This window comes from Lithobates pipiens, unplaced genomic scaffold (assembly GCF_037356315.1).
Source record: "Lithobates pipiens isolate NorthernLeopardFrog02 unplaced genomic scaffold, aLitPip1_a1.2 Scaffold_23, whole genome shotgun sequence".
In the NCBI taxonomy this organism is placed as follows: Eukaryota; Metazoa; Chordata; class Amphibia; order Anura; family Ranidae; genus Lithobates; species Lithobates pipiens.
In genome coordinates, this window is record NW_027507785.1 from 97,488,948 (window position 1) to 97,599,372 (window position 110,425).

At 43.2% G+C, this 110,425-nt stretch overlaps 1 protein-coding gene across 2 annotated transcripts; it reads left to right on the forward strand.

Moving 5' to 3' along the window:
- Positions 1 to 30,288: 30,288 nt before the first annotated feature.
- On the forward strand, positions 30,289 to 100,354 carry CARD19 (caspase recruitment domain family member 19). Of its 2 annotated transcripts, none has more exons than XM_077452093.1 (6): positions 30,289 to 30,429; positions 73,425 to 73,567; positions 77,015 to 77,168; positions 80,972 to 81,031; positions 83,633 to 83,704; positions 95,043 to 100,354. In XM_077452093.1, exons 1-6 carry the CDS (start codon positions 30,408 to 30,410, stop codon positions 95,156 to 95,158), a joined length of 567 nt encoding a protein of 188 aa, XP_077308219.1. In that variant the 5' UTR covers positions 30,289 to 30,407; the 3' UTR covers positions 95,159 to 100,354. The 2 variants fall into 2 exon arrangements, with proteins under 2 accessions (XP_077308219.1, XP_077308220.1); XM_077452094.1 differs by lacking the exon at positions 30,289 to 30,429 and adding an exon at positions 43,080 to 43,224.
- The last annotated feature ends 10,071 nt before the right edge of the window (positions 100,355 to 110,425 follow it).

Here is a 110,425-nt window from a genome sequence, read left to right on the forward strand (position 1 = left end):
GAGATTGTTTAAAAAAATGCAAAAAATCTATTGCATGGGCGTAGGCTTCTGGGTATAACAAAAATAAGCCATTAAAAGGGTCAGTCCATTCATAAGTGATACAGTACATCTGTTGTGGACAAGTGCTAAAAGACAATGATTTGTCTGCTTTATATATTTCTTGGGGAGTCTGAAAAACGTAGAGTTCTTAGCTTCACTCACTGTATCTTATGCCCCGTACACACTATGAGAAAATTGGGCGAACAATCGGCCAGTTTTCCTCATAGCAAGTCGAAACCAAGGATAGGAATAATGTATGAAAATTCTCATATGACAAAGGATTTATATTTTCCCAGTGATCTCTGTCATGTCATTGGTAGCCCATCCCCCTACAGTTAGAACACACTGAGGGAACACAGTTAACCCCTTGATCGCCCCTAAAATTAAACCCTTCCTTGCCAGTGACATTTATAGAGTAATCATTGGCTATTTATGGCACTGATCGCTGTATAGATGACACTGGATCCAAAAAAATGTGTCAAAAGTATCCGATGTGCCCGCCTCAATGTCACCGTTCTGCTAAAAATCGCTGCACTGTTTACTCTATGTAGCTGAGGCTACATGCAGCCCATACAGTATTGAATAGAAATTCCAGTGATGAGAATTTTCTACTGGTTATTCCAGCTATGCCACTCTTCTATCCATCTCTAGGATCTCAATCCTGTTGTTCTAACAAGAGGAAGCTACAGGTCTCAGCAGGACAGTGAAGACTGTGGGCATGGGGGGACACAAGGCCTGAAGTGTCTTTGCATCGAACCCGCCAGGAAGCTGGCACTGCACACAGCGTATCATAGGCAGTGTGAGTATGTGCAGCTGCCGGTTGGGAAATGCCTCACTGCCTATGATTGGAAATGTGCGGTGACGGCTTCCTGGGTTCAATCTGAACACACCCGAGCCCATCACTAGTTGGCAGTAAATGACAACAGAGCAAAGTCAGGAGACTGCAACATGCAGTAGTGCAGATGTCTTTTTATGTGCTCTATTAATCCATTTCTAAACACACATTCACACAACATTGCATCAGAGAACATGTGTGTATATATTGCTGTGGTGCTTTAGTGTCATGAATTTTTGATACATGGATGTGTACTGTGGGCCCACTGGAAAAGAATGAGCACCCAAAACGCGTGCACAAGTGAGCAAAGCAAGCCTTGCATAGGTGTTAATGTGCTCTTAAAAAGGAAAAGAGGGAAATAGGGAAGGGTTACCAAGGGACATAAAAGTCTAGAAGCAAGTCAAATGTGTCCTTTAGCCACATACCAGAAGGAATGAAGAAGCTCTGGCAACCTCCAGAAAATGTGGACAGAGAATTGCATTTTGTGCTTCCAATGGTCATTTCTGCTGAATACCCTGTAATACAATCAAACAAATCATGTTTACATCAATACATGAAGAAAAAGAAGCAACAACTGCATAAGGAAGCGAAAAGTAATCAGGACCGTGACGACCATAACAGTCTCAATGATCAAAAATAAAAAGTAGAAATACAGTACAAGAAAAAGGTCTACTACATTTTACGGTTCTTTTGCACTGATCTTTTTTTTGGGAGGTTTTGCAATCTTTGAGTCACATGTCAAAGTTTCACAGGTATATGATTGGAGTCAGGAGTCCAGAAAATCTGACAAAAAGGCATATGCATTGTAACAATGGAATGGGGTGAAAGTGCCTTAAGTCTATTTACAAAGTACCCTGGTGTTTTTAATCACTAATTTTTGCTATATTTTGACACTTTACAAGACTTTTCTACCATTTTCCCAATACTTTTCTACAACATATTTGGCTACCTGACTTGGTAAATTCATTGGACGTAAATGTGGCAGCACGAAGGTGTGCATTAATACCGTGCTGCCACATATATACATACAGTGCATCCAGAAAGTATTCACAGCGCTTCACATTTTATGTTACAGCCTTATTCCAAAATGGATTAAATTCATTATTTTCCTCAAAATTCTACAAACAATAGACCATAATTTGTCAAAATAGAAAGGAGATTGGGACTTTAAAATGAAGCGGCTGGAGTGTGGAGGTCAAGGTAAAAATAATTTAATTGGATTTATAATAATGTATAATACAGAGTAAATTCATATATATACATACATACATGTACAATTATTGGGCACAAAATATGTTTATGAAAACATCAAGGTGTATGTAAAGACACACTCAAGTCAAAAAGCATATGTAAACAGTAAATAGTATGTAGGGCAACAGCATAGCCTAAAAGTGCCTCAAGGCGACATATCCAGTACCTATGTTTATAATCGCATAGTGTAAACATAAATGTACTGAATTAATATTGGTAACAACGTCAGAACGTAGTAAATTTCACTGTAGCATCCAATGTAGCTCGACGCGTTTCGTGGATGTATCTCCACTCATCAGGAGCAGATGCGACAGATTCCTGTAAAATGTATAGATAAAGTAAACCACACTCTGTATAAAGGGGAATAGATACAGTACATAAGGTGCTTGCAAAAGAGATTAGCCAAGCATATCTTCCATCCCCGGCAGCGAACGCAGCAAACAGCAACTGGCCCATGGTGAGTCGGAGGCACAGATCGCCCCCTCGGGAGCTGAGGCGGCATATTTGGGCAACGGATGTAGTGAAAAATTGCCTGGGTGTGAAGATTCCATGTACTGACAGTGCTGGAATATGGGTCATCAAATAGACATATCTAAAACCAAATGTGTAAATGAGCGTTAAGTGAACAAGTAATAGGGAAATATTAATAAACTAAAAGTGGTTGTAAATGTGTGGGGTGAATATAATAGATCTTGTGAGCATGTGAGCAGGGAATCAACCTGCATAAGCCTATTTGACTATCTTTTTAAATAAAGTAGTCAACAGCATCTGGTAAGAAGACATCTTTATCTTCACAAGTGTGGTGTTTTTTTCTATGTCCATAAGTTTTTTGGTGAAGGGACGTGTCACTACGATATAGAAGATTCCAGTTTTTTTCTGATTTATGGATTCAGAAGGAGTTTTTCACTGAAAAAATCACTGTTTTGGACTTTGAATTTATATCTATATAAGTTTTTCTCTTTTTGGTGTCACTACCCAATTGGGACTTTATTTATTATTGTTCTCATTATATATTTTGGTTGTAATTTTTTGTTTATTGTATTTTTGTGATATGGTGTTTATCACTTTAGATGCTATATGATTATCAAACTCTCACATTTTGTGATTGATACTTATATTTGCTTAAGCGCCCCTACCATCAGTATATTTTTAGCACGACAAGTTGTTTTTCTTGTTTTTGTAGGGAGCAGCTATCAGTGTTTTATTTAGTATATTTGATCCACTGAGTATTGGTTAATTTTTTATTTTTAGTGGCGCGGAGTTTACTAGTCGCTGTTTTTTTCAGCTTCCTTACATCTATTCTAGTATCAAGTTTTTCTTGTTCACTTTATAAAACTCACGCAGACATGGATGTGTTTAATTTCATGAAAGAAAGGCACATTAATTTAGAGGAGGTCTTTCAACAGACTCCCAGTCTTAATTTAGATCTAGAAAAAGGCTTTAAACAATTACAAACAGACATGGAAAAGCAAATAAGGCTGTGGTGGGATGTAGCTTCATTTGATATGTATATGGAAAAGAGCTTGACTCCAAGGAGACTCAGGTGGGATATCAGTCCTAACGAGGGAACTGAGGATCTCCAAATGTTGGATGAATGGTACCAATTTTTCAATGCCTGTGAGCAAAAATTGATGCAACTCATGGTCAGGAAAAGGAAAGCCAAATCTGCGATTTTGGATGCCAAAATCGCAGACCTTAAAGAAAGAATGGTGCCATTCAGTACCACTGATGAGTATTCAGAAAGAGCTAAAACTTTACAGAGTCATTTAGCTAAATATGATAGTGAAATTAAAAACAAAAAAAATTAAAAAATATCAGAGGGACATTAAAGACTTTGAACAAAAATAAAGTATACAAATGGCAGGAAATTCTTTTGGCCACATCTGGCAACGAGACTTCAGGTGAAAGGGAACCCACTTCAGACTCATTGACCAAAGCCAAACCAGTTTCCAGCACCCCCAAAAAAACAAATATTAAACAAGGGGGAAATCCTAAAACCCACTACTATCCACCATCTAATTCTTACCCCCATTCCTCTCCCCGTCCGAAACATACTTACAATAGGTATGGCCCTTTGGACAATAGATATCCCGATTATAATTATTATGAACCATCAAGAAATCATTTTCCACCGAGACCTCCTAGAGGTGCTTTTAGAGGTAATTTTAGAGGGAGACTAGGGCCTCACCAAAACCATCACCAGGGGGGGAAGGGAGAGGATGGAAAGGGCCTTATCGTATCCCTCCTACCCCCTACCCCCCACAAGAATCTATAGAAAACGAGGAAAGAGAGGAGGCAGGAGAAAGAAAAAGAAAGAGAGACAAGTAAATGAGGGTATTTTTAACTTAGCAGGTGTCAAGCTTTCTGAGAAAGAATTAGAAGTATTAAATCAGGGTTTAAAATTTGCACATAATAAAGATGCGGACAAGTTTGAATTATTTGTCGACATCGAGAAATATGTGAGGAAACTTAATATTAAAAAATATTTTGCTAACCCCAATATAAAAACCAGTATTCCTAATACTGAGTCATTATATAGACATAGTGGGTTAAAAAACAATTCTGTGTTCAATCCCAATAAAGGAACGCATCATCACATAGAAGTTTTAAAAATATGGTACAACATGATGTGAGGAATTTAGAAATCAAAAGACAGGCTAAAAATAAAACTATATGGGAAGGTATAAAAATGATAGAGGAAAACAAACAGATAGTGATACGAGCGGCAGATAAGGGGGGAGGTCTCGTGATATTATCCCGAGACTACTACTACCATGAGATGGGACGATTGCTAAATGACACCAATACTTATAAAAAATTAAATAGTGATCCGACGTTAAAAATAAAAACATTACTTATAGATTGGGTAACAGAGGGCCTACACAAAGACATTTTAAATCAAAAGGAAGCTGATTACTTTATACCACACGCTCCTAAAATTCCAGTTATGTACATTTTACCAAAAATACACAAAAATAACGAGAGACCACCAGGCCGACCTATAATAAGCGGGATGGAGTCCTTGTTTGCAAGGTTGGGAGAATATCTAGATGGTTTTTTTAAACCACTAGTGATAAACAGTCCCTCGTATTTAAAAGACAGCAGAGATCTGCTAGTACTTTTACAGGATTTGGTGGCATCAGAAGATATCATCATGATTACGGTAGACATTGAGTCACTCTATACTAACATCCAACATAAGGATGCACTTACAGCAATAAAGTGGGCACTAACAAAAGAATCCAAACTGAAGAAGGCTCAGATAAATTATTTGATTAGAGGCCTGGATCTTGCTATGAGTAATAACTTTTTTTGGGCCAATAATGAGTACTACAACCAAATAGCAGGAGTGGCCATGGGAGCACGTTATGCTCCCAGTGTAGCCAATATTGTTCTTAATAGATGGGAATCAGAAACCATCTATAAAAACATGCACAAATCTCTTATTTTCTATAAAAGATATATAGATGATGTAATTCTTTTTTGGAAAGGTACGTTAGAGAGTTTCAAAGACTTCTTGAGCAATATGAATGCTAACCAATATTGCTTGAAGTTCACAGCTGAATTTAGTAAGGTGGAAGTGAACTACTTGGACCTTACTATTATGAAAAGCATAATAAGTTTGTTACTAAAACCTATTTTAAAGTCACAGACAGAAATGGGTACGTGCCCACACATAGTTGCCATCACCCACAGTGGATAGGAGCTGTTCCGAAAGGACAATATATGCGATTAAAACGGAACTGTGAGGAAGAGTCTGACTTCCATTCACAAGCTAAGGTTCTAACCAGTAGGTTCTTAGAAAAAGGCTATTCACAAAAAACTCTAGAGAAAGTTGTAACACAGGTGTCACAGATGGACAGACAAACTTTACTGGTATCAAAAGCCAAACCAGAACACCAAGGAGCTATAGCCTTTGTGACAGGGTTCAATAGGCAGTATAGACAAGTAGAAACCATTTTTAAAAAATATTGGCCTATCTTACAACAAGATAAAGATTTGGCCTCTATCATTCCACAGAATCCCAAATTTATCTACAGAAGGGCACCGGGTCTGAGAAATCAACTAGCCCGCATTGTCCCCGACCCCCCAAAAAAACTTGTAACCTTCCTTGATGGTTCCGGCTTCCATTATTGCACGAGATGCAAAGCCTGCAAGACCACCAGAGGACCCGGTTCATCAAGGAAGATTACTCAGTTTCAATCCCAAGTCACTAAACTGGAGTATAAAATTAAACCACTAATCACGTGTAATTCAGATCATGTAACCTATGTGCTGGAATGCCCTTGTTCCATGCAGTATGTAGGTCGAACTACTAGACAGTTAAGATGTTAGGATTTCAGATAGTGAGTCTGACTTGGTGGAAGGAGACCTCTCTTACGGCTCTGGTTCGAGTCTCTCTGGAATGGGAACAGGGAGACAGGAGCGCAGCGGGGTAGGAGAGTCCAGCCAGGTGCAGCGGCAGATGCTAGGTAGATAGAGATCTTCAGGTGCAGGAGCTCCCTGTAGCAAGAAGGCAGCTGGTGGAGAAAGGCCACGGGCCGTGAAACCAGGATGGATGGATCTCTGGATGAGGAGGTAGCAGACACAGAAGCAAGCAGGAGCCAGCAGAAGAATCAGGTAACAAGCAGAGGTTCGGCAACAGGTATCAGTCCAAGAAGGGTCAAACAAGCCGGGGTCGGAGCAGGAGAGATCAGCGGAGTCAAACGGAGCCGGGTCAGGTATCAGATAGGGTTCAGGCAGAATAACAGATCACTTCAGGTACTAGCTGCAGACGAACAGCACAGAACCTCCGCAGCTGTGCCTTTAAAAAGGGCCACTGGCGCCAATCGTGCTAACGCGCACACGTGCGTGCGTGTACCGCGCGCACATACGAACGGCGTGCACCCGCGCGCGTCTGAAGACGCTCGTGCCCACGACGACCCGCGGCACGAACGCGCGTACGGAGACCCGATCGCACAGAACGGACGGATTCCTGACATTGCCCCCCCACAAGGGGCAACCTCCGGGTGCCCCTAGCGACTCTTTTCTCCGGATGTGCAGCAAAAAAGGCCTGGATTAATCTATTAGCATGTAAATTAGCAGCAGGTTCCCATGAATTATTCTCCGGGCCATAGCCCTTCCATTTAATCAGAAACTGACCTTGTCCCCGTCGTCTTCTGAAGTCCAAGATGGCTTCCACTTCATATTCCTCGCTGCCATCAATCAGCACAGGGTCAGGTGGCCTTGTTCCTCTACCAGGGAAGGGATCAGGTACAGCAGGCTTAAGCAGAGCTACATGGAAGACTGGATGTATTCTCATGGAATCAGGTAAGGACAATTCATATGACACCTCGTTAATCTTCCTCTTAACAGGAAATGGACCCAGAAATTTGGGTGCCAACTTCCTAGAGGGGCAGGCTAATTTTAAGTTAGAAGAAGACAGCCATACCTGGTCCCCGACTTGAAGGATCAATTCTCCCCTTCTCCCTCGATTGAAGCTCCTCTTGCTGTCAGCCTGAGCCTTGGTTATGGCCTCCTGCAGGGTCCGGTTATTCCGCTGAAGAAAAGATACTGTGTCCTGTACCTCTGGAACATGGGATTCTGTAAGCATATCGGGAAGAAAAGACAGGTTAAAACCGTAATTAGCAAAGAACGGGGACTGCCCTGTGGTAGCATGGCTGGCATTGTTGTAGGCGAATTCCGCCAGAGGTAACAGGGAAACCCAATCATCCTGAACAAAGGAAGAAAAACATCTGATGTATTGCTCGAGGGTTTGGTTGGTGCGTTCCGTTTGCCCATTGGTCTGCGGGTGGTAGACGGAGGACAAGGCCAACTCTATTTTCAAAGCTTCACATAGGGCTCTCCAGAAACGGGAGGTGAACTGGACCCCTCTATCAGATATGATGTTGGTGGGTACCCCGTGAAGCCTGATTATCTCCTTGATGAAAATGTGGGCCGTCTCAGTCGCGGAGGGGGTTCCCTTTAAGGGTAGGAAGTGGGCCATCTTAGACAAACGGTCACAAACCACAAAGATGGCAGTACAGTTCTCAGAAGGGGGAAGTTCCACAATAAAATCCATAGTCATCCGCCAGGGGCGGTCGGGTGCGGGAAGTGGTTTAAGCAGCCCCCAGGCCCGGTTTCTGGGGACCTTATTCCGGCTACACACGGGGCAAGAATTCACGTATTGCTTGCAGAACTCCTTCATGCCTGGCCACCAGAAGGAGCGTTGTACAAGCTCCAAAGTCTTGCGGACACCAAAGTGCCCTGCGAGCGGATGGTCATGGAGGAGACCCAAGATCTTTATTCTGACGTCTTCAGGGACGAAGATCAGATTGTCCTTCCAAAGCAGACCCTCTCTGGATGCTAATGAAATTCCTGGGGGACAGGAGGATGTGGAGGAAGCTCTTTTTAACAGAGACACTAGGTCTGGCTGAATGAGTAGAAAGGTGTTAGCAGGGAGGATGGTATCCAGGGGCGCGGTGTCCTTGGAGCTGTCAAACATGCGGGAGAGCGCATCCGGCTTCACATTTCTTGACCCAGGGCGATAGGTTATGTGAAAGCAGAACTGAGAGAAGAAGAGGGCCCAGCGGGCCTGCCGAGGTTTTAGACGTTTAGCGGTACGGAGGTACTCGAGATTCTTGTGATCCGTGTAGATGAGTACCGCCCCCTCAAGTAAGTATCTCCACTCCTCCAAAGCAGACTTAATGGCAAGTAATTCTCGGTCCCCCACATCATAATTCCTCTCTGCCAGAGAGAGTTTTCGAGAAAAGAACCCCACGGGGTGCATCAGGTCATCTTTACCTAGACGCTGGGAAACCACCGCCCCTACTGCTATCTCAGAGGCATCTACCTCCAGAATATAGGGTCTAGACGGATCCGGGTGGCTGAGGATGGGAGCAGAGGTAAACAAGTCCTTGAGTTTCTTGAAGGCGGCCTGGGCCTCAGGACCCCAATGAAAACGCATATTTTGTTTAGTGAGCTGGGTGATGGGAGAGATAATGGCTGAGAACCCCTTAATAAATGTTCTATAAAAATTGGCGAAGCCCACAAAGCGTTGGATGCCCTTTTTGTCGGTGGGGGCTGGGGCGTTGCACAACCCGAAAGGCATCACTAGGTACTCGTAGTGCCCAAAGCGAGTTTGGAACGCAGTCTTCCACTCGTCACCTGCTCGTATACGGACCAAGTTATAGGCTCCCCTCAAATCCAATTTGGTGAAGATAGTAGCCGACCTCAGTTTTTGAAAAAGTTCCGGAATCAGGGGTAGGGGATAGCGATTTTTAATCGTGATTCTGTTCAGCTCCCGATAGTTCACACAAGGTCGAAGGGTCTGGTCTTTTTTAGTAACGAAAAATATTCCAGCACCGGCAGGAGACGTGGAGTGACGGATGAACCCCTTCTTGAGGTTCTCGGAGATATAGGCCTTCAGGGCCTCTTGCTCCTTCTCGGACAAAGGGTAGACACGTCCAAACGGAATCTCTGCCCCAGGAAGGAGCTCAATGGGACAATCGTAAGGGCGATGCGGGGGAAGGGAATCAGCCCCCCGTTTACTGAAGACGTCCAGAAACTCGTGGTAAGGCTCGGGGACTGACTGACATAAGTCCAGGTCTGGGTCCAGGTAGAGAAGCGTTCTGGGCTGTACAGAAGCCCCAGGAAGACAGTGGTCCTGGCAGTAAGGGGAGAGGAACCTCACCTCCCAGGAAGACCAGTCAATGGAGGGATTATGTGCCTGCAGCCATGGTATGCCCAGGATCACAGGGAAGAGTGGTGACGAAATGACGTCAAGAGTTAATAGTTCCGTATGTTGGCAGGAGGTGGTGGTGGGTAGTGGAAGGGTCTCCTGGGTGACTCGGCCGGATTTAATTTGGGAACCATCGGCCAGGAAGATAGAGAGTCCATGAGGTTTTTTCTGGAGAGGAATGGAATGTAAGTTGGTGAAGGCAGCGTCAATGAAGCAACCGCAGGCCCCGGAGTCAAGGATGGCGTTGACGTGGATCGTTCTTTCCTGTAGCTGAAATGAGAGCAGAAGGGCAACATGGAAAGTGTTGGAAGGCAGGGTTATGGAACTGTGAGACACAGAAGAGAGGCACTTACGTGTCTTAACAGGGCAGTTGGCCACGTAATGTCCGGGACCGCCACAATATAGGCACAAGTTCATCTGTCGGCGGCGGGCTCGCTCTTCAGGAGACAGAGTAGGCCGGAGTAATCCAAGCTGCATGGGTTCCTCAGGAGCAAGAGCAACACTGGCAGGCCCCCCTTGAGGGGGAGGAGAGAAGAAAGGTGTGGAAGATGGGGTTCTGGCGGTCATCCAGGCTGGTCTTTGGGGTTGGGAGGAGCGTTCGGCCCTACGCTCGCGAAGTCTCCGATCGCTCCGAATGGCCAGGGCAATTAAGTCCTCCAAGGCGTCAGGGGTACCAACACGGGCTAATTCATCCTTAAGGCCCTCAGACAGGCCCATGCGAAATTGATGTCTTAGGGCCGACTCGTTCCACTGGGTATCTGCGCTCCAGCGTCTAAAGTCCGAGACATAGTCCTCAGCCGTCCTACGGCCCTGCTGGAGCGCAGTTAAAGCGGATTCCGCAGTGGCAGCCCGCTGAGGATCATCGTAAAGTTGAGCCATCCCCTCGAAGAAGGTAGAGAGAGTCTGAGTAAGGGGATTGTCATTCTCCAGAAGGTGGTGGGCCCAGGACTGAGGTTCTCCTTGCAGAAGGGAGATAACAAACCCCACTTTAGTTGCCTCCAGGGAGAAGGTCCTGGGCTGGAGGGCAAAATATAACTGGCAGGCGTTGCGAAAGGCCCGGAATTTAGAGCGGTCCCCTGCAAACCTCTCCGGAATGGGAACCCTAGGTTCAGGTGGAAGCATCATGACGGCCGAATGGGTGGCTGGCTGAACAGGAGGAGGCTGAGGTGCGGTGACTGATGAACCGGGGGTAGAGAGATGCTGAACACGCTCCTCCAACCTGGTGTAGCCATCCTGAAGGGACTTCACGGCCTGGGTGAGAGCCGCAAGGTGCGAGCAGATCTCCTTCATGGCGGAGGCCCCTTCCGCAGACTCAGTCATGGCTGTTCGTACTGTTAGGATTTCAGATAGTGAGTCTGACTTGGTGGAAGGAGACCTCTCTTACGGCTCTGGTTCGAGTCTCTCTGGAATGGGAACAGGGAGACACAAGCGCAGCGGGGTAGGAGAGTCCAGCCAGGTGCAGCGGCAGATGCTAGGTAGATAGAGATCTTCAGGTGCAGGAGCTCCCTGTAGCAAGAAGGCAGCTGGTGGAGAAAGGCCACGGGCCGTGGAACCAGGATGGATGGATCTCTGGATGAGGAGGTAGCAGACACAGAAGCAAGCAGGAGCCAGCAGAAGAATCAGGTAACAAGCAGAGGTTCGGCAACAGGTATCAGTTTAAGAAGGGTCAAACAAGCCGGGGTCGGAGAAGGAGAGATCAGCGGAGTCAAACGGAGCCGGGTAAGGTATCAGATAGGGTTCAGGCAGAATAACAGATCACTTCAGGTACTAGCTGCAGACGAACAGCACAGAACCTCCGCAGCTGTGCCTTTAAAAAGGGCCACTGGCGCCAATCGTGCTAACATGCACACGTGCGTGCGTGTACCGCGCGCAGATACGAACGGCGTGCACCCGCGCGCGGCTGAAGACGCTCGTGCCCACGACGACCCGCGGCACGAACGCGCGTGCGCGTACGGAGACCCGATCGCACAGAACGGACGGATTCCTGACATAAGAATTAGAATTAATGAACATCTTACAAATATTAGGAAAGGTTTTCCCAATCATAGCGTGTCAAGACATTTCAAAGCACATCACGATAGCGATCCTTCACTCTGTAAATTTTATGGGATCGATAAGATCTCAAAACATTGGAGAGGAACCCACATGAAAAGGGAAATATCAAAGAATGAAACGAAGTGGATATATAATTTAAAAACGATGCAGCCTCTAGGAATGAACATAGAGCTCGATTTAAATTGTTTCTTGTCCAACGATTGAAAAGTTCCCCATATTTCTTGATTTAGGCATTTTTCTGCCATTCCTCTATTTTTTAATTTATTCTGCGTTTTTTTTCTGGCCTATGAGGTGGGGTTTTGTTTATTTTTTGTTGTTTTTCCTCACATCTTGAGCCAGAGATAAATGCTGGACTTTTTCTGGTAATGGCATCAATATATTAAAGGGATTATATATATATTTTCTTATATAAGAAAACTATACCTAACCCAGTGTTTCTCAAATCCAGTCCTCAGGCCCCCCCCAACAGGTCATGTTTTCAGGTTTTCCATTATTTTTCACAGGTGATTTGATCAGTTTCACTGCCTTAGCAATTACCACAGCAGTTTCATCTGAGGGAAATCCTGAAAACATGACCTGTTGGGGGGGGCCTGAGGACTGGATTTGAGAAACACTGAACTAACCAGTCAGGTGAAAAATCCCTCCTTTTTTTCGTCTAATCAGTGGTAGGAAAATTCTTATACTACAGACTGACATCTAGAGGTTATTTTGCAAATTACAAGTAACTCATTCCCTCTTGTTTTTTATAATGGATAAACCCATCGGATTATTATATGTGTATTTTTTTAATTTTTCCTTTTACTATTAAAATTCTGGTATGTACAATTCATCCCTTCGTTTTTGGGATAATTATGTTTTAATGTTCATTTGCCAGTTATGTTTTAATGAACCATGTATTGTTGTTAGCCTTAAGTGGGACTGAGGCTGCGCATTAAATTAAGGGTCTCTCGATTGGTCTATGGATTGATCGAGACACCATAAAGAACGATGACTTTGTGACTGGGTACGCTTCCTGATGACGTGTCAAACGAAACGTACGTCGAGGCGGTATCCAGTCACGTTCGTACACGCACAGTTCCGGTCGTCTTTGGTCATCGGCTGCTCCTTGGTGGAACGCACGCCCTACACCACGAGGAACTACGTATCCATTACGAAACGTTTGTTTTAAGCAAGCAGCCCCAGTGCCAGGTCGGGCACCGGCATATGTAAGCAGCCATTTGGCCTTATGTTTTTTTTTTTTATTTACTTTTATTATTAAACGGTGTTACGCTATGGATTTTTGTTTGGCTTTTTTTTGTATGACCTATCTGAGTCTATGAGGAGAACCTTCTGTCCATACGAGGTCCACCTTATTCCATGTGAGCAGGGAATCAACCTGCATAAGCCTATTTGACTATCTTTTTAAATAAAGTAGTCAACAGCATCTGGTAAGAAGACATCTTTATCTTCACAAGTGTGGTGTTTTTTTCTATGTCCATAAGTTTTTGGGTGAAGGAACGTGTCACTACGGTATAGAAGATTCCATTTTTTTTCTGATTTATGGATTCAGAAGGAGTTTTTCACTGAAAAAATCACTGTTTTGGACTTTGAATTTATATCTATATAAGTTTTTTTCTTTTTGGTGTCACTACCCAATTGGGACTTTATTTATTATTGTTCTCATTATATATTTTGGTTGTAATTTTTTGTTTATTGTATTTTTGTGATATGGTGTTTATCACTTTAGATGCTATATGATTATCAAACTCTCACATTTTGTGATTGATACTTATATTTGCTTAAGCGCCCCTACCATCAGTATATTTTTAGGGGTTAGATATGTGCTGGGGGTGCTTTAGGACAGGAGAGGGCTTGTGCTAGAAGGGGTTAAGTCAAGGTAAGAAGATGGCAGGATAGGGGGAGTAGAGGTGTGAGGACCTCTGGGGTGCTTTGAGAGAGGAGAGGGCTTGTGCTAAAAGGGCTTAAGTCAAGACAGGAAGAGATCGTCACACCTGGTGCTATGGCTCAAATTCTCAACGCAAATGCAGTGAGCCGGCTGCATGAGAGTTATTTTCCGTATGTCCTCCCTGGTACCCCTACCCAAAGAAGATGTCGTGCCAGCAGAAAATGCGGATTTAGGCATGACGCCTGCTTTTATTGTTCCTCCTGTCCTGACCAACTTGGTCTTTGCATCAGTGACTGTTTCAAACGCTACCACACACTGGATTAGCGTAGGGTACAGCACATATGGTGGCCATCACATTTTGAGAGACCCTAATCTGCAACGTTCAGTTTACAGTTTTTTTCAGTTTTTATAAAAGTGAAAAAAAAAGCACAAAAACATAAAAAAAATATATAAAATAAAAAAGTGACTCCATCGCTGTCGGAGGTGATTTCACCACCACAGTTAAAAAAAAAGAGCATACAGTATATGTAGAAGCATGGGGGCAGGGGCGGAGGAGCGATTTGCTCCTAACATTAGGGGTGGATTGCCCCCATGCTTCGGCATACAATTTTTATGCACAGATTATGTTAAAAAATGTTTTATTTTTACTATTTTTTTTTTGTATTTGCTTTGCAGGTATGGTATGTCTTACCAGGTGTACTGCCCTGCCATTTTATCACCACAAGAAATGAGATAGGCAGTCATAAACTAAAAGCTGTGTAAATTCCAGAAAATGTACCATAGTTTGTAGACGCTATAACTTTTGCTCAAAGTAAAAAATATACACTTATTGACATTTTTTTTTACCAAAGACATGTGGGTGAATGCATTTTGGCCTACATGTACGACGAAAATTGAGTTTATTGGATTTTTCTTATAACAAAAAGTAGAAAATATAATTATTTTTAAAAATGTTCGGTCTTTTCCGTTTAAACAGCAAAAAAATTAAATATCGCAATCAAATACCATCAAAAGAAAGCTCTATCCGTGGGGAAAAAAATGGATACAAATTTTGTTTGGGCACAACATTGTATGACCGCGCAATTACCAGTTAAAGCAGTGCAGTGTCAAATTGTAAAAAGTGCTCTGGTCATTGAGTAGCCTAATCTTCCAGGGCTGAAGTGGTTAAGAAGTTAATCAATCTATTTATTATTGGGAAATAACGTGACCGGTGCTATATTTTTGTGCGTGTCACAAATTCATGCTTGTGCTGGTGCTTCACTTTGTGTTCCCCTTATGTTATTGCACTCACGAGAGAGCTGTCCTCTCAAGGGGGATATCTTGCAATCATAGTTACACTGCTGCATTGGCACGACACACATCCACGCTTGTATATATTTTTTCCTTTCTGTTCTTCTTTAGAAAGTTAGCCCCTTCGTCTCATCCATATGTAGAGAAAAATTAAATCCCAAAGCACAATTTTATTTTGTACAAACAGTCAGAATTGCACTTACAATTTGTTAGCATTCAATGGGCATAGAAATTAGGAAGTCCGGGATGCTATGCGCTCCTTGGAGCCGCCAGGAAGTGACGCAGTGATGCTGGAAGCTCTGTCCTACACATTTCGTCAGCACAACAAAAAAAAAACATATATGCTGAAGCATGGGGCAGGGATGGAGGAGCAATTTGCTCTTAACATTAGGGGCGGATTGCCCCCATGCTTCTGCATATATTTTTTGGGCATAGATTGCGTTAAAAAATGTTTTATTTTTAATGTTTTATTGTATTTTCTTTGCAGGTATGGTATGTCTTACTGTTATACTGTAATGTTTCTTTGTTTTATTGTTAACCATCATTTGCTTAGCAGGTACGCCATTCAGCTGCAGCACTGATTTATTTAACTTGACAGCAACAGCGTTTGCTCCCATGATACTTAACCACTTCCCGACCAGCGCACGACGATGTACGTCGACAGAATGGCACGGGCAGGCATATTGGCGTACAGGTACGTCCAATATTCAATGCCGCCCTCCCATCGGGAGCGCGCCGCAGGCGGCGCGCTCCCGCGCTGGTCGGGACCCCCGTGAGTCCGTTCGCGGGACCTGCATACTCGATCACCACGGGAATCCCGGCGATCCTCTCACGGAGCGGCCGAATGGAGGAAATGCAGAGTAAATAGCATTTCTCCATTCTGCCTAGCAACTAGTGACGCTGATCTCTGCTCCATGTGATTGGAGCAGAGATCAGTGTTCACTAAATGAAAGCCCAACCCCCCCACAGTTAGTAACACACCCCTAGGAACACTTAACCCCTACACTGCCACCCACTGGTTAACCCCTTCACTGCCAGTGTCATTTACACAGGAAGCACTGCATTTATATAGCAGTGATTACTGTATATATGACAATGGTCCCAAAAATGTGTCAAAAATGTCCGATGGGTCCCCCACAATGTCGCAGTCACAATAAAAATCGCTGATCGCCGCCATTACTAGTAAAAAAAAAAATATTAAATAAAAAATAATAAAAAATTATTAATAAAAATGCTATAAAACTATCCCTATTTTGTAAACGCTATAACTTTTGCGCAAACCAATCAATAATCGCTTATTGCGATTTTTTTTACCAAAAATATGTAGAATACGTATCGACCTAAACTGAGGGAAAAAAATGTTTTTTTCTATTTTTGTTTATAGCGCAAAAAATAAAAACCGCAGGGGTGATCAAATACCACCAAAAGAAAGCTCTATTTGTGGGAAAAAAAGGACATCAATTTTGTTTGGGAGCCACGTCGCATGACCGCGCAATTGTCAGTTAAAGCGACGCAGTGCCGAATCGCAAAAAGTGGTCTGGTCTTTGACCAGCAAAATGGTCCGGTCTGCAAGTGGTTAAATCAGCAACTCCAGCACTGTAGGAGGTGATATCACCAACACAGTTAAAAAAAAAAATTATGCATGTATGCCCATCATTAGAAGTGGGTGGATGAAGGGCGGTATTTTAATAGTGGGCATACCCACTGATCAATTTCTTTTTTTCGTTCAGCCCACAGGCTGCATGAAAAAAAGAACATTACAATGTGTGCCCAACAAGGACCAGCGACGTACTAGTATGTTGCTGGATTTTAAATGGTTAAACCACAATGATGCCTGCAGGTTTAGGTATCATCTTGGTATCATTCTTTTCAGCCAGCAGTCAGCTTTCATGTAAAAGCAATCCAAGCGGCTAGTTAGCCTCTAGACTGCTTTTACAAACAGTGGGAGGAAACGTACCCCCACCGTCTTCCATGGTTTTCTAGGGCTCTCCTATCCCAACAGGGAACCCAAGAATGCAGCCAGTGGTTCTGCCCACTGACCATAGAGCTGATCAGAGACCAGAATGGCTCCAATCATCTCTATGGCCTAAGAAACCAGAAGCTATTAGCATTTCATGACTATCGATTGCTATCATTGGGGATATTTACATTCCCTGAGATAACAATAAAAATAAAAAAATAAAAATGAAAGGAACAGTTTAAAAATAAAATAAAAAAGCAAAATAAATAATTTTTAAAAACGCAAGTGTCGGTCTGGCATCATATGTAAACAGCAATTGCACCATGCATGTGAGGTATCACCAGGAAGGTCAGATCAAGGTCAATAATTTTAGCAGTAGACCCCCTCTGTATATCAAAAGTGGTAACCTGTAAAGGCTTTTAAAGGCTTTTAAAAATGTATGTAGTTTGTTGCCGCTGCACGTTTGTGCGCAATTTTAAAGCACGTCGTGTTTGGTATCCATTTACTCGACCTAAGATCGTCTTTTTTATTTCATCAAACATTTGGGCAATATAGTGTGTTTTAGTGCATTCAAATTAAAAAAAGTGTGTTTTTTCCCAAAAAAATGCGTTTGAAAAAATCGCTGCGCAAATACTGTGTGAAAAAAAAAATTAAACACCCACCATTTTAATGTGTAGGACCTTTGCTTTAAAAAGATATATAATATTTGGGGGTTCAAAGTAATTTTCTTGCAAATTTTTTTAATGTAAACAAAAAGTGTCAGAAAGGGCTTTGTCTTCAAGTAGTTAGAAGAGTGGGTGATGTGTGACATAAGCTTCTAAATGTTGTTTATAAAATGCCAGGACAGTTCAGAACCCCCCCCCCCCCCCAAATGACCCCATTTTGGAAATTAGACACCCCAAGCTTTTTGCTGAGAGGCATGTCGAGTCCATGGAATATTTTATATTTTTACAGAAGTTGCGGGAAAAATATATATATATTTTTTTTTTGCGCAAAGTTGTCACTAAATGATATATTGCTCACACATGCCATGGGCATATGTGACATTACAGCCCAAAATACATTCTGTTGCTTCTCCTGAGTACGGGAATACCACATTTGTGATACTTTTTGGGAGCCTAGCCGTGTACGGTACCCCGAAAACTAAGGCACTCCTTCAGGCTAAGGGTGTAAATTTTTTATTTCCCTCCTCACTGCCTATAAGTTTCGGAGGCCATGGAATTCCCGGATGGCACAACCCCCCCCCCCCCCAAATGACCCCATTGTGGAATGTAGACACCCCAAGCTGTATGGTCAGTATTTTGCAGACCTCGCTTTTTGTCACAAAGTTTTGAAAAAAGAAAAAAAAATGTTTTCTTAATTTTCAAAAACAAATGAGAGCTGCAAAATACTCACCATGCCTCTCAGCAAATATGTTGGGGTGTCTACTTTCCAAAACGGGGTCATTTGGGCAGGTTTTGTGCTGTCTTGGCATTTTATGGCCTTCAAAACTGTGATAGATAGTGAGGAGTGAAATCAAAACTTTACGCCCTTAGAAATCCTGAAGATGGTTATTGGTTTTCGGGGCTCCCGTAAGTGGCTAGGCTCCCAAAAAGTCCCACAAATGTGGTATCCTCATACTCAGGATAAGCAGCAGAATGTATTTTGGGGTGTAATTCCACATTTGCCCATGGCATGCGTGAGCAATATATCATTTAGTGACAACTTTGTGCAAAATAACAAAGTTTGTCATTTTGCCGCAACTTGTGGCAAAATATAAAATGTTCCATGGACTCAACATGCCTCTCAGCAAATAGCTTGGGGTGTCTACTTTCCAAAATGGGGTCATTTGTTTTTTTTTTGCCATCTTGGCATTTACGGCTTTCATAACTGTGATAGGTAGTGAGGGGTGAAATAAAAAATCTATTCCCCCCTGGCTAGGCTCCTATAGAGTCCCACACATGTGGTATCCCCGTACTCAGGAGAAGCAGCAAAATGTATTTTGGGGTGCAATTCCACATATAACCATGGCATTGTGTGAGCAATATATCATTTAGTGACAACTTTTTGTAAATTTATTCTTTTTTTGTCATTATTCAATGGGCTCAAGATGCCTCTCAGTAATTTCCTTGGGGTGTCTACTTTCCAAAATGGGGTCATGGGGGGGGTGTTTGTACTGCCCTACAATTTTAGCACCTCATAAATGAGATAGGCAGTCATAAACTAAAAGCTATGTAAATTCCAGAAAATGTACCCTAGTTTGTAGACGCTATAACTTTTGCCAAACCAATAAATATACGCTTATTGACATTTTTTTTTACCAAAGACATGTGGCTGAATACATTTTGGCCTAAATGTATGACTAAAATTTAGTTTATTGGATTTTTCTTATAACAAAAAGTAGAAAATATAATTTTTTTTCAAAATGTTCGGTCTTTTTTCGGTTATATCGCAAAAAATAAAAATCGCAGAGGCAATAAAATATCATCAAAAGAAAGCTCTATTTGTGTGAACAAAAGGACGCAAATTTAGGTTGGGTACAGCATTGCATGACCGTGCAATTACCAGTTAAAGCAGCGCAATGCCAAATTGTAAAAAGTCCTCTGGTCTTTAGGCAGCCAAATGGTCTGGGGTTTAAGTGGTTAAAGCTTGTAGGAGACTACAAAGTCCCTGACCCTCTGCCTGGACAGTGCTAATTGGCCTTGTGCTGATCACATGCACTCTCCCAAGAAAAAAAACCTCTCTAGCAAAACACACCAAACTGAGCATGTGCAGCCTGACTCTATATTCTATGAATGCATATAGTTGGTCCCAACATTGACTGTCAATTATCTGGGCATCCCATAATTTCCCTATCCCTATCCAAGTTAAATAATAAAATACTAAAAAAACAAATGCAATGACTGTTTCATGTCTCTGGATGCTTAAAATTGTGTGCCTGGCTGGGCAGGCTGACAGACGGACCACTACACTCAGCAGCCCCTACGGGGGTACCACTACACATATATCAGATTCAACAGGCAGCTGGCTAAAAATGTGGTTCTTACCACCCCTTGATAAAGATATGCGGCAGGTTGGTGTTTGTCACAAGGCTGGAAAGAGGCCTACATGGTGCCTAACTAATACATATCCTTGATGAGTTTCACCGCATTAAGCAGCTTTTGCTAGTTTTGTATTTTGTACCGTAGGCAATGGCCAGAGAGGGATTACTTTTGATGCAGTTGGCCAGCCTAAACGTGTATTGCAATGTATGTGAACCAAAAATCCCTGTTTTTATGTAAACTTTGATAAAAATGTGTAATGCCCTGTACTCACGATCGGAAATTCAGATGGAAAAGGTCCAATTGGATTATATTGTCGGAAAATCCGATCGTGTGTGGGCTCTATCGCGCTCTATCAGACTTTTTTTTTTTTTTATCCGATCAGACTTTTTCTGATCGTTTGTAGAGATTTCCGATGGACAAAGTGCCACGCATGCTCAAATCAAATTACGAGACCAAAGCTATTGGCTACTAGCCTCTACATAGTCCCATAGTACGCAACGAACGTCACCACATTCCGAACGATCAGATTTTCCGAAAACTTTGTTTGACCGTGTGTATGCAACACCAGTTTCGGACAAAATCCATTGCAAAAATCCAACGGATTTTGTGGTCGGAATGTCCGACCGTGTGTACAAGGCATTAAGGTGAATAAGTGTGGATTCAGATTTTTGGTATTCACACCCCACATGTGGTCAAACCCCTTTAGCACTTGATAGGTTATATTTATGTGTAAAGCTATTTGGATTTGAGCACAGACATATCTTATTTCTGTTTTATGCAGGTCTGTGACCAGACCTGAACCTATGGCTCACCAACTTGTGTCTATTTGCCCCATATTGGCACTATAATGGCTGAAGCAGTGACAGCTGGTGCTCCATCGGTCAGGGGGGAGGCAGACGGTCCTGACCACGGACCACCCCTCCCCTCGCTCCAGCCCTCCACCGCGCACCATACCCCCCCCCCCCCCAGTTGCCGGCTCTCTTACCCTGTCTGATAATAGTGCAGGCTCCAGTTTCGCAGGGTGATGAAGGCAAACAGGAGATTGCCAAGCAGGCTGAAGCAGGGGATCATGCCCAGGTATGCCAGTTTGATGAGGTCGGCGGGGAGAAGGCTCTGCACCCGGAGCTCACCCTTTTTTTGAAGTCTATTAGAGCCTCTGATGCTAATCACGTGTGCTTAAAAAAAAACAATTGGAATCCATGGGCTGAAGTATGCTATAAGCAAGTCAGTCATTTGCATTTTGCAGTGTAGAGTAGGCCAGAGAGGGATTACTTTGACGCAGTTGGTCAGCTTGAACATGTATTGCAATATATGTGAACCAAAAATCCCTGTTTTTATGCAGTTTCTTAGAAATGGGTAATGGTGTCTAGGGTAAGGCTGTTTAGCAGGGTGCAGAGAGGTGATTCAGATTTTGAGACTGGAAAGAGGGCCATATGCTGCCTAAGATGCAAATCCTTGACACATTTCACTGCATAAAGTTTATTTCTCGTTAGGAGATGTACTATTCTAACAATAGACTGTAACACAGCAAATCCCTATAACAGTGATTTCCAACTTCTACGAGACTCTGTCCCTATGAAATTGGAGGTAAAAGAGACACAGAGTTTGGATATCTGCGGACTGCAAGACTACAGAGTGTAGAGTTTAAATGGAGAAAAGTGCTCTGTCGGTTTTCTCCAGGTTTTGCTAGTTCCAGATGGGATTCTGTAGTTTGGAGAACCCTGAGAGTCATGGGTGGGACGGGATCTCCAACCCTGTGTCCGGGTCTTGAGGATAGCAAGCAGGGTGTGTGCCCAGCTGCACACAGCCCATATAACGAGGGGCTGGTGAGAGTAGAGTGGAGGATGGGGGAGTGTGAGCAGCTTGCTGCTGTGTAAAGACAGACCTGTGTATGTAGAGTGGTCATCCGTGTGAGAGATTGTAACCTGTGTAAGGGGGATTCTTTGCCCAGGGACTGGGAAAGGCTGGCCAGCTTTGAGCGCCAGGAAGACTACGGAAGCCAGTGAGTCCAGGGGGTTGGAAAGAATCGATAAGTCTGTTGGGAGCAAGCAGAGGAACTGCTGACAAAAGAGAGCCAGGTGGCTTGATATGTTTTCATTTATGTGTGCTGAATGAAGTTAAACCCCTGCGTGAGATTCCTGGATGGACTTTTGTTTTGTTTTTCCCTTTAATAAATGTGGGCTACTAGGCCCTTGACTATAAATGCCTGTCTGATGTGGACTCACTGCACAAAAAATGCATCTAACCACTTGAGCTAAACACCCCAATGTCGCTATATATATATATATATATATATATATATATATATATATATATATATTATACACACACGCGTCCCCTACTTGCAAACATCCAACTTACAAACGGAGGGAGATAACAGGAAGTAAGAGGAAATCTACCTCTAGGAAGGGAAATTCTCTTAATATAGGAAAAAGGTGTCTCGCTCCCCACTGATGCTTTATCACCAATCCTTGTTTCCCTAACAGCCCAACATTTTCAAAATCCAATTATCATTGGGATAGAAAGTGGAGGTAAAATCTTCTGTACAGACAGCTAAACAAATGTTACAGGGGTGATGATAACCCTTCCCTATGTTATCCAAAAAGCTTAAAAATAGATTTTTTGGCTGGAGCTACACTTAAAAATGTACCTGTTCCGACTCACAAACAGATTCAACTTAAGAACAAACCTACAGTCCCTATCTTGTTTGTAACCCAGGGACCATATATATATATATATATTATATATATTATTAGGGCTGTCACTGATTAAAATTTTCGTGTTTTGATTAATGGATTTTTTTTTTGGACTCATTTCGATTAATTATAACGCACATACAGATCCAACTACTTTTAGCTGATTTAGCACCGTTGCTATGGCAACGGCTAACGCCGGACATACCGGGGCATGGCTAGGACATCACACGTCATAAACTCAGGCTCAGCCTCGCTGTGCCCATAATGGCAGCCTCGCCATGCCCATAATTGCAGCCTCACTGTGCCCATAATGTAATCTCAACTTGCCCATAATCGCAGCCTCACTGTAGTCAGTGCCTGTGCCTGGGTTACACAGTCTGTGGACATCTCCCACTGTGTGCCTCTGAGCTGAGTGTGAAAACTTTGAAATGCGCTGTGAGAAAAGTCCTGTCCTCCTCCTAGATCAGCTCGTGTGATAGACAGAACACTGCGTCTATCACACGAGCTGATCCAGGAGGAGGGCAGGACTTTTCTCACAGCGCGGCCAAAGTTTTCACACTCAGCTCGGAGACACACAGCGGGAGATGCCCACAGACTGTGTATGACATATAGTGGAGCCACAGCTTGGCCCAAAGGGCAGGCAGCCTACCTATCAAAAGAATTTTGATAGATGAAAACAGTTAGCGATTAATTGAGGAATTAATTGTTAATTTCCGCAGCCCTAAAATATATATATCTCTCTATATCTATATCTAGATTTCTCGATATATCAGTCAGGTCCATAAATATTGGAACATTGACACAATTCTAATCTTTTTGGCTCTTTACACCACCACAATGGGTTTGAAATGAAACAAACACAATGTGCTTTAACTGCAGACTTCCAGCTTTAATTTGAGGGTATTTACATCAAAATCAGGTGAACAGTGTAGAATTTACAACAGTTTGTATATGTGCCTCCCACTTTTTAAGGGACCAAAAGTAATGGAACAGATTAACAATCATCCATCAAACTTTCACTTTTTAATACTTGTTTGCAAATCCTTTGCAGTCAATTACAGCCTGAAGTCTGGAATGCATGGACATCACCAGACACTGGGTTTCATCTGTGGTGATGCTCTGCCAGGCCTCTGCTGCAACTGTCTTCAGTTCCTGCTTGTTCTTGGGGCATTTTCCCTTCAGTTTTGTCTTCAGCAAGTGAAATGCATGCTCAATTGGATTCAGGTCAGGTGATTAACTTGACCATTGCATAACATTCCACTTCTTTCCCTTAAAAAACCCTGGTTGTTTTCGCAGTATGCTTCGGGTCATTGTCCATCTGCGCTGTGAAGCGCCATCCAATGAGTTCTGAAGCATTTTGCTGAATATGAGCAAATAATATTGCCTGAAACACTTCAGAATTCATCCTGCTGCTTTTGTCAGCAATTACATTATCAATAAATACAAGAGAATCAGTTCCATTGACAGCCATACATGCACACGCCATGACACTACCACCGCCATACTTCACAGATGAGATGGTATGCTTTGATCATGAGCAGCACCTTTCCTTCTCCATACTTTTCTCTTCCCATCACTCTGGTACAAGTTGATCTTGGTCTCCTCTGTCCATAGGATGTTGTTCCAGAAATGTGAAGGCTTTTTTAGATGTTGTTTGGCAAACTCTAATCTGGCCTTCCTGTTTTTGAGGCTCACCAATGGTTTACATCTTGTGGTAAACCCTCTGTATTCACTCTGGTGAAGTCTTCTCTTGATTGTTGACTTTGACACACATACACCTACCTCCTGGAGAGCATTCTTGATCTGGCCAACTGTTGTAAAGGGTGTTTTCTTCACCAGGGAAAGAATTCTTCGGTCATCCACCACAGCTGTTTTCTGTGGTCTTACGGGACTTTTGGTGTTGCTGAGCTCATCGGTGCATTCTTTCTTTTTAAGGATGTTCCAAACAGTTGATTTGGCCACACCTAATGTTTTTGCTATCTCTCTGATGGGTTTGTTTTGTTTTTTCAGCCTAATGATGGCTTGCTTCACTGATAGTGACAGCTGTTTGGATCTCATATTGAGAGTTGACAGCAACAGATTCCAAATAGCACACTTGAAATTAACTCTGGACCTTTTTATCTGCTCCTTGTAAATGGGATAATGAGAGAGCAGCCAATTGTTCCATTACTTTTGGTCCCTTAAATTGTGAGGCACATATACAAACTGTTGTAATTCCTACACTATTCACCTGATTTGGATGTAAATGCCCTCAAATTAAAGCTGAAAGTCTGCAGTTAAGCACGCCTTGTTCGTTTTATTTCAAATCCATTGTGGTGGTGTATAGAGCCAAAAAGATTAGTATTGATGTTCCAATATTTATTGATCTGACTGTACAATTGGCTAACAGGAATGTTTTTAGCTAAAGAAAGCAACCAGACAGCTTTCACCTGTCACTACTGCAGGTCAGAACTGAAGCTGTTACAAGGCCTTTGATTGGCTGTTGTAAGCATGACACTGAGACTGCAGGTGGATCTCATACCAAAACAGCAGTTGGTCTGTGGCAGTCAGAGGATCACAGTGTCATTTGTTCTGGGATTACAGTTATTTTATTGCTCAAAAAACAAAAATATGGCATCGGTTCAGGACTGTTTCGACTGGGGATCAGCGGACAGCATTCAGCTTCTGCAGTGTGCCTCTTCAACCACCACTGGAGAGGAGCAGGCTCAGGAGATCCTGTCTGCTGTTCAACATCTCCAAGGAGGGAGGACTGAGGCGAATGAGGCGCTAAAGCAATTTATTGACATTACATCAACCTTGTCTATGGCGCCCATTTACTACTACCCATGAGAGTTCCCAAAAGCCTCTGAGGAGAACAGGGCCAGAGATGGACTAGTCAAGGATGCTACAAGAAGGGATATTCACAGGCCCCTTCAAACGGAAGAACCCACCCGTATAAAATGTCCTACAGTAAACAAAATCAAATTTTGCAGCATGCAAGTAATAATAATCGGAAACCACAACTACTTACTTTTTCTAAGCACTCTCTTGATCCTTCTATACTGATCCAGCTCCCTCAGTTTCAGGTCTGACCAGCATTTCCTTATTTGCTCCTTTGTTCGTCGTACCCCAAAATTTGTGTGCAGGCTCTTCACAACTTTAGTCATAATTTTGGCCTTTCTCACATTTGGGTTGGTGTACGGTCCATTGTTGCCATCATAGTCGTTCCTCCTCAAGATGTCCACCATCTCAAGAAAGGTCATATTTGTAGCATTAAATCATCACCTCCTGGATCGGGGCGTTTCAGCCTCCGGGCTTTCCTCCTCCTCGTTACTCCAATTACACACCTGCTGTGTCTCCGCCATGTCGCTCCTACTACGTGCCGAAGAGAAGGGGCGGGTAATACACTAGAAAGAACGTCAGGGCCGGACGACGCGGGCGATGAATGCGCAGTGTATATAAAGAAGCCGTAAAGCGCCCCCTGGCCTCCAGCTCCAGGAATGTGTGCACAGGATACACAGGAGAACCGGAAACTCAGGAAGAAGGCCACACTACTGTCCTGGCCTGATCCTTCTGTCCACAGACACCCACAGATTCATATACCCTTTTCCCCTGAAAACAAGCCCTACCCCGAAAATAAGCCCTAGTTAAACTCCTTGTAAAACCATGTAATCTGTTCTGTAAAAAGATTATATAATGTGCAGTGTGTCTCTTTGTGTATAATACCTTATTAACAGCGCCTCTGGTCGCTCATGTGACCCATTGGAGATTTTCTCCTCTCCTGCCGACTGACGTCTGGGGCCCCTCCCTCTGCAGCACCGGGAGCGGGGAAGAAGAGCTCTGGCGTGTCACATGAACACCCAGCAGCGCTGTAAATAAGGTATTTTACACAATAAAATTACACAAGGAGACACACTGCACATTATATAATTTTTTTTACAGAACGGATTACTTGATTTTACAAGGTCTTTAACTGAGGTTTATTTTTGGGATTACAGAATTTCACAGTACTGACTCCTGCGCTGACAGAGGAGGAACTTTTTTGTACATAACGTAAATCAGCCTTTTTCAACACAGAGGAACCATTGAAATAGTCCTGCAGCCTTGGGAAACCCCTGCTAAAAATTAGAAATCTACAACTCATGATACATTAGTGTGATGGTCAGTGGGAAGAAAGATCCTTACACTTGTAGTCATTGGGAAGAATTACCTCCTTACAGATAGCGAAAAAGATCAATGGTGTCAGTGGGAACTTATCCGAGAGGCAGAAATGGCCCAATACTGAAGGAACCCCTACCAACCTCTGGAGGAAGCCTAGGGTTCCACAGAACCCTGGTTGAGAATCGCTGTTGTAAATAAATAAGACATCTCCTGAAAATAAGCCCTAGTATGTTTTTTTGTAGCCAAAATGAACCACTTGCCGCCCGCCTTATAGCAATATTACGTTGGCAAAGTGGTTGCGATATCCTGATCGGACGTCATATGACGTCGCCAGGATATCAAGCCAATGCACGCCCCCGGGGGCACGCACCGCGGCGATCATTGTTGCGGTGTGTCAGTCTGACAGACACGAGTAGAGGAGAGCCGATTGGCTGCTCTCCTGACGGGGAGGTCTGTGCCCCCCCCATGCCCGTCCAGGACCACCGGGATGCCGCCACTACCACCAGGGATGGCCACCACACTGGACCACCAGCACAGCTCCCAAATGTTCCTGTTTTCGATTGACTGTCCCTGATTTGGAGGAATGTCCCTCTGTCCCTCATTCCTCCTCATTTGTCCCTCATTTTTGTCTGTCTATATATCGTATGATTTGTTCTATTCTATATAGATGTATATAAAAAGCACGTTTTATCTATCAAAAAGTGTTTTCCAGCGCTAAAACTTTCATCTGATTTCTAAATTGCTGTATTTGTAAATTCCAGAAGCCAATATAAAGGAATAGTATTGGTAAAAAAAAGCGGGGTTAACCAGTATTGTTTTTTTGTACAATCCTCCTTTAAGGGGGCGTGGCAAGGGGTGTGCCCTATGCCTGCATACTTTTGCTGATAGGTGTCCCTTATTCCCATTTCAAACAGTTGGGAGCCCCCCTAGACCACCAGGGAAATGCCAATCAGTAGTGATGGACGAACTTCCGACGGGACGTTTCACGAACGCGATCCGCGAACGTGCCCAAATGTGACCCTTGCGGTTCGTGACAGACTCCATTCACTTTAATGGCAGGCGAACCTTAAAAACCTCCAGGTCATATTTTCAGCCACAAAATAATTACTAGCTGTGCACACATAGTCCCACAACATGGACACTGTCATAACAGAAGTATTAAGTGAATCTGGGATCGACAACGACAAGCATTCTTTTTTTATCTGTGAAATTTTGTCAATTCAGGAGCGCATGAAGGCCATGGAGGAGAGCCAAGGTCAGGCCAGGCTATGAAGGGGGTGCAGGAGATGATCAGTGCCACAGTCAGGGCAGCGCAGTCCTGTGCCAGTGTCCCAGTGTGCCAACCTGTGCTTGAGCCCCTGAGCCCTCCCTCTGCCCGGCCCTTACCCCCACTTTTGCAGGGCTCCACTGCGGTGGTCCGGAGGTGCCAGTCCAGTGCTGATCCTCAGCCATGGTGCTGGCACTGCCTGCTGATTGGCTTCCCATAGAGCCTGCAAAACGCCCTGGTGTGAAAGGGGTCTAATAGTATCTAGCTAGTAGCTAGTGAATTGCAGACTGTCCGTGCTCCAAACACCAAACTGTCCCTACACTGAGAAACGACAGCTGTAGAATTGGTCAGCAGCACTGCAGTACACTATAATATGCTTTCTATATTTGAAAGAAAGTATATTATACGTGTATTACAACCCTATATACTGTACACCTATAGCAGTCCTTAAAAGGAGCTTCATGGACCTAATAGTAGCTAGCTAGTAGCTAGTGAATTGCAGACTGTCCCTGCTCCAAACACCAAACTGTCCCTACACTTAGAAAAGACAGCTGCAGAATCGGTTAGCAGCACTGTAGTGCAATATAATATGCTTTCTATATTTGAAAGAAAGTATATTATACATGTATTACAACCCTATATACAGTACACCTATATCAGTCCTTAAAAGGAGCTTTGTGGACCTAATAGTAGCTAGCTAGTAGCTAGTGAATTGCAGACTGTCCCTGCTCCAAACACCAAACTGTCCCTCCCTACACTTAGAAAAGACAGCTGCAGAATCGGTCAGCAGCACTGTAGTGCACTATAATATGCTTTCTATATTTGAAAGAAAGTATAAGTGTATTACAACCCTATATACTGTACACCTATACCAGTTCTTAAAAGGACTTTTGTGGACCTAATAGTAACAGACTGACTGTCCCTGCTCCACACAGCGTCCTTTCCCTACACTGACAAAAGACAGAATGTAAAATGGCCGCCAGATCAGGTCTATTTAAAAGGTAGGGGGTATGTCCATGTGCTGAAATGTCTCAATTGGCTGTCCTGTACCCCATGATGGATGTGTCATGGGTCAAAGTTCTTCACAATGTAAATTAATATGTCCGTCGTGAACAGCGCCAGAAGTCCGCCGTTTTGGCGAATTGTGAACGAGCAAAGTTTGCCGCGAACCAACTGCCGGGCGAACCGCAAGGCCATCTCTACCAATCAGTGCCCAAGCAGCTGCAAATCCATGCCAGTGTAAAATGCCTACCAGTGCCACCAGTGATGCCTAAATCTATCAGTGCCAGCCATTAGTGCTGTCTATCAGTGCCACCCATAAGTACCCATCAGTGCAGCCTTTCAGTGCCCATCAGTGCCACCTATCAGTGCCCATCGTCAGTGCCACCTCATCGATGCTGCCTCAACGGTGCCCATCAGTGCAGCTTATCAGTGAAGGAGAAAACGTACTTATTTACAAAATTTTAGAACAAAAAGAAAGAAAAAAAAAATTTTTGGACATCGCTGAAAGCTGAAAATTGGCTTGGGCGGGAAGGTGCAAAAGGGTCCTGTATTGGAGTGGTTAATATAAGACCCGATCTTATTTTCGGGGAAACACGGTACTTGTCGATGACACCCCTCATGAATTCCCCTGACAGTGTTTTGGGGTTTTGACATCATCCAGCGATAATAAAGAATGTAAAGCGCATAAAGTTACATTTTACAAATAAAACTCTGACTCTTGGGGTATAAACATTCATTTCTGCTCCCCAGCACCACAATGTGAGGGGAGAGAATACTAAGAACTCTCTGCTGTAGACATTGGGGTTTATTTACAAAAGCTGGCGAGTGCAAAATCAGACTCCCTTCTAACCTCAGCCTGTTCAATTAACTTTGGCACGAAAATCTGGAGACTGATTGCTTTCTGTGCAGAAGTGAGCCTTATTTTGCCCTCCCCAGATTAGTAAATAAACCCCATTGCCACCGATGAAGAAGCTTTGTTGCCATGACAACATTTACACGATGCCAGTGAGAACACCGGGCCTATGGTGAGCAGCGCTCCGGTCACGTGGTGTGCAGTAGTACAGTGTGACAGGAAATCCAGCATTCCATGCATGCCAACAGCGATCCCTCCTAAGCGCCCCCTGCTGGAAGCCGCTGTTCTTACACATCTAGTGGTCCTGGCAGGATCGTTTCACTTTCTTTCCTGGTTGGGATCGAACTTTTCCTCTGTGTACAGAATGAGCTGATAGTTCCAGCAATGAGCCATGCTTCCCAGATACCGAGCGTGTGAGTATATGAGGAGGTAGAGCAATGATATGAGTGGAGGGGGAGGGAGCTCCATGCAATCTTCTGGGTGCAACAAGTGACACGTTGAAGGTTCTTCATAGAGATGGCTGAGGGCTGTCAGATGTCAGTGTCTTGTGTTCTATCAGCTTTAGCATTGTACATTATATTCCTGGACAAGATGGGAGGGCACTTCACTATGGAGAGGCAAATGTGAGGGGTCAGGACATGGAGAGTGTAGGGAGATGAGGGGTCAGGACATGGAGGGAGGTGAGGGGTCAGGACATGGAGGGAGGTGAGAGGTCAGGACATGGAGGGAGGTGAGAGGTCAGGACGGTTAGGGAGGGGAGAGGTCGGGACGTGGAGGGGGGTGCGGGGTCAGGACATTGGGGGGGGGGGGTGAGGGGTCAGGACATGGAGAGAGGTGAGGGGTTAGGACATGGGGAATGGAGGGAGGTGAGGGGTCAGGGCATGGAGAATGGAGGGAGGTGAGGGGTCAGGACATGGAGGGAGGTGAGGGGTCAGGACGTGGAGAATGGAGGAGGTGAGGGGCCAGGATATGAAGAATGGAGGAGGTGAGGGGTCAGGACATGGAGGTGAGAGGTCAGGACATGGAGAATGGAGGAGGTGAGGGGCCAGGATATGAAGAATGGAGGAGGTGAGGGGTCAGGACATGGAGAATGGAGGTGAGAGGTCAGGACATGGAGAATGGAGGGAGGTGAGGAGTCAGGACATGGAGAATGGAGGGAGGTGAGAGGTCAGGACATGGAGGGAGGTAAGGGGTCAGGACATGGAGGGAGGTGAGAGGTCAGGACATGGAGAATGGAGGGAGGTGAGAGGTCAGGACATGGAGGGAGGTGAGAGGTCAGGACAGGCAGGGAGCGGAGAGGTCAGAATGTGGAGGGGGGTGCGGGGTCAGGACATGGAGGGGGGTGAGGGCTCAGGACATGGAGAGAGGTGAGGGGTAAGGACATGGGGAATGGAGGGAGGTGAGGGGTCAGGGCATGGAGAATGTAGGGAGGTGAGGGGTCAGAACATGGAGGGAGGTGAGGGGTCAGGACGTGGAGAATGGAGGAAGGTGAGGGGTCAGGACATGTAGAATGGAGGGAGGTGAGGGGTCAGGACATGGAGGGAGGTGAGGGGTCAGGACATGGAGAATGGAGGGAGGTGAGGGGTCAGGACATGGAGGGAGGTGAGGGGTCAGGACATGGAGAGAGGTGAGGGGTCAGGGCATGGAGAATGGAGGGAGGTGAGGGGTCAAGACATGGAGGGGGGGTGAGGGGTCAGGACGTGGAGAATGGAGGGAGGTGAGGGGTCAGGGCATGGAGAATGGAGGGAGGTGAGGGGTCAGGACATGGAGGGAGGTGAGGGGTCAGGACGTGGAGAATGGAGGGAGGTGAGGGGTCAGGACATGGAGGGAGGTGAGGGGTCAGGACGTGGAGAATGGAGGGAGGTGAGGGGTCAGGACATGGAGGGAGGTGAGGGGTCAGGACATGGAGAATGAAGGGAGGTGAGGGGTCAGGACATGGAGGGAGGTGAGGGGTCAGGACGTGGAGGGAGGTGAGGGGTCAGGACATGGACAATGAAGGGAGGTGAGGGGTCAGGACATGGAGGGAGGTGAGGGGTCAGGACATGGAGGGAGGTGAGGGGTCAGGACATGGAGAATGGAGGGAGGTGGGTGGTCAGGACATGGAGGGAGGTGAGGGGTCAGAACGTGGAGGGAAGTGAGGGGTCAGGACATGGAGAATGGAGGGAGGTGGGGGGTTAGGACATGGAGGAAGGTGAGGGGTCAGGACGTGGAGGGAGGTGAGGGGTCAGGACATGGAGAATGAAGGGAGGTGAGGGGTCAGGACATGTAGGGAGGTGAGGGGTCAGGACGTGGAGGGAGGTGAGGGGTCAGGACATGGAGAATGGAGGGAGGTGAGGGGTCAGGACGTGGAGGGAGGTGAGGGGTTAGGACATGGATGGAGGTGAGGGGTCAGGACGTGGAGGGAGGTGAGGGGTCAGGACGTGGAGGGAGGTGAGGGGTCAGGACATGGAGAATGGAGGGAGGTGGGGGGTCAGGACATGGAGGGAGGTGAGGGGTCAGGACGTGGAGGGAGGTGAGGGGTCAGGACATGGAGAATGGAGGGAGGTGGGGGGTCAGGACATGGAGGGAGGTGAGGGGTCAGGACATGGAGAATGGAGGGGGGTGAGGGGTCAGGACATGGAGGGGGGGTGAGGGGGTCAGGACATGGAGGGAGGTGAGGTCCTGATCTCTCGTGTCCCTGTGGTCAGGGACAGTGATGCCTTGCTCCGGTGGCACACAATGCCATTTTCGCTTTCACAAAAAATTGCCCTGCCAGCTTTCCCAGGAATATCATGTGCAATGCTGCGATAGAAGAGGTGTGGCAGAGGTGAGCACACACAGGACACTCTGACATCGGACAATCCTCAGACATCCCTGTGCAGAACTTTCAACGTGTCACTCGTTTAACTTTTCAAACACTTCTCCACTAATGTTAGAGGACACCACAGTTATCATTGCCTGCTCTAACTTTCTTTGGTTATATATTTTCCCGAAGAGTATTTCTGAAATTTTGTATGGGATTGGTGACTAAATTATCTGCACTGGGTATCAAATGTGCTACACCACATTACTTTTGTTTTTTTGTCATCTTATTGATCACACTAATGTACTATGAGTTAAAGTTATGACGCTTTTTACTAGGGACTACCCCGTGAACCTGAAAATTATTTCAAAGGTTCCTGTGGGGTAAAAAGTTTGAGAAAAGCTGGTTGTGGGTATTGGGTAATTGCTCCTTATAACGATGGTCATTGGGTAGAATTACCTCCTTGTAGACCTCTGGAGGAACCTTATGGTTCCAAGGAACCATGGTATAAACAGACCCCTGAGGTCTCTCTTTCCCCAGGTCCTTTCTCTGCAGGCTCAGCTGCACTGGACAGTGAAGGGATGGAAATTGCTCTGGGCTGAGCGGATTGTTTATTATGCTTCAGTTAAGAATGAACACAGGAGCGATTGTTAGGGATCACTCACTGTGTTCATTCATAAAAGGAAGGGGCCGGTAAGTTTAATATTTACTGCCCCCTTCCCCCAGCTCTTAATCCTGACAAAACCCCCGCAGCAGGCGAGTGGGAGCTGGCAGCACTGCGGGGGGAGACAGGGGGTGCCAGGAAACAGAGGGGAGACGGGGTGCCAGGAAGCAGGGGGATTCAGTTCTGTACGGGGTGATTAGGCACACCTATGGTGGAAATGTACCTGGTTTTCTGGTTTAATTCATAGAAATTACTTTGGATTTCAGTTACTATTCCTAGAAATGGCCCTGGTCTTTAGTTTTTCGTAAAACCATTTCCAGTTGGTATATAATATCTTAGCTATTACGATTATTATTCACTTAAAAATGCATTGGAAACACAAGTTTAGGGGCTCTTGCACATATGCTGGCTGGGTGTGTTCAGCATAAATGCCAGTGTATTTCCTCCATGCGGGCATGGATGGCTGTACGCTGCTGTACTTCTATATACAGAAGTGCTGTTATAAACACAAGTCCAGCATATGGGCATATGCAAAATTTAGAACATTTTCATATTTTTTTTGCATACACTGTACTCGTGTTCGCAATACATGATTACAACAGTGCGCAGCTATTCAATCTGCTATTCCCCACCAATCCCGATAATATGGATCTGCAGGAAAATTCGGACGCAATGTATGGTACATGTCACACTGTATTTGTGTGGTGGATAGCTATGCCCCGTACACACGAGCGGATTTTCCGTTGGAAGAAACTTGGGTGGTTTTTCCGATGGAATTCCGCTCAAGCTTGGCTTGCATACACACGGTCACACAAAAGTTCCTCCACCCCAAACTCGCTCATCCAGGTCTTTATTGATCTTCCTTTGTGCACTGGTGGGCAGTCATGTTGGAACAGGAAGGGGCAATCCCCAAACTGTCCCCACAAAGTTGGGAGCATGAAATTGTCCAAAATGTCTTGGTTTGCTGACACCTTAATGCTGGGTTTGAGAGCTGGTTCAAAAATTGTTGTCTGAAATTTCCGATCATGTGTACACAATTCCGATGCACAAAATTCCACGCATGCTCGGAATTAAGCAGAAGAGCCGCACTGGCTATTGAACTTCATTTTTCTGAGCTCGTCGTACGTCTTGTGCGTCACCACGTTCTTTATGTTCGGAATTTCCGACAGCATAATGCCCTGTACACACGGCCGCACTTTCCAACTGAAAATGTGCAATCGGACTGTGTTGTCGGAAATTCCGATCGTGTGTGGGCTCCATCTGACTTTTTCAGTCGAAGGTTCAGACACAAAAAGTTTGAGATCTGGAGCTAAAATCTGGATCTGGAGCTAAAATTTTCCGACAACAAAATCCGATCGTTTAAATTCCGATCGTGTGTAGACAATTGCGATGCACAAAGTGCCATGCATGCTCAGAATAAATTACGAGATGAAAGCTATTGGCTACTGGCCTCTTTATAGTCCTGTCGTATGTGTTGTACGTCACCTCGTTCTGAACGATCAGATTTTCTGACAACTTTGTGCGACCGTGTGTGTGCAAGACAAAAAATCCGTTGGAAAAAATCTGACGGAATGTCCGACTGTGTGTACAGGGCATAAGAGTTCCCTTCACTGGAAATAAGGGGCCAAGCCCAACCCCTGAAAAACAACCCCACACCATAATCCCCCCTCCACCAAATGATTTGGACTAGTGCACAAAGCAAGGTCCATAAAGACATGGATGAGTGCGCTTGGGGTGGAGGAACTTGACTGGCCTGCACAGAGTCCTGATCTCAACCCGATAGAACACCTCTGGGATGAGACTATAGACTGCGAGCCAGGCTTTCTCGTCTAACATCAGTGTCTGACCTCACAAATGTGCTTCTGGAAGAATGGTCAAACATTTCCATAGACACACTCCTAAATCTTGTGGACAGCCTTCCCAGAAAAATTGAAGTTGTTATAGCTGCAAATGGTGGGTCGACTCAATATTGAACCCTACAGACTAAAGCCTTGTACACATGGTACGATTGTTGGGCAACCGAGCGTCTGATTTTTGTCTTAAGGGCGTGTGCCTGGATCTTGTCTTGCATACTAACGATACACAATTGTTGTGCCACAAACACAAATGTAGTGATGTACTACAAGGAATTTCAGCTCGTGAGCGCCACCCTTTGGGCCCCTTCTGCTAATTTCGTGTTTAGTGAGCATTGATTCCGAGTATGCGTGTTTGTACTTTCGAGTTTGTGTGATGGATTTGTGTACTGACTATACGAAAATCTGAACCAAACCGTTGTCCGCCAACAAATTTTTTATTTTTTTAATTTTTTATTTATATCAGGAAATGGGTCCACACAGACCAACAGAATACAAACTATCCACATAATTCACAGTTAGCGAGGCAATACATGAAATACAATATCAATACCCTGCTAGCATTATCTCCAAGAAGAATAAACAGCAGTATGTGGAGTTGGGGCTTCACATCATCTTGTGGTCTCACTTCCCAGTTTCTTTTTAACTAACTAGGTATCACTATCGATACCACTTCCAGTGTACAGGGGGGGATAGGGAAGCAATGGAGAAGGAAAAAACAGAGGGGAGAAGAGAAGAAAGGGGGGTAAATCAAGTATGGGGTATAAAGGGGGGAGGGAATGAAAGAAAGGGGGAAGCAAGGTATGCTACCCAATCATGGAGTGCGCATATGACCATTCTGAATTACATATGTGGGGTCCATCTCTGCGGTCCCCAGGCTCGTCCGCCAACAAATTTACTAGCCTGTCATCCAACATTTGTTGGCCTAAAGTTGGACAACAATTGTCAAAAGGAGAGTACTAACGGTAAGATTTTAGGACAAGTCTGTCAACAGACAATCCCCTGCCAACAATAGTACCATGTGTACGCGGCTCAAGACTGGGATACCATTACATTCCATGCACATGTAAAGACAGGCGTCCCAATACTTTTGTACTTTTGGTAATATAGTGTGTGTGTGTGTATATGTGTGTGTGTATATATATATATATATATATATATATATATATATATATATATATATATATATATATATATATTGTATCTACAGTACACACATTTATATGATTTAGGTCTAGGCTATGACCTGTAAAGGTTAAAAATGAAACTCAGTCTTTTGATTGCTTATGCTATGCTGGAGACATTACCATGGGGCTGTATAGTTTTATGTACTACTACTACTATAGTACTATCTCTACTTGCAATCATATACAGAAGACATTTCATAGTGGAGTCTGTCTCGTGAATGTGCACGCCTCCCTGTCTGAGAATTACAGAAGGCGTTGGCACCTGGAGCCATAAAGCTGGTAGTTTCTCAAGCTTTGTTAGGTCAGTTTGGCTAGTAGGACTTAGTTGATGGTTAGGCAGAAAAGGCAGGTGAATTGGGTGTTTCAACAGGAGGGGGTATGAAAGGGGCAGGACCTGCAACCTATGTCACAGAAGTAGTTTGAAGCTTATGGAAGGGGTTGGGGGGCACACTTTGGCTTTTTCACCTTGTGTGTCAAAGGACCTTGTCCCAGAACTGTTGCCTAAAGTGTAGCTTTGACCATCTTTAAAGCGGAGTTCCACCCATTTAAAAATCAGCAGCTACAAAAAGTGTAGCTGCTGACTTTTAATAATCAGACACTCACCTTTCCTATGATCCAGCTATGAGGGCACACGAAGCCTTGGTCCTCTCCCCCTCCTCTCCGCGGCGCCAGCATTGTAACTGTGGGAGTAACTGTGGGAATCCGGCTGTGGCTTTACAGCCAGGCACGCACTGCGCATCCCGTGATTGGCCGGGCAATCTTCTGGGACCTGTGACGTGCCCCAGAAGATTGCAGGTCGAGAGGGGGAGAGGTGATCTTCCTTCCGGCGCCAGGGAGGAAGTGGGAGCTGGGCGCCTGTAAAAACGTACCCGCTCCTCCCCCAAAAAAAGGACATGTCAAATGTGGCATGCCAGGGGGTCACCTACACTTAAAGCGGAAGTTCCATTTTTGGGTGGAACTCCGCTTTAAGTGGCATCCCAACCTAAGAACATTACATGGTGGGAGGTAACTTTAACGCTGCATCTACACCTTAACTTATCAATTTGCTGCCGTTTTTCAGGCTTTTTACAAGCTTTTTAGGCTGCATTCACACCTGAGTGTATTGTTTTCAGGTAGAAAGTCGTGCGATTTTGCAAAGGTCAAAACTTATTTTTTTATTTTAACTCTTGCATACCCCCTAGTGAGCACAACAGCAAAGTCTGGTACCATTGGACAGTGCAGACCAGAAAAAAAAAAAATTGGCACAGAGCCAATAAGAGTGGCTCTGTACCATGTGATCTCTGTAACAAATCACATCTTCACTTGTAAACAATGGCTGCAGCTTGTTGATCAATGCATGAGAGGATAAAAGCTTCAGCCAGTAGCAAAGCAATCCACTACAGGTGCCACCAGTACCAGAAACAGTGTTGGTACTGTCATCCACCCATCTGCAGTATATGTCAGCTCCATCCTCTGATCTGGCATGAATATGAAACCCTCCCTTATACTGCACATATGTCCATTAACCCCATTATCTCCACATTCTCACTATATGTGACTAGTACATTAACCCCTTCACCTCCTCCTCCCTCTGGGTAAGACCTTTTTGCACTATATCTAGTGGACCATTACCTACCTCCATATTTAACCCCCTCAATGCCAGCATGTTTCTTCATTTGCAAAAAGCTGTGGCAAAAAAAATCTGATCACTTTGGAGTGTTTGCGTCCCAAAAAGGGGTCATTTAGGGTTATTCTGTCCTGTCATTGGATTTATAACAGTTTTTTGTTTTATAACAGATTTTTCCCAATGTGTTTTCCCTTTATTTAGAGGTAAAGAAAAATAGAAAACAAAAAAAGGTGGCTGGTAAATGTGTGCAAAAGGGAGCACTATCTGTCTCAAAGAATAATATAAAATTATTTTGGCTACACTATTGTAAGGCTAAAAGGGGTTGTAAAGTTAAATTTTTTTTTTTTTTTTAAATAACAAACATGTTATACTTACCTCCACTGTGCAGCTCGTTTTGCACAGAGTGGCCCCGAACCTGCTCTTCTGGGGCCCCTCGGCGGCTGTCTCGGCTTCCTCCAGCAGGTACTTCTCACATTCATGCGAGCTCCCTCGCATGGTGAGAAGCATCTGCGGGCGCGCTCCCGTGATACAGCTGGCGGCTATAGGCGTTCGCTGTATCACACGGCCCCGCCCCGTCGCTCCGCGTCAGTGGATCTGATTGACGGCAGTGCGAGCCAATGGCTGCGCTGCTTTCCATCCATCCGCTCCAGCCAATCAGCAGCCAGGCTGAGTGGTGAAAAGGAAGTCGGGGACGAGCGCTGGACTTTCAAGGGGTGAGGTAAGTAAAACGGGGGGGGGGGGGCTGGGGGCGCAGGCACTGTCAGATGTTTTTTCACCTTAATGTATAGAATGCATTAAGGTGAAAAAACATTTACCTTTACAACCCCTTAAAGCCTCGTACACACGATCGGATTTTCTGACGGAAAATGTGTGATGACAGGCTGTTGGTGGAAAATCCAACCGTGTGTACGCTCCATCGGACAATTGTTGGCCAACTTTCCGTGGACATATGTCGGATGGCAGGTTTATAAATTTTCCACGGACAAATGTCTGTTGTCAGATTTTACGATCGTGTGTACACGAGTCCATCGGACAAAAGTCCAAAGTACAAACACGCATGCTCGGAAGCAAGGATGAGCTGGAAGCGGTCGGTCTTGTAAACTAGAGTTCATAAAGGACAATTAACATTTGTGACGTGGCAAATTATGAAGTCTCGAAATGCAGCGCACAATTCTCTTCTTTAATGGGATAATAATGAAGCTGCTTTTCTCATGATACTGATGGAGTTATTGCAAACGAATTTTCAAAGGCTTTTTTTTTTCTAATGATATCAAGAATTATATTATTATGCTTTTTTTATTTGGGCAAGTTACCACAACACCATTACCCCGTAATTTTTATGATCAAAGAAACAACTATGTTGGTGCCTCTTGTTAATTTGACATTGTATTTTTTTTAAATATAACTGCCTTTATCGGAGGAAAATATGAGGGATGGGCTGAGTACAAATGCACGCCGCACTTTTTTTAGATATTTATTTGTAAAAAATTTGGAAAACCATTTATCATTTTCCTTCCACTTCACAATTATGTGCCACTTTGTGTTGGTCTATCACATAAAATCCCAATAAAATGCATTTATGTTTTTAGTTGTAACATGGCAAAATGTGGAAAATGTCAAGGCACTGTAGTACTTGGTGGAGAAACCCTTGTTGGCAAGCACAGAGGTCAGACGTTTTGTGTGGATGGTGACCAGGTTTGCACACATCTCAGGAGGGATTTTGGTCCACTCTTCTTTACAGATCTTCTCTAAATCCTTAAAGTGGTTGCAAACCACTTTGACCTACAGGTAAGCCTAGGTTAAGGCTTACCTGTAGGTCCAAGCAATATCTCCTAAACCTATATGGTTTAGGAGATATTTGCCCGAAAACGGGCACCGCTGTCTACGGCGCATGCGCCGTAGACAGCGGCGCGCAGGCGCACTGAGCGCGGCATTCTCAGCGACGGAGCTGCCGCGCATGTCGGCTCCCGTGCGCATGCGCAGGAGTGACGTCATCGCGGCTTCGCCGAATGACAGCGGCGGAGCTGCGAGACCCCACCAACAAGATGGATGCGCCGGACTACAGGGGACAGCGGCGACTTCGCTGGCTCCTGTGTCAGGTAAGTGACACATAATGGGCTACTATGCGATGCATAGTAGTCCATTATGCTTTACCTTTGCAGGGAATGAAAGAGGAAGTAAACTCATCAGGGTTTACTTCCTCTTTAAGGTTTCTTGGCTGTCTCTTGGCAACTTGAAGTTTCAGCTCCCTCCATAAATTTTCTATGGGATTAAGGTCTGGAGATTGACTAGGCCACTCCTTGACCGAGTCGAGTTTAATGCCAAAGAGCTCAATTTTGCTCTTATCTGATCGCAGCACGTTCTCCCAATCCTTCTCTGAATCATTTAGATGTGCCTTCTTGAGGAGGGGGACTTACCGTGCTTGGAGGAAGAAAAATGGTGACGATGGCCCTCAGAACACCGTCCCTAACAGCCAAAAATCTTAAGGATTTAGAGAAGATCTGTAAAGAAGAGTGGACCAAAATCCCTCCTGAGATGAGTGCAAACCTGGTCACCAACTACAAGAAATGTCTGCCTCTGTGCTTGCCAACAAGGGTTTCTCCACCAAGTACTAAGTCATGTTATTCTTTGGGATCAAATAATTATTTTACTCACTGAACTGCAACTTAATTTATAACATTTGTATTGTGTGTTTTTTCTGGATTTTTGGTTGATATTCTGTCTCTATCAGTTAACCACTTGCCGACCACTGCACACCGATATACGTTGGCACAATGGCAGCGGTGGGCAAATGGGTGTACTTGTACATTGCCTTTAATTGGAGGGGCTAGCAGCCGCGTGGCGTACAGCGTGACCGGACCGATGTCTGCTGGTCTCCCCGGCCATCATGTCACGGAGCCGCAGAACGGGGAGATGTAAACAAGGCATTTACCCGTTCTGCCTTGTGACATGACAGGGATCTACTACTCGCTGTCATTGGGAGCAGTGATCGCTGTCGTGTGAGTTGTAGCCCCCCCCCCCCCCAGTTAGAATCACTCCCTAGGACACACTTAACCCCCTTCATTGCCCCCTAGTGTTTAACCCCTTCCCTGCCCCTAGTGTTTAACCCCTTCCCTGCCAGTGTCATTTACACAGTAATCAGTGCATTTTTATAGCACTGATCGCTGTTTAAATGACAATGGTCCCAAAATAGTGTCCGATGTGTCCGCCATAATGTCACAGTCATGATAAAAATTGCAGATCGTCACCATTCCTGATAGAAAAAATAAAAATGCCATAAAGCTATCCTCTATTTTGTAGACACTATAACTTTTGCCGCAAACCAATCAATGTGCTTATTGCGATTTTTTTTTTCCCAAAAATATGTAGAATACATATTGGCCTAAACTGAGGAGAAAATTTATTTTTTTTATATATTTTTGGGGGATATTTATTATAGTAAAAAGTTAAAAATATTTTTCAAAATCAAATCTTTTTTTGTTTATAGCACAAAAAATAAAAACCACAGAGGTGATCAAATACCACCAAAAGAAAGCTCTATTTGTGGGGAAAAAAGGACGTTGATTTTGTTTGGGTGTAACGTCGCACGACCTTGCAATTGTCAGTTAAAGTGACGCAGTGCCGAATCGCAAAAAGTGCTCTGGTCAGGAAGGGGGTAAAATCTTCCGGGGGTGAAATGGTTAAAATACACCTATGATAAAAATGATACACCCTTCATTTCTTTGAAAGTGGGAAAACGTACAAAATCTGCAGGAGATCAATAAATGATTTTCCCCACTGTATGTACAATGCAGCATCTGGTGTGCAGCAGGGAGCGGTGGAATCACAGCGGTGCCAATGTGTCGACTGCAGCGCATCACACAGTTAACTTTTTTTAACATTTATATTAATGTACTTTTTTGAAATGTTACATGGTGCCATTTCATGAAGTTCTATTGGCTGCTGTTTGGTGCAAGGTGGTGTATTGCCTCACAATGTGCTACACAGGAAAAAATAAGGCCTGCCATACTATTCTTAGTGCACACCACCCCGTTGTGGTCAGGTAGGTGACAAGTCATTTCACCTTGTCTTGCTGTGGGACTGTGCTATAATATCCGTCCAACACAGTCCCACCGCACTTGGTGTAAACATACTTTAATGGCGCGTACACATGATCAGATTTCTCGTTGAAAAAAGATATGACGGCTTTTCTGGCGGGATTCTGCTCAAGTTTGCCCTGCATACACGCGGTCACGCAAAATTTCGCTGAAATTACAACCGTCAAGAACACGGTGATGTACAACGAGCTGAGAAAATAAAGTTCAATGCTTCCGAGCATTCGTCAAATTGTTTCCGAGCATGTGCAGGAATTTTGCACGTTGGAATTGCCACAGATGATCGCATTTTCGGGGAGGAACTTTTCCCGACCGAAAAATTGAGAGCATGCTCTCAATCTATTGCTGGCAGGAATTACGCCAGCAAAAGACCGATGGAGCATACACACGGTCGCATTTTCCGACGAAAAACTCTCATCTCGTCTTGCAGCAGACCGAAATTCCGATCGTGTTTTATAAGGCCCAGTTCCCACCACAATTTCTGTTTTCTAGATGCATTTCTGCATGCACATTTTTTATGCATTCTAGTGTGTTTTACCTTATTTTTTTCTTCATCTCAATTGTGGATATGTGCGTTCCACTGCACTTTTGCTGCGTTTTGCCGCATTCCAGATGCATTCCATACAGAAAGAATGCAACATGTTTTTTCTATTTTAAACTAAATGGGTTGTTTTACAAGTTGAGGTTTCACAACATTTATATTCTCTTCTTCATGTCATTATTATAAAGAATACAATCTCTGGCACAATAGTTTCTTCAGACAACGAAGGAGTTAAAGTGTGCTGGGTTTTGGAGGCTGTGGAAGGAAGAGGCTGCAGCAGCCATTGCCAGCAATGATCCGGTTCCACCTTAAGGGGAGGAAGCTCTGGGTGTAACCTGAAGCTGGGTTTGGTTCCTTGCTTCTGTCACTGAGGCTCATCAGAGCTATGGGAGGGACAGACAGACAGACAAACAAGGAAGTCCTCCCCTATAGATTGCCTTATCACCCATAGGAGGCTGCAGCAATCCTTCCAGCATGACAGGTCAGTGAGCACAGACCCTCTGTCTATCATGTATTGCAGTGTGCGCAGGGCATGTGACTTGGTGACACTGGCTTGTCACTGCAGACAGGAGAAAGTGACTTTGGATAACTTTGTGCAGGCTGCTGAATGTCGGAGGCACAGAGTCCTGTACATGTGTCCTATTCTCTGATATTACACACCATGCTTGCTATGAAAATAGTATTAGCCCCTTCTTTATAAGTGGGGTGATTTGAGGACTCAAGCCTCTTCATTTATGACTTGGAAACATTTCCTGATCTCTTCGGAGGCAAGGTAGAAAGTAGTAAGGATGTGTAGATCTCATTAACGCTTAGTAACCAATCAGATTTCACCTTTTATAAGGTAAGTGCAGTCAGAGCAATGACAAATACATTCTGATTGGTGGTTTTGTACATTGCTTTGTGTCTGCACTTATAAACCTGTTAGGGCTCATTCATACAGGTGTGGACACCCGTCCTCTGTACTGGGGCGCTGTCTGCTGCGTGTGCGTTCAATTCAGAGAGAAGGCCGCCCATAGAAGTGAATGCAGATGAAGCACATCCTCCGAGCTGAGACAAAGTGTCTCAGCACCCATCTGATTGAGCCCTTACTTTTCATGGGAGAAGACTGAAACATTCCCAGTAAATTTTTTGGGGGTTACATGTTTTTTAAATTTCAACTTCTGTTTTTTTTAAGTCGCTCATACATAGATCGAAATTTGGCCAGTTCATCAGGGACCAGTCGAATTTCAGTCTATGTATGGGCTAGAGTTGCCACCTCATCCCTTTAAACCCGAACACATATTAATTACACAGGTTCTGTGGCTGATTAAAGTGGTTGTAAACCCTTACAAACCACTTTGACCTACAGGTAAGCCTAGATTAAGGCTTACCTGTAGGTCCAAGCAATATTTCCTAAACCTATATGGTTTAGGAGATATTTGCCCGAAAACGGGCACCGCTGTCTACGGCGCATGCGCCGTAGACAGCGGCGCGCAGGCGCACTGAACGCGGCAGTTCCAAAAATGGAGCTGCCGCATTTGTCGACTCCCGTGCGCGGGAGTGACGTCATCGCGGCTTCGCCGAATGACAGCGGCGGAGCTGCGAGACGCCACCAGCAAGATGGATGCGGCGGACTACAGGGGACAGCGCGACTTCGCTGGCTCCTGTGTCAGGTAAGTGACACATAATGGGCTACTATGCGATGCATAGTAGTCCATTATGCTTTACCTTTGCAGGGAAAAAAAGAGGAAGTAAACTCATCAGGGTTTACTTACTCTTTAAAGTTGAAATGAAACTCACTTGGTGTCTTATCTGCACTAAATTAGTCTCAGAACCTGTGTAATTCATATGTGTTCCGGTTTAACCACTTGAGGTCCGGGTCATAGCTGAATGACGGCTACAGCGCTGACCTCAATTTCCGGGAGGCCATCATAGGACGTCCTCCCCTTTGCACGCTCCGGTGCGCGCTGAGACTCAGGTGATCACCGATCCGAGTAAGGGGCCGGTCCCAGCCCCTTGCCATGTGATCAGATGGCAGCCAGTGACAGCTGATCACATGATGTAAACAAAAGCTCGGTAATCATTTTTATTTTTTTTTCTTCTCACGCTGTCCGCGATCACCGGCTTATGTTGCAGGGACATAGGTCCCAAAGAGGAAGGAGGCACATCAGCCTCCTCTGGGCCAACAGTACCCCCCGTCAGTGCCACCTGCCACTTCCACCTGCCAGTGCCCATGAGTGCCACCTATCAGTGCCACCCATCTGTGCCCATCACTGCTGCCTCATCAGCGTACATCAATGAAGGAGAAGAATTACCTGTTTGGAAAATTTTATAACAATATATATATAAAAAAAAAACGCAGAGGTGATCAAATAGCACCAAAAGAAAGCTCTTTTTGTGGGAAAAAAAATGATAAAAATTTAATTTTGAGTACACTGTTATATGACCGCGCAATTGTCATTCAAAGTGCATCAGCGCTGAAAATTGGTCTGGACAGGAGGGGGGTTTAAGTGCCCAGTAAGCAAGTGGTTAAAGGGATGAGGTGGCAACCCTAGTATGGGCTAGCTGGTTGTACACAAATCAATCCATCAATTAACTTGTGTACAACTAGCCTGTAAGGCCAGCTATACACTGAGTGAGTGAATATTTTTCCTGCAACCACAGGAAGCTTTATTGCTTTCCTTTTAACCGCTTCCCGTCCGCCCTATAGCCGAATGACGGCTATAGAGCGGACGCTCTCATCCGGGAGGCCGTCCCTGGACGTCCTCGTGTTTACTTCCGCAATGCGCGCCGCGGGCGCGCATCGGGGAAGTTTTGTGTTTGCCGTGTCCCCCGGAGACAGGCAAACAGATCGCTGTAAACGGCCAATCACAGCAGCCGTTTACAGTGCGATTGGCGTGTCCAATGTGAGATGATCTCATATGTAAACATATGAGATCATCTCTCAGCGCCGCTCTCCCTCCTCACACAGACAGCGTGTGAGAGGGGAGAGATGAACGGCTGCAGCGGCTGTAAGTGGAAAAAAAAAAAACGTAAAAAAAGTCCCATCCTCCCCCAGTGCTATCTGTCATCAGTGCCACATAGTGCCATCTGTCATCAGTGCCACAAATTAGTGCCATTTGTCATCAGTGCCACCTGTCAGTGTCACGTGTCATCAATGGCACTTATCAGTGCCATCTGTCATCAGTGTGACACGTCATCGGTGCCACGTATAAGTGCCATCTGTCATCAGTGCCACATATTAGTGCCATCTGTCATCAGTGCCATGTGTCATCAGTGCCACGTATAAGTGTCATCATTGCCGCGTATCAGTGCCATCTGTCATCAGTGTCACGTGTCATTGTCCTGGTGCTCCAGGGGCTTCAAAAGTGTAATAGGTAGTCAACAAGTTAGATGTGTAATTTATGCTCCTAGAACACCTGATGGCGCTCCCTGCATGTTGGGTCTCTCTATGTGGCCAGGCTGTGAAAAAGTCCCACACATGTGGTGTTGTAATACTCAGGAGGAGTAGCAGATTTTTTTGGGGGGTGTCATTTGTGATATACACATGCCATGTGAGAGAAATAACATATTACAATGACAATTTTGTGGAAAAAATAAAAAAAATGAAAAATCTTAATTTTGCAAAGAATTGTGGGAAAAAATTGACAACATCAAAAAGCTCACTATGCCTCTTACTAAATACCTTGGAATGTCTACTTTCCAAAAAGGGGTCATTTGGGGGGTATTTGTACTTTCCTGACTTGTTCGGGTCACAAGAAGTGAGATCGGCCACCAGTACATCAGATGTGATCAATTTTGTATGATTCGCACCACAGCTTGTAGACTCTCTGAGGCTGCGTACACACGGGCGGACTGTTCGCCCAACTTTGTTCATCAAACAGTTTGACAAACAGTCCGCTCAAAATTAGCATGAGCGGACTTGACCACACACGACGAACGAACAGTCCGCTGAAAACTTGCGCGATGACGTGAACGGCACGTACGACGGGACGAGAGATTCGGCGTCCGATACACTACAATGCAACCTTCGCCGTGTAAATTCTTTCTGAGCATGCGCGAGACTTAGTTTGCCGAACAAGCCTACACACGAGCGGACTGTTCGCTCAAACCAAGTTTCAGCGGACAGTCTTACGGAAATTCCGAAAAACTTTGTTCGTCAGACTGTCCGCTGAAACTGTCCGCTGAAGCCCACACACGAGCGGACTGTCCACTAAAACACTGTTCAGCAGACAAAGTTGGACGAACAGTCCGCCCGTGTGTACGCGGCCTAACTTTCACAAAGACCAAATAATATCCACTAATTTGGGTTATTTTTACCAAAGATATGTAGCAGTATAAATTGTGGCCAAAATGTATGAAGAAACATTAATAATTTTGCATAATTTTGTCACAGAAACAAAGAAATATGCGTTTTTTTTTTTCAAAATTTTCGGTCTTTTTTTCATTTATAGCGCAAAAAAATAAAAATCCCAGAGGTGATCAAATACCACCAAAAGAAAGCTCTATTTGTGGGAAAAAAATTCATTTGGGTACAGTGTTGCATGACTGAGTAATTGTCATTCAAAGTGTGAGAGCACCGAAAGCTGAAAATTGGTCTGGGCAGGAAGGGTGTTTAAGTGCCCAGTAAGCAAGTGGTTAAATGACAGGTATGCCTAAACGTGGTAGTCTCTGACGTGTGTAGCGTCGCCCCATTACAATTGGACCCTTTCATGTTCTATTCTACTTCACAGTAGAGAAACAAAAGGGAGAAGCAGGCTTTCCGAGTTCTTGAGGACTTTAATTGTAGCTTGTACCTGCTGAGCAAGACTGCATCTCAATGGGCAGAAATCTGGTTATGTGCTGTATTACATCCAAAGTTTATATTAAAGTCGTACTAAAGACAAAGAATTTTTACCTTTTTATACATTCACAGCATTAGGGTAAAAGAACGCCTCAGTACACTTACAACCACTCTACCCCCCCCCCCCCCCATTCCAATCCTCGGGCATCGGTGTGAAAAGTGAAAGGAGTTGTACGGCTATTTTCACACTTTTTAACTGCTAGCGGCGGAAAAGTGCTTTGCAGGCGCTTCGGCAGTGCTGGCCGTTGATTTCAATGGCAGGGGCGGTGGAGGAGCTGTGCATACAACGCCCCAAAGATGCGGCTTGCAGGATTTTTTCATCCCATCCTGCAAGCGCACTGCTCCAGTGTAAAACCACTCGGGCTCTCCCACTAGGGCTGCAGGGGAGCTGTTTTTTAGGAGCTTTACAGGCGCTATTTTTATCCCAAATGCGCCGGAAAAACGCCTCAGTGTGAAAGGGGTCTAGGCAGTAGGTTTCTTTTTATCTTAATGCATCCTATGCATTAAGATACAAAAGCCTGTGTGCAGCAGCCCCCCCCCCCCCCCCCCCCAATACTTGCCTGAGGTCCATCTAGTTCCAGACTTCCATGAATGTCTCAGCCGTCTGAGAGTCTCCTTCTTGGTTGGCTGAGACACAGCAGTGACGCCATTGGCTCCTGCTGCTGTCAGTCAATGAGGGGATGGGGCCGAGTCGGGGCTCTGTGTCTAAAGGACACAGGGGGCTGTGACTGAACTCGGGTGCCCCCATAGCAAGTTGCTTGCTGTGGGGGCACTGAACAGGAAGGAGGGGGTCAGGATCACAGAAAAGGGACCCAAGAAGAGGAGGATCCAGGCTGCTTGGTGCAAATCCGCTGCAACAGGGCAAGTAAGTATAACATGTTTGTTATTGTTATAGGGAAAAAAACGAGACTTTACAATCACTTGATTTCTCCCATACCCTTAACACTAAGGGTATGGGAGCAATTGGCTCCTGCAGTGATTTGGGAAGAGGGAACAGGGGCGTTACTTGATGGGCGCTGCTGTGTATATGAATGGATGCACACAGCCCTGGGAGCATGCACGGGAGTCTCCTTAGCAGCCAAAGTATGCATGTGGAGTGGGACACAGAGGGATGGTCATTTTGGGAGTTATTTAAAGCGGAGGTCCACCCTAAAGTGGACCTTCCGCTCATCGGAACCCTCCCCCCCTCCGGTGCCACAATCGGCACCTTTCAGGGGGGAGGGGGGTGCAGTTACCTGGATAATCCAGGTAACTGCACCCACTTCCGGGACAGCTCTCTGCGGAAAGGGGCGTAACTTACGCCCCTTTCCGCAAGTGCCCCGCTGCCTGCTGGGAAACACACAGATCCCAGAGGCAGCGGGGAGCGTCCTTATTGCGCAGCGCAATTCGCGCATGCGCAGTAGGGAACCGGGAAATGAAGCCGAAAGGCTCCATTTCCTGATTCCCATACCCAAGATGGCGGCGGCAGGGCCCGACAGACGACCTAGCGATCGGCTTCGGGTGCCGACATCGCGGGCGCGCTGGACAGGTAAGTGTCACTATTTTAAAAGTCAGCAGCTGCAGTATTTGTAGCTGCTGGCTTTTAAAAAAAAAAAAAACGCGGAGTCCCGGTGGACTCCCGCTTTAATCCAGCAAACGATGCTGACAATGCTGGTCAGGATTTCAATACAGAAGAGGCATTGTGTAGTTGTGTGTAGTCGGCTCATACAGGAGCACAATAAAGATCTAGCAGATCACTGGGTATTTTTCATCTTTTTGTAATAAAACATGGGGAGATGTACTGAACTTCTTCTTCTTTTTTTTTTTTTCCCCTGAAAGGTTCTTTTGGTTACCACCTCCAGCTGCCCACCTGAACATTAACAATACAGTCAGGACAGTGCCATACACATGCCGCTGCCGTAATGCTTTGCGACCGTGCAGTTTTAAGTCCGGGTGCAGAGTCTGACAGGCGATAACACCTGTCAAACTTGCCCATTGAGTTCAATGGGGCCACACCAAAACAGAGAGCCAAATGCTTGGGTCACAGTTGCGACACAGTCCTGCATTGTATCATTACCATCCAGTAATATTAAAAATAAAAAAAGCCATCCAGGAGGTGGCAGTAGTGTTTCCTAAACACTTGTCAGATGCTGCTACTATACTGCCCTCTGAAAAGTAATTCCAAACAGGTAACTTTTCAGAGGGTGGCACACTTACTGCAGAAGTTAAAGAATCCTTCAGGGAAGGAATGGGCAATGTACCAGCAACAGAGGCTCTGAGGTGGGGAATTGTTCTGTTCATCTCGTTTCTCTGCGTGAAGGAAGGTTTAGGGAAAACAAGACCGCACCATTAGCAGTTCAGACTAGAAAAAGCAGAGGACTTGTCTATTGTTTGATTTCAAAATACATGTTAATTATGTATATAGAAAGACACCATTATTCTTAGATAAAACCCCACAGGCTATGACACCATCTCACATGTGTGGAAATGTGAAAAGATGTCTTGTGATTGCACTTTGAAGTGCCATATGGGATAAACCTGATTGATCTTTAATTGAAAACGTAATATTCATTTCATTTGCTTTGTTGTCAGATGTACACTACTGGTAGGAAAAATCACATCTGTGTTATCTATAAAGTATGAATACAGCATCACCTGGAGGAAAAGCAATGGTGCCGCAATCTTAAACTGCATTTAGCAGTCTGATGAAGCTTTTTCAATGAGGGATATATAACACTGCACAGGGGATAAACACCCCCCCCCCCTCCGGTGTAGCTCAAAACTGCCCCCCCCCCCCCCCCCCAAACCACTTGCCGTCCACCCGTCACACTTGCACAGTGGCAGAATGGCATGGCTGGGCGAAACAACGTAATGCAACGTCACTTCACCCTGTGGCCACTAGGGGCGCGTGAGCGCCGCTGCAGGCACGTGCGCCCCTCTGCTCGCCTACGGAGCCGAAGCGAGTGCCCGGTGCTCGCGATCACCGCCAGGCTCCTGCGATCACTTGGGGCACAACTTCCAGTTCTCCGAGTGGAGAACAGACAGCTCGCCTGTTCATACAGAGTATAAACAGCAATCTGTCATCTCCCCTACACAGTTCCCTCCCCCCTCTTCAGTTAGAACACAGCACTAGGAAACACAATTAACCCCTCGATCGCCCCCTAGTGTTAACCCCTTCGCTGCCAGTGGCAATTTTACAGTAATCAATGCATTTTTATAGCACCGATCGCTGTATAAATACCAATGGTCCCAAAAATGTGTCAAAATTGTCTGATGTGTCCACCATAATGTCACAGTCCTGATAAAAATCGCAGATCGCCGCCTTTACTAGTAAAAAGAAAAATAATAATAATAAAAAAAAAGCCATAAAACTATCCCCTATTTTGTAGACGCTATGGGGTTTATTTACTAAAGGCAAATCCACTTTGCACTGCAAGTGCACTTGGAAGTGCAGTCGCTGTAGATCTGAGGGGAACATGCAAGGAAAATAAAAAACAGCATTTTTGCTTGTACATGATTGGATGATAAAATGAGCAGAGCTTCCCCTTGTTTCAGATCTTCCCCTCAGATCTACAGCGACTGCACGTCCAAGTGCACTTGTAGTGCAAAGTGGATTTGCCTTTAGAAAATAACACCCTATAACTTCTACGCAAACCAATCAATATATGCTTATTACGATTTTTTTTTTTTTCCCCAAAAATATATAGAAGAATACATATCAGCCTAAACTGAGGAAATTTATATATATATATATATATATAATTAGACATGTGCAGAGTAAAATATTTCGTTTCGGAATTTCGTTTTCGTCCGAAAACTTTTAATTTATTTAGTTACTCCCGAAATTCGTTTTTATTTATTACGTTTTTCGTTCAAAAATTGCATTCGTCCGAAAATCCACATGAATTACGATCGAATCTGTCTTTGAAGGCTTATGGTGTCTGTCGAATGTATAAAGAAGATTCGACAGAGCTAGTATATAGCATACTTTAGAACCCTATTAAAGTCTATGGAACTCCAACGTTCAAAATCTAAAGTGCTAATTGTAAAGACTAATTTGCAAGTTACTGTCCTAAAAAGTGTTTGGGGACCCGGGTCCTGCCCCAGGGGACATGTATCAATGCAAAAAAAAGTTTTAAAAACGGCCGTTTTTTCAGGGGGAGGTGATTTTAATAATGATTAAAGTGGAACAATAAAAGTGTAATATTCCTTTAAATTTCGTAGGGGGGGGGGGGGTTGTCTATAGTATGTCTGTGAAGGGGCTCATGTTTCTGGTGCTTAGAACTGTCCCTGCACAAAGTGTCATTTATGCAGGAAAAAAAGTCCTTTAAAATCACTCGCAGCTATTATGAATTGTCGGCTCCGTAATACAGAGAACACTCATTGAAAGTCATTGATAAAAAAAAATTAAAAAAAAATAAAAAAGCGTGGGGGTCCCCCAAATTCAATTACCAGGCCCTTCAGGTCTGGTATGGATATTAAGGGGAACCCTGCTTCAAATTTAAGAAAAAATTTGACGTGGGGTTCCCCCTAAATATCCATAACCAGACCCTTCAGGTCTGGTATGGATATTAAGGGGAACTCCGCGTCAAATTTAAAAAAAAATTGACGTGGGGGTCCCCTTTAAAAATCCATACCAGACCCTTTATCCGAGCACGCAACCTGGCAGGCCGCAGGAAAAGAGGGGGAGACGAGAGAGAGCGGCCCCCCCCTCCCTCCTGAACCGTACCAGGCTACATGCCCTCAACATTGGGAGGATGCTTTGGGGGTCTGTGACCCCTCAAAGCACCTTGTCCCCATGTTGATGAGGACAAGGGCCTCATCCTCACAACCCTGGCCGGTGGTTGTGAGGGTCTGCAGGCGGGGGGCTTATCAGAATCTGGAAGCCCCCTTTAACAAGGGGACCCCCAGATCCCGGCCCCCCCCTGTTTGAAATGGTAAGGGGGTATAAAAGTACCCCTACCATTTCACAAAGAAAGTGTAAAAAATAGTTAAATAAGACAAACACACTTTTGAAAAATTCCTTTATTAAAAATAAAAAAAAGATTCCAGCGGTGCTAATCCACTCTTGCTATCCAGCGACGGACGGTCATCTCTCCAGCGATGGCTCATCTCATCCAGCGCAGCGAATCCATCCTTCTTCTGTCTCCGTGGAGGAGACACTGCAGGGTTTCCGGCGGCCTGACGTTTCTTATATATGGAGGGCGGGGCCACCCGTCACCTGACCCCGCCCCCCTCTGACGCAAGGGGAAACCCAGGGTTCCCTGTGACGTATGGGTGACCCCGCACTCCTCTGATGTAACACAGGCAGGTTTCCGTTACAATTTTGTTTGGGTGCAATGTAGCACAACCGCGGAATTGTCAGTTAAAGCGACGCAGTGCCGAATCTATAAAAGTGCTCTGGTCAGGAAGGGGGTAAAATCTTCTGGGCTGAAGTGGTTAAGTAAGGATGACGCTGCTTGCCCTGCCTTCTTCCGCAGCCTCTTGGGACAGACAGACATTCCAGGAGGTTGCAGGACCATTCGTAGAAAGCTTGCGTGTTTACTGAAGGACAATGACCCCTCAAAGCACCTTGTCCCCATGTTGATGAGGACAAGGGCCTCATCCTCACAACCCTGGCCGGTGGTTGTGAGGGTCTGCAGGCGGGGGGCTTATCAGAATCTGGAAGCCCCCTTTAACAAGGGGACCCCCAGATCCCGGCCCCCCCCCTGTTTGAAATGGTAAGGGGGTATAAAAGTACCCCTACCATTTCACAAAGAAAGTGTAAAAAATAGTTAAATAAGACAAACACACTTTTGAAAAATTCCTTTATTAAAAATAAAAAAAAGATTCCAGCGGTGCTAATCCACTCTTGCTATCCAGCGACGGACGGTCATCTCTCCAGCGATGGCTCATCTCATCCAGCGCAGCGAATCCATCCTTCTTCTGTCTCCGTGGAGGAGACACTGCAGGGTTTCCGGCGGCCTGACGTTTCTTATATATGGAGGGCGGGGCCACCCGTCACCTGACCCCGCCCCCCTCTGACGCAAGGGGAAACCCAGGGTTCCCTGTGACGTATGGGTGACCCCGCACTCCTCTGATGTAACACAGGCAGGTTTCCGTTACAATTTTGTTTGGGTGCAATGTAGCACAACCGCGGAATTGTCAGTTAAAGCGACGCAGTGCCGAATCTATAAAAGTGCTCTGGTCAGGAAGGGGGTAAAATCTTCTGGGCTGAAGTGGTTAAGTAAGGATGACGCTGCTTGCCCTGCCTTCTTCCGCAGCCTCTTGGGACAGACAGACATTCCAGGAGGTTGCAGGACCGTTCGTAGAAAGCTTGCGTGTTTACTGAAGGACAATGAATGGTCTTCTGTGCTGCACAAACACGAACCACGGCAAATGCATAGGTGTGAACTTATATATAATAAGCTGCATTCGTTTGAACTTGTTGAAAGCTTTCTAGCCGCTTGTTTAGTGACAGCCAGTATTCCCATGTGATCTGCGTTCAAAACTCCACCCTGCAACTGAAGATTGATAAAGAAAGCTGCTTGGAAAATGCTGAAAGTACCCATGTCCAGCTACACCACTGGGCACAGATTATGCTCTGTATAATGTTGGTTAAACAAAAAAAATGAATCGAATATGACCCGCCGTAACCATTTAACAGGTTTTTCCTGCCACTTTTAGTTTACAACTTTAAATCAGTATTTTTTGCTAAAAAATTACTTTAACCCCCAAACATTATACATTTTTTCTTAATTTTTTTAAGGATCAAAAATTATGATTGTTGCAATTTTTTATATCGCACGGTATTTGCGTAGCGGTGCAAGAGCAATTTTTTGGGGGGAAAAAATACACTTTAATGAATTTAAAAAACAAAACATCATATTTACATTTATTTTTAGTCAAATGTGAAAGATGATGTTATGCTGAGTAAATAGATATCTAACATGTCACGCTTTAAAATTAAAAAAACGCTTGTGGAATGGCGACAAACTACGGTACTTGAAAATCTCCATAGGCAACGCTTTAAATACCTTTTACAGGTTACCTGTTTAGAGTTACGTAGGAGGTCTAGTGCTTGAATTATTGCATAATTATATAATTATATATAATGTAATAATATATTATGTAATATAAGGATTGCGGTGATATCGCACATGTGTGGTGCGCATATGATTTACAAATGCAACTTATGTATGCGTTCGCTTCTTTGCGTGAGCATGGAGGAATGGGGTGCTTTAATTACATTTTTTTAATGTTTATTTTACTCTTTATTGTGTGTGTGTGTGTGTGTGTGTGTGTTATAGATATATATCTAATTATTATTATTATTATTATTATTATTATTATTATTATTATTATTATTATTATTATTATTTTGTTTTGTTTTACACTGACCCTTTTTTTTTTTTTTTTTTTTATCACTTTTATTCCTATTACAAGGAATGTAAACATCCTTTGTAATACAAATAAGAATGACAGGTCCTCTTTATTGAGAGATCTGGGGCCAAAAAGACCCCACTGGCTGAAAATCAGCTGGTTCAGCAGGAACTGGGCGAATATCAGTCAGCAGGTGCATCTGTCTCTCTGCCTTTTTTTGTAGGGACATTCTGAAATAACAGCATCCGATGGGCACTTGCAGCCAATGGCTATAAGCGTTGATCTGTGAATTCTCTCAGAATTTAATAGAACTGCAGGGGAGATCGCCGCACCGACATCACTTGTATTGGTACGGTGATCTGTCAGGTTTATTCGTTCAACCATCAGTGTGTACTTAGCTTTACTGAAACCATTGTCCTCCTTGTATAGCGGATATCATAAATCAACTGTTGATAAGAAGGGAGGCAGAGTAATAGCGCAGTGTGTGTTCGCTTTTTCTGGTGGCTAATCATCCAGAAGTCTCTATTACAATAAAAATCTTGCAAAGAAAAAATCACGGCAAACATTGACATAACTGAACCACTTCCATACTGGGGACTTTCCCCCCTTCCTGCCCAGGACAATTTTCAGATTTCAGCGCTGTCACATTTTGAATGACAATTGCGCAGTCATGCCACACTGTACTGAAACTACATTTTTATCATTTTCTTCCCACAAATAGAGATTTCTTTTGGTGGTATTTGATCACTTCTGCGTTTTATTTTTTGCTAAACAAACTAAAACCGAAATTTTTGAAAAAAAAAACGTTTTTCTTTGTTTCTGTTTATAAAATGTTTTCTCCTTCACTGACAGGCACTGATGGACACTGAGGTGATGGCACTGATAAGGAGGCACTGATGGGGCACTAATAGATGGCACTGATAGGCAGCAGTGATGATGAGGTACCGACAACCTTTACTGAAGGGATTGGCACTTTGGGCACTGACTGGCAGCTGATGGGCAGTGATTGGCAGATGTGGTGGGCACCTCCTGGTGTTGCGATGTGTCAGAGTGACACACTACCATTTGCCGTGGGCGGTGATTAAGTTATCCTGACTGGATGTTATATAATGTCCAGCAGGATAAGCTGCGATCACGCCCACGGGGGTGCGCAGCGATCGGTGGTGTGTCATTCTGATACACGGCAACTACGATTTAGGTAAAGAGCCTCTGATGGAGGCTCTTTACCATGTAATCGGCTGTGACCAATCACAGCTGATCACAGTGTGTAACCAGGAAGTGCCGGTAAACGGCTTTCCTCGGTACGCGCTGACAGGGAGAGCCAATCGGCGGCTCTCCTATCAGAGGTGGGGTCTGCGCTGATAATCAGAGCATTGGTTCTCAGCTCAGCTCCCATCAGAGGTGCCCCCCACATATGCCCGTCAGCGGCCAATCTTTGTTCTTTGGATGCTTGTCACCAGAACAGTAATAGATGGGGCATCTTCCAATGGGGACACTAGTTCTGGCGACAGCAAGAGATTTCCTCACTTTGGAGGGATTTTCTCTTGCTTCCTATTTGGCTATGGGACAGGAATTGAAGGGAAATCTCCCCAGTGGGACACAGATGGCAAAAAAATAAATACTGACAGGGCTTATAACCCTCCCTTACTGTAAATAAAAATTAAAAACTTTTTGTCTATAATGATACTTTAGAGTTCATCTCCAAATGAGATTTGTCTCCCACCCAACTCCTTTCATCCATTCTGAACCTTTCTTCATAAAAAACAAAAACAAAAACAAACTTTTGATAGCAGTTTTTCATCCATCCAGTCAGATGTCTGTGTCCCTCACTGGCGCCTCCTCCAGGAGGTGGAAGGCACTTCAGCACTGTGGTCAGGGCCTGTTTGTTTAAACGCTGCGTATTGTAAATAATTACGTGAAATGCTGTTATTTTTTTACCATTTTTTTTTTATGCATCTCAGTGTTGCTGATCTCCTCCCGCCTGTTAAGCTTCTCTTGTCTACAGCTTGTTTCAGCATTGGCTACATATCACTGCTTAGGTGTCAGAAACCATGAAACAGACAGAGATAGAAGTACATTTAAATCACACTTGTTTATTAATAAAAATAAAAGGGTAAATAGAAAAAAGCGTAGTCAAGCATAGCCAGAGTCCAGTAGCCAGATCGGGTAGTCAGCCAGTCCAGATGTCAGGGATCCAAGGAGAGCAACTGCAAGCAGGATAGAAGCCAGGAGGGATGTCAGCAAGCCAGTCTTGAAACAAACAGCAGGAGATGGTTCCTAGTGATGTGACCAATGCAAAGGCAAATGAAAGAGTGAGCTGGAAGGCTTTAAATAGGCAGGTCAGACCAGCATCATCAGGAACAGCTGGTAATTGTGGAAAGAGAAGAGAGCTGGCAATTAGCCGACAGCTGAACGGCCAGCCCAGAGGAGGAAGGGCTAAGCCAGCCCTGACATTAGGGCTAGGAATGAGCTTGTGTTCTGATCCCAGTCTGAACCCACCTGAGATATCTGCCAGGAAACGGTCACTGTACAAAGCCAATCATATATGGCCAAGGCATTCCCTGCCCCTCATTCACATGTATACAAGGGGTTTGTATATGTGCAAGGCTCCAATTATCCAATCACATGACAAGTCACACCAGTGTGACCAGGGACTTAAAGTGACGTTTTAACACTCCATACCTAGATGCTTCTTATCACATATTAATTATGTATCAAGCTTATTTTAATTTTAAAATAAGTATATGATAAGTTCTTCAATATCAGGAGCAGGTTGAGTTCTTTGATTAGTCCTTGAAAATGATTTTTTTAATTGTTGGCACCTGCACACCAGCTTGTGCCTAGAACATTTCTCCTGTAATAATACCAGCACATGCCCACAAGGACATACACAGTAACAAGGGCATTCCACTGCAGGAGCAATCTAAGTACAATAAGTGAAAACATGTTAGAGGCCTATAATTCTATAGAAGGAATGTAATGTAAGGAATGTGGTGTCCCCTGTTCTTCTGTGTGGTTCTCTGGGCAATAGGGCACAAACATAGTGCATAGGAAATATTTTGTATGTATGCATACACCGGTCAACCAAAACTTTATGACCACTTATAGGTTAAGTGAAAAAACGTTAATTATCTTGTTATAATTACATCTGAATTTTTATAATGGCATCGGAAAATTGGGGGGTATATTCGGCAGCAAGTGAACACGTCCCTGAAGTTGATGTGGTGAAAAAAGGGCGTGACAGTCTGTATATGAGGCCACGTAGCCCCAGACCGGTCGGGGTGACCTTGTCGACCCGTGTCCACAGACAAAAGTCTCTACGGTGGGCACAGGGGCAGACTGACAACTCATGGGGCCCCTGGGCAATAGGATGTCGGTAAAGGACATTTCAGTGACAAATGTAAAAAAAAGCTGATTTTTACATACCGTCCCTGGCTTTACTGAGGCTGACAAACCTGATGGGGCCCCCTAGTGGCCTGGAGCCCTCGGGCAGTGCCCGAGTGGCTAAATGGTCAGTCCACCCCTGGGTGGGCATGTGATCATCAGAACTTGACCATAGAGCAATTGAAGAAGGTGGCCTGGTCTGATGAATCACGTTTTCATTTACATCAAGTGGATGGTCAGACGTGTGTGTGTGTGCGTCGCTCACCTGGGAAAGAGATGGCACAGGATGCAGTATGAGAAGAAGGCAAGCTGGCGGAGGCAGTGTGATGATTTGGGCAATGTTCTGTTGGGAAACCTGGATCCTGCCGTTTATGTGGAGGCTACTTGACACCACCTACTTAAACATTGTTGGTGAGCAAGTACAACTCATTCATGAAAACAATATTCCCTGATAGCAGTGGCCTCTTTTAGCAGGATAATGCACCCTGCCACACTGCAAACATAGTTGAAGAATGGTTTGAGAAGAACGACAATGGTCTTCACGAGGGAATTGGGGGGGGGGGGGGGGGGGCTTCAGTAACCAAAACTGCAATGTTTATCCTCATAACATGTTACATGGCTAACAGAGGGCAGAATTAGAAATAGACTTGAAAATATTAACCTAAAAGTGGTTGTAAACCCTTACAACCAACTTTGACCTACAGGTAAGCCTAGAATAAGGCTTACCTGTAGGTCCAAGAAATATCTCCTAAACCTATACGGTTTAGGAGATATTTACCCGAAGACAGCCACCGCGATGTGCCGGGAGTGCCGTCATCGCAGCTCCGGCGAATCACAGCACCAGAGCCGCGAGAACCGGAAGTCGCTCCGGGATCCATGGCAGCGGCGAAGAGGAAGACGGAGCACCGCTTCGGGGGCTTTGTTCTCAGGTAAGTTATTCATAATGAGCTAGTATGCTATGCATACTAGCTCATTATGCCTTTGCCTTACAGGGTGTGCTTTTAAAAAAATAAAATAAAATTGCCTTTACTTCCTCTTTAAAGAAGTATGTTGTGTGTTTTTTTTTTTTTTATGGGGAATTCATACTTACCTAGGTGGATGCAGCATCGGTCCGATACTCCAGCGGTCCCCCAGCATCTCTGCACTGAGAACCGAGCCGCCGAACACAGCCAATGGCTTGGTTCTCACTCCTCCCTGAGCGAAGAGATGCTACCTGTCAGTATCTCTCCTGCTCTGATCCTCCATGCTCATTGGAGCGCTGAGCTGTGGAGGGGCGGGGATCGGCTGTCTCAGCGGCTCGCTAAGACATGAGACTGGCATCAGTTAAGACAGCTGGCGGATCCAGACTTGGGAAGTTGGGATGACGCGCTGCCTCGACTGATTGCAGTGACGTGAGCGGAGAGTGGACTTCAGACCAATTGGCGCTAAAAACGGGTCACAGGAGTGCAAAACTAATTGCACTTCTGTTACCCAGAGGAAACCTCAGGCTGGAATTCTTCCTTAATAAGTCACCGGGACCAGATGGCTTGCACCCAAGGGGCCTTAAGGAACCCAGTCAAGTAATTGCCAGACCATTGTTCCTAATTTTACGAACAGTCTACTGACTGGAATGGTACCAGCTGATTGGAGAAAAGCCAATGTAGCACCAATATTTATAAAAGGGCCAAAATACATACCTGGGAATTACAGACCAGTTAGCCTAACATCAATAGTATGCAAGCCCTTGGAGGGGATAAGGGACTACATACAAGATTTTAGTAATGACATCGGTATAGCAGTAATCAGTGTGGATTCATGAAGAATCATTCTCGCCAAACCTCACTAAATCTATTAACCTACTATGAGCAGGTGAGTTGCCATCTAGATAAAGGAAGACCCGAAGATGTGGTGTATCTGGATTTTGCAAAAGCATTTGATACAGTTCCCCCATAAACGTTTACTGTACGTTGGTAAGGTTCGTTGGCATGAACCATAGGGTGAGTACACGGATTGAAAACTAGCTACAGGGGCGAGATCAGAGGGTGGTGATAAATAGGGAGTACTCTGAATGGTCCGGAGTGGGTAGTGGGGTCCGCCAGCAAACAGAATATTGGCATGCATTAAAAAGGGTATTAACTCCAGAGATAAAACAATAATTCTCCCACTCTACAAGACTCTGGTCCAGCCGCACCTAGAGTATGTCGTCCAGTTCTGGGCACCAGTCCTCAGAAAGGATGTGCTGGAACTGGAAAGAGTCCACAGAACAACAACAGAGGGCAACAAAACTAATAAAGGGACTGGAGGACATTTAGTTGTGAGTACTGAACTTATTCTCTCTGGAGAAGAGACGCTTGAGAGGGGATATGATTTCAATGTACAAATGCCTTACTGGTGACCCCACAATAGGGATAAAACTGTTGCATGAAAGGGAATTTAATAAGACACGTGGCCATTCACTAAAATTAGAAGAAAAGTGGTTTAACCACTTCAGCCCCAGAAGAATTTACCCCCTTCCTGACAAGAGCATTTTTGCGATTCGGCACTGCGTTGCTTTAACTGACAATTGCGCGGTCGTGCGACGTGGCTCTCAAACAAAACTGACATCCTTTTTTTTTTCCCACAAATGGAGCTTTCTTTTGGTATTTTATCACCCCTGCAGGTTTTTATTTTTTGCACTATAAACAAAAAAAGAGCTACAATTAAAAAAAAAAAAAAAAACGCAATATTTTTTACATTTTTCTATAATAAATATCCCCCAAAAATATATAAAAAAACCATATTTTTTCCTCAGTTTAGGCCGATACGTATTCTTCTACATGTTTTTGGTAAAAAAAAATGCAATACGCATTTATTGATTGGTTTGCGCAAAAGTTATAGCATTTACAAAATAGGGGATAGTTTTATGACCTTTTTTATTAATAACTTTTTTTTTTTTTTTTACTAGTAATGACGGTGATGGGCTATTTTTATCATGACTGCGACGTTATGGTGGACTCATCTGACGTTTTTGACACATTTTTGGGACTATTGTCATTTATACAGAAATCAGTGCTATACAAATGCACTGATTCCTGTGTAAATGACGCTGGCAGTGAAGGGGTTAAGTGTGTCCTGGGGAGTGTTTCTAACTGTGGGGGGCGTGGCTTCATGTAACATGTCACTGATCTCTGCTCCCAATCACAGGGAGCAGAGATCAGTGACACTGTCACTAGGCAGAACGGGGAGATGCTTGTTTTACATTAGCATTTCCCCGTTCTTCCTCCCCGTGAGACGATCGCGGGTATCCCCGCGGTGAACAAGTCCGCATGACCCGACTCATGGAGCTTTCTGCAGGTCGCCTCTTAAAGGGCAACGTACAGGTACGTTTGTTTGCCTGTACGAGCCCTTCTGCCGACATATATTGTCGTGAGGTGCTCGGCAAGCGGTTAACCTTTAAACTGCGTAGAGGGTTCTTTACTGTAAGAGTGGTAAGGTTGTTGAATTCCCTTCCCATGGGCAGTGAGCGGGGGGCATCGATAATGTCAAACCTATTAGATAAGTACCTGAATGACCACAACATACAGGAATATACAATGTAATACCGACATAAAATCACACACATAGGTTGGACTTGATGGTCTTTTTTTTTCAACCTCGCCTGCTATGTAACGGCGAGTTCAAGGTGTTGATTTGACCTCCCAATTCTCCAGCTCTCAATCCAGTGGAGCATCTGTGGGATGTGCTGAATTAAAACACGTCCAATCCATTAAAGGATCTGTTACTGATGGCTTGGAGGAGATGCCACAGTATAACTTCATAGGTCTAGGCTCAATATTTTTTTTTTTAGATTCTGTGCTCAACTGTTCGATCTATTTTTTAGATTCTAGGCTGAACCGTTTGATCCCATTTTAGATTCTAGGCTGAACTGTTTGATCCATTTTTAGATTCTAGGCTGAACCGTTTGATCCATTTTTAGATTCTAGGCTAAACTGTTTGATCCATTTTTAGATTCTAGGCTGAACTGTTTGATCCATTTTTAGATTCTAGGCTGAACTTTTTGATCCATTTTTTAGATTCTAGGCTGAACCGTTTGATCCATTTTTTAGATTCTAGGCTGAACTGTTTGATCCATTTTTAGATTCTAGGCTGAACCGTTTTGATCCATTTTTAGATTCTAGGCTGAACCGTTCGTTCAACCTATTTTTAAATTCTCGGTTCAACAGTTCATTATTTATTTTTTATAACATCCTTGGCTCAGCAGTTCAATCTATCTTTAGATGCTGGGCTGAACTGTTCAAGAAAAATAAAAATTAGATGTCATGGTTGCATCAAGGACTAATAAACTGCAAAACAGTATATCTTTTTTTTTCCTTGGGATTGGATATCTTTTACAGTCAAAGTAAAAGCTCCTCCATTATCCATAGGAGGGGCACGACATAGAAGTATTATGTGCTGTGCTTGCCTGGCTCCTGGGATTGCACAAACTCTTGATTTACGGTTATCAAAAAATGACAGTTAAAATTCTGTTATTTCTGCAAATTCATAATTTGGCATCTTCTACTATACTATAGAAGGTGTATGTGTAGACTTTGTGTGAAAATAAGCGAATATGGAAAGTGTGACTAGTCATATGACCACAATGGGCTTTTCCCTACCGTGATGTTCCAAACTTGGTCCATATATGAAAAGTACGGCCAGTGCTATTCACTATGTCACAAAAGCAGCAGGAGAGCCCGTAGGGCGAGCTTTTAAAAGCAGCGGCTCCTAAACCACCTTGGTACGAGTCTGACACAAAATGAAGAGTTAGGCTGGCCATACACTATACGATTTTCCTGTTCAACTTGCCTTTAGATTTAACAAAACCATATAACATCAAGTCACACCTAAGCCCTTTCAGTTTGTATGCAATCAGGCAGGCCCTTGTACTACATAGCTGAAGGTAAATCTAAAGGAAATTGAATAAGAAAATTGTATAGTGTATGGCCAGCCTTAGTTACAGTATGTGCTTATTGAAAATATACTTACCTTTTTAGATTGTTGAAAATGGGTTATATAAAAGGCCCTTTAGATAAGGTTATACATGCTTTAAAGGGGGAGTCCACCTAAAAAAATATATATATAATATATATATATATATATATATATATATATATATATATATATATATATATATATATATATATTTTTTTTAAAGCCAGTAGCTACAAATACTGCAGTTGCTGACTTTTAATAAATGGGCATTTACCTTTCCTGGAGTCCAGCGATGTCGGCAGCCGAAGTCGATCAATCGCTCAGCTCTCGGCTGCTGCCGGCGCCATTTTCGATGAGGGAATCGGGAAGTGAAGCGTTGCGGCTTCACTTCCCAGTTCCCTACTGCACATACGTGAGTCGCGCAGCACAATGAGAATGGTCCGCGCTGTCTCTGGGACCCGTGTGTGACATTTTTGCCCATTCTTTGCAAAATAGCTCAAGCTCTGTCAGATTGAATGGAGATTGTCTGTGAACAGCAATTTTCAAGTCTTGCCACAGATTCCCAATTGGATTCAGGTCTGGACTTTGACTGGGCCATTCTAACACATGAACATGCTTTGATCTAAACCATTCCATTGTAGCTCTGGCTGTATGTTTAGGGTCATTGTCCTGCTGGAAGGTAAACCTCCGCCCCGGTCTCAAGTCTTTTGCAGACTCTTAACAGGTTTTCTTCTAAGATTGCCCTGTATTTGGCTCCATCCATCTTCCCATCAACTCTGACCAGATTCTCTGTCCCTGCTGAACAAAAGCATCCCCACAACATGATGCGGCCACCACCGTGTTTCACGGTGGGGACAGTGTGCTCAGGGTGTAGCTTTTAAGCCAAAAAGTTACATTTTGGCCTCACCTGTCCATAGCACCTTCTTCCACATGTTTTTCTTTGTCCCCTACATGAGTTCTCACAAACTATGAACAGGACTTCTTATGGCTTTCTTTCAACAATGGCTTTTTTCTTGCCACTCGTCCATAAAGGCCAGGTTTGTGGAGTGCACCACTAATAATTGTCCTGTGGACAGATTCTCCCACTTGAGCCCTGCAGCTTCTCCTCAGTTACCATGGGCCTCTTGGCTGCTTCTCTGATTAATGCTCTCCTTGCCCGGCCTGCCAGTTTAGGTGGACGGCCATGTCTTGGTAGGTTTGTAGTTGTGCCATACTCTTTCCATTTTCAGATGATGGATTAAACAGTTTTCCGTGAGAGGTTCAGAGCTTAGGATATTTTTTCTAACCTAACCCTGCTTTAAACTTCTCCACATCTTTATCCCTGACCTGTCTGGTGTGTTCCTTGGCCTTCATGATGCTGTTTGTTCACTAAGATTCTCTAACAAACCTCTGAGGGCTTCACAGAACAGCTGTATTTATATTGAGTTTAAATTACACGCAGGTGGACTCTATTTACTAATTAGGTGACTTCTGAAGGCAAATTGGTTCCACTAGATTTTAGTTAAGGGTATCAGTGTAAAGGGGGGCTGAATACAAATGCACCCCACACTTCAGATATTTATTTGTAAAAAAAATTGAAAACCATTTATCATTTTCCTTCCACTTCACAATTATGAGCCACTTTGTGTTGGTCTATCACAAAAAATTCCAATAAAATACATTTACATTTTTTGGTTGTAACATGACAAAATGTGGAAAACATTAAGTGGTTATGAATACTTTTTTCAAGGCACTGTAAGAATGCTCTGTATATACAGCATGTCATGTTTCCAGACCAGAAGGGAGAGAAGAGAAAATTGTTGATTGAAAGGCCCCTTTCACACGGGGCAGACTCCGTAAAGCGCATCCACCTGCTCAGCGGGGGATCTCTCCACTGATCCCTACTGAGCAGGCGGATGACAGGCCCATGTCCACCGCTATGCAGAGCGGACACAGCCCCGCTGTTCTCTATGGGGCCATCGGATGGAAATGGACCGTCTTTCCGTTTTTCGATCGGTCTGTCATCTGATCCACCAGACGGATGGGGAATGGATCCCCCATCCGTCTGTTCTTGGTGGAAAGGATCAGATTGGATGGCGGTGTGTGTCAGCGGACACGTGTTCACCGACATCCGCTGTTCCATAGAGAACAATGGATGGTCCCATCAGGTCCGTCTGAAAAACTGGCAGACTGACATGATCGGATCACCTATTTTTAAACTTAATTTTGTAAAGTATTTATAAGTTTCAAATACACTCTGCAGAAAGATCAGTGCGTTCACATAGAGAACAGAGGCACATCTTTGCAGAATGCTGGCAGGCATAGGCTTTTCTACTCAGTCTGTCACTGCAGAGTCAAAAACTGACGTTGACAAAACAGAATTCTTTGCTTTTATGGCATTTTTAGTAGCAGGCTTTTATATCGGGTTTTTTATAGTCAAGGTTATTGTTTTATGGGTGGATTATTACTGTGGCAGTGTGAAAATGAAATATGATGAAAGATATAGCCCTGTAGATAACTAGTGTAGGAGCCTGACGGGGATTTACAGGTTTGTCTGTCAGATTTAGTTTCTGGTATAACGCTTTGGTTTACAGGGGTGATGATATGTATAATTTAATCTTTTTCTGCATGCATTTTATCACAGTGCTCCTCCTCGTCCAGTGCACCCAATAGACATACAATTGGTTCTCGTGGAATAGATATCATATAAACCTGTGATATTACATATAGAACCTTCAATAATGGCAAAGTTTGGGGCACTTTCACATCATGTGGATTAGGTCCCCATGATCACCTTCACATTTCAAACAAAGTGGGGTATCCCTAATGCCCTATTTATGTAGCCGTACACATATACTCTGTGTAGCAAATTTTTTTTTTACCTTGTCAGAAATCCCTGTTGCTAGGCAGTCTTCCTAATCTGCCTTCTTCCTGCTCCTCGGTGATCTTCGTCTTCTCTCCTCATCGCGTTGTCTTCTGGGTAATGGGGCGTGATGTGTTCTGGGAACTGTGTGTTCCCTAACACAGCGCGTCCCATTCATAAAGTGCCGTGCGCATGCGCAGTAGGAAACGGGCAGTGAAGGCTCCACTGCCTGTTTCCCTTAGTGAGGATGGCAGCGCTGGGACCCGACACCCAAGGGACATGTCGGCCTCGGCGGCCGACATCGCGGGCGCCTTGGAAAAGTAAGTCTCCTTATTAAAAGTCAGCAGCTACTTTTTTTTTTTTTTTTTTAACTGCTGACCTTAAAAAATAAAATAAAAATTCAGCTGAAACGCCGCTTTAAGTATCATAGGCTCTAGAGATCATTCCATTTTTATTGTCTTCCATAAAGATCCCCCTGTATCAATGTGTGGTCAGTCAGCTGGAGGGGAGCGTGTTGTGATTGTGTTTGTAGTGCGTGACCTAGCTGTAAGTATTTGAAAAAGTTGGTGCGTGGAATATCAAATTCCGCTTGGATTTCCACCTAACTAATATTAAAAAAGCTCACCCCCCCTCCCCCTCTAAGCCCTTGTACACACGGTCGGACCGTTTTGTCGGATAATCCGACTGTGTGTGGTCTGCATCGGACTGTTTCCGTCGGAATATCCGTCGGACCATATTTTCCAACTTGTTGGAAATATTTTCCGACAAACTGGTCCGATCGGACATACTCCCATCATGTGTAGAGTATTTTGATCGGACAAAGTGCCACGCATGCTCAGATCAAATTCCTACACCAAAGCTATTGGCTACTAGCCTGAACGTAGTCCCGTCGTAACGAAATAACGTCATCATGTTCTGAACGATCGGATTTTCCGACAACTTGGTCCGACCGTGTGTATGCAACACTTTCGGACACAATCCGTCGGACAAAATCCGTCTGACAAAATCCAACGGATTTGGTTGGCAGAATGTCCGACCGTGTGTACAAGGGCTAACACTTTTGGCTAACCTGTATAAGAAAGATCTATATACTTACCTATTTTCAGATTGCTACGGTGTCCTCATGAGATCCATCTGCCCCCCAGTGTCAGCCAATGGCGGCCGCAGAGGAGAGCAGGGAGCCCTTATACCAGATGGGTCATAGGAGCCTATGGGTGATATCACTACTCTCCCAGTCATTCCAGCCTGATCTCTCTTGTCCTCTCCCCTGCATCCGTTTCTGGCTTACATAGGGAAAGCAGGTAAGTATATACTGTATAGCTTTCTTGCATAGGTTTTATAAGGGGGAGGGAGCATTTTTGCGATTATTATTATTATACAGGATTTAGTATGTTTTATCCTGGAACTCCACTTTAAATCGATCCTGTTACTTTACATGGGCAACCATTGGTTTGCGTTGAAAATCCCTGGTAGATACTTATCTAAAAAAAAAAAAAAAAAAAAAAAAAGACCAGTTGCTTTAATAAAACACATGAAGACAAATGAAATTATGGTGAAAGAACCGAGTAATTGATTTCTGTCATCTCTCAGGAGCACTTGGAATGGATTTTCAATGACAGGAAAATATTCCCTTCTGGGAATGTTGAAAGAGAATGGAAGATAATAATGGATCAAATGCATCTCCAAGCTGATAATTTATATATCTCTGCTGCTTTTTATAAATATTCATTCTCTATTTTTGCATTCTTCTAGTACAGAATAAGCTTAGTTCTAGTATCATGGCCCATTCTCGCTTTACTTCTGAAAGCCATGAATCGTAAGACAAATAATTTTCAAGTAAAGTTTTTTGATCGCACCTTCGTGTCGGAAAACCCGGGCTATAGAAGTTCCATGTTTTTCTACAACTCTGGCAGAGCAAGCACAGAATGTCTTCTCTACATCATAGCGAAGCTTATGTCAATGCAGCACTTAAAGCCCAACTCCGGGCAGATAAAAAAATGATCCCCTACCCACATTGAAAGGGTTAATTTCTCATTTATGTCTAGGGGAACAATAAAGAGAAATTTGCTAACCCAATTCTCCAGCTCCTCCCCATAGCTAGACCAGTGTCTGCACTCGCTCGCTCCACTGTCTGGGGTCCCAACATTATCATGATGAGAGCATCGTCCACGTCCCTGCACTGGACGTGATGACGCAGAAGGATCATGAGGGAGCGTTGCCTGCTGGAGGAGCGGAGGATCAGGTAAATAAAACTTGTTTCTCCTCTCCCCTAGACAAATTGGCTATTAACCCTTGCACCGAGGCCACAGCCCCACATCTAGGGATCATTTTTTTTATGATGGGGCCCCGTGACAACATCCTGTTGATGATAAAACGCGTAGGGAGGAGGAGCGACGTACTGACGTGACCGCTATATGCCTAGTCTCGGAAGCTATGGGCTGTTTACGAGGCCAGCCGGCTTGTGTTATGCTGACTGTTTTTTCTTCTTTTGTAAGTGTTGATTTGGCTAATTTTACTCAATAAATGTTTAAAGGTTTTACGCTATGTGAGTCTACTTGCTTTTTGGGTTACCTGCCATACATTTGATCCTGTGGATTACCCTTTGAATTGTGGATATTTCCTGGTATCAGGTATCCATTGAAGCTAAGGAGGTTCCTGTGTGCCATTATTATCCCAGGCTGGGGTTATAGCCATCCGTGCAGTGTGGTCCCCTGTAATAAGGGAACACGGGGTTCCGGTAAGCGACAGTGTGTTCATGTGGTGGAGGCTTTTTCTTTTTCACATATCAGTTTGTGTGGAAGTCACTTTTTAACCACTTTCAGACCGGACCATTTTGCTGGCTTAAGACCAGACCACTTTTTGCGATTCGGCACTGCGTCGCTTTAACTGACAATTGCGCGGTTGTGCGATGTGGCTCCCAAACAAAATTGACGTTCTTTTTTTCCCCACAAATAGAGCTTTCTTTTGGTGGTATTTGATCACCCCTGCGGTTTTTATTTTTTGTGCTATAAACAAAAATAGATCGACAATTTTGAAATAAACGCATCATTTTTTACTTTTTGTTATAATAAATATCCCCCAAAAATATAAAACTTTTTTTTTCCCTCAGTTTAGGCCGATACGTATTCTTCTACATATTTTTGGTAAAAAAAAATCGCAATAAGCGATTATTGATTGGTTTGCGCAAAATTTATAACGTTTACAAAATAGTGGATAGTTTTATGGCATTTTTATTAATATTTTTTTTTTACTAGTAATGGCGGCGATCAGCTTTTCTTCTTCTTCCTTTTTTTTTATTTTTTTTTTTATTGTGACTGCGACATTCTGGCGGACACATCAGACATTTTTGGGACCATTGTCATTTATACAGCAATCAATGCTATACAAATGCATTGATTCCTGTGTAATGTAAATGACACTGGCAGTGAAGAGGTTAACCAGGGGGTGGCAGTGTAGGGGTTAAGTGTTCCTAGGGGCCTGTTACTAACTGTGGGAGGCTGGGCTTTGTGTTAGTGAACACTGATCTCTGCTCCAATCACATGGATCAGAGATCAGCGTAATTTGTTGCTAGGCCTAACGGGGAGATACTGTTTACAATGGCATCTCCTCATTCAGCCACCCCATGAGACGATCGCGGGTATCCCTGTGGTGATCGAGTCCGCGGGACCCGCGAAGGCGGTGCGCACGCGATGGCAGGGCGGCATTTTAAAATGGACGTACCTGTATGCCAATATGCCTGCCTGTGCCATTCTGCCGACGTACATCGGCGTGCGCTGGTCAGGAAGTGGTTAAATAATCACGGATATATAAAGCCTTTTTTCTGATATTTATAACTTTTGGAACTATCATTCATTTGGACTGTTTATAAATATGTCACTTTATTTAATTTATGATACAATTCTTTTTTTGGTACGTTTTGTATTAGTATGCAGTACTAATTTTGTATGCAGTACTAATTCACAATTAATATTTTTGGATCAATTTTGGTAACCAGTTTTGGGTATAATATTGTGTGGTCACATTTTTCAACGCAGCATATTTATGTTGGTGTAGTATAACATCTTGTGCAGCAGCTTTTTGTTCTTTTGAGATCGCAGTATATTTTTTTTACACTATAGTCATTCAACAGGAGCAGTAGACAATAGATATCATAGGTTGACTCCGAATCTATAGAAAACGTGTAACTGAAAAACAACGGATTCGGAGTAGGAAACGGTAAAAATTAAATGAAATGTCTGAGAGGCTACTACGTACAGTATATACTTCTTGCAGGTGAGTGGCGGAATGAAAGACTAAGGGCTAGTTTACACTTGCTTCAAAACATGGCTTCGGACACGCTTTGTTAAAGCTCTCTGAACGCCAGTCAAAGCTCTTGTCGCTAAATAAAATGGTTGGCTTACAGTCCTCTTTACACTTTGCTTTTGCTTGGTGCTTTGGTGGGGCTTAAATGAGGCTTTGGTGGAGCTGCGATGAGCCGATGAGGCTTTGGTGGGGCTTCAAGCGAGCTTTACCATAGACTTCTATGGATGCTTTGTAGATGCTTTGAAGCACAACTAAAACAACATATAATAAATTGAAGCAAAGCAAAAGCAAGGTGTAAACGGGACTGTAAGCTTACCATTTTATTTAGTTACAGGGGCTTTGACTGGTATTCAGAGAGCTTTAACAAAGCATGTCCAAAGCCATGTTTTGAAGCAAGTGTAAACTAGCCCTTACTGTGTGTTGAAGCCAAAGCAAGTGTAAAAAAGCCAGAAAAGGTAAAAGAATGTAGGTCAGAGGTACAGGAATAAGCAAAATGTAGGGGGGTAGAGGAGGGGCAAGAGGGAGGAATATTGGGCGTCTGGTCTCGGCTCCAATCAAAAAGAAGAGAAGAAAAAGAGTCAAGTTTGGGAAGTTTCAGAAGGCATGATTTCTAGGTAGGAGAGAGTGGTTTTAGAAACCAACCAACATGCCTATATTTTATTGAAGGTGGAAGAAGATTGGCATTGGTCATAGGTTCTTCCATTAAACATATCTGATCTATATTTGAACAGTGAAATAGAACAGCCCAGGGGTCACTGGGTAGCGGGCTTGGCCTCAGGATGTTCCTGTGCCTGTACTGGCCAGTCATAGTTTCGAGCAGTCCTTGACCAAGCTTTATCTTTTTATTTGCAGTAGAGAAATTGAGGATGGAACCTGAATTTGCTCTCTGGCAGGGATGTCTGGATTAATACACTAGCAGCATTGCACGTTTTTTGGCCATTGAGACCATTCACACACCCTCGTATTTCAACTGTGTGCCAACGCTTACATTTTAAAATGTCTACTTATGAAGGATATGCTGGGAAATTTAGTCAGTACATCTTTTACTGCTATTGGCCAAGGTGACCCTGACATTCCATAGTCATATGTGCATCAGGTAACGAGCAGCCAATGAACAGCTGTCAAATCGCACTTGTACAGTAAATGTAAACAGAGACATTTAACCTTCCCATGGTGAAAAATTGCTTTTACCTCTAACAAGTTCGCCATGCATGAGGGCAAGAATTGTAAAGTCAATAAAACTTTTTTTTAAATGGTTTCATATTTTTGTACACATTTTTACCTTCCAGTTTCCATTATTGATCAAAGGTGTACAACAAGGGGTCTCATCCGGCATCAAGAGCCCAGAGGAAGGACCACATGTCCCCTTACTTACTGCCTAACCTGTGCTCGAAGTGAAATTGTTCTCAGAATATTTAAAGATTCTTCATGATTATTAAAGGCACCTAAAACAAGCCCTCAGATGTTTCTAAGCTGGTTTGAACAGACTGAAACCTGACTTTGTCTTTGTTGCAATCTTTGTGGGCCTTTAGGAAGGAATTGCTGAACATTTCAATCACCTAGAGAGCACACTGGGCAAACTGAAGCAATGGCACCTATGTGCCGTTGCTTCAGTTTGCATGCCATTACCGGCAGCTCCCATGTGCATGCGTGGGAGTGACGTCACCGTGGCTCTGGCCAATCACATCGCCGGAGCCACGATACCCAGATGTAACTCCAGGATGACATGTCGGCGCCTATAGGGGGAGACTTTGACCGTTGCGGGAGCTTCGATCTGAGGTATGTAATACATAATCAGCTAGTATGCCATGCATACTAGCTCGTTATGCGTTTTGGTTTTTTTTTTTTGTTTTTTTATGAGGGTTTACTTCCTCTTTAACAGCACTGGAGACCAAAGATTGGACTATGCCATGTGGCAGTGCAATGCCCCACAAGGGTGATGTTGGCCCAGGATTCTCAACCAGGGGGGTTGAGGGGCTCCAGTGGGTTTGCTCAATTAGGAGGAAACTGGCTTTTCAGTTTCCTCATTGTTTAGAAAAATTTGCTTAGTCCCCAGTCCTGGGTCCAGATTTTGTGATGGTCTTTTTGTAGAGACCTGATCATGGTTCTGGGCTCCACCTCAGCAGACAGAGAAGGTCTTTTCCCAGGAGTCAGATGGGCTCCACCTAGGAGAGAGGTAGGAGCCAGAACAGCAAGGGGCTGTCAAGTTTATGGATCAAGGTACTGAGTGTTACTGTGTAATGATCTGTAGAAAAAAATTAAAAGAGGGCGCACCAACCTTGCGCAATACCCAAGTAATGCTTAGATTGTATAAAAAGTAAAGAGATCTACTCAAATCAATCATAAAAACATTTCTGACTCCACAATGGACACAAAGCAACCAAGTCACTAAGATTGTGTCCAGCATGCCGAAGGACCTTCCAGATGGCTGACTCATTTAGAGGGGAGATGCCCTCTTCTTCAGAGCCAATCCTTGGAGTCCATTGTGGACTCAAATGTTTTTTCATGATTGATTTGTTTGTTAGTATATTTCTTTTTTTCTTTTTATACAAACATATATTATTTGGGTAATGCGCAAGGTTGGTGCGCCTTTTTTTTTTTCTTTTTTTTTTTTTTCTACAGTGTTTCCATTGGGTTCCCCCAACCCTTGGGGCAGCAGGGCCTGTGCAGTTACCTGGAGCCATAGACATCATGGGCACCATTACATCACCTTTGAGCACAGGAGATTTTGTTTTTTAATGGTCTGTAGGACCAGAGTTAAGGCCAGGAAGCTGAATGTTCGTTTGTTTTGATGGAAATGCTGCGAGAGAAAATCATGTTCTGATATTTTTCTGAACTTAAATCGTCCTTAAAGCTTTTGATGCTAGTTCTCACAGTCATCTGAATGGGGGTGCCTGGATCACAAACCTGTATGAACAGAATAAAAACTGATTTTGGTAGGAAAGACATTTGAAATATATACATTTCATATACAATTCCTATTTCGGAATCCCAGCTCATTCACATTTCGGAAGAAACTGAAGACTGGACTGCTAATTCAAAATATAATGTTTATTTTCAGACATCTTATATTCTGACCGGCTACATCAGGACACGCCTTTTCTGACGAGCAACAGGCAACTGACTGAGCGGATTGTGGACAAGATTATTTTGCAGCTTAATCGTGTCTATCCTCAGGTTCTGTCAAACAAGGAAGCTGAAAAGGTACTATTACTATCTCACACAGAAATATTATCCTCTAAATTAAGGGCAAACCTTTTAAATTATCAAAATACATTCTAAACCTCAAAAAAAAACCTGTGCAAACTTTTTCTTTAGAAAGCACTCACAGCTTGAATAGAAAAGCCTATTCCTGCCAGCATGCTGCAGAGATGGACATGTGTTCTCTATGTGAAAGCATTGATCTCTCTACAGAGGTGTGACATAGCCACTGCTAAGACAGAGTTAGAGCTCTCTAACTGGCAGGGAGCATAAGCTTTTCTCCCTATCAGTTTCTCAGGCGGACCCAATTGGAAGGTCTAGTCATCCCTATGGAGAGGCTTATGTCAGTTTACTCTAGCCTACCTCTGGGTCTGATCCGGTCCGCTTAAAAATCTGGAAGGGGATCCATCCTCTTCTGTTAAGGGAAAGCGGAGTGGAGTGGAGTGTAGACTGGTTTAAACAGACAGAGAAATCCGTTGATTCCCAGCCACCCATAGAGTAGAGCGAGCTCTGTCCATGTCCACTCTGCAGAAACTGAGCGCTCGTGCACGTGTCGTCTGCCCAATCAGCAGGGGGACTGTGAGCTGATCCTCTGCTGATCATAACGGAATTTGCCCACTGTGAAAGGGGCTTTAGACTTTGTACCGATTTTAGTCGTTGATTTAAAAGAAAACTTTACTTATTCCTGTATGAATATTATATATAATATTCAATTACACCGGTCCAGCTTGTACACTATATATCACACCTGACTGATGCCCCTGTAAGCTGGAAATGACTGAAGTAGACACTACTCCAGGGATCTCCACTTGCTTCCGGGTCCCACGCCAAGCAGCTGCCCCATATGCATTCTGAATACAGGCGGTCGGGTGCTTGGCATGGACACCATTCAGAGAATGCTTTTCACTTTCTGAATGAATGCAAAACATTCTCTGATTCAATGAGGTGGAGAGGCAGGATGGTGACATCACTATCTCCACCTCAGCCAATCAGAGAGTGGGTCTACTTCAGTAATTTCCAGCTTCCAGGGGCATTGGTCAGCTATGTTATATACATTGTTACATTGGTCCAAGCTGGATATCCATACCTGGAATTCTTCTTTAAAGGCACTGTCAGTTAAAAAAAAAAAAAAAAAAAAGGTTGCTGTGTGGGCACTCAGACACACAGGGCGTTATTTACTAAAACTGGAGCATGGAAGATCTGGAGCAGCTTTGCATAGCAGCCAATCAGCTTTCAAGTTTTATTGTTATAGTTCAAATGAACAAGCTGAAGTTGGAAGCTTATTGGCTACCATGCCCGGCTGCACCAGATTCGGAGTGCACCAGTTTTAATAAATCCACCCCCCATACTGTACCCGCAGCAGTTTTCAGTCAATCTCAGATCAGTATGGAGGAGCTGCATTTGTGGTAACTGTTAATAATGAAAGGTTGACACTTTTGAGGCTTCTCTCTCCTCCTTGAGCTGTAAGGAGCTTCACTAAGATATGGGCACATGACATTATAATAGATTAGTAGGTGGAGAGGTGTAATCCTTAAAGCTGTAAAGCAGGACAATACACTTGGCAGTCTTGCAATTCCTTTTCTTGCTATCCAGTAAACAACTGAAATTTTTTTTTTGGATGTAAATTGATTTAAAAAGGAGTAGAACTGAGGTGATTTCTGCATTTTTCCACTATTTATGGCCTTTAAGGCTAGGTTCACACTAGCCTGTGTGGTTAATACTCAGTGCTTTACGGCGCAGGCTGTCAGTGTTGGATCAGGCACAGGAACCCCTATGATTTTATATATATATATATATATATATATATATATATATATATATATATATATATATATATATATATATATATATATATATATATATATATATATATATGATTTTTTTTTTTTTTTTACTTCTTTTAATATGAACACTCATTTCAGACAGGTAATGTATGACACATTTTACATATCCACATCATGGTGTACAATAATCACATGTCATAAACTTGTTAGTATATCTCACTATTTTTTTATTTGAAGTGTCAAATCTTGACACTTCATGTCACTGCACAGTGCGGTACGGAAAAATGCAGACTCACAGCACATATCCCACCAGTGTTGTGGCAGGAGTGGGGTGCATAGAAAACAATTGTTTTCTATGTGCTCTAGCGGTCCTATAGTGGTGACTTGCCCACATTTATTTGCAGGTCACTGAATATAGTATGAACATGCCGTTTGGTGTTATAAAACAGGAAGCAGTTGTGGTTGCAAGCTTCACTACTATCACAGATTTGTAAAGTGTATGACCAGCTTTACAGTCAAGGGGTGCCCTCAATCCCCTGCCCCGGCTCAACCAGTAACATAACATATTAGCACACAGGCCACCATGCCAGGTTTGAAGAAAGCTTTAGTCCTACATGAGCTTTGAGGTCTGTCTGCAAGTAAAGCTGGGCATACACGGTTAGTTTTGTCTTGCTCCGCCAAAGGGCTGAACAACAAATATACTAACGCATTCTTCAATTTACACAAATTAAGTGAATGGTCCAGCCAAACTTTGGTCGGTATAAGGCAAATTTTATGAATTACAAAATTGCCTGCTTACTTCTTCTACTTAGGCACTCATATATTCTCACTTATGCCCCGTACGCACAATCAGACTTTCCAACAACAAAACCGTGGATTTTTTGTTCGAAGGGTGTTGGCTCCAACATCTTGCATACACACGGTCACACAAATGTTGCCAACAATTACGAATGTAGTGACGTACGTGATATCTCCATTACGAACGCTAGTTTTGCAAGACTGACCACTTCCAGCTCGTACTTGATTCTGAGCATGCGTGGACTTTTTTCCGACAGACTTGTGTACACACGATCGGAAAGTCCGACAACAAACATTTGTTAGCGGAAAATTTGGGAACCTGCTAGCCAACATTTGGTGGAAAGTCCGACAACAAATTTCCGATAGAATATACACATACTATAATGAGCTATGATTAAGCACTGTTTGATCGTGTGAAGCGCGTCAGCTCTTCTGTCCGTTCTGCTGTGGAAGGTATTTTTGATCATATTTTCTACGAATAAAGGCTAATTTTTGGAGTGCGGCTATCCAAAATTGTTCTCATCCTCATTGCTATACACATTGCCAACACCTGTGGCTTCTAATCCAGAGGAGAGGTCCATTCCAATTTGATCTACCTGGAGCGGCGATATCCCTTTCCCCAGAGCATACACATGGTCGGACTTTCCACCAACAAGCTCACATCCAACATTTGTTGTTGGAAAATCCGATCGTGTGTACGGGGCATTAGAGTGATAATATACCCCGATGTGATCAGTGCAATACTGCTAAGTTTTAAAAAACATCTTTTCAAATCTTAGAAAACTATAACGTGTTATCATTGCCAGACGGAAAGGGTTAGTATGTCTATGAATAACTGTGTGGCAAGCCTAATTTTTCTTATTTACAGTTTAGAAGTCTGAAAATTCCTGTGCGTACCCGGCTGGTTGACCTGCTGAAGCACCTCCAGAAAAAAGGGGAACGAGAATGTCAGGAGTTCTACAGGGCTGTAAGGAACAATGCAGACAAGGTTTATGCCTCGTTGCCAAGTAGAAGCATCCTGAGTAAGTTTCAGAGGATTTCTCTGTGTAGCTGAACTATGTTAAGTTGTTCTGTGTCTTTGTAAATAAGAAGAGAAGGAAGAGTGAAAGAAGAGTTAAACTAAAGCTGAGTTTACATGCTTATGTGGATTTTTGGTTCAGCTAGTAGGTCAAATGTAAAATGAACAAATTCCCCCATCTACACAAGCAAGGTGGAAGAAAGAATCCTTCCCACTGTGCTTTTGCATTCTGACTACTCTTCTGTCAGAATATACTGATTAGCACTGCAGCCGCTGATTGAATGAAAGTTTTCCAACAGTCCTATTCTACAGAAGTCAATGCGATCGACTTCCGTCAAACATGGAGGATCACGCACAGATAACAATTCCACCAGTGCCCGCTGAACTGGTCAAATTTTTTAAGTGGTTGTAAAGGCTCAAGGTTATTTACCTTCATGCATTCTATGCATGGAGGTAAAAAAAAAAAAACCTTCTGTGTGCAGAAGCCCCCCTAATGCTTACTTGAGCCTCATCTCAATCCAGCGATGTGCAGGAAAGCAGCTCGTCTCCCAGATCTCTTCCTCATTAGCTGAGACTGTCAATCACAGCCAGTGAATTGTGAAATAAAAACAATCAGCGCCAAAATAAATTGCTTCCTCCTATAACAAGGTAAATGTGTGAAATCACCAATATATGTGACTGCACAGCTGCTGAACACAGTGATACACCACACCAAATTCAATATTGTTTTCTAAATAGTTCAGAGCTGTGTCTCGATAAATAATGTGCATACAATATTTATATTAAACGTTTCATGATAAAAAAAAATGAAAATGTAAAAAAATTTGAAAAAAACTGTTCATCTGTGTCAATGCTTCCAAAACAATCACCGCTGTGTGTTCGTCCTCAAAAGGACCAATATCCAGTACACACCTCCACCAGCTAAAGTGCCTGCTCACCTCCCAAGACCAATGTAAAAGCATAGACAAATCACTCCTGTGTAGAGTATAAGATTTCCTATCATTTGAGCCCAGTCTTGCCACGAAGAGTTAATCCAGCTCTGAGCAATCCTCTTTTTTTTATTGTTCAGTGAGATAAATCTTGACAAACAGAGAAAAACTTTGTCAAATCCTCCCCCTTGCTGTGAGTGACAGGTGATTTACATATCTCATGCACTAGCCTAAGAGGCATGCATTATGTTTTAATTCCCTCCCACTCCTTTCTTCTGCTGCTCTGCCAGGATTGGATGTTCCCCACCTCAGCATGATTGGGCATGCTGAAGTCATGTGGGGACTTTCCTGTCTTTTCACTGAATGTTAGAGATCATAACAGAAGTTCAGTGTAAGAAATACACAGGAGAAAATGCATATTGACAAGGGAAATGTAGAGGTGGGCGGGGAGTCTACTGACATCACAACTCCACCCACTGAGCTCCAGACAACAGACCCACCCACAGAATATGCAGTTTTTTGGGTCTCATAGCAGACAGAGGGGAGACATTTGACAGGTAAAGATACATGCAGGAGGCATGTATATCCTTCTAGATAACCCCTATGGCAGTAGTTTAGAAAGGATGACATTGGGTTTGCATCCACTTTAACTTTCACACTCCAATGGTAATCCTACAGTCTCCAGACTGCTCCTCTGTGTGGGTAATCGGAGTTTGTATTGCCGTCATACAAACCTTCCTTCACTTTCTCTTAAGTGCTCAATTGCGCTATTCCTTCTGTAAGTTATAGACATGAAACAACAAACACAAGTTCCATAGTGTACTCTGTTTTCATGTTTATTAAAAGCCCCAAAACAAATCCACTTACAAGATAAAAACTTTAAAACAGCATGTCTCATCATCACTTCATTCACTGCAAATCTACACTCCCGAAGCTTCACAGATTCGGCTCCTCCCCTCTAAACACATGTCGGCATCTCATTGGCCTTCATCAGTAGATCTACTGATGAAGGCCAATGAGACATGCGTTTAGAGGGGATATTAGTCCCTTTGAGGACAAGCACACACAGAGGTGATTGTTTTGGAAGCATTGACACAGATGAAGTGTTTTTATTTTTTTCAAATTTTTTGACATTTTCATTTTTTTTGATCATGAATATAAATTTTGTATGCACATTATTTAATGAGACACAGCTCTGCACTATTTAGAAAACAATTACAGCCAGTGATCCAATAAGGAGAGAGCAGGACGGGGTGCGAGCCACAAGGAGCGAGCCTGCTCAGGTGCCCCCATCACAAGCTGCTTGCTATGAGGGCAGGGGCCTAGGAGCGCCTTGGGGGGGGGGGGGGGGCAGAGTAGAGGATTGGGGCTGCTCTTTGCAAAACCATTGCACAGAGCAGATACGTTGTTACTTAAAAAAAAAAAAAAAAAAAAAGTCTGCCTTTTAATATCACTTTAAGCTGTAGGTTTGTGTGTATTTGTTAAAACTAAGAACCGGTCATAAAAATAGCTTCCCCTTATGTGTAGTACAGATACTCTTTCATCCTTCACTTGCTTTAACTCACTGTTATCACTCATGCCCACAGCCCCAATTTCTAAGAAACTCAGAATTGTTTTTTATCCTCTTAAACGCTGTTACACAAGTCTCTTGCCTGCATGTGACATAACAAGCCTGGTGATTGGCCACTGGAGCAATACATTAGAGAATGGCAAGGGGAGTTGATAAATGTGTTCAACATACCTGGAAGCCCTGTGATTTTTAGATAATTATGGCAAGAGGGACATAGACAGTTTATATAAAGACAGTGCTGGGGCTTACCTGACACTTTGAGGTCTGCAGACTTCTGGAACATGTAAGTCAGTTGCATTAGACAGGAACATAATCATTCTTTAAATTTTCATATACTATTACTGGCAGCAAAATTAACTGGGAAGGTAATTTTAGTTAAATTACATTACAATGTGCTTTGTTGTAAAATATCTGCTGTTGAAGGAATTGGAGTTTTCCATTAGACTGCCTGACTTTCCCCCACCCGCTTCCCTGATGCTACCACTGACATTTTGACATGCCAGTGTAAAAAATATTCTCAGATTATCACCCCCCCCTCCCCCCCTCAACAAAGCTATTGCTGCCCTCCTCCTACTAAACAGAGCTATTATCGCCTTCCTCCCACTGAACAGAGCTATCGCTGCCCTCCTCCTACTGATCAGAGCTATCGCTGCCCTCCTCTTATTGATCAGAGCTATCGCTGCCCTCCTCTTGATCAGAGCTATCGCTGCCCTCCTCCTACCGATCAGAGCTATCGCTGCCCTCCTCCTACCGATCAGAGCTATCGCTGCCCTCCTCCTACCGATCAGAGCTATCGCTGCCCTCCTCCTACCGATCAGAGCTATCGCTGCCCTCCTCCTACCGATCAGAGCTATCGCTTCCCTCCTACCGATCAGAGCTATCGCTTCCCTCCTACCGATCAGAGCTATCGCTGCCCTCCTACTGATCAGAGCTATCGCTGCCCTCCTCCTACCGATCAGAGCTATCGCTGCCGCCCTCCTACCGATCAGAGCTATCACTGCCCTCCTCCTACTGATCAGAGCTATTGCTGCCCTCCTCTTATTGATCAGAGCTATCGCTGCCGCCCTCCTACTGATCAGAGCTATCGCTGCCCTCCTCCTGCTTGCAGCACATGGACAGTATCATTGTTCAAGGATGCTCCTCTCGGGCACAGCTTAAGCCTGTGTTCCTAGTCACTATCCCTTCGGTGGGGCTATACTACTGCTTTTTAGCCATAAAAATGTACTGCTTGTAGCATGTCAGGAAGTTTAATAGATGCATAAAGTTTCTGATGGTTCTGCTTTCATAAGTACTTTTTACATTTTACAGATACCTCCGATCCTGTAGAAATCTCTCCAGACCAGGAGAAAATTCTCCTCAATGACAGAGGTTAGTAATTAGAAAAACTCATTTTATGGTGGTATGAATGTGGCTAGTAGCTTTACAACACAATCTCCTTGAAGGATTACTTGTTCCATTTACTTTGCTGAACCAAATTAACAAAAACTGCTTCACTTCAACAATAAACCAGAGTCTATATAGTAGACTTTTTTGCTCAGACCAAACAACTTACAGAGTGATAGGTGGATCCTCCAAGACCTCTCGCCCAGAAAAAGTCTGTTAATTCAGCATCCACAGAGTTTTAAAATCCATTGCAGCACCTGTTCTTGTGAGGCTTCCCAGTCCTCCTACAATAAGGCAGGTATCCTAGTAAGTAGACCCACCAAATCTGTTCCACAACCCGAACCCCAGACTCAACAGAGGAACTATTCTTAAAAATGTTCCTTCTTTCCTCTTCCTACTTATCCTACCTTTTTAAGAATACTTACAGTTAGGGTTTTCTTCCACTTAAAAGGGATACTGTCTGCTTTTCTTTACCAGGCTTCCCTGGAGCCTTTACCCCAATCCAAATTCTGAGTGATAAATATCTCTCTTCCACCACCTAACCTACAATGTCCTAAATGTCTTTTCATTCCCCATGAGCTGGTCCAGGCTCAGGCAAGATCGCGATAATGAAGTCACCGATGCTGATGGTGATGCTTCTTAAAAAAAAAAAAACGAAAAAAAAAAACGCATCTCTTTTAAAGTAAAACTTCTAACAAATAGAAAAAAACATAATCAAATATGCCCCCACATTTGCTTTATAGAGATAAACCTACTTTTATAACATTTTTGAATGATTATTGATTAAAGAGGTTGTAACCCTAAGAAAAGGATTCTGTTCATTTATAGCAGATTAAACAGCATTGTGCTTGTGCTGTCTAATCTGTCCCTTTCTATGCTGTAAAAAAAAACAAAAAAACAACTGGTTGATCCTGTCTGTTCCTGTGTCCCCCCTATGTAAATTGATCATAGTAATCATGCCTGCTGATCCATTATACCGTGGTCTGTTTACGTGCCTCTGTCATCCCATTGCTCTGCTCTCTCTCCCCCCCTCCCTCCCTGCCTGTCAGATCCTGTGTGTGAGCGATCTCTTCCCCATCCTCCCCTCCTGCCACTATTAGTAGCTGGCAGTTAAGTCAGAGAAGGATTACTGCCAGCCCCTCTGTTCTACCAAGCTATACTACACAGTGTAAATGTTTGTATAAAATTAAAAATGTTTGTATAAAATTATGCCACTAAATGCCTTATTTTGGGTCATTTCTGTTCAGTCACATGATCTCCGGCCGCTCTCTTCCCCCTATCAAAGGACTACAGCAGGAGGGGACGAGGAGACGGCACAGTGGTCACATGACCCCCCGGCTGATGCCAGATCTGAATCTCAGCCCCTCCCGCTGTAGCCTTTGATCAGGGGGAGGAGAGCAGCTGGAGGTTACGTGAACAAAAAACAGAAACAATCTGAAATAAGGTATTTAGCGGCATCATTTTCTACAAACCTTTACACTGTGTAGTATAGCTTGGTAGAACAGAGGGTCTGGCAGTAATCCTTCTTTGACTTTACAACCACTTTAAAGTGATTGTAAATGATCAGGTTGCAAAGCAACCCATTCAGTTTAAAATAAAAATGAAAGGCAAAACATTTTTGTATAGACATAAAAAAAAAAATCAGTACTCCCCCCCCCCCTCCCCCCCTTGTTTATAAATGATCACATTCCCTTTTGTTCTTAGTTGCATAGGAGCTGGGAGAGGAGAAGCAGCAGCACACTGAGCTTGCCAGTGAATGACTGTGCAGTGGGGGGGGTTTCAGGACAGGTCTAATCATTGCGGGAGAGTACCCAGCCCAGCTAGAGAACTGACCACGATGTGTTCTATTGCTTAGTGTGGGCAGTTTTTTAAAAATAAGAAAGTAAGGGGACTAGCAGGAACACCAGGGATTTTGCATAAATGAAGCAATACAAAGAGGACAGGAGAGTTTGCCAGTCAAGAACATGGTACAGCAGACACATATCAGGAATATGAAGTGTTGGGATAACAAACGCTTTAAGTACAATCAAAATAAATAATACCCAATAAATCTAAGACCATTTGCACTATTTCTAAAGTGGAGGCCGATTGCTAATGCTGCATCTAGACCGGTGCGCAGCCTTCTCTTTAGAGTTTATCATTCTCCTTTGGCACTTATTAAAAGCGATTTCGAAATTGCCAGAGCAAAAGGTGAAGGTAAATCGTCCAATAAGGACAAGAATTCTAGTGAATTCCCATTACCTTAGTGAGATTTCCTGTTTGGTATCCAGGGCAGGAAGTAAAGGGAAATCTTCCCGGCTGCACACAGGCCACAAAAATAGCCTAATGGGGGTTTTAACCATAGCAAAAAAAAAGTGTTAGCTATACATACACTGAGAGGTTAATTGAACTTATAGCTTAAATAATCAATCATTTATTGTGTTTCCTCCCACACCCCAAAAACATGCTGGTAGGCTAATTTGTTCCTGTATAAATTGGCAATAGCAATGTGTATGTATGAATGTGATTTAGGGACCTTAGATTGTAAACTCATTGACATACCTGTAATAAATATAATAAAAACATGTTATGTGCTTTCTTCAATAGGGCCTGTCTTCTTCCTGGCATGCTTCAGTGTTGCCGCAGGATTGGCCTTCTTAATGTATTACAATGACTCGGGTAGGTGCCCATTGCTGGCAATTTATAAATGTATTTTCTGTCTCATTCACTGAAAACTCTACTATCAATTATACAGAAAGAAAGAAGGAGCTGCTAAATTCTTAAAATAGAATTATGTATAAATTCTTGTTGGATTCCTTTCTTCCTTTAGGCCCCTTTCACACGAGTGATCCAATCAAGTCCACCTGTGGGTTTTCTGCATAAACTGAGCCGTTTCAGGCCTGTTATTCACCCGCTCTGCTCTGGTCAGCAGGGGATCAGCAGGCAGATCCCTTGCTGATCAAATCCGATTCCACCCCGTGTGAAGGGAGTCTTATGCCCTGTGCACACGGTCGGACTTTCCAATGGAAAATGTGCGATCGGATCGTGTTGTCGGAAAATCCGATCGTGTGTGGGCTCCATCTGACTTTTTCTGTCGGAATTTCCGACACACAAAGTTTGAGAGCTGAATCTAAAATTTTGTAGACCATTCCGGCGGACAAAGTGCCGTGCATGCTCGGAATAAATTAAGAGACCACAGCTATTGGCTACTGGCCCGTTTATAGTCCCAACGTATATGTGGTACGCACCTGGTTAAGAACGATCAGATTTTCCGACAACTTTGTCTGACCGTGTGTATGCAAGACAAGTTTGGCACAAAATCCATCAGAAAAAATCCGATGGATTTTGTTGTCGGAAAATCCAAACGTGTGTGTACAAGGCATTAAGGTTTTAGTACCTGTCTCTTTGTCGGGATGACTATCAGCAGGTCAGTTCAGCAGGAAAGCTTGTGATTTTGTGAAATTTAGCATCCCCTATATTCCTCCTTTCCCATAACATGTCTACAAATATCTATGGAAAGCAGAGCTGTAAAATACAGTTACACTTTTGTTGTGTATATTAAGCAGGAGGTACAATATATTTTATTTTATATGTTCGCAGCTATGCTCAATGCACATCTAAGAGAGGCTGTTGTGGATATCATTTGTAAAATGCTAGGGATGTAAGAACTATTACACTTTACTATCTATTGGGCACCAAAGTAAGAAGGAAAGTACTTGCATTGCCACATCCATAATTAAATGGGAAACAAATAAAGAAAGGGATACTTGCTGAGTATCCCTAGGTCGGACTTTAGAGGCATACAAAACAAATCGTGAAGTATAGAAAAATAACAATGTTTATTATGAAAATACAATACATGAATAGAACATTCAAAGGTTAAAAATCATGTATAATAATACAGAGTATACAGTGAGTCCTTGTGTATGAATGCGTTTTACCGTTAGGCTTCTTCAGGATACAAACAAGGTATTCAAAGATAGCAGAGGAGAGAACGAATCTCACTGTCTAGAATAGAACATACTCATTTAAAAAAAACAAAAAAAAAAAAAAAAGAAATTCTGGTAACTATAACATACATATTACACATTAGAAATAAAAAGCGGTTGTCTGTTCAAAAGGAAAAATTGGGGCACAGGTGGACAAAGAAAACCAGTGGAAAAAAATAAAATAAAAAAAATCACACACCAACATAGAACAAAGACAACGCAGGCAAAAAAAATATATTAGTAAAAATAAGTATACCTTGCAGGAAAATGAACCTCGTATATAAATATCCAGAAAGTGTGGATGTGATATACTCAGAAAAGGGGAATACATTTCTGTGGTTAGCATATAGGTGACTGAAAACAGTCAAATCTTGCAATAAACAGGGAATCATATAATCAAAAACAGTGTCCTAGTAATCCCTTAAAACAGCAAAAATAAGTAAAAAATAATAGTACCCCAAAACATAAAGGAAAAAAAAGCAGAGAAATACCTTCTGATATAGGTAGATCAGGAGTGGTAAGCAAATGGTTGCCAAACAGGGGTGAAGCACTGACGAAAAGAGTAATCCAGGACCGATAGCCACATTTAAGGGTGCTGGAGCAACAAAGACAAGCTGCCTTAATGGCTAACCCATACAGAATCCTGTACCTAGACAGGTAGTTTGGTCCCTATAGAGTGATCTATAGTAAAGATAACAAAACAGGGACAGGGCAGGTACTTGGTGGTAAAATATACCGACTATGAACAAATATGTATAAAATTGGGGAGGTAAAAAGAAAAACAGTTACTTACTTTTAACATAGACAGATACTGGATAGCCCCTTGGGAGACAGCCCTCCGCTAGTCACAAAAATTTGTGTGTAAATGGAGTATTTATATACATCCTGGTGCGTTCATGTCAAACAGCAACGAGGCATGGGGACACAAAGAACGAGCCAAGGGTGACATCTTACAGCGGCGCGGACTAGAAAATGGTGGCAAAAAGGGAAAGCACGTGCCGTCGTGGCCATGATGTCATCCGCACGTGCCGACGCAGGAAACGCCGGTCAAGCTCAGCATAAGCCGCACATAGCAGCCACGCCCCCTCCGCAAAGCGAAAGACGTCAGCAAGATGGCCTAGCGAAGGAAGGGAAAGAAGATCATCCACTACCCACTGCGGACAAGTGTCAGCAGGGCAGAGTAACGAAACACAACAGCACAGGGCCAAAGGTCATACAGGCACGAATGCACAGACAAAAAATAAACAAACAACAGAAAACAAACAAGGATGTCAAACATAAATAAAAACGCAACAAACAAAAACTGAATAAAGAACATAGAAATGAAAAACAGACAAAGAAAACATAAAGGCAAATTGCAACTGCAAACAAAAGAGATATGCAGCGAATCCAAAAAGGGAGAAAAAAAACACACACACACAAAACACAGCAAATCGTACTCATGGTTAAAAGATATCCATAGTGTCAAGACAGGTCCCCCGAACAGGCAACGATAATTGAAATAAAATGAACGCTCATGTACCGTAATACAATCAAAAGAACAATCAATTACACTAAATGATTCAGAAGTATATAATTCATCATTACTAAATAACATTTATTGAGTTATAATCAAAAGATAATGACATACATTACTCAGATTCATGAAATGTCTTATTTACCCTAAGTAGCATTTGTACCAAACAAAAGCACTGTAAGAAAGACAAACAATAAGATTATGCTACATAACAAAAAAGGCAGAGATCGAGATACTGAAAGGTCCAAAAATATAAATGATAATTATGAAAAATTCATTCTAAAAAAGGTTTAAAGCTTAGTATGTCATTCAAACCTGGGTAGGTAGTGGCCCTCAAGTTGTATACCCACTGAGTCTCCCTTTGAAGGACCCTTTGGTCAAAATTACCCCCTTGAGTGTCCTGATAGACACAATCGGGTGGGGGGAGGGGGGCAAACTTGAAGACCTGAGGTTCATACTTGTGTATAAAAGCCACATGGTAGCCAATGGTAGTGGTCAATCCATTGGTGGCATAATAGACATGGTCTTTAATCCTCCTCCAAAATGGCCTTATTGTTTTGTCAATGTAGAATGCTCCACATTGGCAAAAGATGCTGTAAATCGGTCCTCTAGTCTGGCATGAGATGTGATGCCGTATGGGTTGAGTATGGCCGTTGGGGAGAGAGATTGAGGATCCCTCTATTAGCAAATGACAAAAATCAGCGGAACACTCCTGGATGACCCCGTTGTTTGTCCTCAGATTTATGGTATTGACTGTATACTAAGCGATCTCTAATGGATCCTGAACGTCGAAATGTTATTTCCAGGTTCGGTCCCAGATATTTGGTAAGGATAAGATCTGCCACTAAAATGTGCCAGTGTTTTTGGATAATGGATCGTATTCTTTGATGTTGCTCCGAATAAGTTGTAATAAATCTGACAGTATTCGAATCAGTCTTTTTGGGTCCTGAGAACAGGGCTATATTCCTTGGCCTGCCTTGTGCTTTTTTAAAGGCTCTTTTTTAAGCAAGTGCTAGTATATCCCCTAGCTCTCAACTGTTCATACAAAAGGTCAGCTTCATGTTTGAAGGAAATATCATTAGAGCAGTTCCACCGCAACCGTAGGTTTTGGCCAAAGGGGATCCTTTGAACCAAAGAGCGTGTTTGTGCGCTCAACGAGTGCAATATCGTATTTCCAGCAGGGGGTTTACGATATAATGATGTATTGATAATGCCATCAGTAACAATACTAATGGTAATATTGAGATATGCAATTGTGTTCAAACTGGACTGCATTGTAAACTAGAGATTGTAGCTGGTCAATACTAAGCATTTCCATAAACTGATCCAATGCCTCTACTGGTCCTGCCCATAGCATCAAAACATCGTCTATGTAGCGAAACCAATGTAGGATATTTGAAAGGAGATCCACATGTTCATCATTAGAGAACAGATCGTGTTCCCACCCACCCAGGTACAAATTCACATAGAAGGGTGCACAACATGTGCCCATAGTGACACCTTGTACCTGGAGGAAGTGGGACCCATCAAATATAAAAAAATGTTGGTAAGAATAGGAGACAAAAGTTGTAGCACAAAGGCATTGAGGCCGAAAAATGTGGGACCTCTTTCCCTTAAAAATCTGGAGATGACCTCCATCCCATGATCATGTGGGATGGATGAATAGAAGGCCTCAATATCGATGGCCACAAGTAAACAGCCTGGAGGCACACTTAGGCCATCCAGCTTCTTAAGGAGGTCTGAAGTGTCCTTAATATATGAGGGTAAGGTCGTTACATGCGGGCGAAGGTATGCGTCCACAAATTTGCTCGCTCTATAAGTTTTAGAGCCCACTCCTGAGATGATGGGACATCCAGGGGGACATCTTAGATTTTTGTGTGTTTTTTGGAGCGAGTAAAAAGTAGTTTTAGGGCAAGGAACTTGTATACCCTCAAAAATTTCCTTAGTGATCAAGTCATCAGCACGGGCAGAAAAAATGGTGTCGTCATACTGTTGATTAAACCCTACAATCATATTTTCAGGTATTGGTTTGTACCAAGATCTATTTTTCAATATATCCCAACACATGTTTCTGTATTGTAGTTCATCCATTATGACCACATTTCCACCCTTGTCCGAGGGCTTGATCACCAAGTGAGAATTCTTACTAAGGTTATTGAGAGCATTCTACGTTGGCAAAATAATAAGGCCATTTTGGAGGAGGATGAAAGACCATGTCTATTATGCCACCAATAGACATTTGACCACTACCATTGGCTACCATGTGGCTTTTAGACATAAGTATGACCTCAGGTCTTCAAGTTTGCTGCCCTCGATCGTGTCTATCGGAACCCTCGAGGGGGTAATTTTGACCAAAGGGTCCTTTAAAGGGAGACTCAGTGGGTATACGACTTGAGGGCCACTACCTACCCAGGTCTGAATGACATGCTAAGCTTTAAACCTTTTTTATAATACATTTTTCATAATTATTTTTTATAATTATTTATATTTTTTGACCTTTTATTTTATTATTGTTATATAGCATAATCTTATTGTTCGTCTTTCTTACAGTGCTTTTGTTTGGTACAAATCCAACTTAGGGTAAATAAGGCATTTCATGAATATGAGTAATATATGTCATTAATCTTTTGATTATAGCTCAATAAATGTTATTTAGTAACAATGAATTATATACCTCTGAATCATTTAGTGTAATTGATTGTTCTTTTGATTGTATTATCATTGTAGTTGTTTTGTTTTTTTCCTTTTTGTATTTGCTGCATATCTCTCTTGTTTTCAGTTGTAATTTGCCTTTGTTTTCTTTGTCTGTTTTTCATTGCTATGTTCTATATTCAGTTTTTTGTTTGTTGTGTTTTTATTTATGTTTGGCATCCTTGTTTTTGTCTGTTTTCTGTTGTTTTATTTTTTTGACCGTGCATTTGTGCCTGTATGACCTTTTGGAGCTGTGTTGTTGTGTTTTGTTACTGTTGCCCACAGTGGGTTGTGGATGTTTTTTCTTCCCCTTCCTTCACTGGGCCATTTTGCTGAAGTTTTCCGCTTTACGGGGGGGCGGATACTATGTGCGTCTTATTCTGGGCTTGACCGCCGCCTTCTGCGTCGGCGTGTGTGGATGACATCACGGACGCGACAGCACATGCTTTCCCTTTTTGGTGCAGTTTTTCTAGTCTGCGCCACTGTATGACATCACCCTTGCCTCGTTGCTGTTTGGCACGAATGCACCAGAGTGTATATAAATACTCCATTTACACACACATTTTTGTGACTTGTGGAGGGATGTCTCCCAGGGGCTATCCAGTATCTGTCTATGTTGAAAGTAAGTAACTGTTTTTCTTTTTCCCTCCCCAATTTTATACATATTTGTTCATAATCTGTATATTTTACCACTAAGTACCCGCCCTGTCCCTGTTTTGTTATCTTTATTATAGATCACTCTATAGGGACCACACTACCTGTCTAGGTACAGGATTCTGCATGGGTTAGCCATTAAGGCAGCTTGGCTTTGTTGCTCCAGCACCCTTAAATATGGTTACCGGTCCTGGATTACTCCTTTTGGCAGTGCTTCACTCTTGTTTGGGAACCATTTGCTTACCACTCCTGATCTTCTTTTTTTTTTTCTTCTTCTTCTTCTTCTTCTTTTTCTTTTTATGTTTTGGGGTACTATTATTTTTTACTTATTTTTGCTGTCTCGGGGATTACTAGGACATTGTTTTTTGATTATATGATTCCCTGTTTATTGCCAGATTGACTGTTTTCAGTCACCTGTATGCTAACGACAGAAATTGATCTCCCTTTGGGAGCATATCACATCCACGCTTTCTGGATATTTATATACAAGATTTATTTTCCTGCAAGGTATACTTATTTTTTTATATATATAATGTGCGTATGTGTATATATGTGTGTGTGTGTGTGTGTATGTATATGTGTGTGTGTATATGTGTGTGTGTGTGTGTGTGTATATATATATATATATATATATATATATATATATATATATATATATATATATATATATATATATATATATATATATATATATATATATATATATATATATATATATATATATGGTACAGACCAAAAGTTTGGACACACCTTCTCATTCAAAGAGTTTTCTTTATTTTTATGACTATGAAAATTGTAGATTCACACTGAAGGCATCAAAACTATGAATTCACACATGTGGAATTATATACTGAACAAAAAAGTGTGAAACACCTGAAAATATGTCTTATATTCTCGGTTCTTCAAAGTAGCCACCTTTTTGCTTTGATTACTTCTCCGCACACTCTTGGCATTCTGTTGATGAGCTTTAAGAGGTAGTCGCCTGAAATGGTTTTCACTTCATAGGTGTGCCCTGTCAGGTATAATAAGTGGGATTTCAAGCCTTATAAATGGGGTTGGGACCATCAGTTGCGTTGTGCAGGAGGTGGATACAGTACACAGCTGATAGTCCTACTGAATAGACTGTTAGCTGCTTTTTTCTTGCCATAATACAAATTCTAAGTAAAGAAAAACGAGTGTCCATCATTACTTTAAGAAATGAAGGTCAGTCAGTCCGAACAATTGGGAAAACTTTGAAAGTGTCCCCAAGTGCAGTCGCAAAAACCATCAAGCACTACAAAGAAACTGGCTCACATGAGGACCTCCCCAGGAAAGGAAGACCAAGAGTCACCTTTGCTGCGGACGATAAGTTCATCCGAGTCACCAGGCTCAGAAATCACAGGTTAACAGCAGCTCAGATTAGAGAACAGGTCAATGCCACACAGAGTTCTAGCAGCAGACACATCTCTAGAACAACTGTTAAGAGGAGACTGTGTGAATCAGGCCTTCATGGTAAAATAGCTGCTAGGAAACCACCGCTGAGGACAGGCAACAAGCAGAAGAGACTTGTTTGGGCTAAAGAACACAAGGAATGGACATTAGACCAGTGGAAATCTGTGCTTTGGTCTGATGAGTCCAAGTTTGAGATCTTTGGTTCCAACCACCGTGTCTTTGTGCGACGCAGAAGAGGTGAACGGATGGACTCTGCATGCCTGATTCCTACCGTGAAGCATGGAGGAGGAGGTGTGATGGTGTGGGGGTGCTTTGCTGGTGACACTGTTGGGGATTTATTCAAAATTGAAGGCATACTGAACCAGCATGGCTACCACAGCATCTTGCAGTGGCATGCTATTCCATCCGGTTTGTGTTTAGTTGGACCATCATTTATTTTTCAACAGAACAATGACCCCAAACACACCTCCAGGCTGTGTAAGGGCTATTTAACCAAGAAGCAGAGTGATGGGGTGCTGCGCCAGATGACCTGGCCTCCAGTCACCGGACCTGAACCCAATCGAGATGGTTTGGGGTGAGCTGGACCGCAGAGTGAAGGTAAAAGTGCCAACAGGTGCTAAGAATCTCTGGGAACTCCTTCAAGACTGTTGGAAAGCCATTTCAGGCGACTACCTCTTGAAGATCATTAACAGAATGCCAAGAGTGTGCGGAGCAGTAATCAAAGCAAAAGGTGGCTACTTTGAAGAACCTAAAATATAAGACATATTTTCAGTTGTTTCACACTTTTTTGTTCAGTATATAATTCCACATGTGTTAATTCATAGTTTTGATGCCTTCAGTGTGAATCTACAATTTTCATAGTCATGAAAATAAAGAAAACTCTTTGAATGAGAAGGTGTGTCCAAACTTTTGGTCTGTACTGTATATATGTATATATATATATTGCCTGTGTTGGTGTGTGATTTATTTTTTTCCCCCACTAGTTTTCTGTGTCCACCTGTGCCCCGACTTTTCCTTTTGAACAGACAAGCGCTTTTTAATTCTAACGTGTAATATGTATGTTATGGTTACCAGAATTTTTTTTTTTGGTGTTGAACATTCACACTTTAAACCATGGCTGTGGTGGTCTTATGCAGTCAATTTAGACACAATTTGTTTATTGCAAAGTTCACATGACCTCACAAAGCAAAATAAACTGAATATCAGGTACCCCCAAGCTCCACATATTTAGTATTTATTTAGCATGCTTGCCTTCAATTTTGATTTACTGTAGTAGGCTCCGGAAGAACACAAGCTTTTGAATAGGGACAATTGTACATACTCCTTCCCACAATGCATTGCTCAATACGTGACTAACAGACTGGTTGGCCAGGGCATTTTCGCATGTGGGTGAAATAATGCTTTGTTTTTGAGCCATTACCGACTTTCTGAAAAATCGGTAATTGAATATTATATGTATTATATGCAGATCCAGGGCAACCGTGCATTGAGTGATCTCATGACAGGTGTAGTTAATGGATCGTGTGCATTGATGAGCAAACCGTACCTTTTTTATAGCCCTGGGTTCAGCCATACATAACTAAATAAAAACTCAGTTTGTCACATCAGGAGTCAGGCTTGAACACCAGTAGCTATAGCAGTAGAGACTCCCACCGACCAGCAGGATAGGTATACAAGCTGGTCACCCTCGTGGGTGGTATGTGCTCACCCTAGGTGAAAAGTTAAAGTACTAACCAGTATTCACTAGGGCTCCTGATGGTGGAGATGGGTTTAGCTGCGTGTTAGTCCTGGGTCCCAGTCCTCTGGTTTGCGCCAGCAGGAGATGAGCAAGCCAGAGTCCAAGAAGGTAGGGAGCAAAGAGAAGCATAGTCAGTAAGCAAGCCAAAGGTCAGTAATGTGGTTGCAGGTGGTAGGTATCAAGCAGAATGGTAGTCGAGGAACAAGCCAAGGGTCAGTAGCAAGAATACGGATGGCAGGAGTGAGAAGCAAGATATTGGCTGGAGAAAGCACAAAAATCTGGCAAACGGGAAGTGCAAAAAACATTTTCTTCAATAGGAAGTTTATGAGAGGTGCAAAGAGTTCAACGTTTTTAAGAAAAAAGGTGGAAGCCAAGATTATCCGAGGGATTGTCCATGGAGCTGTCCAGCATCCCAGGTGGCTCAGCAAGAAAAGACACTGCAGAGGTTGCAGGTTCAGACCAGGGTCCTGATACAATTATACAGTTTGTATGTTCAGCCATTTCAAATGTGTTTGCTGCTATCAGTGTAATACAGGTGTCTCCAAACTTTCTAAACGAAGGGCTAGGACTTTAGACCTTAGAGTGTCTGGCCATTGGGAGTAGAAAATGTCCCAACCTCATAGGGAGTAGACAAGGCCTCAGGCTTCGTGTTCAGTGGATGTAAAAAAAAGACACAGCGCCTGTGGTCAATAGGAGGAGGAATAGTGTTCTGTCATTTGGTATTAGTAAAAGGAATAGTGCCCCATTGTTGGTTTCAGTGAAAGGAACAGTGCCCTTTTGTTGGTTTTGGTGGGTGAAATAGTGCCCTGTTGTTGATGTCATTGAAAGGAATGGTGCCTGATTGTTGATGTCATTGGAAGGAATGGTGCCTGATTGTTGATGTCATTGGAATGAATGGTGCCTGATTGTTGATGTCATTGGAAGGAATGGTGCCTGATTGTTGATGTCATTGGAAGGAATGGTGCCTTGTATTAGTAGGAGGAATAGTGCCTCATATCAGTGGGAAGAGTAGTGCCCCAAGGGCCAGATAAAGGCAAGCAAATGCCTGCAGTTTGGAGACCATTTGTGTAATCTATAGAAATTATGGATACTGAAGTGTTGGTTTAAAGGGGTAAAAAAAAAGAAACAAATCAGCACACTGCTAAAGGTACGAGTATGTATTTCACGTTAAAGAAAACGTGTTATGAAGGAATTACGATATCACTTCTCAAAGTTACTAGGTCGTCAAGCTAACCCTGCGTCCTCTAGAGTGTCGGCCTCTATTTTTCTTTCATGACAGGTCTCCTATAAAACAGAAGTCATTCAGATACCATTATATTCTTAGTAATGTAAAAAAACAGGTTTTGTTGGTTGGTACTGAATGGTCGTTGTCTTGCCTACCAATGTGGCTTTAATTGGAACTATATTTCTTTACAGCGGTCAACCACGTTCAGTCTTTTTTTTTTCCCAGCAGTCTTAAAATCCTTATGTTATTGTCTATTGGGGAATACAATAATTGTGAAGTCTGAAATGAATGGTATGCTTCACCAACTTTGCCCGCTAGACATAAAATATAACCTTTTCCTTTCTTTTAAAATATTCCTTTTAGAAATCAATTTATTAGCTTATTATCTATTTTTCTTTTCCACTTTACATTTCCCCATAGTCGGCAGAGCTCTGTTTTATTTCTAGCCATGTTTTATTCAATGTTCTTTGTCTCACAACAATGATCTATGCTCTACCTCTTCTCCCCATTAACAAGATGAGAGGCAGCGGTGCGCAGACTCTGGCTTCTGCAGGCCAATCCATAAGAGAACTCCCGAAGATGAATGGTCAACAACTCGGCAAAGTTCATTTTCAGAAGTTCTTTGTCTTTTAGTTGTTGCCCAATATATTAATTTCTTTTCTCTATGGTCTCTATGGTCTAGCCCAAGTATTGTTGCAGAACATGATTATAACCATAATTGTTTGCATTTAGGATCTTTGTTAATAATTGGACTTATTTATGTTTTATTTCAGAGATAAAGTCTGCTGGTACTACTAGAAGGGTATTTGGATATTCTGCCCTTGGGTTTGGACGGCACATCAGAAATATCTTAATATCATACTTGGAGGATGCAGCAATCAGCTACTAAAAGCAGGGATGTCTGTGTTACATACTTGAAATGCACTACGTATTATACCAAAAATAAGGCCTTATTTAAGTGGATGAAGCTACAGTATGTGCAGTAACCCATAGCAATAACTTGGTCTATTCTTCAATGGACTGATCGATTGCTATGAATGACTGCACATCAATGTTCTGTGTGCACTATTTGTTTTTAAGTGCTGAAACGTTACATATCCAGGGTGTTTAGATGAAACATTAGGCCTTGTACCCTTCCAAGGGAAGGGTGTTAATGTGTGCTAAGAGTATATATTCTGTGTGTTATTCTGCAAAGAGACTGTCTTGCAGGACATAAAATTAAATTTAGTCACTTTAACAACCCAAAAAAAAAACAACCAAAGAAAAAATAAATGCTGCCTACTGGTGAAAAGTGCAGGCACTTAGATGTCCATGCACATACACACTGTCATTTTCAGTGCCCCTGAGCCCCTGGAATTTCTGATTGGTCAGATTCTGACACTTGCCGGTAGTGATAAGCTTGTCCACTGTCGCTCCTGCTCCACACACTTTCCTATTAGCCAGTGAGGCAGCCCTTCATATTGATGGACCAATAGGAATGTATGTGGCAGGAGGGGAGTAGGCAAGCTCTGACAGTAGACAGTAAGTGTCGGACCTTTACCTGATCAGAGCGATCTAGCATTGGGGCAGAATGGGGGCACTGAAAGCTGTGGCACCTATAGGTGTTTGCACTTTATACACGTCAGCAGGTTCTTCTACATTTTGTTAAACCAAAGGTGCTCAACCTGTGGCCCTCCAGCTGTTTGCGAAACTACAAGTCCCATGAGGCATTGCAAGCCGCTGACAGTTACACACATGACTCTCAAAGGCAGAGGAATGATGGGCATTGTAGTTCCACAACACCTGGAGAGCCACAGGTTTAGCACCTTTGTGTTAAACTGACAAGGTCAGTTTAAAGGAATCATTTATTAAAGCAAATACATGGGCTGCCATTGCTGATTTTTTTCCTTGTGTAAATGCTGTTGACTTTTTGATCCATTGGCTCGGGTATTTTTTGTGTTGCTGACTCAGCACAGGCTGGATTCACACCTATGCATTTTTAGTGCTTTTTGCAGATTTGTACTACAGAACGTGTTCCATGGGAAACCATGTTAAATGGACTGTAGTGCAAATCTGCAAAATGCAAAAAGCAGTAAAAACGCGCAGGTGTGAATCCAGCCTTATGCAGATCAGGTACTCTGAGGTCACTTGCTACATTATACTAGTTCAGGTTCAGTGACCCAGAAAGCATCAAAGCCAAATGTGCAGTATGAATGGCATTTTCAGAAATGGTATCTTTTCTCTCTATACAGCTTTCTTTTAAAGCCCAACTCCAATGCAATTGTTTTTTTTTTTTTTCATTTGTTTCCTTCCCTACTCCTTTTTACTTTAAAGGGATTAGAAAAGGGTTAGAATTACTACTGCCATTTTTTTTAATTGCATTCTGTGGGTCTACTTGTCACAGGAACAGGAAGTGCGGGGGAGTCTATGCAAGGCTACAGATAGTAATAAAAACCTGGCAGAGATACTGACTCCCCCCCCCCCCCCCCTCAATCTATACAAAACAAAGAAGAAGAAAAAAGTTGTGTCCGGACTTGGGCTTTAAAGTGTATGTCCAGCCAAAACCTTTTTTTCTTTTGATGGATAGAGGAACCCCACTTGGGTTTTAACTCCAATTAGGGGCTGCGTTCGCTTTTTCCTCCCCTTCTGTCCTGGAGCCAAGTGAAGAAAAATCTGCAGTAGGGGCACAGACAGCAATAAATAGCTGATGGGAATCTAGCCCTCCCCAGCTCTACTAAAAGGTGTTTTTTTTTTCTGTCTGTGTTCCTATTGCAGATCTTTCCTCATTACCTATCTGGTCAAACTGGACAAGAAGTCAGGGGAAATCTCTCTAACAGAGTCCCAGTTAGTAAAAAACAGACAGGGATTCTAGTCCTTCCCCATTCCTTCAAAAGCAACATTTTGGCTGGACGTTTAAGAACTGTTTGTTTATGGACCAAAAAACCAAAGTTGACTGTTGAGCCACATTCACATTCTACAGTGTGCACCCATGCAAGAGCTGTGTTTGCCCGCATGGGGATGTACATGTGTTCCATGCATCCCTGTGCAGGCAGTCCCCTTCCTATGATTTGGGGTGCACAGACACAGCCACTGCTCTCAATTTGACAGCCATGTGGGTGCATGGGCCCGAACACAGGCAGTGTGGGGTAGATTAGGGCTCCATTCACATATGATGCGGCTCACAACATTGGGGTCTGGTGCGCCCATTCGGGTGCAAATCAGTTTAGAATTTTTGCCTGAATTTGCACCTGAATGAGACCAGAAGATGCACAGGACCCCTTTTCAATGCGGACCAGGACCGCCCCGGAGGTGTTTGTTTGATCCAGCTCCATTGAGGGCCAGTCACACTCTCCTATCGTGCGGATTGGATGCCGTGAAACCCACATCCAGGGCTGGTGCAAGGATTTCTGACACCCTAGGCAAAACCTCATTTTGCCGCCCCCACTGGCTCCACTCCTGACTCCATCCCCTTTGCCTTGTCCATGTGACAGGAGGCGCCGCTATACAGGAAGCATTGGATCTTCTTCCGCTAGCGCTGCACCTCTAATTACACTACCGGTCGGACAGAGCAGCTGTTTGAGACTGAGTTACATGCTGAAGCTTGCAGAGCATGCAGACATGGAGGGAAACCTGCCAAGTTTGCCTAATGGTAGCACCGACCCTGCCCACATCCAATTTGCATATGTGTGAGCGAATTGGGCCGGGTTATGCTGTGCTGCAGCCACAGCATATGTGAATGAAGCCTTACTGAAGGCAAACAGACTCTCAGCCTCAAGTGCAGTTGCTCCAGAGCTTAGTAAATGATGCAAATCTTCAAAGAATAACCAATCACATGCAAGACAAATAAAAAAAAATGCATTTTTGCTAGCACACGACTGAATAATGGAAGTCAGCAGAGCTTCCCCTCATTTACTAACTAGCTCTGGAGAAACTGCACTTGTAAAGTGCACAGTCTATTTGCCTTTAGTAAATCAAGCCTTGTGTGTTCAGGTTGTGCAAACACAACCACACAGCTGTGAAATTGGGAGTAGCAGCTATGTCCCAATCGAAGAGAATGGGACTGTCTGCACAGTGATGCACAGAACACCTGTCCATCCCCATGTGTGTAGACACGGCTTTCACAGCCACTGTAGTACACACATGTGAATAAGGCTTTAAGCACAGTTCACATGGTGCATTATTTTGATGTTTTAATATTATATTTGTGGGATTTTTGATGCAGCTTCCAGCAAGTTCATCTTTCATAGGGATGAATGTAAATGCATGTATGATGCAATATATGCCACAACAAATGAAAAAAAATTGCAAAGGTGTAAATAGACCCTTTGCAAAAACGTACTTAAAATAAGATTATATGTGCAAATGAAGCTTTACTGAACAAATCGGAAAATCTCTAAAAATGGGTCAAGAAACTTTAAAACAAGGAAGAATAGAGATGTGTGCAGTGTCATAGCAGGAATGTAAAGATACCGTATTTATCGGCGTATAACACGCGCTGCCGTATAACACACACCCCAAGTTTAAGGAAAAAACTTACATTTAATTGACCATCAATGCAGCCTTATCAGTGTCCATCTGCAGCCTTGAAGGCAAACAGACTCTGCAAAGCCTTGTCATGCAGCCTTGTCAGTGTCATTTTCGGCTTTGGCATTTAAAAATGGCGCCACTGAGATGCAGAGCCGGATGTCCTGTGTATCTCGGCGGTGATCGGTAGCTCTTGGCCATTCTCAGTGGCTCTCAGCCGTTCTTGGCCTCTTTCGGCCTTTCTCGGCAGCTTTTGGCCACTGAGAATGGGTGAAAGCCACCGAGAGCGGCCGAAAAGGTGCCCAGAGGCTCACATTCGGTGGTGGATTGGCGTATAACACGCACCCATGATTTTTCCCTGATTTTAAGGGGAAAAAATGCGTGTTATACGCCGATAAATACGGTATTGCACAAGTGCCTTGTTAAAAAGCAAATAGATACCCTGTCATGGAAGAAACACAGGGGCTACAATCGCTTACTTGCTTCAGGAAATGCTAGTTCCCCAGTTGTCATATTCATCCTCTGGCTGCAGCTTTTTCTGGTCACGCCATCTATAAAAGCGTATGAGGCTAAAGAGGTTTGATTTCACTCGCAGAATACTTGTTTGGCGCAAATTACTTAGACAGCCAGGCAACTAGCATTTTTAAAAGAACAGCAATTTTTTATTTAACTATTCTAATGAAAAGCTGTATACAGTCATAAGGGGTTATTTACTAAAACTGGAGAGTGCAAAATCTGGTGCAGCTGTGTATGGTAGCCAATCCGCTTCCAGGTTTTATTGTCAGAGCCTAATGGAACAAGCTGAACAAGTGAGAAGCTGATTGGTTACCATGCCCAGCTGCACCAGATTTTGCACTCTCCAGTTTTTAGTAAATCAACCCCATGGCAGAATTTGTAACTTCAGAAGAGAGGACTGTCCTGCACCTTGTATGGTCTCCCTGTCACTTGTGTGTCTGCAGCGCACTCCCTCCTGATCTGCCGACTTACCTTTCGTGTTCCCTGCATGAATTTCTATGTACCGTCAGCAGGACAGACAGAAATAAGGAGGCATGTTCAGTATGCCCCATAGGAAGCCTTACCAGTCCATTGACAGTGTTTTTTTGTTTTGTTTTTTGTCTTTTTTTTGTTGTCTTTTACAAGTGCTTTGCTTTTTTAAAATTGTATGTTAAAAGCCTATGAGCTTTTCTGTTGGGTGTCACGTTGAACATTTAAGTTGTCTGACGGTTTTGTCTGGAATATTTTAATTACTGTAGATGACATTAACGGGTTTGATATCATTTTAATTCAGGGCATTGCACTCCTTTTTGTGTATTGGAATAATTTAATCCAAATTATTGTATATGACTTTGGGTGTTTTGTATACTCACCTTTTGATGTTTTCATGCCAGATTTGTGTTTGCTGTGTTACACAATATGTTCCATTTTCTTAATACAACTAGTTTTTACCAAAAGTAGTAGGTTTGTGTGTAAAATTTAATTTTTAAATACCAAATAACCTGACCACTATCAGCTAATCGATCAAATCAACAGAAACCAATCAAATGATCTCTTTCTATTGGAATAAAAGCAAATTCCTGATTGATTGGCTGCTATTGGTCACTGTACTTTTTACATATCATTGCACTGCCTTCCATTTTATGTATTATGCAACTTAGAAAAACAGTATTGGGGATTGATGATGGAATATATAAAAGGAACTATAGCAACCAGTGAAATGACTTTACAAAGACTGCCATTAAATACCAAATACCAGAAAGATACAAGCTTTAAGCTGTAATAACTTGATTACCGCACGGATGAATTTGCATTGACGTGCTTTGTTATTCCTTTTAAAAGGCATTGCAATGCACATAAAATCCTGCACTATAGTGCACCACAACACACAGATGTAAATACTAAAGTCCCGATTCACACTGGTCCGATGTGGGAAACCCTGCAATTCAGTGCCGGTTCCTGCATCGCACCCGAATCGCACACTGGTTGACATTGACATCTGTGAACAGCTGGGGTTGTCAATGTAAAGTTAATGACACCCCCAGATTGCAGTGCGAACTGTGAAATGGTGCAGGCATCAGATCGCATTGATGTGAACATGGCTGAATTTGAATTTGCATTTGTACAGACCTTGCATGTGATCTGCACAGCAATGCGGTGCAAATCACATGCAATGTAAATCGCATGTGATGTCTGTGAGCTCACAAGTATGAACCCAGCCTTAAAAAGGGGAAATGTATCAGAACTGGAGCAGACTGAATCTGGAACAGCTGTGCATGGCAACCATTCAACTGCTAGCTGCAGCTTTTTCAGTTTGGCTTTGAAAATGAAAGAAGCTGATTGGCTGCTATGCGGACCTGTTTCAGATTCTGTCTGCTCCAGTTTTGTTAAATTTCCCCCAAACTATTCACATCTACGTTGTAGTGCAGGTGACTTTTCATGCACTGGGATGCATTGATAACCCATTCAAAATGAACAGGCTGCCTCAATGCATGTAATTGCGCTCGTTAACACAGGAGTGTCAATACACCTTAATAACTTGAAATGGCCCTTAACGCGAGATTGGAACTGGAATCTAAACATATTTGCAGTAAATTGTCAAGCGTTAACATAAGAGATGTGTATCGCTAATTTTTGCACATTTTATTGTACTGATATTTACAGCTGTTAATCACTAGGCAATTGTACACGGCACATGTTCGGATTTTCAGACGGGAAATGTTCGATGGGAGCTTGTTGACGGACATTTTTTGTTGGAATTTCCAACAAACAAAATTTGAGATCTTGATCTCAAATTTTCTGACAACAAAATCCGTAAATTCCGACTGTGTGTACACAATTCCGATGCACAAAGTTCCACGCATGCTCGGAATCAAGCAGAACAGCCACACTATTTTTCTCGGCTCGTCATATGTGTTGTACATCACTGCATTCTTGGGGATCGGAATTTCCGACAAGATTTGTGTGACTGTGTGTATGCAAGACAAGTTTTGAGCCAACATCCGTCGGGGGAAAAAAAAACATGGCTTTTGTTGTCGGAATGTGCGATCGCGTGTATGCGGCATAAGACCTGAGGGGGAGAAGAGGGGCCCTTTCACACTGATCAGTTTTTCTTCTGTTGTTGCCTTAGTAAAAGCAGAACAAAAATGCATGACCATTAAATCCTATGGAACAACTATGGAACACACCAATCAGTTGCGGATCAGTTGCATTTTTAAAGGTCCTGCATGCTGCATTTTTGGTGCATGTTTGGTGCGGTAAAAAAAAAAAAACACACCAAAAACGTACCTCCCTATTGAAATGAATAGAAAACGGGGCAAAACGCATACAAAAATGCACCCATGGTTTTGTTTTTAATGTGTTTTTTTGAGTCGCATGTTCTTCCTTCTTTTTTTTTTTTTTTTTTTTTTTTTTTTTACAGGTGCAAAATGCACTGGAAACTAGTGTTGCACCAACACCAGTGTCTGTGCTGATACTAAGCATTTGCACGAGTACTTACACTTGTGCAAATGCTCCGATACTTAAACCCCATACCTTTTTAGTGCGGTGTGATTCAAACGCATACAAAATTAATAGGCTTAAATCGCACTGCAAAGAATCACATGTGAATTTAAACAGAAATGCGCTGTGATTCCTGTCTGAATCATGTGCGTTTTCCCCCACTGATCCTGTGTGAACGCAGGCTTGTCATAGTGACCTCAGCCTGGGTGCACACAGGAGTGGTGTAGGAAACTGCATATGATTTGGACAAGAATCGCACCAAATTACTGTTCAAATCACATGCAATTCTTTGCAATGTGATTTGAGCTCATTCATTTACTATGGGCTCAAATCGCACCACAATAGGTACTGGCAAGTACTAAAAATAATGGTACTCGCACTGGTATCGGTGCATTGCTACTGGAAACGCATATGCATTTTTACCGCATTTTTGCAAAGGAGCAGTGTGAAAGCAGCTATTCTCTAGCGTTAAAATTTAAGCTATTTTTCAGATCAGATCACTAGTTAAAATTATATATTCAGCCTGTCATGCCCTGCAAGAAAAGGAACTACTGTTTACGCGCTCTGTTCAGTAAACATTCTGATCTCCCTGAGGCTGACACAGACACCAGTCAAGTGTTAACGTTCATTCTTACCATGTTCTAAAATGACAAGCAAAAAAGAGACCTGATGCCACGGTGGCATCAGAAAGCTGTTCACTCATCCAAATCTCCGCTCCAGTGGCAAACGGCGCCTCCCCATGATCCAGCGGTGGACCATTCCTGACGTCTTTGTGTCCAGAGCAAGTCTATTGTCATGATGACATCAGGAACAGTCCACTGTACAAGACCGCTAGACCATGGGTGGCAGGAGCCTCCGGGACCAGTCTTGGGAGGATCAGAGGATTGGATAAAGTCACCTTTTTACAAAAAATATAAATGCACTTTTTTTTGCAGCTAAAAAAATGTGCATTTATTATTTTTTGTTGTAGGAGCCTGTAAAGCATTAGGAGATTGATAATGCCAGGCAGGACTCCTGCAGACCTGTCAGTTTATTGCCCTGTACAACACGGTTGGACATTCCGATGGCAAAATCCGTCTGATTTATTTATTTATTTTTCAGATGGATTTTGGCCCAAACTTGTCTTGCATACACACGGTCGCACAAAGTTGTCGGAAAAGCAAATCGTTCAGAACACGGTGACGTACAACACATATGACGGCACTATAAAGAAGGCAGTAGCCAATAGCTTGTGTCTCATAATTTATTCTGAGCGTGCGTGCCACTTTGTCCGTCGAAATTGTCTACACACGATCGGAATTTAACCAATCGGATTTTGTTGTCGGAAAATTTTAGATCCAGCTGTCAAACTTTGTGTGTCGGAAATTCCAACGGAAAAGGTCAGATGGAGCCCACACACGATCGGATTTTCCGACAACAAGATCCGATTGCACATTTTCTGTTGGAAAGTCTGACCGCGTGTAGAGGGCATACTGTTTGCTCATACCTCATTCAGGAAGAATCGGTGAACTACCACAGCACTCACAGCACTGTGGTAGTTCATTGAGAACTACAAGCTGACAGCAGCTAGTGATATATTTTTTACGTTTTGACAGCTTGCGGGTGAAAAAGAACCCTGCTAGCTGTCAGAGCAGGGGATCGGGGCGAGGAGAGGGGCTGGTCCTTTCATTACATACCACCCTTAATATGGCTGTAACATATTACGAAAGGTGAACGTATCCTTTAATCCAATTGGTTTATCAATTACAATTCATCTCTGCACATAGGTGTATTTGCTCATTACAAGGATAGTCTGTGTCTATAATGTTGTAGTGCAGTACAGGTTGTACCCTTTACTGTAATTCATCCCAGCACATGTCTACCAGTCAAGTCTGACTGGCTGAAAACAATGCAGTCTGTGTACGACTGTTTATCTCAGCAGTTGTAGTTGTTGACCGGGATATTGGCAGATAATAAACTACAGATAGACAGTAGAGGGAAATATACACCTCTGTATGCACAACACAGTTAAGCAAAAACCTAAAACCAATTAATGTCACTCAAATTTTTTTTTAACCACTTGCCAACCAGCCGCTGTCATTATACTGCAGCAGGTTGGCACGATCCCACGAGCTGTCATAGCTGTACGTCGGTTCCTTTAAGCAGGATAGCAGGCGTGCGTGCGCCTGCCCGCTGCACTGCAGGGTAGCCGATGGTGGCAGGCACGAGAGGCAGAACAGGAACGTGTGTAAACACACAAATCCCTTTTCTGTTAGGAGAGGCTGATCGTGAGTTCCTAATAGCTAGCAATCATGATCTGTCATTTCCTATAGTCAGTCCCCTCCCCCTACAGTTAGAACACACACTAGGAAACACAGTTAACCCCTTGATCGCCTCCAAGTGTTAACCCCTTACCTGCCAGTGACATTTACACAGTAATCAGTGCATATTTATAGCACTGATCGCTGTATAATTGTAGATCGTCCCAAAAATGTGTCAAAAGTGTCCGATGTGTCTGCCATAATGTCTCAGTACCGATAAAAATCGCAGATCGCCGCCATTACTAGTAAAATAAAATATTAAAAATGTCATAAATCTATCCCCTATTTTATAGATGCTATAACTTTTGCACAAACCAATCAATATACGCTTATTGCGATTTTTATTACCAGAAATATGTAGAAGAATACGTATCTGCCTAAAGTGAGGAAAAAATTAGCTTTTCTTAAAAAAAAATTAAAAAAAATAAATTGGGGATATTTATTATAGCAAAAAGTACAAAATATATATATTTTTTTTTTTCAAAATTGTCGCTCCTTTTTTTTTTTTTTTTGTTTATAGCGCAAAAAAAAAACGCAGAGATCATCAAATGCCACCAAAAGAAAGCTCTATTTGTGGGAAAATAAGGAAGTCAACTTTGGGTACAGCGTCACATGACCGCGCAATTGTCAGTTAAAGCAACGCAGTGACGAATCGCAAAAAATGGCCTTGTCATTGAGCAGCCAAATCTTCCGGGGCTGAAGTGGTTAAAGGACCACTATAGCAATAAATATTGTATTCTACTAATGGTTAGTGATATCAGTAATTATTGTAGTCAGTATTTTAATTTTTTTTCACATGCCTTTTTATATTTTTCTCCATTTACCTGCAGACTAAGCCGTCCAGCAAAATTGACAGTTACAAGGGTTTGGGACAAACCACCGCCGAGGGTGCCTATGGTCACCTTTTTATTTCCGCCGAAAAAGTATTTTTATAACTGCTTAAATTTTTTTATCTTGAGTCAGGCTTTCATTTGTTTCTCGCCTACATAAGTCCTTATCAAGGTACTTACCGCTCCAGGTGGTATCGCTTGTGATCACACCGTCCAAGTATGTAGGAGATGAAGGGTGCCGGCTCAGCTAAGTCAAATGGCAGAAAATTGGAAAAAAGACGGCCGCACTCCAAAATAATGCCTTTTATTGAATAAAGCTTGATCGATACATCAATCAGAGACACAGGTCCAGATGATATAACGTTTTGCACCGTTAATGCCGCTTAATCATAGGTATGACAGCTATGATTAAGCGTCATTAACTGTGCGAAACGCATCATATCATCTGGACCTGTGTCTCTGATTGATGTATCGATCAAGCTTTATTCAATAAAGGCATTATTTTGGAGTGCGGCTGTCCTTTTTCCATTTTTCTGCCATCATACATAAAGTCCACCCGAGACTCCCCTTTCCACAGGGTGACAACGCTACTGTGAGATTTCACTGAAGAATGGTTAGCGTTGTCACCCTGTTAAAGCAAGTGTAAAATAACAGATCTGCTGGCAGGATCAACAAGTAATAAAAATATGTTACAGGGGACTAAGAAAAGCAAACACTGTTAGTGGTCAGACATAATCATACATGTATATTTTTATTTTGCCATCAGTTACACATTAAAGAAAATAGGGCAATAATAATAATAAGAGGTCACAAAGTAACTTATTTTCACTTCTGAAAATCCCCTGACATTTAAAGAGACTTTAACTCCTTAGGACAAAGTGAGTTTCATACTAGTCCATCCTCCGCCCACTTATACTGACCTCCTTTGCTGTACTCCCCTGTTGCTGTTGGAGCCATTTCATCTACATGGAAATAATGTGGCGGAGCATGTGACCTCCTCCGGGCATCTGCTGCTCAGGTCTGTGCAGCCAATCACCAGCCCCAACACCTGATCAGTTGGAATGAGTCTTACTAGAATTGAAGTGCCACACCATGATCTTAAAGTTAAAACATAAGACTCTTCTTAGTGTTTAAAATTGCATAATCCAATGCATTTCAGGGGCTGAGCCTTGCACATCAGGGCTTGTAAAAGGGCAACACAGTATATTGACTTTAGAGTAGTGGATGAGTTTTTTGATATAGCGTTTGTATTATCCATTGACACAAAGCTTGTCCCTTCTTACAAGCCCAAGGCTGAGCTCCCAAAATGCGTTAAACTGTGTGTATGTGTGTATATATATATATATATATATATATATATATATATATATATATATATATATATAAGGGCTGGGAAAATTAAAAATTAATTCCTGGATTAATCGATAAATTTTTTTGATCGATCAAAACTCTTTTGATCAGTACTCACCTCTCCACCGGCGTCCAGGTCTTCAGGGAGTATCCGTTGGAGATCGACGTCACCGTCCACCCCTTTCCCCATGTGCCTCCATCTGCTAATGAAGGGAAGGGGGGAGGAGTCCAGTGACGTCTGTGTCCGTGATGTCACTGGACAGTGATGGTAAATACGGATGTGGTTGACTGGGATCATTCAGTGAGCTAAGTGCAGGCAAATTTGATAACCCTCCGTTATTAACAGTGTTGTAAAAAAAAAAACAGCAAAATGTAAACACTCTGGTATATCTGCGTGACTGGCTAAAGTGATACCTACTTGCCTGCTATAAAGTGACTGACACTCAATATACTAGACAAGTTTTATAATTAAAGTTAAAACTAACTTTCTACGTTTTTCTTAAAGTTTAATAAAAAATAAAAAAAATTACTTATGTCAGTGCTACAGTTTGAATTTAAAACCATATTTGTGTGAACTGTGAAGTTAAGTCATGGATTGTGGAAACAAACTAGTGTCGGGTGATTGTATATAGTGTATACCACATTTACCACTGACTAATGCAGAGTTGCAATGCAAGGAGATCAGCTAAAAGTAGTTGGATCTGTATGTGCCTTATAATTAATCGAAATTAATCGATTAAAAAAAAAATCGATTAATCGAACGCAAACATTTGAATCAGTAACAGCCCTAATAAATATACACAGTTTATGTACAGTTTTTCCATTGGAATCTGGATTTTAAGATCGCAGTGAGGTGTAACCATTTGATGTGCAGAGGTCAGCAGCTCAGTCTCTATACACCATAGGCTCCCATTATAAGGTGGTAGAAATTAAATTTCCAGGGACCCAGCAGAGGTTATTTACTAAAACTGAAGTGTGCTGATTGGTTACCATGCACAGTTGCACCAGTTTTAGTAAATCCCCCCCCCCCCCCGTCATCTATTATTTCTCCTAAGCACCTGACAAGTTTACGTCATCAACTCAGTGTAAGCTCTGACACGGAGCTTACACAGGGTTTGACTCCGAAGGAAAGGGAGAAGGGAAAAAGTGGGTCATTGGGGTGGGCTTGTAGGAGATTGTCACGTTGACTTTAATACAGTGACAACCAGGGGTGGACTGACAACTTTCTCTGGGGCCACAAGTTTCAAGTTTCTGGGGCCACACAGTATATATACACACACACACACACACACACACACACACACACTCACTGTATACAATCACACAGTATACACATACATGTATACACAGACATGTTTCTATTGGCTGAGAAGGTACTGGAGAGGTGGGGAAGTTATAATCTCAGGATTTTTAGACCAAAAGGATGTCGGTAAGAGACATTTCAGAAACAGATGTAAAAATAAACACAGATTTTTACATACTGTCCCTGGTTTTACTGAGGCCGGCAACCCTGATGGGGCCCTAGTGGCTCGGGACCCTCGGGCAGTGCCCGAGTGGCCCAATGGTCAGTCCGCCCCTGGCGACAACGTCTCTTCAAGGAAAATCATTAAATATTGTTGGCCGAGCCCAAGCTATGTCATCAGAATACTGGAAGGATGTTTTCTGTATCCTATGGAATGGGTCCTGTGTAGCAACATCTGCAGGTTTGCTATAACTTTGCACTGGATTATCTGGATCTATAGATGAACTCAGTGTAGCACCTCAGGGTCTCAGAAATAAAAATGTCAACTTGAAGATGTACACTGCTAACCAAACCAAAAAATACATAATACACCAATTTATTAGAGTATTGTAAAAGTTCCTGCAGAACTTGTAAAATGCAATATAACATTTAATATAACATATCATTTATGAGCAGAGCTAAGAACGCAGTCTGCCGGAGAGGGGAAGTTAGCAGTCATTTCCTGCAGTGTTTTTATAAGCCAAAGCCTTCTCAGATGAGAAATGTCCATTTCATATGTCTGTAAATTGCTGTGTATTGATTTTTCATGAAATGCAGTTATACCCAACGTCCTGTAAAGTGGTTCATGTATCTTTTTTTATATATTAAACCTTTTGCCTGTTAGTGTCTGTGTGTTGTATTGCTTTGCTTTTCAGTCAAGTGTTAAATATCAATTTATATTTAAATTAGGATAATTGTCTGCTTTAGCCCTGGTTCGCATTGATGCAATTTGGCATGTGATTTGACATGTCAAATCGCATGCCAAACTGTCGGCAATTGCCGACAACGGCAGCATCCGCAAATGTGGCGTCGCACAGATTCCTAAAAGTAGTTTCTGGTACTACTTTTGGCGATTTGGGGGTTTGATTTCCATTCACATTTGTGAAGAAACCTGCACAGATGTCTCTGACATCGCCCCCGAAGTCGGGACTGATATGCGGGAATGAAATTGTGCGAGTTCCCTTGACGGCTCCCGCAGTCAGTGTGAACCAGGGCTCAATCTGATTACATCAGCTTCACTTCCCGATTCCCTACTGCGCAAGTCGCGCTGCGCAATAAGGACGATCCCTGCTGTCTCTGGGATCCGCGTGTTTCCCAGCAGACAGCGGGGGCCCCCACAGGAAGTGGTGTAAATACCCGCAGGTACAGGTATCTGCACCCCTTCCCCCCCTGAAAGGTGCCAATTGTGGCACCGGAGGGGGGGGTTCCGATAAACGGAAGTTCCACTTTAGGGTGGAACTCCGCTTTAAGCCGCTTCCTATGGGGGCGCACTTGTGAGCTCTCTCTTGAGCTGGGCTGTGACTACAGATCCGGCCACGTTCTCAGCACACAAGATTTGACTGACAGCGAAAGGAGCCAATGGCTCCCACTGCTGCCTCTGTTCTGTGAATGCAAAGAGAGAGCCGCTAGAGACGGGTACATCGCTGGATGGAGTGAGGATGCAGGTAAGCCTAAGGGGGGTGAGGGAGCGATGCCAATACTGGGACTTTTTTTACCTTAATACAGGGAATGCATTAAAGTAGAAAATGTCCTGGCTTTAGAACCACATAAAGGGGTTGTAAAGTTAAAAAAAAAAATGTTGGCAATATCTGATCTATATACTATATAGATCATGGATCTAGCTGTTATTTCTGCCGAAATTTTTGTGTTATCAGCACTTCCTCCTTTCCTCTCTGTATGTCCTCAATTTCCAGGTTTTTGAGTGTGCTCCCTGCAGCAATGTCGCGGTTTCAAAGGAACTACAATTCCCTTGATGCTTAGTGGCATCACGCATGCGCAGTGTCGCTTTTTCGCTGTGTGACGCCAAACCTGAGCCACACTTCCACTTCAGCAATAAAGGTGGGGCTGTGCTGAGATGGTCATTCAGATTACAATAGCAAGGCACAGGAGGTGGAGCTACAGCGTCTTACAGCCCGCGGCTCCCCTGCCTCCCGTGTCTGTGAACGCACACAGCATCTCCCTGCAGCGATGTAGTCCCAAGGGAGAGGGCGAGCACGCTGACTAACCCCCAGCCAGAATGGCTCGGATGATGGGGGCAAGCTTCTAGAGGAGGAACAGGAAGTTGAAAATTCACACACAGGAAAAAAGCATTTACAACGGAAAACAAAGGAAAAGGTAAGTGAACCAACAGTACACTACTTTAAAGGAAAATATTTAGAAAATAAAAAACAAACCTT

Coding starts and splice junctions, on each gene's coding strand:
- CARD19 (XM_077452093.1), top strand. CDS start 30,408: ATGCTTCCCAGATACCGAGCGT. Junction 30,430..73,424: donor GCTTCCCAGATACCGAGCGT/GTGAGTATATGA, acceptor GTTTATTTTCAG/ACATCTTATATTCTGACCGG. Junction 77,169..80,971: donor GCCAAGTAGAAGCATCCTGA/GTAAGTTTCAGA, acceptor TACATTTTACAG/ATACCTCCGATCCTGTAGAA.